Source organism: Podarcis cretensis, assembly GCF_951804945.1.
Source record: "Podarcis cretensis genome assembly, chromosome: 11".
Classification (NCBI taxonomy): domain Eukaryota; kingdom Metazoa; phylum Chordata; class Lepidosauria; order Squamata; family Lacertidae; genus Podarcis; species Podarcis cretensis.
The window spans coordinates 22109445-22253623 of NC_137180.1; the positions used below are offsets into that span (position 1 = coordinate 22109445).

The 144179-nt window shown below is 42.4% G+C and overlaps 1 protein-coding gene and 1 long non-coding RNA gene across 3 annotated transcripts; both read right to left on the reverse strand.

Moving 5' to 3' along the window:
- Positions 1-17093: 17093 nt before the first annotated feature.
- Positions 17094-18852, reverse strand: LOC307226893. The gene is made up of 2 exons (XR_013843664.1): positions 18754-18852; positions 17094-17631 (listed from the first exon to the last, which is right to left on the reverse strand). It is a non-coding gene; the product is annotated as an uncharacterized lncRNA (long non-coding RNA).
- Positions 18853-27628: 8776 nt separating this feature from the next.
- On the reverse strand, positions 27629-120323 carry KCNN2 (potassium calcium-activated channel subfamily N member 2). Of its 2 annotated transcripts, XM_079995436.1 has the most exons (9): positions 120278-120314; positions 117423-118657; positions 115677-115772; positions 94874-95292; positions 56437-56578; positions 39252-39362; positions 37867-37994; positions 29230-29299; positions 27629-28229 (listed from the first exon to the last, which is right to left on the reverse strand). In XM_079995436.1, exons 1-9 carry the CDS (start codon positions 120297-120299, stop codon positions 27942-27944), a joined length of 2511 nt encoding a protein of 836 aa, XP_079851562.1. In that variant the 5' UTR covers positions 120300-120314; the 3' UTR covers positions 27629-27941. The 2 variants fall into 2 exon arrangements, with proteins under 2 accessions (XP_079851562.1, XP_079851563.1); XM_079995437.1 differs by lacking the exon at positions 115677-115772 and having other exon boundaries at positions 120278-120323.
- Positions 120324-144179: the final 23856 nt, after the last annotated feature.

Here is a 144179-nt window from a genome sequence, read left to right on the forward strand (position 1 = left end):
CATATCCTAGCCAGCAGTGAGTTTACGGCATAACTTAAGTAAAGCCATTAGCTTTCAGACATTTCACAGGAAAAAAATAGCAACCTGTTGTTCTATGAGTGTTGCAAATTGGAGCAACCAGAGACATCACATGCATGGGCTACAATTCCCTCTATGAGACACAAAACTTTGCACACGCAGTGGCATTATTTTCTGCACATAAGATGTTTTGGTTCTTCTGGAAAAGGAGAAGCCCTTTTTGTTCGTGCTACTATTAGTTGGTCCATACCGTATAGACTATAGAATCGGGAAAATGTAATTTATTCCAAAAGCAGAGTGCCATGCCACCCACCTCAGCTTTCTTCAGTATACATAATCCAAATATCAACAAACATGCAGCACATTGTGAAATCAAACAGTTCTGGAAATAATTACTTTTGGTACACTCCTTTCAAAGTGAAGTACTTTTAAAGTTCCCTGGATTTCAATGGAAAAGATGAAGCGCATACATTGCTCTCCTACTGAAATCAATGGACTTAAAGGTTAAGAGAGGGATGGATGAGTGCTGATTGGACCATAGCCCTCTCTGAATGTTGGACATATCATCGGAGAGCAGTACAAGGCACTGTGAAACATGACAGGTTTGATAAGATCTGGTTCCCTTTTGTAAGCTACATGAGCAGCTCCATATCTACTTGAACTGCACCATATGGCAATATGGGGAGGTTACTCAGATATGAATCTGTGTGCATTGTGTTGCTTATTTATCATTGTGTTGTAACAGGAAAATCTTGCTCACATTTGTATGAACATTACCTTTTACATCACATTGCAACTGTGATTGGTTTGAATTGCTTTTGTTAAAAACACCACCACCTTTAATAAATACATTTGGGGGAATGCTAAATATTGACTGGTTCTTGCCTGGTGCTATAGATTCTGAGATGCCTGATGATGATGATGATGATGATAGCAGCAGCAGTAGTAGTAGTAGTAATAGTAATATTAGTGTGAATAGCCCTTTACAGAGTATAAGAGGTCAAGAAGAAGAGGTGTTCCAAGCATCATATAATCTAAATTTGAGCACAGAGGAAACATAGAAAAGGGAGGGATATAAAAGTAAAGGTAAACAGGAGAGGAACATAAAATAGAATCAATTATATGTGCTTAGGCTTAGTAACAAGCTGAGGTACAGTAGGCATGGAAATGCTTCATATAAACAGTGAGTTTTGAGGAGAGATTAATTATCTTGTTTTACTAACTGTAGTAATAGCAATAATAACAGATTCTCCAATTACTTTTCATTCCATGAAATTAATTTGCAAACTTACTGACACACAAGAATTTTATGTGAGCTATCTTTTTGGTAGAGAGTCAACGTGTAATGGCAACGCACACACAACACAGCTAAGAACTTGGCAGTGGTTATTCTTTTCTATTTATGCCCCTGTTATTTATATTTGAAAGATTCCCTGGTGGCCCACAGAGAGGGGAGGCAGTGGAGAGCAGATGAGTCATTTGCATTGTAAACTAATCTTTGCTCTCAAGACAAAATGTCAAGAGCTGTTGCGCCCATCAGGGATGTGGCTGGCGCTTGACTCCCTTACTCTACTACCCCGGAGGCATTCCTCCTAGCAACTGCACTGTGTGATAAATGAGCACAGCTGATAATAAATATCAATAGAATTGATAGGAGTGGTCTTAGTAATCAGGTGATGGGCTCAGAGGCCGATAAATCTGCTATTAGGCATCTGTGGGTGGCACATTGTTTGGGACTGGCAAGGCAAGTCTCGGCAGCTCAAGCCCTGACATTAAGCCGTATTCACAGCTGCAATTCCTGGATGATTTTGTTTCAGAGTCTGGCCTGCACATTGGCTCGGGTTTCATGGTGATTTTAAGAAGCTTCTACTGACAGTTGCTGCAAACCTTGAGTTTCAGGCATCCACTGATTCTCTCGCTCTCTGGCAGAACTCTTAACCCTCTATATAACTGGAAGAGCACCAGCCTCTCATTGCCAGAGTATGATTTGAGGCCTAATGGAAATCAATTGAATTTCACTTCTCGTTGACGTTGTGGCTGATTATATTGTGGCTAATTTAAGGTCCCATTCGTTCAGGTGAGCAAGTTCCTTGTTGCTTTCAAGAAAGTACCCTGCAATTCACGAGGCAGATCGATTTCCTTGCCTCAAAGAACTATTGTTTTCTGATGGAGCATTTTGACACTGTCTGCTGACCAAAGACAATTCCATCTGAAAGCCAGTGAAAATGCCATTACAGATTCATGCCATTTCTTTAAAGGAGGTTAATTGAAAACATTCCGGTGTGGCTTTAATTAAATGTAACCAATCCTATTGATCAAGGGGGAAATGAGCGGTGGTGTGTACTTAATAGTAAAGCTTTCAAGCTGAATAAAATGAACTTTTGTGGTTTTATTTTTTGCGGGTTTGTCCTCCACACCCACCCTCCCTACACTCCTCAAGAATCTCTCATTACTACAGGTGAAATTCAGTGTAACTTTATGTTGAATATTTCCTCTGCACAAGAACAGCTTGTCAGGCAAAAGGATTCCCCCTATCTTCCCTTCCTCTGTGTGCTGTTTTGGGGATTCTCCTTAAATGCACCCATTTTTGGGGGGGAGGGATGCAGAGGGAGGTGAAGCGGGAAAGTCCCATTGCTGAAGCCCTTGCACAGGGCTACTGCTGACAGGGTTTGCTAAGTTTTCCTGCCTCTCCCATAATACTAGACTTCAGGACCATCCAATGCAGCTGAATGAGGACCTGGCTATTTATGGCTACCAGCTGTGTTGGCTCTGCTCTGCCTCCAGTGTAAGAGTCAACATGGCTCTGAAAGCCAATTGCAGAGAGTCACGAATGAGGACAGTGTTGTTGCACTCAAGTCTTGATGGCTGGCTATCCGTAGACACCTGGTTGGCTGCTATGAGAGCAGTCCTCTGGAAGATGGGCCTTTGGTCTGATCCAGCAGGGATCTTTTAGATGTCCTAATGTTCTTACGACTTTAAGAACACGACTACACAAAGAGTGGTACTGTCCCATTTTTTTGCTTCATGGATGTGGGTGGGCACCCTTTGCTTTCGTCACCTACCTGCTCCTTCTTAGCTACTGCAAAAATGTAAATATTTGCAGTGCTATAAAGTGGCCAGGGAGTGGCAACTCTGCAGATGAGCAAGACCAGTTAAGAGTGAGAGAGTACAAAGGGGGGGGGGGATAAAGAAAAGAAATGCCAGTTCCCTTCCCAGACCCTTTCACAACATCCTATTGGTCCCCAGAAATCAGAGACGGTGCCAGAAGCTGTGCTAGGAGATGGGCAGAGAAGACCTTTTCTGAAAAGGAAATCCTTCACTTGCTCCCAAGATGTGCCGTGATACAAGTCATTATTTCAACAATGGGGGAACATGTGACTCACCAGGCCTTGTTCCAGATCCCATCATCTTTGACAACTGGTCACATTGGCTGGGGCTAATGGAGCCAATCAACACTGAGAGAGCCATGGGTTCCCTGTCCCTACATGTTTTATTTTTGCATGCTCTCTGGCATACTATGATTAAGAAGAATTCGGAAGGACCCTGGTGGGATATCCAGCTGGCTGAAGTGCTTTCTCCCCCACCTTCCACCATCAAATCTCTTTACCCCTGGCACCCCCACTATCCATTTTTTGTCATGGAAACATTGGCTGCCTTGAAAGACAGTTGATTTGTTCTTTTATCATAACCTTGTCAGCAGATAAAGAAAACATTTCTTTTCAAGAGCTCTCATAGGTGGTTAGCTGAGATATTTTCTGTTTTATTTATTGGAATGCTTAGCAACCTAGCTTCCCGCATTTACCATTGTACTCAACCCACTTCTTAGAAAAAACAGCAATGTTCTTCTGTTTCTTAAATTCTCATAATTATGATTCCTTCTGCATTAGGTGGACTTTTGACTTAGATTTGAACCTACTTAGTGAAGATTCATTTAAACATACTCTTTTCACCTTAATTAAGGGTGTTAGCTGGTTGTTTTTTTAAAATGTGCATTCCTGTTTTAAAAATAGCAAGTAGCAATCCAAAACCAGGTTTTGAAATGTACAGAGAAGCTTCAAAACAGAATATTTTAAAACCAGTGATAGATTGTTAACCTACCGCATATCTATGCATTTGTGCTAAAACAGGGGGATTTGTATACAATTCAGAATCGCAAGGATCTGTTGTTGTTTTTAAACTAACTTTCCAGTCTGCTTGAATATAGAAAAGAGCATATGGAAACATGAGGAAAGTGCTGACAAAAGCTCAGAATTGGTGATAGCTGCTAAGGACTTTCAGAATTGTGGGGTGAGGCTTCTGTGCTCAACTTCAAATGAATCTTTATAACGGTGGTACACAAATCTGAAGGATTTATGCTGAAAGTTGCCTTGGCACATAGCATGAAATGAATGGTGAAGGGGCAGCTTGCCAAAATACGGTTCAATGGCACACACCTGTCTGGCTGTAAGGTATTACAGATCCAGTCATCAAATTACTCACCAAGATCTTGCTATTTGCTTTCATCATAGTTTGAGGAGAAAAAGAATGAAGGCCCACAAAAATAAGACATTTGCAAATAGGTTGTGAAAGCAGTTATGTCATTTCTCACAAGCTGCTTGTCATGTTGCTGTTTGTATAGCTGAAATCTACCTCCATTTCTATCAGGGTGAAATACTGTTCCTTCTGATATAAAAAGAAAGGAAGGAAAAAGGTTTTTCTCACAATACAGTAAGATATATAAAAATCTTAATGGCAAAGAAAGGCAAAGAGAAGAAGGAAAAACATGGGGAAATGGCTAGTTGGAGATGCAGGACTAGGAGCAGTGAGTCTGGGCCATTAGGGAATGGGGTGTACAAAGGAGAAATAACGACAAGACAAACAGCTTGAGGGTCAAAGGACCACAACATGTCAGTAGGTTTTGGCATAGGCATTGGGTGTGTAATCCTGAATCACCCAACCCAGCTGCTGGATCGTCAGTGTTTGTAAAAAAAAAAAGGTTCTGACCTCCCTTTGTCGCCTCAGCTTGGTCCTCGGACCCTTGTTGGCATAAAAGAGTTCACGAGAAAAGTATCCTTGCAGAGTACTTTCTGCTTTTATTCTTAAAAGTCTTTCTGCAAAAGCGACTGACCAACTGTACACACATCAACACTACCAGCTTTCACTTAAAGAAACAGCAGCCAATTTTTAGCCGTGACAGATTATTATTCTTTCAGGCTTGACCCTGGGTTTTAGGATCACCCTGTAACATGAATCAATTCTGGGTAATCCCTCCCGGATGCCATCCTGGGGAGTTCTGTGGCCTGTTAACCCCCGTCTGGCCATTCAAACAGAATATGTCTCCCTGCTTTAATTGGATAACCTGAAAATCTGACCGGTGTACTAGGAGTGCTATTCCAAGCCATCCCCTCTGCCAGACTACGGGTCCAACTCAAGGCCATTTTCTGCCACCCAAGTCAGCCCCACCATGTCAGCTTGCTGCCAAACCACTCACATCTACGACCAATGACACAGGCCTCAGTAAATGTCCAACAGCCAAGCCTCATTGCCCAGTGGAGATAGGTGCATGCCACTTTCTCACGTGTGATGCCAAGGTGCCAAATCGCCCATCCTTCCAGCTGCAATGCTTTGTGCAACATTGTCCTGTTCATTTCCTGTACCCGGGCATGGTTAATGTGTGCAGGGTCCATGGCCCTTTGCCATAGCTGTTGTTCCAGAAGCTCTGAACACAAGATACTCATACGTGGATGTGCTGTATGCAAGGCCTCTAGGTCCATGGCAGTCACAAGGGTGAGGTTGATGCCCTGTCTGCCAACCAGATCGTTCTCCCCAGTTGAACCAGCAGCGCATCTGTCGGGCCATGCAGTGCAAATTGTGAAACAAGCCATGGCAGCAAGCTAGCCCAGCACATGTCCCTCCTACCCATCCAGCTGATCTGAGCGCTAGCATCCAGTCCAAGGTGTTGGCCCCAGGATGTTGTCATTGTGTCCACCTGGGCCCAGGGCACGATGTTGTGGCCACAGAGCCACACTCTCCTGAGGCCTATACCTGTAAGAAACAATCAGCAAGAAAAGGTAAGAGCAACTGGTCTGATGTGCACCTAATGCAGGCAAACTCGGCCCTCCTGATGTTCTGGGACTACAACTCCCATGATCCCTAGCTAACAGGACCGGTGGTCAGGGATGACGGGAATTGTAGTCCCCAAACATCTGGAGGGATGAGTTTGCCTATGACTGACCTAATGCTTGTAGGCAGAGGAACGCCAGCAACCCAAGGATTTTATGTGAGCAGGAGGAAGGCCACGGAAAAAAGGCATGGTAGATTCCCCATATGGAAAGAATGGGTGGGATACTCACATAGAGATGCGACCTTTCTTTATGGGCATATTTCCTGCAGACAAATGCCGGCTCCCTTGTCCTGAAGTGAGATGAGCGCCGCACCCCACGGTTTCCTTTGCCTGGACTTAACCATCCAGGGGTCCTTTACCTTTACCTTTTACCTGTTTCCAGATGGGTGTCCATCATCCGTAGAGTATTTTTGCTAGCTAAGTATATTACACAGGAGAATTTATACAAATTATAGGCTGATGTAATATCAACAGTAATTACTAAGATGACCCCCCACCCCAGATTTTCTATTTCAGTGTTTCGCATGAGAAAGACAACCTGCTAAGCACAAAAGCTGGAACTCTGAAGAGAAGCAGCTACAGCAGCAGTTCCTGTTAACAAAGTAAAAATACAAAGAAAAGCTTATGGATTATTACTATTACTATTGGCTTATTTGTGAACCAGTAACATTTTGTTTCATTATCTTTTCTTTTGTTTCTCTAATTATTTTGCACATGGCCCCATCTTGTCAGAGCTGTTTCATGTTTGTTTGTAGAGATGGAAAGCAGAAGTCTGAAAGAGATAAGTCTTTCAGTTTCTGTGAACTGACCCTTTCAGTAAAAAAAAGTTCTGAGGGTGAGAAACTTCAGGGAAAATGTGCCAAAGGGGTACTGCCTTCAGAGTCAAAGAGCAATTATACAATTTCAAGTCAGCTACAGTATGTAAAGTTGGTGTGTGTGTGCGCGTGCGCATGTGTGTGTAATGATGATTTTATTTATATATTTTTCTGACTTTTAATAAAAAATTTAATGTGAGCATATTTTATATAAACCATGTAAAGGTTTTTACAATTAAGCGGTGTGCGAATTCTGTAAGTTAAATAAAAACAATATGGTAACAGTCACTGCTGTTCTTGCAGAAGACCTCACAGAGTTTTTCTTCACAGATTTTCTAAATACAGAGAAACAAAAAGTTTTGGAGAGTGGTTTTATCTATAAAGAAAATGTAGGGAAGCACAGTTCCGACAGAACCTTTGTATGTGCATTTGAATTTTTTTGCATCGTTTGGGTGATGTTAGTCAATAAATGTTATTCATTCACTAACAGCAGCAAGGGTTGTCCTGTAAATAAGGAACAAGCCCTATTTGAGTCTTCAACATGATGCCCCAGATGATTCAAACTGCAGATCCCATCATTCCTGTTCATTTGCTGTGCTAGCTGAGACTGATTAGATTTGTGGTTCCAAACAGCTGTAGGGAAACAGGTTGGTAAAAACTGGTCTACTCTCAAGGCTTTTGGAAACTCCTTGCAACTGTCCTTACCATAACACCCTAGAGGCCATGTGATAAATTAAATTAAAAGGTAAAGGTACCCCTGCCCGTACGGGCCAGTCTTGACAGACTCTGGGGTTGTGCGCCCATCTCACTTAAGAGGCCAGGGGCCAGCGCTGTCCGGAGACACTTCCGGGTCACGTGGCCAGCGTGACATCGCTGCTCTGGCGAGCCAGAGCCGCACACGGAAACGCCGTTTACCTTCCCGCTGGTAAGCGGTCCCTATTTATCTACTTGCACCCGGAGGTGCTTTCGAACTGCTAGGTTGGCAGGCGCTGGGACCGAGCAGCGGGAGCGCACCCCGCCGCAGGGATTCGAACCGCTGACCTTTCAATCGGCAAGTCCTAGGCGCTGAGGCTTTAACTGACGTCTATTTACTCCAGCTTTAGCACTAGTACTAATTTTACTGTAAAATATGCTAAAAATCTGTAGCTGTCACCATCCACTGAGAGAGCAATGATTCTTACTAGCATGAGTGGGTGCACCAGTAAAGAGATCTAGCTAGGGTACCACCAATCTCTAAACACCCAACTCCTTCCAAAAGGTTATCTTATCCCATTTATAGTAATAGCTGATAAGGCAGAGGCATTATTAATGTGTGGGGGAGATAAGCTTAATTGGAATCCCCACCAGGCCACACAGACTTAATTAGGCAAGAAGTTCGTTTTTTGAAGACACGAAAGGCTGCATTTAGAAAAATAAAACAGTAAAATTTAGTTTCTAGTTTAAAGCTCTCTCCTCTCCTCTCCTCTTCTCTTCTTCATAGCGTTGGGAGTGGGTGGCACTGTGGTCTAAACCACTGAGTCTCTTGGGCTTGCTGATTGGAAGGTTGGCGGTTCGAATCCCTGCAACGGAGTGAGCTCCTGTTGCTCTGTCCCAGCTCCTGCCAACCTATCAGTTCGAAAACACGCCAGTGCAAGTAGATAAATAGGTACCGCTGCGGCAGGAAGGTAAATGGCATTTCCATGTGCTCTGGTTTCCATCACGGTGTCCCGTTGCTCCAGAAGCAGTTTTGTTATGCTGGCCACATGACCCGGGAAGCTGTCTGTGGACAAATGCCAGCTTCCTCAGCCTGAAAGCAAGATGAGCACTGCAATCCCATAGTCGCCTTTGACTGGACTTAACCGTTTGGGGGTCCTTTACCTTTTATCTTTACCTATTCATAGCAGGCTAAACTGTAGCATAGACCCAAGCTGGCTACATGAACAAATATTGCAAATCCTAAACAGTGCACCAAGCCAACCAACATTAGGCTTTTGATTTAAACTATTTTATTAATAAGCCGTTAGATAATAATGAGGAAAAATGGCAGGTAGCAAAAAAACATAAAGCCTTAAACAGGTTTCTGTCTAATGATGGTCCAGGATACCCTTTGGAGAAGATTTAGTAACTTACAAGTAGAATATGATGTGTCATCAGCCTGGGACCTGGTTCAAAGGGGAGTGGCAGAGAACCCCCAGGTGAATGAAGGCAAAGACCAAAACATGTTCAGAACTAGCAACTGTGATGTTCTGCCCCCAAAGTGGGGTATGACTGGCATAGGGGAAAGTCAACACCCAATCACATAGATGTCTGCCTTTTTCACATTCAGCACATACAGAGGAATGGCATTACATGGCTGACTCCACAGAAGAAATATATATATATATTCTTCTAGAAATGCCTTCCATCCTCCTTGCTGGACAGGAGGTAAATACAAAGCTTTGTTCAGTTACGCAAAGAACACCTCAGTGCTGTGGGGGTCATGGATAAGAAGAGTATGTGGGAAGAAACAGGAATTCTTTTTATCTCATCATGTATCATTTCCCAAAATACTCTCGCTTCCTTGCAAATCCACCACACATGTGGTGGAAGTTCAACTATTTTTTAGTGGAAATGCCCGAAAAGCAGTGGCGTAGTGTGGGGGGTGCAGGGGGGGCTGGCCGCACCGGGCGCAACATCTGGGGGTTAGGGTTAGGGGGCACAAATCCACAGGTTAGGGGGTGCAAATTACTTGCCTTGCCCCGGGTGCTGACAACCCACGCTACACCACTGCCGAAAAGCATTCCTCAGTGGGGTTTAACTCCAAGCTGTCTAAGGCCTACTCCCTTCTCCTAAAAGTGACGGAGCCCTCTTTCAATAGTGCTCACGCTGAATATCATTCACTGGAAACAACTGCAGAGAAAAATGTTGTTTTCAATATTTTTTGAAACTAGCTCACTGCCTGAACACTCAGCGATGATCACTGCTTTGTGTTTTGAGATTAGGTGCTTGAGAAGCACATCACAACATGTACTTGGTTGCTGTATTATTCTATTCCACCTTTCTCGCAAACATAGCATACTTCATTCAGCCAAGCCTTTTCTTTAATTTCATTACTGCAAAGAGAGGGGAAACAACATTTCCCTGCAATTTAGCAATAATACATTGGGAAGAGTTGTCAGCAGTAAATAGACAGGATGCTGTGTTTCTTTACAAGTTGACGTAATCTTGCCTGAAATTGTGTTGACATGTCTTTTTTTTAAAAAAAAATGTCTGCCATTGAGAAAGCTTTCCTGCGAGTGGCAAAAACAAACAAACAAACACACTGTCCAACAATCATTTTTCTGAATTAACTGTTCCTTTTACACCCCACCAGGTAGCCAAAACATTTCCCAACATTTTAATTGTTTCCCCACCAGGGCATGGCTGCTAATTGGCAATCGTTGTGTTTTTCAGTCCTTGCTGTTATTGCTAAAGTGCCTTTTGTCTTGGAATCTTAATTGAGAGCTCTGCTGATTTCTCTGCGTGCAAAATGGTACCAACAATGCAGGGCTCTAAAGGGTTTGTGTGTTTCCAAGCAGAAGTTTTAAAGGCAAAGCCAGGTCTGGTAAGAGTTCAAAAATGAGACTGAAAAGAAAAATCAAGTACAAGTGTGTAGAGGGGAAGTGAACATTGGAAGTTGCTTCAGAAATGAATAGAGAAAACAGCAGGTAGCAAAACACAAACAAACCAAAAAGCCGTCAACAAAAGTTTCTATCTGATGTTGGACCAGGATACTCTTTGGAGAAAATTTAGTAACTTACAAGCAGAATATGATGTGCCATCAGCATGGTACCCGGTTCAAAGGGGAGTAAGGTAGAAGGTGAAGGACCTCTGGATGGTTAAGTACAGTCAAAGGCAACTATGGGGTTGCGACGCTCATCTTGCTTTCAGGCCAAGGAAGCCCGCGTTTGTCCACAGACAGCTTTCCGGGTCATGTGGCCAGCAAGACTAAACCACTTCTGAGAAACCAGAGCACACAAAAATGCTGCTTACCTTCCCACCACAGTGGTACCTATTTATCTACTGGCGCTGGTGTGCTTTCGAATTGCTAGGTTGGCAAGAGCTGGGACAGAGCAACGGGAGCTCACTCCGTCGTGGGTATTCGAACTGCTGACCTTCTGATCAGCAACCCCAAGATGCTCAATGGTTTAGACCACAGTGCCACCTGTGTCCCTAAAGGGGAGTAGCAGAGAACCCCAGGTGAATGAAGGCAAAGACCAAATCATGTTAAAAAACTAGCCATTGTTATGTTCTGTCCCAATCTCACCAACCCACAAGAAGATTTCATTGCATTCCTAACTGCGGAGATTACTCCTGGATCTGCAAAGCTGCCATGTCCAAGACCACCCTGATTTCTGATAATAAATGTGGTGTCTGAACTGCAGAATTTTAAGAGTGCAACAGTCTGAACATTTCATACCCTCTCTCCCTATCCTGAATGTTTCTCTTCCACCATGCTGTACTTAGGCAGCTCAGCTCTTACACATGCCTAATCAGGCTATGGAAGATAAGTGCCTTGTTAGGGAATAAAGGAAGGACGCACACACATAGACATAGAGGTCTGTCACATGACAGAGTGTAGGTGATTAGCAAGTACTGCAGAATCTCAAGGACAGACGCTCACAATAGTTCTGTACAAATGCACGGTGCAGCCACTGACATCTGAAGCCAAATTAGTCATGCTGTTCAGAGCCCTGCTGGGAGATGCTAGAGCTGATGCAGTCCACCTGTGTCGAAAACAAGATATGGTGTGGGATCCGTAGCAGGGCTGAGGAGGAGAAAGCTAGGATGAGGGAAGGGGGATCTAGTCTACCTTTCCATAAAGGTGCAGTAGACATGCTGTTGCTTAGAGCATGGAAAGGTATTGGCTAATGGCCGAACGCAGGTGATTCAATGCATCTGTTCAGATCCGATGCTGATGTTTGCAACATTCCAAATGGTTTGGGTTCTGCTCGAGGGTAGAAAAGTCACTGAATGAGGCAGAAGAACCTCCACGGCAATGTGACCGGAACTGCAATGCTGCTATTAAAGATGGTGCAATAAGGGGCAAGTCATGTAGCAACAGAGTTTTTAATTAAAATAATGTTTCTGGATGATGTTAAGAAATGGAAAGAACATTTCAATGAGAAAATGTCAGCCTGGTTTTCTTAAAAACAAAAAACAAAACAAATTCTCTGTGCCTATGATTTAATTTTATTACATTATTATCTTAACCCTCACACTGGTGTACATGATCCCTCAAAACAATCCTAGGATGTAAATTAGGTGGAAAGAGAGTGACCTACATTGGTTCCCAGTACGTTTCTGAGCACAATTCAAAGTGTTGGTGCTGACCTTTAAAGCCCTAATCGGCCACTGCCCAGAATACCTGAAGGAGCATCAGCATCTCCACCCCCATCATTCAGTATGGACACTGAGGTCCAGCGCCAAGGGCCTTCTGGCGGTTCCCTCACTGCAAGAAGTGAGGTTACAGGGAACCAGGCTGAGGACCTTCTTGGTAGTGGCACCTGCCCTGTGGAACGCCCTCCTATCAGATGTCAAGGAAATAAACAACTATCTGACTTTTAGAAGATATCTGAAGGCAGCCCTGTTTGGGGAAGTTTTTAATGTTTGATGTTTAATCGCATTTTTAATATTTTGTTCGGAACCTTCCAAAGTATCTGGGGAAACCCAGCCAGATGGGCAGGGTATGTATGTATGTATGTATGTATAAATATTATTCCTGGCTCAAGGTCATTTAATGAGCTTAAAACCTTGGTCTGTCAGGTTTTGTCTGGATTTTAGCCATGCCATCTGTTGCCCATGTGGACTATTAACTGCCCCATATTCATACTTTTAACAATAAAATAAAAGTCTTGAGCTCCTAGAGAACAAGAGACAGAATGCAAAATTATATTTGGGAAACAGTGATAGTTAAGAGAGGCAAAACACGGCTAGAATGACATACCCATTGTCTAAAGAAAATATTTCCTGGTTCATTTTGAAACCACATTTGGGGGTCTTCCCTGGGGCCCAGATGATATGTGCTCATGAAAATAATAGAGAGAGCTAAGATATTAGTGTAGATTCCCTCATAGTTCCAATCCAGTGCCTGACTGCATACAGAGGCCTGACCTTCCATTAACAGGTGCAGATGTTTTAGAACTCAGCAATTATATTTTTGTTCTCAAAAATCAGAGTAAGATTTGAATTAGCAAACCATTTGCATAATATATAAATTAGGCTACCTTGATTTGAGCAACTGGAATTTGACATGCTTAACTAAATCTGCCACTCTAACCACCACACTGCATTGGCTATAGCTAATGAGATTCTCAGAATTCATTAATTCCTTTGTTTCAGAGAAAGAACATTGCTCTTAGGCTTCAAGACCTGAATATAAAAATAATTTCAAAGGATAAACATTAGCAAAATGGAAGCCCCCAGGATTGTTCCTAGTAGGAGAAAATGAAGTGCAGAACTTGTTGTTGGTTGTCTGTGAAAAGATGATGTACATAACTCAGGCAATATATATGGGAAAGAGGTAGCACTAATATAACTGTCATGAGTCCTGGGATGTCTTAAAGATAAAATAATTATCATGGCATCAATCATTGTGGACTAGGACTAGGACTAAAATGAAGTCACCTTGTGAAAAAGTGTTGTTCCACACAACTCAAAAGATATCGACAGTGCCATCCTTTACCATACTTAACTACTAAATTCAATAGGCTTAAGGTAAAGTAAAGAGACCCCTGACCATTAGGTCCAGTCGTGACCGACTCTGGGGTTGCGGCGCTCATCTCGCTTTATTGGCTGAGGGAGCCGGCGTACAGCTTCCAGGTCATGTGGCCAGCGTGACTAAGCCACTTCTGGCAAACCAGAGCAGCGCAGGGAAATGCCGTTTACCTTCCCACCGGAGCGGTACCTATTTATCTACTTGCACTTTGACGTGCTTTCGAACTGCTAGGTTGGCAGGAGCTGGGACCAAGCAACGGGAGCTCACCCCGTCGTGGGGATTCGAACTGCCGACCTTCTGATCGGCAAGCCCTAGGCTCTGTGGTTTAACCCACAGCACTACCTGCTTACTTCCAGGTATGTCAGCAATGGGGAGCCTGTGGCTCTTCATGTGTGGTTGGATTCCAACCAGTGCTATTTTTCTAGAAAAAGAGATGCCAGAACTCACCATGAACACCACCCTCGTTCTCTTAGAATGATAATGGCGCCCACCTGAGAGGTGCCGGAACTGAGTTCCGGCGAGTTCCGGCTGAAAAAAGGCCCTGATTCCAACTTCCATCAGTCTCAGTCAGCAGGAGTCAGGGATGATGGGAGTTCCAGCATCTGGAGGGCCACAGTTTCCCAACCCTTGTGGTAGTTAGCTGCAGTCTGAGCCTGTTTAGGGTTCAGTTCTGTGCATGCTTACCTGGAAGTAAGTCCTACTAAGCTTCTGAGTGAAAAGCTTGCTGCTGCTTTTGACTCTCTCCCTGGTGTTTCCCTGGTACCAAAGTGCAAATACTGTGCAAATTATGCAGCTGCGTTTAATTCTCTATAGCAGTGTGCATGGAGGACAAGATTGGGAAAGCCCAGAGATCTTCTCCTCCACGTGGACTTCACGAACATCTCTCCCAGGCCATGAAATAACTTAAGCACCATGCAAATCAGCTCTTATTCTGAAGCCGCTGGTAACTTTAATGGGATTGCATCAGTGTGACTTGGGGATTAAGGCCTTTGAGCCTTAAGGCTGGGTTTGCAACCGATGGCTATGTTCATGCTGTCATGGTATGATTTGTTCCACAACAGAATAGAACCGCCTCAAAGCTTAGTCAATGCTCTTAATGCTGAACCAACCCCACAACTGTTCCGGTAATTGCAGTTGTTTGCAATATGTGAACCACCTTTTAAATTCACACCTATCTGAATTTTGCAATGCAGTTCTCCAACCAATGTTTACAAAAATGCAGATATTAGGGGGAAGTGTGCATAAAAAGGAATATACAGTGCTACCTCGGGTTAAGAACTTCATTCGTTCTGGAGGTCTGTTCTTAACCTGAAACTCTTCTTAACTTGGGGTACCACTTTAGCTAATGGGGCCTCCCGCTGCCGCTGCGCTGTCGCCACACGATTTCTGTTCTCATCCTGAAACAAAGTTCTTAACCCGAGGTACTATTTCTGAGTTAGCGGAGTCTGTAACCTGAAGTGTCTGTAACCTGAAGCATCTGTAACCTGAGGTACCACTGTATCACTGAAAATAACATACCAAATATGCTTTATATTGGGGTAAACTGCATGCGAAAAGGGAGTACCAGGACGAAGTCACACCAAAATGCTGGTGAATTTTCATCAGGATTCAAAAATAAAAAATTGCTGCAGGTACTGTATGTGGAAAGCTGAATTTAAGATAGGAAAAATGAGAAACTGAGAACCAAACCTGACTGGTCCTTCTTCCCCTATCACCCAGCAATCACCCAAACTTAGCAGCAAAGCTCCAACATTAGCCATGGGAGGAACCAAACAACGCAGCAACGGAAAGAATGCAGTTGTTTGGTTGACCCTACACCTTCTCTTGCATACAAAGCACAAACATACTGCCATAACTAGCTGACAACATGCAGAACCTAGAAACAAGCTCCCCAGGAGAAGGGTTGAGTCCCATTGTGGTACCAGTGTGTTCCCACAGGCAATGCTTGTAACACAACATGTTTATACTGTTGTCTATGTAAGTGGAACAAGCAAAAGCAGGGGAGCCATATGGACAACAGCAAGGTCACAGGAGAGACCGATATTAGGTGTTCATTTGGAAAGAGCAATGTAACGGGAAACTGGAGCGGTAGGCTTGTTTCCTGTCCCTGGAAGATGTTGATATGGCCTCTGTTCAAATGGAAAAGGGCGACGCAGTGGGATTAGACTTCAGGTCTCCTGCTTCAGCAACAAACAACAAAGCTACAGAGTCCCAGAAGAGACATGCACAACCGGGCCTTCATAGTCTCCCAAGGGGTCTGACAGATAAATGATTCATTGCTTCCAAATCCCCATGAATAAGAAATGGGAATCTCAGCAGTGTTAAGGGTCCTTCTTGGAATCATGAGCTCAGTGGGAGGGCATGAGCTTAGCATGTAAGGCTCAACCACTGACTACTGGACCCCAGGAAAAGGGCTGAGACAATACGCACACATGACCTGAAAAAGTGCAGTGCAGTAGTCAATCAAGTGTCCTGCTGAGGTCATGGTCTAATCTTTTTTTTTTTTTTAATATAATTTTTATTAGTTTTTTTTAACATATCATTTTCAACAGTAATTAAACATACTTTTACATCTTATTCAAATTTTTGACTTCCATCAATCCTGTCTGAAAATTTTCCAGTCTAATCTCTGAGTATGCATTTCTTATCTTCCCTATTACATTTCAAACTCATAACCAATATCTCTATCTTTTTCTACTTTGTAACACTTCGTATATTTCTCCTTACAAAACTTCTTGTAGTCCTACTAGCGTAATTTGTTGATTACAGTTGCTCTTCAAATAATTCATATACTTCTTCCAATCTTCGGTAAATCTCTGGTCCCGCAGGTTTCGAATCCTTCCTGTCATTTTGTCCAATTCTGCATAGTCCATTAATTTCGTCAGCCATTCTTCTTTTGCCGGACTCTCTTCTTGTTTCCATTTCTGGGCTAACAATACTCTTGCCGGAGGTCATGGTCTAATCTAATCCAGGATTCCCCAACCTGCTGTCTTACAGTTGGACTTTGATTCCCATCACCCCTGAACATTGGCCATGCTGGAGGACACCAAGTTGGGAATGGCTTGTTTAACCCCATCACAGTACTCCAGGATATCTTTGATATTGACCAACCTCCTTCACCCCTCCAAGTTATGCTCCCCACATTTTCATCAGGTTAATTTCCTGGGCCTGCTGGTTACTCAACAGACCTTGTTATTTACTGCTCCCCACCCTGCACACTTCATGCAGATTTTGGCTTTATCGCTAGCAGTATGGGACATTCAGGAGAACATTGGGCTTTGGGGGGCCTTCCACCCCACCTTTGCTTGGTGCTCCACAGATGCACTCCCTCAGACCTTGTATGGTGTGGCAATGAAGAACCTCCTGATCCATGCAACGCTGCCACTGTGAGTCCTCTCAGGTGAGCAGTCAATCTGTTAACCACTAGAATAAGAGACACAGCTGAAACACTGAGGTTGTTTATTATTATTATTGAGCGATCAGTTGTGGAGCGAGTCCTGGATGTCAAGCTTTATTCTTCTTGCTGAGTCACTGTGCCTTTTGAAGCTGTGTAACAGGATAGGAGGGTGCCATCTTTCCCTGTGATGTGTATGAATGTAACTGTTTGCCATGCATTTCTTGAAGGGCGCATGACCCCTGGGAAGAAAACAGCAGCAGCCCCACATCTGAACATCTGACTTCTTGCTAGCCACCGCTTCTGCTGCGTCACTTGTGGTCTTCCTGGCACTGGTGAGGGAACATCATTTCCTGTGGAGAGATGAGAAAGGCCTGGTAAGTTTAGATATAATGGGGTAGGAGATGAAACTGGGGGTTTGTTGAAAATGCATAACTGAGAAAGGATGTCCTCACACCGGTGCTTTTCTATTGCCTCAGTCAAACTCACTACTTTTCCATTGCCTTGGCACTCACCTAGTTGTAGGAATAGCTGGAGTACAGCATTTTGTGTTCAGAAGAAGAAGAATCTTTATCTGCATCAGCCTCTAGCCATAGAAATAAAATGAAATAAAATGTACGGAAGAAAGAGGTAAAAACTTAACTATGTAAAATACATTTTGGAGGTTTACATCAGTAATCAAACAACAGATCTTATTCTAATTGCCCCTGCTAAAAATTTTGCAGGAGAAGAATCTTTATTTGCACCAGACACTAGCCATAGCAATAAAATAAAATAAATGTACTGAAGATAGAGGTAAAAACTTAACCAGAGAAAATACATTTTGGGGCTTTACATCAATAAACAAATAATAGATCTTATTCTAATTGCCCCCGCTAAAAACCTTGCATCTTGATCTGCTAAAAGAAAGGACACAGTAGCAATGGTTGAGTGACCTGGCATGGACAATAAAAGAGGGGTGATAACTTCACTCCTCAAATCTTCATAAAGAGTGCAAGCCAGAAGCACATGAGCTACTGATTATATACTACCATCTCCACAGGGACATAACCATTTTCCCCAGTGGACTTTTTAGCATTTTGTGTTCATTCACAGAGGTGCTTCTCACTGCCTTTCCCACTCCATGGCAGAAGCTCAAGGAGTTGTGGTGGCAGCACCTTTTTCAGGAAGCACTGCTGCTGTTGTTTAGTCCGTATAATTTCAACACATTTAAGTGGAAGGAGAAACACTCTAGGGCAGGCATAGGCAAACTCAGCCCTCCAGGTGTTTCGGGACTACAACTCCCATCATCCTTAGCTAACAGGACCAGTGGTCAGGGATGATGGGAGTTGTAGTCCCAAAACATCTGGGGGGGGGTGCGAGTTTGCCCGTGCCTGCTCTAGGGCAGTTGCAGCCCACATGGCGGGGCAGAGTTGCCGAGCTCCCTTCCTGGCACTGGTGTCATGGCAGATCACCTGGATGGGCTAGAGTGGGTAAGGGGAGCTGTGAGATTGGGGGTTGTGTGGGTGCACAGGTGGAGCCAATCTGATGCTCATGCTGGTGTGCCTACACAACCCCAACCTCACTGCCACTGTGCATGCTGCCCCAGCCATAGCCAGGTAAGCTGCATCGGTGCTGGTGTTGGCCAGCACTGTACCTCTTGTTTGGGGGAAGAAGAGGGGATGCTTAGAGGTCATGCTTGGAAGCATGATGAGCCCTTCTTGCTTACCTGTGTGGCTATGTTGTTCTTGCAGCGCCTTTGGGGAGCTGATGTTCCAAGGGGATGTTTAATCACGGATTTCTGAGGAAGAGGTCTCGAAAGGAAGTCCGGGTTAGGTCAGGTATCGGCAGTGTCCCCTTCCTCTCTGACCTTTCCCACTGTGGATCGTCTTGTCTATTTCCACGTGCTGGGAGGGTGTTCCACTTTCTCTGACTGCAGGCCAAGACTCTATGCAGGACCCCTGTGTGAGGCTAGTGCAACAGAGTCAGAAATGAGAAAACTCTTGCCCTTACCAACTGACTACTTTCCCCAGCCATCCCTTACCTTTGAAGGTCCAGATCTAATGTTACTTTGGACACCGATACACATCTTTGATTCTCATACTTTCAGGATTCTGTGCAGCTTGTCAATTCGTAACGGTTGATCTTTGCCTATAAACCTGTGCCTTTTCATTTACTTAAGACATCAAGGATCAAAGGAGAAAAGGGCAGTAAAACATTGTTTTTCCACCAATCTGCTTGTCATTTAGATATAGCTTATTGTATAAATGTCATGGAAACAAGCTGTTCCCTGCTTCTTCTTTTTTTTAAAAAAAAGGAAACTTGCTTTGCAGTTTTCTTCCTCTTGATAAAAGGCTAAACAAAGCAAATGTGTTTACCAGGTAAAAGCTCTTTGCGATTCTCCCCCCCCCCCCCACTACTCAGTGAGTATGCATGATTCATTTCCACAACAGGATCCTTGAGCCTCCCAAATTAAATATTAGCATAGATTAAGGGCCAATATAGATGTGGCATTAAACATGCCCTTGCATTTAATGTGCTCATTTCAAAAAATGCAAATAGCAGTCACTGGATTTGATAATTATTAGGAACGCAGCAGGTGGAGAGGGAGAGTTTAATTCTTCCTCCTTCTTTTTCTGCGCTGCAAATGAAAATTGCTCCTCCAAAGCTAATAGCCATTGACAAGATACATGCGCCTTCCAGGAATTTGTATAACGCCCCCTTAAAATTGTCTAATCCAGAGGCCATCAGTATGACATCTTGTGGCAGCTGTTGAAATGAGCACTTTAATGCAGGACAGGTATCTGAAGTGAGGGAGTCACTGCCAGTGCCCACTAGCAATGCAAATAGCAGCTTCACAGGTTTTCAGGACGTGAGAATACACAGGGAGGCTATAGGTTCCTGGACAGATGCTTTGAAGGATGGAAGAGAGGCCACTCACAATGACTGCTCCCCACATTAAATGGGGGGCGCCCTTTGCCTGCTCGCATGCAGCCCCCTGGACCCTATGCGGCACCATTAACACAGGCTTGGCTTCGCCTTCCCCAGGTGGGATACCTGGAGGTCTCCGCCTACTTCAGCCAGTTGCCCAATCCCACCTGGGGAGGCGTTGCCAAGGTGATCAGGCCAGGTAGGGGGAGGGACCACCCTGCCCACACAATAGGGGGAGGATCTTACCTGGGAATCGTCAGTTGGCTCCAGAGCTTCTCCCACCCTACCCACCCTCAGTTAAGACTTCTTTTGCAGGTTAACCTTTTCTCCACAGGTACGCGGACGCTGCTACATCAAGGTCGCTGTTGAAGGGCCAGAAAGGAATTCTTCTGCATTGGCAGGTTTGCCTTTCCCGTAGCAAAACGTCACAACTTTGGCGGTATCAGGCCTTGGGTGGAATCCTTTAGTCTATCTTCTCTAAATTGGGGGTGGTCATGTAGCGGTGACTCATGTCCCCCTTCTCTTTGCGGCGGCGATACCAGGGATCCCCGTTAAAGGGGTTGTTTTGAGGGGAGGCTTTGGCTGTACGCCGAGCAGTTGTCATTGTTCTCCCCTGTGATGGCGGCGTAACGGGGGTGGGCTCTCTCTGCTTGAACATATGTTCTCCAGAGCCAGCCCACACACCCCCACACACTCTGGATAACCCTGATGTTCCCCAGATCCCTGGTGGGGGACTGGGAGGGATAAACGTCCAATGCCTGAGCCAAAGTCTATCCACATCTGAAACATAATAAAGTTGTGGCCAATTTTAATCCCATAGCATGTTGTCTTGAGTCGTTATTCCACACGGGGGCCGCCCAGGGTTTGGGGGGACTCTGCCTGTCCACGCACAAACCCTTTGCACCCTTGTTAATGATCCTTTAATATATATATATATATATATATATATATATATATATATATATATAGAAACAGAAACAATGGTAAAAAATAAAGTAGGTACAACAAAAAACCCTGCACTCCACCCTGAAAATTTCATGTAAAAAACCTTCTCTCCTTTTATAATTTTAAAGTGCAGTTTGTTTTCTCACTGATTGATGGAGAACGACAAAAGGAAAAAAAAACACAGTAGAGAAATTGTCATCTAGGTGTAGGGAAGACAGGCACAAATGACAGTGGTTAGGAAAATAGTCAAATGAATTTGGGGAGAAAGAGGGAAACGCTACATATGCTGCAGATTGATCTAGCAGAGCATGACATATGGCTGCTTAAATGATTCTTGAATGCTTTATAAAACTCTGTCCTTTAACTGCGCCAATGAAGAATGACTGAAAAGCATGCCTGCTGTCAGGCCCTTAAATGTTAAGGTGCCAAGAGAACATGGCAGCCCATTCTGGATGTTTCAATATTCCCTGGCTTCACCTTAGACATCCTGTGCAGAAGTACTAAGTGTGGCTATCAGGTGCTGGTCATTCATGAACCCTCGCCATTCCCAGAAGCTCAACCTTAAGCCTAGCTATTCAAAGAGGTTGTTTAAAATCCAACCAATGCAAATGTGCTGGCATTTAAAATCTGAAAGCTGGGGTGGGGGACGAATAGTGACAATTGTGTGGCTATTCCCTCCCCCCCACAGGTGGAATAAATGAAGACAACGGATACAGAGTTTTAGGTTAATGGGCGAAAATGGCCACAACTTTATTGATTACAGGAAAGAAGGGTATTGGCTTTAGGCATTGGCCCTAACCGACTATCCGGTCTGACCGGGAAGGGTTAAACACCAACAGGGGGAGCCACCCGAGATGCATATCCCTAGGCGCTCCCCGAGGGGTTACCGCTCGGGGGCGCGCTTTAGGCCCTAGCCTCCGTAGGTTTCGGACGAGGCGTCGCCCCTCGGAGTCCTTTAACGAACTACCCTTCAAGCATTGGGGGAGGTGATGGCGTTCCTCCCCCCCAACCTCATCTGCATGATAATACCCCGGCCAATGCCTACCGCCAAAACCGAGGGAGTTGTGACGATTTGCTACGAGGTAGGCGAAAAAACCAAGTGGCTCACAAAACCAGCCAATTAGCCAAATGGAAAAACTCCTACCAGGCCCCTTGCGGCGACCAGCCGAAGCCCATAGCAAGGTCAGTGGCAAAACCTAAAGGGCGGGTGGGTGGGAAACCGCGTCGTCTCCAGGGAAGAAAGGGGGCGAGCCAGGGTCCGCCCTGACCTTAAGTGGCCCTACGAAGGCTCGCCCCTGCCGCCAGCCGATTGGTTGGCGCCACAGGGTATGCTAATTGGGTGAATCCCTGTCTCCCGCGAGGCTGACGCCAGCCTCGCGAGAGCGAGTGTGGGCAGGGTCGTGATCCCACAACCCCCCCTCCTCCTGAAGATCAGAAGGGGCATTCTCCAACACAGCAATGCAGATTCTGTACCATGAAAAGCTGAATTCTGAGACTTTAAGGAATTATGCTAACTAAGCACATTTATTTAATTGTACCACCTCTGTAGCTTGCAACATTTCATCAAGCTTTGCAAGACATTTGAAGCCTATTTGTTTACCATTAAGGGATAGAATTTTGCTTTTTTGGAAATGAGAATTCTGCATTTCTCAGGATACTAATTCTGAGCTAGATAGTAATCCACATGCTTAAAGGTAAAGGTAAAGGTACCCCTGCCCGTACGGGCCAGTCTTGCCAGACTCTGGGGTTGTGCGCCCATCTCACTTAAGAGGCCAGGGGCCAGCGCTGTCCGGAGACACTTCCGGGTCACGTGGCCAGCGTGACATCGCTGCTCTGGCGAGCCAGAGCCGCACACGGAAACGCCGTTTACCTTCCCGCTGGTAAGCGGTCCCTATTTATCTACTTGCACCCGGAGGTGCTTTCGAACTGCTAGGTTGGCAGGCGCTGGGACCGAGCAGCGGGAGCGCACCCCGCCGCAGGGATTCGAACCGCCGACCTTTCGATCGGCAAGCCCTAGGCGCTGAGGCTTTAACCCACAGCGCCACCTGCGTCCCAATCCACATGCTTACATGGTGGAATCACAGAATTACAGGGTTTCATAGTGCCTTGATTGCATGCACCTGTCATTCAGAATTAACACATCATCCGCATTTGGTGACATGAATTCATTTACTTTCATATAGACAGTAGATGGGTTACTTTTTCCACAATGGACAATCATCACTTCCTGTCATGACTACTAGCCATTGGCAGACACACACCCCTTCCAGGAATTTGCAGAACTCCCCTTTAAACCACCTAAGCTAGTGGCCATTATGACATTTTGCAGCACCCACTCCAATGAGCAACTTAATGTAGGTCAGGTATCTGAAGTGCAGAAACACCTGAGATTTCTGATGTCAAAGAAGCACAAGCAATCACAGGAAATTGATGCAGCCAAGAGCTTATTTCTGGAGAAAGAGGAAAGTTTTTCAAGTAGTGAGTGGAAAGAGAAAAGTCACCCAATTAATTGTTGGGACAAAAGGTTACCTGTCATCGTCCAGTTTAAGCCATGCTATACAAGCAGTAAAAGTAAAAGTGTAATATACTTACATGTTTCCAGATCCTGTTGGAGTAAAAGGAAGAAAGGTTAGTCCAGAAATCAAGACGGGCATATTTCCATCAGCAAACATAATTCAGTTTAGGTTCTCATTGCAAGGAAGAGTAAGGACAGACTTTGGGTTTGGCCACATTTCTGCTATTCCTGCCTCTTCCCCCTGCTGTTTACCACTGAATCACAACAAATGTCTTTTTTTCCCCTTTTTTTTTTGCTGCAGATTGTCGTTTGTTCCAACTCAGTGGTAAACAGCAGGTTTTCCTGGGGAAAGTGGTGGAACAAATGAAAAACCACTTGGACCCATGCTTTCAAGGCACAGGACAAGCAGTATGGGCAAGCCCTTATTACAGCACATTATAAAAATATTAACAGATATCTATCTATTTGGTGCTTTATTTATGATGGATGATAAAAGGGAAAGATCCAATCTGGAAGCTTTAGGTTAGATAGCCTCACAGTAATTTGGAGCACTGGATCAAATCTAGAATGCGCCCTGCAACCAGCTTCTGTTTGAGCACCACCCAACATTTGCATGGAGGTTGTCACCTGGATCCTGTTATGACCCATAGATGTTCAGGAGTAAACATTTGTGTTTAACTATGGCTGGGCATGCGTTAGTGCGCACTCAGGCCATGGCACTCCTTTCTTACTCACCTGCTGGAGATTCATTTACTGAATCCTGTTTAACAATTGAAAACCTGCCCATCAACTGCTTGGGAAAGGGAGAATCAGGCTGAATCTGGTCATAGAAACATAGAATCATAGAACTGTAGAGTTGGAAGGGATCTCAAGGGTCATCTAGCCCAACCCCCTGCAATACAGGAATCTCAGCTAAAGCATCCATGACAGATGACCATTCAACTTCTGCATTAAAAGTGAAGGAGTCCACAACCTTCTGAGGGAGTCTGTTCCACTGTCAAACAGCTCTTACTGTCAGAAAGTTCTTCCTGACGTCTAGTTGGAATCTTCCTTCTTGTAAATTCAATCCATTGGTTTGAGTCCTACCCTCCTGTTGCTTCTTCCACCTTTTGTGAAATGAAATTGTCAGCGAGGCAATTGAGGAATCTGTTGGACTTTACATTCTTGGCAGAGTTTGAATTCCAACAGATATCAGAATAGTTGAAGTCTCCCATGGCTACTACATCTCTCCTTATTGAATGCTTGGTAATCTGCTCTAGGAAATAATCAACCAAGCCTTTAGTTTGGCTTGGAGGTCTATAGCAGGCACTCCCAGTAAGGTTACTGCTGTTTTGCTCTCCTACAATTTTTACCAATGTGCTCTGAATCTACCTTCCATTCTCCAAGTTTTGGATCTCTTCACAAGTGTACATATCCTTTACATATGATGCTACTCTTCCTCCCTTACTGTTTGATCTATTTGTTTTGAGCAGGTTGTACCCCTCCATTTCTACATTCCAATTGAGTCCCATTCCATTGGGTTTCAGCAATGGTCTGATTTGTTTCTGACCGCAAACACACAATGCATGCACATGTAAATGGTAACCCACTAACTGCAGTGCAATAGTGCTAGAAATACTTACTTCACTCATTGATGTAGATTTATACTTCACTTTGTGATCCACTCTGGGCTTACGCGGCATGAACTTACAGATGAAAATGAGACTTGGAATATTTTATCAAGCAGACCTCAAAAGATGATTGCATGATGCTTTGACTAGGGCTGGAGTGAGTGTTCCATGCAGCAGTACCCAGTGACGTTGACTACTTTTGCCCAGGTTAGTTACCAGAATTGATGTGGGCATAGCTCACCTGAAGCATGGCCCTCATTTCAATTCTGTCCACTAATATCCTGCCCACCTCTGCATGCTATCACCTCTCCCTCCCCTAATGCAAATAAGGCCTCACCTTGGGGAAGAGGAAATGGCTAGCATCCTTTACAAGACATGCAGTAAGATAACCTGTGCTTGTTATCTGTGTAGTTTCAAGCAGCAATGAAATGTTTGCCACCTTAACATAGGGTTTCTCTATACAATGAAAAGGCCTTAGCTATATAGAAGAGACCTCCAAAAAGAGGTAATGAAAATTCAGTTTAATAACATACCCAAAAATGACTGAAAAGGGCATTCAGTTTCTCATCTGGAAATGCACGCACCACAGCCAGAAAGTACTTTTATAAATGATTATTTTTTTATTAATTGTGTTTTTCCCCCTTGCTGCATTTTATGTTCTGTGTTTGATAAGCTGCTTGTATGTGTGTGCTTGGCCAAATACTCAGGTGAGGAAAATGGCCAAATGCAATAAATTGTTTTACTGCATTTGGGTCTTTCTAGAGCTGCACAGTTGGACACATGGTAATTTGCTCCAGGTCAATCCAGTATTTCATTATTTGCATTCCTTTTTATCAAGAAAAATGTCCTAAGAGAGACATGCTATTGTCTATGCACGTTCAGGTGCATCCATTTTTAGGACTCGCTTGTAATGCTGCAGGCTAGTCCCAAATATGGTCATTACTGGGGCCAGACAAAACTAGAAACACTTGCTTGGGAGGCAGGGATTTGTCTTTCATTAAATCATTACATGACTAAAGACAGCAGGCATTTCTAAGAAATAGAGGTGTTCAAATTCATCACCCTGTTTGCCTGAATGGAACACTGTGAACAGATTTGGATAACTTTTGCTAAATGGGAGGATTTACAGAGGATCCCACTGACACACAAGAGACACACAATATTTTGAGATGCCAATACATTTTGGTCAATGGAGACTTTCTCTTACATGAATATATATATATATATTGTCAGGGGTTCAGGAGCAGAGGCACAGGGGAGAGAGGAAGCGGAGAGCGAAGGGGAACAATCCGAGGGCAGCGTAGGGGAGTATGACAGTGGGCCGAGAGATTCCACGAGCTTCTCCAGCGATTCGGAAGATTCCCAGAAGGGGGCACCGATGGCCAGGGCAAGGGGGGTCCCGGGAAGGACGCACCAGAAGCAAGGGGCCAGCGGCGACTCCCAAAGCAGCAGCTGGAGATCGGGACCAGCTTCCTCACCAGGGCGTAGCGGGGGGGGGGAAGAGTCCCATGTGTCAGGGCCGGCCTCCACTCCAGTGGGGAGAGAAGATGAGGCAGGGCTGACCACGCCTCTATCGCTGAGTGAGGGAACGGAGGGGAAGTCAGACCCAGCTAACCCCCCCGAAGGGGGAAGCAGTGACAGGAGCAGTGTAACGGTCAGGAGGAAGGTTGCCGGCTGGGCGCGCGCACCAAGTTCAAATGTACAGGAGCGCGGGACAGCAGGGAGGTCGGATTGGGAGCCAGGTCCTAAAGGAGCAAAGGAGGAGGTGGAGCAAGGCTAGGGTCTTGAACTGGTGTCGAGGGGGAGGAGATTCAGATGGAGCTTCAGCGGTCTAGGGTTGAGACGTAGAGCTGCACGCCGCGGCTTTGAAATGGAAACTGAACCTTAATAAAGACTTTTGTATATAGCAAGAACTGGCGTTGGTCCTTTGTGAGCTGGGACCTTGGGCAGCTCTGACATACACACACACACACACACACACACACACATATATATATATATATGCTAACCCCACCCGCTTTCATTTAAACACATTTGAAGACTTCTTAAATGGTTTGGAGTAGTATATTAACAGCCCTTTCCCCAGTTTTTAGTAAACAGCTATTTGTCATATATAATCTAGAAGAGAATATAGCATGCAATCCTATGGGATTTTGGAATGGGGTGGGTGGGCATTGGACAGCTGTTCTCACCGACGCGCTTCAAAGCCACTACTTTAACAAGTGACTTGGCCAGTTCTTGAGCTGGCATAATGAAAAATGGACATGCAGATTTGGTATAAGTGTTCTAGGGTGTGTGCAAACAGTCTGGAATCCTGCACCAATCACGGACATGTGACCCTGCTTGGTTAATTAGATTAACCGGCATGTAAACTAGCACAGGATTACAATCAAGGAAAATTAAACTTCAACACACTCTGTTAAATTAACATGTCATACACTTTCCCCCCTTTTTGCTGCATAGATAGCATGTGAAATTAGATCTTATTGGAACGACAATACAAAATGAGCTCAGTTTTCTAACAACTGAAGCATTTTCAGCATTGGGATAAAAAAAGTATTAAGAGTTAGGAATGTTAACATCAAAGTGATCAAGCAACTATGTGCAGAAATTAACCCTTTTATTATATTGTATATTGTAGTAGTAAAGTTTGTTGGAAGTGCATGAATAAAAAGTTAGTGAAATTACAGGAGGAACAATCTATATAGCAATAATAGGTGCATTCACTGTGCATCTGAAAGGAAAAAAGAGAGAGTTTTCACTCATTTTGGCCTAAAACTTTGTGTTCAGGTTTCCAGAATTCTGACATCAGAACCCAGATAACACTGATTAGAACCATAAGGCTTTACAATAAAAGCTAAAATATTGACCATATGATGGCAAAAAGTCTTTATTTTGTGGTTATATTATTCTCTTCTAGCTACTCTCTGATGAAGTGGGTGGTGCTGTGGAGGACGACCTCCTTCTCCGAGACAAGGACCTCGATCGTTCTGCACTGTAGGTCACATGCTTATCATAGTTTTGTATCTGAGCTTCAAGGAAATCCCTTTGTTGTTGGCTGATTGTTTGGCTAATCAGTCCAGGGAGGGCTTGAATGCTACCAATTAATGTTTCCAATTTTGTTTCCAAAGTAACAATCCTCTTCTCAAAGTCTTCGCTTCTTTCGTTTAAGTCAGAAATCATATCATACATGATGTTTTGAGTCTGAAAGAAAAAGGGAAAGGGAGACGCGTTCGAGCAAGCAAGGTTGTTCCGCAGCAATTCAAACACTCATTGCTTAGAAACAGGAAAATAGCAACACAAACTGTGACTTCATAAACCAGCAGCTTCACAAACAACTAGCACAAAACAGCTTCAGAAAGTGTTTTTATTCCAAGCTTTACTGCACAGGTGCAATTCAGCTGGAGCTTGTGATTCCTTAGTGGCGCACTTTTGAGATTTCAAGCAAACAATGAGGTGGGTTGGAAAACCCTTCAGAAATCCGGAGATGCAGAAATGTGACTCAGTTCAACAAATACTCTTTGTAGCAGAAGCTGAAAAGCTTCTCTATCCACAAATGGGTTCTGTTAGACCAGTTATGCTTTCAATTTCCCTCAACATTTACAGTAAAGAGAGTTTCATCTTTTTCTAAGGAGCACTGCACACATTATGTAGTGGCAAATGTGCTTCACGCACTGTGTGTAAATCCAGTGTTGAGCTGAGGCGTATCCCAGGTCCCTGAGATGCTTAAATCAGGAGATATGTGGCTGAAAATGTGCTTAGCCTTTCCAGTGCATAGGCAGAGCATTTTAGTTGCAAACCATACAACTTTAATGTGTAAAGTGGCCCTGAGACTCCACTCCATTTTGGCAATTTGGATGGGAACAAGGAAGGCAGCATTCAAAGGTCACTTATAAAATCTAGTCCCATTTATTTGTACATTCTCTTCTGTTCCTTGTCACCTGCTCAAAGAGCATCTCCTGTCCTAGGTCGTGTGAGTAGTTTCCCACAGCTAGACTGAGCTTTTGCTTTCCTCAAAGAAGCTAAACCATTTGTGAATGTTGACTTGTCCCCTATGATAACAGAAGGGAGTTCACTGGAATAGGCTTATAGAGCTTGAGTTGGCTTTTTACCTTAAACCTTAGCAAAATAATGAATGTCAGTATACAAAAAGCAAAATGCCAGTACAGTATTCAAAAGCAAAAGCCGGTGTTGTTACACTGACCTTTGCCAAGTCCACCAAAGTGTTTGCCTGATCGTTCAATTTCCTCTGTTCCATTTTAACACTTCTTAATCTAAAAGATTGAAAATCCAAGTCAGATAACAGATTTTTTTGCCAGCTCCTCAAACTTGAATACAGCATGCATCTAAACAGATAACTGCATGGACAATGTCTTGAATACTTTGTGTACAGTCATAACTGGTTATGTGTCTGGTACAATGAAAAAAAGCATGCTTCCTTAACACCGCAAAAAAGAAAGAAGAGAGCAAGAAAATGTGATGTCCCCGAGACTACTAATTGCCATGGTTAACGCTGAATTCAAAGTGGGAGGTAAGGATTTATTCATAGTGTATGAAAGAAAGCCAAAACATTCCTTAAAGCTCCAGTATCCTGGCAAGTAGGCATAGGAAGTAATGAACGACATTTCAATCTCCTTATTATTGCCTGAGTAATCATTCGGCCTCTTCCATATGCCTACATGATTAGATACAGGTATAAGCCCTCTTCAGTCTGAAATGGATTTGGTTAGGAGGTGTTTGAACCTGATGAAAATACAGTGATAAGTGAGTTCCTTGTTAATTTTTAAAAGCTTTTATCTGACCAGCAGCTAAATAAAGAGCATCATTGTTAATATATTAGTTTCACAGTCCTCAGTGTCGCTGACCTGGAATACTTTTAATTGTTTTCAATGTGCATAACAGTTTTCCTTGTTAATTTATTACTTTCACAGTCCTCAATGTCTCTGACTTGGAATACTTTTGTACATATGTGCATAGCAATTTTCCTAGTAGGTTTGGTTGGCCAGTTTATGTCTGTGATTAAACCAGAACACTATGAAGTATTGTATCTGTATAAAAGAGCCTCATGGGTATAGTTTTCCCCTTGGTGCCCAAGTAATTCCATTCATGTTAATCAGCTGAGCAGGGTAAGAAAGAGAAAAACAAGATGTATTATTCTGAACCGTAGTATGAAAATGTGTGTTGGTTTAAGGGTATATGGCCAGTGAGTTTGACAAAGACTATTAATCTTTCCCCCCCTCTCCAAATATATGAGAACAGAAAAGTTTTAAATCTGTAGTACTATCCATGTAAAGTCTTGATGCAAATTGTGAATTGGCTATATTGGTGTAAGTGGCTTCCTTCCTCTTCTTCTTTTCTTAAGGCTTATGTGCTTCAAGGAATAAAACAGTCCAGTGCAAAATTCTCTATTTATACCAAAGCACACACCCACACCAAGAGCTCCATAATAGCTTTCCCATTCATTTCAAGGGAGGAGGCAGCTCTTCATGCTTTTTCTTTTGTACAGTTAAATCTGTTTTGCTGAACTAAATGTAGAGGCGTTACAGGCTGGGGTTGCTCTCTGTGTATTTTGGACATGGATACTGCCCTGCCAGGATGTAGGCTTGTCTCCTTTATAAAGACAGTCTATCATCATCAAGTTACAAAGGCAATGAAGGACTTTGTGTGTCCAAGCCAGCAGGATGTTGTGTGGTCAAGTAAGTTTGTGAGAACGTTATTCAGTTCACAACACGCCCATGATCTCATTCGAGAAATGAAGCTACCCTGAACTTAGGCATTAATCTCATGTGCTTCCTCTTTCCAGGTCATTGTCCTAAACCTCATTAATAATTGGAATCCGTTTATTTATTTAATTTTTTGTGTTGTATCAGCGCCATTGCATTGTCTTATTCGTAACTGATAACTCGTGAATTTATTCTCACAGTTTATTTTAAAAGATAAAAGAAACTGTGAGACGCAGGTGGCGCTGTGGGTTAAATCACAGAGCCTAGGACTTGCCAATCAGAAGGTCGGCGGTTCGAATCCCCGCGACAGGGTGAGCTCCCGTTGCTCGGTCCCTGCTCCTGCCAACTTAGCAGTTCGAAAGCACGTCAAAGTGCAAGTAGATGAATAGGTACCGTTTTGGCGGGAAGGTAAACGGCGTTTCCATGCTCTGCTCTGGTTCGCCAGAAGCAGCTTAGTCATGCTGGCCACATGACCTGGAAGCTGTACGCTGGCTCCCTCGGCCAATAAAGCGAGATGAGTGCCGCAACCCCAGAGTCGGTCACGACTGGACCTAATGGTCAGGGGTCCCTTTACCTTTATTTTAAAAAGCTAAAGCTGGTTTCTTCACAATCCCAGAATCCAGTTGTTTCAGGATTCCCTCTTAAAGCCCACCCCTTCAGCACCGTGCATTCAATTTGATGGGGTGAATGAGAATGAATGGGCTTACAGCTGCAGTCACACAAATTCAGCATTGTTGTGGGAGGTATGAGGGGCACTCAAGCTCACATTTTCAAGAGGAGGAATAATGTATGTCCAGAAACACATAAAATTATTAAGTGATACTGTGACCCATTTCTTTTAGTCAAACCATGGCTAAGTGTAAATGAGCTGTCCTGTTGCTGTTCCACTACCCAGAGCAAAGCCATGATTTGGCTTAGCATTATGCCCAATTCTGGGCTCATGGTTTTGCTCTATCACACAAACTATGATTTGTAGCCAAGGTTTAGATTTGGCTTATCATTTGTCAGTGTCGGATTTAGGACAGTGCGGGCGGTTCCCCTGCACAAGTCGCCAAGCCATGGGGATGAATAATAATAATAATAATTCCTATATTTATACAGGTACCTACTGAGAAGATTGATTTAAAAAAGGAACTGTACCGAAAGGAATTATTGTGAAATTAATAAATATTTTTTTTTGGGTGGTGCCAAATCTTGTCCTTCCTCAGGGCACCATATTACCAAAGTTTGCCCCTGTATTTCTAGTTTGTCTTGGAAGCAAACCTTGAGCCTAGCTTTAGATGTACTGCTAAGCCAATCAATGGCATAATGTTTGCTAGCATGGCAGCAGCAAGAGTGGGGAGGGGTGAAGTACCAGTGATTTTTCCTCTAAGGACACACACGTTCACTCATTCATGCTTAGCCATGGCTTGGCTTACTGTTATGTGCAAACAGGGTCTATAAGGGACAACGCTGAAAGAAATCAAACAAGATTGTTGGTCTGTATACATCAGATGTGTAGATTTGTCTGTATAAACTTTTGAAAGTATACTTTAGGTCATCAGTTATCTTTGGAAGAGGGAAAGCCAATTAGCGACATTTTAGGTTGAGCTTTCTATCCTCCTTTCCCTCCCTATATGAACATTTGGAGAAATATGATAAATAAATGGTATAATTTTTATGCTGATTATTTACCTCTCTTGCAAATGTATGTTGATAAAGAGAGATTTGCATCTTCAAGATGTGTTTATCAGCCTTGGTTGTGACTTAGGTGGAGCAAACCTTTTTATAAACTGATCATTTCTTAGCTGCGACAGTCAGATTAAAAATGATACTAGCCAGATCTTTCTCTGAAAATTAAGAAATATTGATACTCTGATTCCTTCCTTCCGAACTTCACTTATCACAGAAGAAATTCATGACTTTGGATTGCAGTTCCACAGTAGCAACCAGACTATTGAAATTCACAAATAAAGTATCCATTTGTTGCATGCAGACAGTGGTAAATTCTGCAAATTTGAAAGGAACAGCTCACACAACTTACTTCCGAGCTCTATTTTCATTGTTGAAATAAAAAGACAAAACAAAAGAAAAGAAACTGTAAAATTGACTAAAACAAATTAATACAAGGGATGGTCTTCATGTGAGCGCAATGTGCTCTGTTATGGAGCTTGTAGTTCATACATTTTCTCCATAGCACTCTCTGGGTCAGCAATTAACAACTCAAATGCAGGACAGCGTTATACTCTCAGTTTCTATACCACATTTCACCATGTTCTGAAAGTAAGCAGTGACGTTTCATATGTTGTGGTACAAGCAGACATTAGCTGCGTTCACGCATCACATTAAACCATGCTTAATTTTTAACTATGGCTTAATGCGAACAAGCAGCATGCTGGTAGAAGTCCCTGCTTAACTCCTCCCCTGCTCTTGGGTGTGCTATATTTGGGGGAATAAAAAGTCGAGCCTTGGCTAGTCATATTATCCAAACCTAGGCTTGTGGTTTGTTTCTCCCAAACAAACCATGAGCAGTAAGCCAATAACAAACTTTGGCTACTACTTGTGGTTTGTTTAGAGCCACAAACCTTGACTCGACACATGTTCTGAATTCAGACACGTGTGTTGAGTCAAGGTTTGTGGCTTGTTTCTCCTGGCAGAGCGTGGCCAAGAGTAGGGGAGAAATGACAGACGGACCTTTGAACACTGTGCACTAGAATGCTGCTTGTTTATGTTAAACATTTAACGTCACATGTTATTCTGGCCGGAGGGATATCAGTGGCACCTAAATACCTCAGCCCCCTTCCCACATGCCATCCATACGTGGGAAGAATTGATAGCTGAAATATTACCAGGATTCTCAAAAGTTAAGAGACTTAGTATTGGTACATTTTATTTCCATCTTCCCTCCCAACATCAAGTGTTGAGTAGGCTAGAATTAACCTTTAAAGGGGGTCACTAAGGGGAGTTAAAGGAAAACATATGAATATGTGAATGAAGACTATCACCATGAATCAAAAAGGAGAACTACACAGTTCAGCTAGAAATAGAAAATCAAACTTATCATTCTGAATGTTAGCATCCAACAGGATATGACTGGTTCCATTCCCCTATTTTGCTAGAATACAATTTAACCCCCTTTGTTTGACTTGGGAGGTCAAATGACGCAGGACAAATGAAAATTCAGAAGTAAAACAGAAACCTGACTCTGCATAACAAGGAAAGGTAGCCACTATGGGAATTACTTCATTTACCGTATTTTTCGCTCTATAACACGCATCTGACCATAACACGCACATAGTTTTTAGAGGAGGAAAACAAGAAAAAAATATTCTGAACGAAACAGTGGGTGCATGATTTTTATGGTTCATGCTGTGGCCACAGACATGTGATCTGATGGTGAGTTTGGGGTAGCCCAATGCAAAAATCCTGAGGATCCATGTGGGTCCGTGCTTTGTAACCATGTTTTAAGTGGGGAGGGAAGGAAAAGCACTTAAGGGACAAGGAGCACGCGTGGAGAAGGAGCTTTTTGGCGAGCTGAGCGGGGAGGAGGGAGGGAAAGAGCACTGTTGCTTTAAAGGTATACTTAAGGTACTTGCCCTGTGCCTGGGTTTTTTTCCATTTAACAGTTTGCAGCCTTTTCCTTCCGCTCCTTGTTTTGAGGCAGAATAGATTTGAGCAAGTGAGGAGGACTTGGATTGCAGGGGATTCACCATTAACTGTGTAAAAGCGCTCCTCCTTGTAGCCTGAGTGATAAGCAGCCACCAGCAGCAATAGAATGGAGCACAAAAAAGTGGTAGGGGCACTAGGACCCAGACAATGCTTGAATCTATCCTGCCTGAAAACAAGCTGCTCCCTCCCAGCAGATCAGCTGAGACGCGGGGATTTGCGAAGTTTTCCCCTCTCCCTCATCCCCAGCCTTTTTTTTTTAACTTCCTGGTTTTCACTGCGTGGCTCAGAGCTCGAGGTTGGTTTTATTTTGCTGCTGGTTGCTTAAATTTTATCTTTCCTGCGTCCCTCTGCAGCCTCATTGCTCTGTTTAGAGAGCACACGGACCTTTGCTAGCGTCTGTCCCTCCTCCCGTGTAAGCGGCTGCTGCCCGCTTTGCTGCCATGGCTCTCCTTCCCTCCCTCCTCCCCGGCTCCAGGTCGCTTTAAAGCAAGCAAAGCGAGAGCCTCGTAGAGTGTGTAAGTGGCTCCCGCTTTGCTTGACTGATGGCAGCCATGGCTCCGATCCGTGCATTCGCTCCTTAACATGCACAGGCATTTTCCCTTACTTTCTAGGAGCAAAAAAGTGTGTGTTTTGGAGCGAAAACTACGGTAGTTTCTTACTCAATAGTAGGTGATGAACAAATATTTGCAGTTCTTTTTGAAACTAAAGGGATAAAGTTGCATCACTTCCTTTGAGAACAAAGCTCTAGCACTAGCACATCAGTTGGCAAATCCACACATATTTTTGAAAGTCTGAATACTTCTAGCAAGGGACACATAGAAAGTAAGGTCAGAAGACAAAGCTAAATCACATATTAAATTAAAATGAAGACAAGCACCTTGTAGATAATAGCTACCCTGCCCCATGCTTATTAGAAGCCATATTGATGTGAAAAAAGGACTATTCCATGAAGACTGATGTGATGCCAGATCACAGTAGGGCAGGGTGGGAAACCTGTGGCGTTCTAGGAGCTTTTGGAATCTAGTTCTCATCAGCCACAGTGAGCATGGCCAATGATCAAAGGGTATGGGAATTGTAGTACATAGGCTCCCTATCCCTGTTGCAGAGGTTGCAGTCCAATCCTGAACATGTACACTCAGAAGTAAGAATCCCACTAAATCACAATATTGTAATACCTGGTTTCAGCTCATTTTGTAATTCACTATCTCAGGAACCCACCCACACGCCCCCCCCTTTTTGTAGAAACAGCTTTTCTATAGACAGCAGCATTTAACCTCACATCTTTGCTAAACTGAACTAATACTCATTGTGTACATTTTATTTTATAACTTAAGCATAGTATGTAACCATTAATGAGTTAGCCCTTAATGAGTTAGCCCTTAATGAGTTAGCCCTTTTCAGATCCCTCCTCTGAAGCAGAAAAGGAAATAACATTACTGCCATTTAATGCGTTCAAATCAACAGCGAAAGAAGAGAAGCACGGTTAATTTATGAAACTTATTTCCTCCTCACTTTTGGTGTAATGGGTGACTACAGACTCTATAAAATAAAATTCATGACTCTTGGGCTCTGTACACAGACCTCTGTGCAGGGAACAACCAGAGATTCCACATCTTGTGTTAACATCAGGTGTGGAAAAGAAGAAAGTAGGAAGAAAAACGAATTGCTCGCAATGAGCCTTGTTTGGACATGATACTAAACCATGGTTGAATGAGCTACAGTGAATGTTGGGACTGTTATCCCTCTTTCTCTTTCTCTAAGCTTTCACTTCTAGCTGTTTGTCATGTTGGAATTCAGATGATACAAACTGTTAGTCTTAACCATGGTTTGTTGAAACAAGCCAACTTCAAACCACAGTTCACAAAGTTCGCTTGTTTTAACTAACCATGGTTAAGATTGACCACAGGTTGGGGTTAATATAGAATGAAAGCAGAGATTTTTTAATATACTCCCTGCATCTGTGCTGGAGTGGAGAGCACATAAACCAGATGCTTGCTGCAGTTCATAATGCTAAGCCATATTTATTTTGCAACTTCTTGGAACTGGCTCTGAAGTCTTTTTCTTGTTATTATAGTATTGGGTCTGTCAAGATGATCTAACTTTACTGATTCCCCACTGCAGAATGATTAAAAGCAATTTACATCATGTGTATTTCAACTCAGATTCTGAGGTTCTGATCTACACTTCTGAGAAAGGACCTCTTTCACAGAAGTGGACCTCTGCTCCCATTTTCATTACACTATATTTCTACTGCTAGTTCACCAAGCTCCAGACTCTTACATTTGGCCATTTCCTCCTCCCAAAAACTCTCTATGTGCTGCAGAGGAAGGGTGTGAAGAAGAGAAACCTGCAGCAATTAATATCTACCACTAGTTTTATGTAGCCCAAATTGTGGCGAGGTCTTCCTGCTCTAACATAACAGTGACTGAGCACTCTCCAAAGTCAGGTATGAATGGGGAATCAGCAATGCTTCCATTATATCTGCAAGGAGCCTGCGGTTTCCAAAGATTAGCTCGTATCAGGAACTAATTCCCCCACATACCCTAAATGAATAGACCATAAGGTGGCTAATTTCTTGGGGTGCCAAAATGAAGACAACTATCCCACCATTATCTTTTCACCAAGTTTAAATTTGCTGCAGCAATAACATTGATTTTAAAATGAACCAATCATTTCAATAGGAAATGATTACATTCTTTACCCATTTCCTAAAACTGGCACAGTAGTAGAACCTACTGGTTGCAATAATTTTAAAAATGGTAAAAAAAAAATTATATTAAACATATATCACATAATAAAATAAGGGGCTATTGACTGATGGTTAATATAGTAAAAGATTCTTTTGTCAGCTGTTAGCACCTGCCAGAAAAATCACAAGAGGGTGTTATTGATATTCAAATCTATTTTGCAATACGTACTAGATTCATTCTTATTCCAAAATATCATGTGTAGGAAGCTTTAGCAAAGAAAATCTATATTCAAGGAAGGGTGGTTGGATCACACATGAAGAGTCAGGGATGTGAAAAACTTGTTCATTTGTTTCCACAACGTTTCTGCTTTCTCTTCCCCTGGCCTTGGAAATCCATGGAAACTTCATGAAGAGTCTCAGATATCTTTCCTTCTAAAAACCTTGGAAATCCATGGAAACTTCATGAAGAGTCTCAGATATCTTTCCTTCTAAAAACCGTATGTATAATCTGTATGTGAATTAGATTGTGCATCTCATTTCATAACCATCTCAAATGCTATTGTTTCCCATCAATGAGATGGAGATTCAGGGACACACTGAGATACATACAATGCTTTCCTCCCACACCCTTGAGATAAAATGAACAGAATCAGGCAGAAGGTGGGTTTGGGACAACTGCCTGTATCGACAGAACAACAACATCCACACTAGAAACTGAACCTGCCAGATTACCACAGCATCCTGGATAAGGGGGAAATAGACAAGCCAAAATGGTACTTACTGGTGAATAGCTTGCAAGAATTTGCGCTGATGTTTCCTTACTTTTGCATGGTCTATCTTTTTCACCAGCTTTGTATTTTTATAAATTAACCATGTTTCCCTGAGTACATTGGCAGCTGCATTTTTCACCTGTTTAAAAAAAAGAAAACACCAGGCTGACTGAAACAGCATTACACGTCCCTCTGAGTCTTCCCTAGCACATGTTATCTATCGTAAATATTTACAGGAATGTCTCCTTCTGAGACCAGGTGCTGTAGAGTCTAAATTCTGTGCCTCTGCTTGGCACTTGAATTAATGACTATCCGCACCTAGCATCTTGGGAATTCTGGTTCATACATTATGATGCAGTAGGTCTGATTAACATGCTGACACCCTTCCCTTCCCCACTGCCCATGCAGGAATTTCCCTTCTCTCCTGTGTTGTTATGGAACATCTTTTTCATAGACAAGAAGAGGAAACATACTTGACATTTTGGATCATGGCTTTATATAGCAGGGTTGCCAAAAGTTGTTAAGCTTTTTCGCTAAATCTTTTTTTAAAAGGTGACGTTTTTGAGCTATCTTTAAGGAAATTTTCAAAAATCTCGACTTGCCATACGGACGGATTTTCCTGGATGTATATAATATATTTTAATTTTTTAAAAGCATGTGGTTAGGATAAAACTAGAATGCCAAATAGACAAGCATTGCTTTTCACAAGATCATTTTATCTGATCAGCACTCTGAGAGTACATTTCCACCACAACATCAGGAATTGTTAGACATTGAATGCCAGTCATGTTTTGTTTTGTTTTGTTTTAAGTAGATGAGCAGTTGGGTTGAAGGACAACTAGTCAGACTAAACTGGCTGCCAGGTTGTCACTACAATCATATCTCATTTTTGTTCCGTGATGGAATCAAGGCAGAAAACATAAGGCTTCCTTGGAAGTTTCACTTCCAGGCACTGATCAGTCCCATACCTGCTTAGATTTACTAAGATTGGTTTATCACAGGCATAGGGAAACTCGGCCCTCCAGATGTTTTGAGACTACAGTTCCCATCATCCCTGACCACTGGTCCTATTAGCTAGGGATGATGGGAGTTGTAGTCCCAAAACATCTGGAGGGCTGAGTTTGCCTATGCCTGGTTTATCATGTGCCTTCAGCTCATGTTCCAGGACCTATTCCACATATTTGCTTCTGTTTTGCTATTCCTTAAGAGAGACCTCACATCTACCACCAGTGGACAAAACACTCAAAGCTGACATGAAACTTAAAGATTCAATAATTCAGTAGCATCTTTCAAGATCTATCCCTAGAACTATCTGTGATCATGGTGAAAAACAAAGCAAAATATTTGCTTTTCATTACACATACAAAAAAACCCCAAACCACACATTGTGACTTACTCTTTTAGTTAGCTGGGTATCCATCATGAAATTATGCACATGTTTTTCAGCTTTGGTAAGTTCTAATTTCCTTGCTACCACAGCTACCACCAGTGCAGTGCAACCAGCACCCTGGAAATAGCAATAAAACAAAATCCGAAGAGTTGTAATACCTTATTCAACAATGGTCACACTATTGACGAAACAGGAAAAGAAAACAGTATGGTCACACAAAAGAAGTACATTTGTTTAGTGCAAAATGATCTAATTTGATTTTATCATTGTCTCTGTAGTTGGGAAGAAATTCAGTGTCATGTTAAGGCAGTCGTTCAGTCAATGCGAGCAATTCAGTTTCCCAGATGGAATTATCTCCTCAATTCTCCTTCCACATGCTATTCTGAGGGTTCTCGCAAACCCCCCAGAGCCAATTTTGGGTGGCACAGAGGGTAGCAGGAGGGAGAAAAGCTGTGTTGCACAAAAAAAAAAATAATAATTAAAAATTCCAGACAAGACTCATCAGGTGAATCCCACCCTCAGTAATATCACACTTTAAGAGTTACTTTAATGGCACGTTCAATCGCTTCCAGATCTGCAATTCTTCTCCCTCCTTCCCTCCACAATGGCCTGATTTGGATATTACATTAAGTGAAACCTTGGTTAAGCGTGAATGCACAGACTCCCGTAGAGGAGCTTATAGCTACTTCACTCTTTCCCATCTCTTTTTGCTGCCACGCCATGTTATGTCTTAGTATGTCATCCCAACCCGTCTGGTTAACTTCTATCCACACTAGCCATGAGTTGTAACCAAGAACAAACCATGGTTTGTTGGAGCCTGTATGTTCACGCTTTTGCACTAAGCCAAGGTTTGATGTGCAAACCAGGCCACTTGGTCTCACAGGAAGAGAATCTTCTTGCTCCAGTGATTCTGCACATCATTTGTGTGTCTGCTGTTTTCTCCCCCTGCCACAATGAGAAGGAACAAAGGAGGATAAAGCTGAAAGTATTGGCAATATGTTAAACAGCTGCCCGCTAGTTCTCCACAGAATGTTAATATTCTTTAGTTGGGAAACTAAGGACTGTAAGTTACAGATATCCTGTTGAAGGCAAAAGAAGTTGGGACTTTATAGGCCATAGACAAAGGGTAGCATAAGAGATGTGATTCTTCGAGCAGCCGATACATGCAATGGGGTTTTGGCACTAACACATAAACACCAGTTCCTTATTTGATATTAGAAATTTTCAGTTTTCTCTGCTGGTTATGAAAACAAACTAGGGAGACTTAAACAAGTTGCATCATTAATATCAGTGTTAAAACACTACTTAACATTTACATTATAGCAATAATGAGCTTAACTAAGCCAATTTATAGTGAACTGATCAGTGTGTCTATTAAGGAGGGCAGTATAATTATATTAGGAACAAATCTAATAAAAACAGAAGCCTGTTTAAACTTTATCTTTGGACTTTAATAAAAGTCTTACCTAAAATCTAATTAACCCATGGAAAGTGAAATATTGTACAATCTGCCCTTTGCTCTACCCACAAGGGGGAAAGCCTGACATTCCATTAGTAACAGTTTATAGGGATTCTATACATTAAACATTTATTGACATTAATATTTGATCTGTATTGAAATACATTGCAGCTCTACAAACCCTTGTAAAGATGAATATTTGGCATGCTCTTCACAAGACTTTAATGAACTTTTCCTCTAGAAGGTAAATTTATCTCATGCACACCCTCACAAATATATTTATGAAAACGCTGAACAGCAGAGAGCCTGGGATAGAACCCTGTGGCACCCCACTTGAGAATTCCCTCAAGGCTGACACAGAGTCATTACTGAGCACCCAATGGGTATGGTTCTTCAACCAGTTGTAGATCCACCTAACTGGAGTAGCATCCAGCCCACTTTTTACCACCTGGTCAGCAAGGAAGACTGTCAACTGCCGAAATCAAGATATATTATGTCCACGATATATTATGTCTAACCCCTTTTCAGAGCCTGAATGAAACCATGTTAAATAAAACAGCCTAGAACATCTAGGAGAGTCCATCATAGGAAGAAGATGTGCATAACAAAATACTGTAAGTCTTTCATCAGGAAGATATACTTGCACTAAGGGATTCTCAGCACCTGCAGTAGCAGAGATCTCAGCTTTTGGAACCTTCTCTCTCTCTCTCTCTCTCTCTCACACACACACACACACACACACACACACACACAATGGTTTTTCTAGAAACCACCTACTTTTCTTTCAAGGACTGAATCCACCTCCTGTTTCCTGGCTGAACAAGGTTGCATAGAAACTAGTTTCGGGAAAGAAGGGATTGGCACGAAGCATTATGTAGCTCTTTTTAAAAAGACAAATGAATAGCTGCACTTTTGCTTCCTGAACTATTGTGTTCCCATTTTCCCAACAATACAAGCTCTGTTCTGTCTTCCATATACTCTGCTTTCCTTTTCAAGTCTACCCTCTCATTTTTAATAGGGGGAATCATACCTATTGGCACTGGATCAGAGTCAGGGCAAGTATAAATCCATTTTTTCTGGAAAAGCTTAGAACAAACTGTGATTCATGATATAAAGAGGTTTTTTAAAAAAGAAAGAAAAAAAGAAAGCCAGGCCTCCAAAAATGTACAAAAGAGCTTCCAAAACACGTAAATTATTTTTGAACTCCACCGCTCCTCCCTGCCATACACGATCTGTGCAGCGTATTCTCCAGAAGCTTAACCATTTCCAACAAATGATTATATGCTACAGCTGGTACTTCAATGACTAATTAACCTTCGGAGAAAGAAAGCCTTTGTTAAAATGTCAGCAAGCTCACAATGAATACAGGGAACATCTTGAGATGTCTAGGTGAAGACCAGTAGCTAGGAGTCCTTTAACAAAACACTATATATATATATATATATATATATATATATATATATATATATATAGAGCCACAATGCTTAGGTCCAGAACTAAAAAGTACAGCCGACTGAATTCAAAGCAGGAGGAAAACAATCACAACGTGTCTGCAGAAAATCTCACACTTCTATAGCAGTTTGGTTCTACAGCTGTTCTCATGCTGCTGCTTCCACAGCACATTGTGCAAGAAGCAGAGCATATCCGAATTTAGTTGCACTTTCCTCATGAAATGACACAAAACACCCCTTCTTCTGTGGCTTCTAACTGTGGAAGGGCACTGCTGCATCCAACTCAGAATTTGGATTCAGAGTTGTGGTTCAGTTTCATTTTTATGTGAGGCACGGAATAGTTCTGATATTTACTAAATCCTACTTTCCCCCTTGAAAATCCAACACAGGGATTATCTACATAGGTACACATAAGCTCACAGGCATTCCCTGGTTCCCACAGGGTAACTCCCCCCCCCCACTACACACACTGAAGTTTGACTTGACAGAAGTATTATGTTGCACCCAATAGAACAAGCTGCAACGTCTGCTTGGTTGTGTGTGTGGAGGGTTTGCAGATGGGCCCAGGAGCCCAAAATGGTTGGCAGTCCCTGATCTAATGGAACTTGCGCAGAATTTAAGACACAACAAAGGAAGATGGAACTAGTTTAACTCAGAGAATATATCTGATATACATGAACATGAACCCATAATCCTAGTTGTGATCTGGAATTGCCATTCAAACAGAGTGCTGGTGAACAGCATTGGCTATTCTTCTACAGTTCTTCACGTCAAATTGTTGTGAGCAGGGATTTTCAACCTGACGAATATGAAAGCAAAGAGAGAGGCTTCTTTGTGTTTATGAAGAGTTTGTTTGTCTCAGATTAGTTCTGTCCTATGTTGTAAATCAAGCACTGATAGGAGTTGTTTCTTTTTGTTTTGCAATGTATTTCTTATCAATAAAAACTTTGGTGTGGCATGAGCACATTTTTATTCTGAAGGTGTGGCCCAGAGAACAGAGTTTGAGAACCACTGCCATAATACAAGTGACAGATCTGATTCTTTGGCTTGGCTTGCATGTTTCATTTATGTATAGTTCTTATGTATAGTTTTTCTTATGGCCCAACACCGCTACCTTTGCTTCTCTTCTTCCTGATAGTTTTTTTAATCCCCCGAAAGATATCTGTTTTTCAAAAGTTTTACTTTAACTGTAGTCCCCACCCTCTTCCTTTATTTATATTATATTATTTATAGTTATAGATAATTTTAAAATTAGCGATAAGGAGGAAATACATATTTTTTTTTGCAAACATCTGTTGTCTATCATTAAGACACACACTTCCAGAGAGCAAAATGAGAGAGCAGTCAAGTTTGAAAGTCAACTGGCTACGTGTTAGGTCAGGGGTAGGCAACCTAAGGCCTGTGGGCCAAATGTGGCCCAATCGCCTTCTCAATCCGGCCCGCGGATGGTCAGGAAATCAGCATTGTTTTTTTTACATGAGTAGAATGTGTCCTTTAAAAGAAAATGCATTTCTGGATTATTTGTGGGGCCTGTCTGGTGTTTTTACATGAGTAGAATGTGTTCTTTTATTTAAAATGCATCTCTGGGTTATTTGTGGGGCATAGGAATTCGTTCATCCCCCCCCCAATATAGTCCGGCCCACCACATGGTCTGAGGGACAGTGGACCAGCCCACGGCTGAAAAAGGTTGCTGACCCCTGCGTTAGGTACTCTCCTTTATGACTCTCAAAAAAACACCACCGAACTCTCCCGCTCCTTCTAGATATCTCAAGTAGTTTTGAGTTCAGCCAAATAAGAGGCGGACTGCTGTCTTTGCCCACAAAATACTCTTCTATACTTGCCTGGGAGAAGGTAGCTGACCCACTTCTTGCTCATTTCCCTTGGGATCCAAAGAAGAAGAAAGTAGGTCCGCTTTATAGACAATGATGGGAAATTTAGTTCTCACCAGAAAATGCACAACAATCCGCCTTCTCCTCTGAATAAAATGAAAGGCCTGTAAGAATTTAAATACATTCCATTCATTCTGGGATCCCTAGGTGGAGAGCCAACTGAATGGGCCAGTTAAAAGAAGTGTTGGGAGTCCAAAAAAAAAAAAAAGATTTTCCAAAAGAAGCAATGATTGGAGGAATGAGAGCAAAATCCATCCCTGAGATAGGTTTTAAGACAAGTGAGACCTCCTGCAACAAGAAGCTGCAGCCTGGAAGTAACAAACAGAAATGCATTCCATTAGGGGGAAATGTGTCACAAAAAATGTGTATATTAGACAGAACTGGATACAAAAAAAAAGGGCATTTTAGCTGCGGGAGCATGCAATATCTAAACGTGCTTGGGTCTTGCTGACTTGCTGTTCCATGGGCAGAGGTGTCACAGTAACAAAGGTACCACTACAGCAGACAGAAATCTGAAATCCAGTATAATGGGTATAATGCAGTGCAAACTACTTTTTAATTCTCTTGCTTAGGGCAGTCTGTGGCATGGCAATGACTAGCACAAGTTGTGCCTTAGTTTGCTCAGAGGTTGTTGTGCTGTACAATCACCCATGAGCAAGGAAGGCATAGACAGTGCAGAAAGTTGGGGAATTCTCCGCTCCCATGCTGAAAGCAGCCTCCGACTGAGAGTGAGAGAGACTTTCAACAGTGAATCATCTATGACTGGAATATTTCTATCTATGATCTTTTTAGACTTCTAAGGCAGTGGAAATACTGTTATATTGTTTATGTTTCACTGGTATCTACTACTTTCCCTTTCCCTTTTCAATTATTCAAGTTTTTATTACATCAGCAATTTTCAATTGGCCTTTTCTGAACCTTCCTAAAAGAAACATATAATTCAATCCCTTATTAGCAAAGCTAATTATGTTGTTGATACCAAAATAATTTACATAGCTCTAAGAATTGAACATCCCCCTCCCAGAAAAAATGGCAGCCATTAAGCATTTTTTCCTCAATCGTCAAAAAACCACAAAGGTATATAATAAGTTCTTAATTTCTCCACAATGCAGAACTTGGTCGAAGTCACTGAAGCTTCAATGCTACGGTCCCTGGGAGAAAGTCTCAGGGACACGGGATACCTTGGGTCCTACTTGTTAGGATATAGTTCCGTTCCACCTTAAAAGGGAACAGGCTGTTGTGGGTCACATGCCTGTTTACTTCTAGCTTCTTGCTGGGAACTTCCATTTGTATATAGCTTTTTTTCTGGCTGTTTTTTCCTGGAAACGGAGGCAAGCAGTCATGTTTTTCCTTTGTTCTGAACAATGTTGAATAAAGCTGTAAATATGCTCTCCTGTATGCATCTTTCGTCATGGAGACTCTGCTAAAAGGGTGTGCACAGCTCTGAGCCCAAACGACATCAGAGCTCTGATGTCAGCATGGGGCATGTAGAGAGCATGTTCAGGGACAGCTCTGGGGCAGTATGGGGGATGTGGTGAAGGGCACTTATGCAGAGGCACCAGCTTCTCAGGAGGATTGGGGCCCCCAACGTGATGCCACACAACGTCCTCTGAATATTGAGGGGGCCCATCCCCTTCAAAAATATATATTTTGGGGGCCGAAACTGCCTTGGCCCCGAGGTGTTGGTGTGTCTGTACATATGGAAAGGAGCCAAATTGTCTGGGTTCCCCAGCATCCCCAAAGTAGGGAAAGATTTAGACCAGCGGTTCTCAACCTGTGGGTCCCCAGATGTTGTTGGACTACAACTCCCATCATCCCTGAGCTCAGCCTTGCCAGCTAGGGATGATGGGAATTGTAGTCCAACAGCATCTGGGGACCCACAGGTTGAGAATCGCTGACTTAGACCATCTGTGTGTGGAAGACTGCAAGATTAAAACACTATCATTTGCAGGAAGTCAGCGCATTAGTTCATTATAAGGCATGTGTGTGTATACTAAGGGTGGGTGAGTCTGTCAATTTCTGTTTCTTTCCATTGCTCATTTTTTCCAGTCTTGAGTTCAGTTTTCCACATTAGTTTGCAATTTAGTGATTTTTTTAAAAGACCTCATGAAAATTCACCAGCATTTTCATGTGAATGTCTCCTAACAGGCACGTTTGTGTATGCAATTTTGCTTTATACACACATTTTGCAAAGCAAACTCTCCCTAATGTAGTGTATTTGATATGCTTTTTTCACTACCAATATTTGAATTTTCATGTACACTTTGAACCAAAATATGCATTTTGGGGGACATTTCTCACCTTCAGAATTGCACTGCGAAATTCCGAAAAGTGTGAATTTTCATAAGCTGTATTTTGGTTTGCAGATTGTTTTGGAAAGTGAAAATTGGGTAGGTTTACTTTTAAATGTCGAGTTAATCAAACTGCTCCCCCATCCCTAGTATGTACTAAGGGCATGTACAAGATTCAGCCTGAATACAATTTTGGCATACTTCAGCCACTTTCATTACTGCATCAAAAACCAATCAGGCACAATATTGCATCTGCTGTTTGTGTGGCATCTATGTGACTGTCTCATTATATGTCAAATGGGCAGGATTCAACCAGTGAGTTCTGCCAGTGAAAGCCCTGCACAAGGACATCCACTTGAGGGTGGTGAGCGAACTCTAGGAACATTGTGCGGGGAGAGAACAGGGTTTGTTCTGCCTGGCAAGCCAAAATGCTTGCCCTGACGTAACAATTGCCTCTGGGTGATGCTTAATTTCTCCCATTGTTCTCCTGTGGCTACAATGGATGGGGTTGTCAAGAGAAGAGACCCTCACTTTGAGCTACAGTAAGATAAAATATTCAGATATTAAGGGAACTGTGACCTGCCAGTGACAATTTGTCTTATGCTATCTATTCAATTCTTCAATGAACATCAGTATGTTTAATCTACTTCTCTGGAATGCTACAAGCAAGAGAAAATCAAGTCTGCCATCCATTGTTGTATTCGATATCTCATATAATCAAAGATATATGATCCCTGAAGATGGAGGTTTTATTCCAAGTTATGACATTTAAGCTATTAATAGGCCAATTCTCTATGAAACGGGGAACGTTCATTCGAAAGCCACTTATATTAGAGGCTATGACAATATCATGTTGATATAAACTTATTATGCACTGCACAAATCATTGCCTCCATTTGTTCATGTCAAGGTATCTGAGCTGAACTATCCACATAGTGGTAACATTTATGCATGCCTTCTCCTCGGGAATCGGTAAATCTTGCTTCCTATTGAGAATTGGTAAATAAGAAGAAGAAGAAGAAGAAGAAGAAGAAGAAGAAGAAGAAGAAGAAGAAGTTATTATTTGTACCCCGCCCATCTGGCTGGGTTTCCCCAGCCACTCTGGGCGGCTTCCAACAAAGATGAAAAGTACACTAAAATGTCACATATTAAAAACTTCCCTGAACAGGGCTGCCTTCAGATGTCTTCTGAATGTCAGGTAGTTGTTTATCGCTTTGACATCTGATGGGAGGGCGTTCCACAGGGCGGGAGCCACTACTGAGAAGGCCCTCTGCCTGGTTCCCTGTAACTTGGCCTCTCGCAGTGAGGCAATCTTGCTTCCTTGAGGCCTATTGGAGGCGGTGGCCGGCTGGGCCTTGGAGTTCCCTAACCTATTGGTATTGGGGGACTTCAACATCCATGCTGATGCCACTCCCTCCTCACAGGCTCTGGACCTGGTGTCTTCCATGGCGACACTAGGGCTCTCCCAGTTTGTTTCGGGCCCCACACATCAAGCAGGCCACACGCTGGATTTGATCTTTGGCGTAGGTATGGATGTGATCATGTCTCCTTCGATGAAGGTGCCATGGTCTGATCACTACGCTCTGAAAGCCAGAACTGACTTTCCACCCCCACCCTGCTTGGGTGGCGAGCCGATTTGGGCTCGCCCGCAGAGGCTGATGGACCCTGATAGATTCCGCCAAGCCTTGCGTGACCTTGCTCCCCCTGGCGACTCACTGACTGAGCTTGTTGAGGGCTGGAATATCCAGCTCCTGGCAGCCATTGATGACATCACACCGAAGTGCCCTCTGCGACCCTGCAGAAACCGGGCTCCCTGGTTTACCGAGGAGCTCCGGAAAATGAAGCGGGACCTCAGACGGCTAGAGTGAGTATGGCGGGGTGCCCGTGACGGAGCCTCAAGAACATCTTATAGGGCTTTTATGAAAACCTATGAGATGGCGGTGAAGGCTGCTAAGAAGTCTTACTTCTCGGCCTCCATTGCATCCGCTAGCTCTCGCCCGGCGCAATTATTTAGTATAATCAGGTCTTTAATGTCCCTTGAGGGACAGCCAAATTTAAATAACAATTTGTCACACAGCTGTGAGGCATTTGCGAGCTTTTTTGCGGAGAAGGTCTTGTTGCTCCGCCATGACCTCCCTGCCAATTTGGATACAATAAAGGAACTGGAGGCCCCTCAACTGTCCTCGGGTCCAGTATTGGACCACTTCGACCGGATATCCCCAGCCGATGTGGACAGACTCCTCCGAGCTGGAAAGCCCACCACCTGTCCTCTTGACCCGTGCCCGTCTTGGCTGATTAGAGCGTGTCCAGACGAGGTGCGGGCCCTCCTGGGGGATATCATCAATTTGTCCCTTGGCACGGGGACATTCCCAGGGGAACTGAAGGAGGCAGTGGTGCGCCTGCCCTTAAAGAAAACATCGTTAGATCCTTTAGATCTATCCAATTACCGCCCGGTTTCGAATCTTCCGTTCCTGGGTAAGGTGATTGAGAGAGCGGTTGCTGAACAGCTTGGTGGGTTTCTGGATGAAACATCGGCTCTGGATCCATTCCAGTCTGGCTTCCGCGCTGATCATGGGACCGAGACGGCTCTGGTTGCCCTAACAGATGATCTTCGTAGACAGCTGGATCGAGGCTGGTCGGGGCTGCTGATTCTTCTAGATCTGTCAGCAGCTTTAGACATGGTCGATCACGAACTTCTGGACCACCGCCTTGCCAACGTGGGGATCCAGGGCACAGTCCTTCAATGGCTGCGCTCGTTTCTCTCTGGTTGGGGACAGAGGGTGGTGCTTGGGGGGGAATTGTCATCGCGATACTCACCCCGATGCTTTTCAACATCTTTATGCGCCCCCTCACCCAGCTTGTCCGGAGTTTTGGGCTGGGTTGCCATCAGTATGCCGATGACACCCAACTCTATCTGTTGATAGATGGCCATCCTGACTCGGCCCCAGACAACTGACCAGATGTCTGGAAGCTGTGGCTGGATGGTTACGTGGGAGCCGGTTGAAGCTAAATCCTTCGAAGACAGAGGCCCTGTGGCTGGGACGGGACAATATGGGATTGGGGGGCAACTCCCATCTCTTGCGGGGGCGCAATTAGTGCCAGCACTGTCCGTTAAGAGTTTGGGTATAATCTTCGACACCTCCCTTTCCATGGAGGCGCAGATTGCAGCTATAACAAAGGCGGCATTTTTCCATCTCCGCCAAGCTAAGCAGTTGGCTCCTTACCTCTCTCGCCCTGACCTAGCCACTGTGATCCACGCAACGGTCACCTCCAGACTGGATTATTGTAACTCGCCCTACGTGGGGTTGCCCTTGAGACTGACCCAGAAACTCCAGCGGGTGCAGAATGCTGCAGCGAGACTCCTTACGGGGTCTTTGCTGCAAGATCACATTCACCCTTTGCTATACCAGCTGCACTGGCTCCCGGTGGAGTACAGGATCAGGTTTAAGGTGCTGGTTTTAACATTTAAAGCCCTATACGGCCTAGGACCCTCGTACCTACGGGACCGCCTCTCTTGGTATGCCCCACAGAGAAACTTACGGTCTTCAAATAAAAACATCTTGAAGGTCCCAGGCCACAGAGAAGTTAGGCTGGCCTCAACTAGAGCCAGGGCTTTTTCGGCTGTGGCTCCGACCTGGTGGAACACTCTGTGACAAGAGACTAGGGCCCTGCGGGACTTGACATCTTTCCGCAGGGCCTGCAAGACAGAGCTGTTCTGCCAGGCCTTTGGCCAGGGCACAGCCTGACTCCCTCCCTCGGCAATCTTCGCGGAGCTCTGGCCCAATGGTGGCCAGTGGCTTGAATTTAATTAATTTTATAATGAATGATTTTAGAGTGTTGTTTGTGTTGTACTTTTGTACTGTTTTATTGTTGTTAGCCGCCCTGAGCCCGGCTTCAGCTGGGGAGGGCGGGATATAAATAAAATTTGTTGTTATTATTATTATTATTATTATTATTATTCCTCTCCACATGCCGTTGTTCAGTACAGTGGTACAGTGGCAAAGATGCTTCAGGTTACAGACGCTTCAGGTTACAGACTCCGCTAACCCAGAAATAGTACCTCGGGTTAAGAGCTTTGCTTCAGGATGAGAACAGAAATCGTGCTCCGGCAGTGTGGCAGCAGTGGGAGGCCCCATTAGCTAAAGTGGTGCTTCAGGTTAAGAACAGGTTCAGGTTAAGAACTGACCTCCGGAACGAATTAAGTTCTTAACCCGAGGTACCACTGTACTGAACACAGCTCTTTTGTCCCTTTTGGTACTTATCCTTTTGGGAGCAGCCAGCAGGGAGCGCTGTTTGCACACACCTAGCATCTTAGGAGGGGGAGAGGCAAAGTGGCAGGGAGGCTGGTGCTGTGTGGATGCACCAAAAGCAGTGCTGGACTGCCTCCACCATAGCGCCTGCATATGCCTGACTTTCTCACCACCTGGCCCTCACCTTCCAGGTATGCCCCATTGTTGGGAGTACTGGGAAGTGTGTTGCATACTGTCAGCCCTCCCTGCAAGCTGACCCTGATCCCGTTTATTTTCCATTAACGGAAGATGTGCCCCTGGTGCTGCACAATTGCTCTCTGTTTCATCGATGTCTTTGTGACTTAGTATATTGCACACTTCCAGGTGGAAGCTCCCCATACTCCTGGATGATGATAATGCTAATAATAATAATAATACTAATAATAATATATTCAGTATACCTGAAGGAGCGTCTCCACCCCCATCGTTCTGCCCGGACGCTGAGGTCCAGTGCCGAGGGCCTTCTGGCGGTTCCCTCACTGCGAGAAGCAAAGCTACAGCGGACCAGGCAGAGGGCCTTCTCGGTAGTGGCGCTCGCCCTGTGGAACGCCCTCCCATCAGATGTCAAAGAGATAAACACCTACCTGACATTTAGAAACATCTGAAGGCAGCCCTGTTTAGGGAAGTTTTTTATGTGTGACATTTTGATGTATTTTTAATCTTTGTTGGAAGCCACCCAGAGTGGCTGGGGAAGCCCAGCCAGATGGGCGGGGGTACAAATAATAACTTCTTCTTCTTCTTCTTCTTCTTCTTCTTCTTCTTCTTCTTCTTCTTCTTCTTATCTGCCCATCTGACTGGGTTGCCTCAGATAGTCTTGGTGGCTTTAATGCTCAAGTAGGACTGCAGAAAGTACTCTAAGGAAAGGTAACAGGTACCCTTTTCTTCAACAGGAAGTGATCCATATAAAGAACATAGCGCAAGATGATCCTTATGAGCTCCGCTGAATGCCCCCAGTCAGCATGGTTTGAAGTATCTCACATTCATGGATAATTCAGAATGCTGAAGCGATCCAATCCCCAACGTTAATGCCATCTCAGAAGGCCCTTTGTCTTGAGCCTATCCAGGGAACCATCATCCCCCAGTGCAGAAAATACATGACCGTATTATGTCACCCAAAATAATAATGGTGGCAAATATAAGGCTACAATATTTTCTATGGAACATGTTTAGAAGCGGGGGTGTGCACTGACAACAAGATTTGGTTCAGCATTTTAGAAAACAGCCGGCATCAATCTGAAGTGCTTTGTACATTGGTTGGTTTGCCTCAAAAGTCCATCTGAATCTGTTTCATTTCCCCCCTTCCCCCCCATTTCATTACTGGAAAAACAAAACAGCCCTTTATCCCTTCTGGCAGAAGTAGATGGTATTTGCAAGCATGCTAACCCCTACAGAGTGGATAAAGTCTGCCAAATGACAAATAGATGCAGGGAAGTTCTGCCAGGTACCTTAAAAAAAGTTTTGATTTTAGCAGATACTTCTTTGCAACCTTTTTTTTTTTTTTGACATCTGGATTGCTAAGGCGCCCCAGGGACTCTGTTTTTTTTGCTACCTCATACAGTTCCTACTTTGCCTCTGACAAGCCCAACATTCCTTTGAGGCACTCCATTTTGGCTCAGGATTTAAATCTCATTGTCAGGTGGTGGTGTGGTTGCTCGAGAGCAAACAGGCAAGACTCCAACCCGTCTTTTCCAGACTTTATTATCTGTACAAACTATCTTACAGTGCAGAGTGTCTCAAGTCGCTAGCAGAATCTGGGAGTGGGCGGTCCTTATACCTTCCCCAGCATAACAGTCATGTGACCCCCATCCTTCTCCTCCTCTCTCTGCGCGCAAACCTACCTACTGCGCAACATGGGCGCTGGCAAAGGGGGACTTGCCTCCCCTCCCCTTTGCTCAGGCTCGGAGTTGAGGCTCTCCCTAGCATCTTCTGATCCCTGCGCCCCTTCCCCACTGGAGGCGGGGCTTCCTTCCTCGCCAGAGGAAGAACTGCTTCACAAGATCTTTGGAGGCTCCCTGTAACACAACTGCTCTCCCACCTCTCACCTCTGAGCTGATGGCAGTTCCCTGACACTCATGCACACCTCTATTTACAATACTAGCTAACTCATAAAGTACACTAGAGACATGACACAATAGAAGAGTACAATTCCTTACTCCTGAGCATTTTTAAGCTTCAGGGTTTCAAATGGATATATTTCAGTATGCGTGTAACTCTCCCACTAAAAAGAAATGGGGCCAAAGGTGCTTATGTTTCCTTGGATCATGTGCAATATTACCATTATTTCTACAGTATTTACTCATATGCTCTAGTGTAATTGCTCCATAACTTCTCTTCACAGTATTCGGTCCTCAACAGCTGTGTTCTGATACATCCTGTGTGTGAGCCCTACACCATAGAGATAGAGACATGGCAAAAATGTGTAGGACAAGTACAAATATATGCTGGAAATGCAAAGAAAAAGAAGGTACCTTTTATCATACGTGGTGGACTTGTAAGGTAATAAAAGCTTTCTGGGTGATGATATATAATGAAATGATAAAAATGTTTAAAATAACCTTTGTTTAAAAAAAACCCAGAAGTTTTCTTATTAGGAACTATAGGGACCGACATTCCAAAGGAGCAGAAAAGACTTTTTATGTATGGAACAACAGCCGCCTGGATGTTACTAGCCCAGAGATGGAAAGAAGACAAGGTCCCTACTAGAGAGGAATGGCAAACCAATCTGTTGGACTATGCTGAAATGGCAAAACTGGAAAACTCAGAAACCAAGAGGATAAAAACTTTATTTAAAAAATGGGAAAAATTTACAAGTTATTTAGAAGACCACTGTAAGCGGATTGGCAGGATTTTGATTTCACTTGTAGTGTAACAAATACCATGGACAATATGGATTGATATAAAAGTTAGTGTATTGAAGAATATGCAGTTGTAAATCTTCTAAATAGGACCCCATGGAAGGGGTGGAGGGAAGTTGTGAGATTCAGAGGAATCTCTGTAGGTGGACATATATTTGGATTTTTATAACTTTGTACTTGTAAAACCAAATAAAAATGGTTTAAAAAAAGAGAAAGAGAGAGAAGGGTTACATTCCCCACTCCACTGTATTTGGGTGTCTTTAATCTGGACAGTTTAGGACTGATTCTTACAGTAGGGCTATCACGTTATCTACCATGTCAGATCCTTCGGAGTTTTTGTACATTGCTTTTTTGATCATTTAAGGAAATTGTCAACAGGCCAGAACAAACCCTCTTCAAACAGGGGCAAGAAGTCCTGTGAGGGATTCCCAGAGGTTCCATGTAGAGAGGCAGGTACAATTTGTCACATAGAGAAATCTATGTGTAGTTAAACAGAAAGTAGCTGTAGCCACATACTGATTTGTATGAATCAGCTAACACTGGCAGGCTTTCCACCCACCCACCCACCCACCCACCCATTTGGTGGCCAGTAGAAGACCAGCTTAACCAGTAGAAGAAAGTGGAGGGACACCTCAGATCAATCCAGTGCCCCTCACCCAGCCCAGCAGAAGGGGGTCTGGATTGCAGTCTAAGTCTTCCTCCATAAAGTAGGCCACTGTATCAAATCACTATTTCAGCTGGCCTTTCCTTTCCTTTATTCAGTTCCACTATATTCGTTGAGGAAATTAGGGCCCTCAAATGGAGAGGGCATTACTCAGGATTCCCTTTACATAATTTTCTGGGATGCCCCTTCCTGGCAAAGTCAGCTCTCGCCATGGTCAGTCATATGCTAATACTCCCTAGGCAAAACTACCATTATGTACTCCATGTGTGACAGCTCTTAAAAAGTGTTCAGAAACTCCAGCTACCACTGCAGTATATGAAAGTATATTAAAGGCCACTTTCTTCCATATATGCCCCCCCCCATGTGCCCTCTATTCCAGTGTTTCCCAACCTTGTGCCTCCAGCTGTTTTTGAACTACAACTCCCATCATCCCTGACTAGCAAGACCAGTGGCAAGGGACGATGGGAATTGTAGTCCAAAAACAGCTGGAGGCACAAGGTTGGGAAACACTGCTCTATTCAACATCCACGGCCACTGCCAAAAAAAGTTCAGCAGATGTGCACTTATAACAGAAACTTCTTGGTAGAGCAGCCAGCATTGTTGAACGCCCTCCCCAGAGAGGTCTGCCATTTTCAGGCTCTTCAGAAAGCCTTTACAGTGGTGCCTCGCAAGATGAAAAGAATCCGTTCCGCGAGTCTCTTCGTCTAGCAGTTTTTCCGTCTTGCGAAGCAAGCCCATTGACGGCTTAGCGGATTAGCGCTATTAGCGGTTTAGCGGCTTTTAGCGGCTTTTAGCGGCTTATCGGCTTAGCGGATAAGCAGACAAGCGGCTTAGTGGCTTAGAAAAAGGGGGGGAAAGGGAAAAAACCCCGCAGGAACTCGTAAGACATTTTCGTCTTGCGAAGCAAGCCCATAGGAAATTCGTTTTGCGAAGCACCTCCAAAACGGAAAACTCTTTCGTCTAGCGAGTTTTCCGTCTTGCGAGGCATTCGTCTTGCGGGGCACCACTGTATAATGTATTTTATGCATACAAATTCTTTTTATTGGGATTGCAATGTTTTTCTTTTCATTTTAAATCATTGCTTTATCACTGATAAAGAAAAAATCAGGATACAAATTATTTAAAAATATAACATTAGGAGAACCAAAGATAGATATACCGTATTTTTTGCTCTATAAGACGCACCAGACCTCAAGACGCACCTAGTTTTTGGAGGAGGAAAACAAGAAAAAAAATATTCTGAATCTCACAAGCCAGAACAGCAAGAGGGATTGCTGTGCAGTGAAAGCAGCAATCCCTCTTGCTGTTCTGGCTTCTGGGATAGCTGCGCAGCCTGCATTCGCTCCATAAGATGCACACACATTTCCCCTTACTTTTTAGGAGAGAAAAAGTGAGTCTTCTAGAGCAAAAAATACGGTAATTTTATTATTATACTTGGCTTTAAAAAAAACACACCAATCCCTTTCTTATTACTGCATTTGCCCTTTTCACTGTCACTGCATATAGCAATGAAGTATACAGTAATAATAGATGCATCCAGTGCTTTTTTCCCTAATAAAATGTTTAGGGGTACTCTCATTTTCCTACCCATACTGAAATACTGCCCCTCAATGAGGCCAAACTTAGATTCACAAAATGTTTAGGGGTATGTGTACCCCTGCGTCCCCCCAGAAAAAAAGCACTGGATGTATTAAGGCAAAGATGTTAGAGGGGAAACCACTACGACAGTTTCATAAAAGCAAGATCACTCAGTCTATTGTAAGACAAATTTAGAAACTATTAGGTCTGACATTAGAATTCACTGGAAGCAAAAAGAAGAGGCAGAAATGTGATGATTGCCATATATGACATGAGTGGTAGCTGACATATTTGATGCTCAGAATATCAACTTGTTTAGCTCAGTTTGTAAACATTTCCTAAGAAAAGCAGGAAGTGAATTCCCGAAGACAGCGCTCAGGAGTGTAATCCTATAAATACTGGGTTGGAGCCATGTTTCATCATGCTTAGAACAGACCCACTGAAATCAATGGAATCAATTATCTCAATCAGTATACTCTAACCATGATGGGAAGTCAGGGTGCAACCTACTTACCTGGCAATAAGTCCCACAGAACTCAATAGATCACCTGTATAGACATGTACCAGTCTATGGACAGTAGTATACAAATGACCAAAGATTTAACAAACAATTTTACATTAATAATACGTGTTGTTAAACCAGTGAAGTTGTTCTGAAAACAATTCACCCAAGAAACTCACAAGAAATGTGGAAATTAAAACTAGGGGCACTCACCATTATTCCAGTAAGCAAGCAGACTCCTTTACCACAGTACGTGTTAGGTACCATATCACCATATCCAATGGAGAGAAAAGTTATTGAAATCAACCACATTGCTCCAAGGAAGTTGCTAGTAACATCCTGTTGGTCATGATACCTGAAAAAGAAAATTATAAACTCTTTAACCACAAATTCTTCAACAGTGCTTTTCTATTTTGGCTTTGAAAAGAACTTTGGCAGCTCGTTCCTTCTCAAGAATAGCTTTGTTACTTGAAACATATGCTTAAGATGCATGTTTTGACCCCTGTGGGGCTCCCCACAAATACATACATGAAGCAGCATATACAGTACATGTATATGGGTTGTTGCTATCAATGTAGACAACACTGATCTCCTCTTAGAGGAGAAAAGCACTTGGGTCTTGAGTTCAACAACAATTTTACTGATAATCCTTTCCATCTATTCTTCTTCTTATTATTATCATTGTCATTATCTTCTTCATTATCTTGCTTTTCTGCTCTCCCAGACACCGAGAGCAGCTTATACGTGAGAAAATACAATAAATATTTGATTTTATTTATTTAGAAAATTTCAAAACTACTTAATATTAAAAGCTATCCAAGTAGCATACAGTTGAACAGGTGTTGGGAAGAGGAGTAGGTTGAATCAGGAATTGCTCCACCCTTCACAAGCCAGTTGCACAGACGAGCAAACCAGTCATAGGATATCAGATGATTTAAATTTACTTGCTGTAGCTGTGAAGGCAGAATTTGGAGCACTCTCTGAGTGCACTCCTGATTCTTCCTTTCCACCTTGAATTCAGTGCCTTTTGAATTGGCACCTCTTGGTCACTATGCAGGGCAACAGAAAAAGTCACTGAATTCAACAAGCACCAAATTGAAGAATTGACAAGAAAGGAAGGACCAGGAACATACTTACAGATAGGCAAATCTCAATTTTGGTTTCCCTTAATTTCTCATTTTTCCCTGTCTTAAGTTTAATTTTACACACCAGTTTGCATTTAAAAATAATAATAATAATAATAATAATAATAATAATAATAATAATAATAATAATTTATTTATATCCAGCCCTCCCCAGCCAAAGCCGGGCTCAGAACGGCTAACAACAGTAAAAATAGCACAGTTTACATAAAATCACAGTCAATTAATTGAAATACATTCTAAAATCAGTTCAGATTTTAAGTTCAGTTCAGAATTAAAATCAGTTCAGAATTAATGGCAACCATTGGGCTAGAGTTCTATGAAGATTACAGAAGGAGAGAGGGGGGTCAGACTATGTCTTGGCCAAAGGCTTGGTGGAACAGCTCTGTCTTGCAGGCCCTGGAAAAAGATGTCAAGTCCCGCAGGGCCCTAGTCTCTTGTGACAGAGCGTTCTACCAGATCAAGGCCACGGCCGAAAAAGCCCTGGCTCTGGCTGAGGCCAGCCTAACCTCCCTGTGGCCTGGGATCTCCAAGATGTTTTTATTTGAAGACCGTAAGGTCCTCTGTGGGACATACCAGGAGAGGCGGTCCCGTAGGTACAAGGGTCCTAGGCCGTCGTATAGGGCTTTAAAGGTTAAAACCAGCACCTTAAACCTGATCCTGTACTCCATTCATCAGCTCTCTAATGCGAATTTCTCTTAATATAGATACAGTGGTGCCTCGCAAGACGAAATTAATCCGTTCCGTGAGGCTCTTCGTATAGCGGTTTTTTCGCCTTGCGAAGCAAGCCCATTGACAGCTTAGCGGATTAGCACTATTAGCGGTTTAGCGGCTTTTAGTGGATCAGCTGATAAGCAGCTTATCAGCGGATCAGCTGATAAGCGGCTTAGGGCTTAGGAAAAGGGGGGGAAAGGAAAAAAACCCGCAGGAACTCGCAAGACATTTTCGTCTTGCGAAGCAAGCCCATAGGGAAATTCGTTTTGCGAAGCGCCTCCAAAACAGAAAACCCTTTCGTCTAGCGGGTTTTCCATCTTGCGAGGCGTTCGTCTTGCGGGGCACCACTGTATTTGTGTTTGCAGTTTTCTTAATATACTCTTGGTTGCAAAGCAATTTCCCCTAATACATTTTGCATGTCGTTTTTACAAATGTATGCATTTTAATACACAGTTCACCCTAGCAGTAAATCCATTTTTTAATACTCATTAGTTGTCTGGACAATTCAACTGCAAAATCAGAAGTGTGGATTTTGAAGAATGGCTGTGTTTTGGTTCTCATATTGTTTTGGAAACTGCAAATTAGATAGATTCGTCTTTAAATGTGAATTGGATCAAATCTCTTCCCCAGCCCTACATATATAGTGCACCCCCAGTTCTTCCTTTGGAATGTGGCACCATGGCTTCCCAAGTCCAGCACCTGACGCCCAATGATGACATGGGAAGGCCAAATGGGATTGCTTTTCTCAAAACTATCTCATAGGCCAAATGGTGAGGCCTGGCGGGTCTAATTAGGCCTGGAGGATCCCCACTACTGAACTAAAACATAATGTAACAACATATGAAAGCATTAAACATAAGAACACAACAGAAAATAAAAACAAAAAACAGTGAAATACAGTAAAGGTAGAGAATCCAGTTAAGTCCAGTAAAATTTGACTATCAGGTAGAGCACTCATCTTGCTTCAGGCCAAGGAAGCAGGCGTTTGTCTGCAGACAGCTTTCTGGATCATGTGGGTAGCATAACTAAACAGATTCTGGTAAAAAAAGGGCACCGTGACGAGTGCCAGAGAGCACGGAAATGCCGTATACCTTTCCACCACAGTGGTACCTATTTATCTACTGGTATGTTTTCGAACTGCTAGGTTGGCAAGAGCTGGGACAGAGCAACGGGAGCTCACCCCTTCATGTGGACTCGAACTGCCAACCTTCTGATTGGCAAGCCCAAGAGGCTCAGTGGTTTAGACCACAGGGCCACCCACTCCCTAGTGAAATACAACAGAGGCAAGCTGAAACACTTCTGAAATGACATTGAATTCCACCTGACACATTTTCAGGAGGCACCTAAAACACATTACCTTGAGACTTGCAGAGGGAAAGGTATTCTAGATTACAGGGCCACCCACAGAAAATGCCTCTTTCTGGGTCATTGCCCCATACCAATCTGATGGGCACAGTGCCATAATAATAAATCCTAACATATCCAAAACACAGATTTATTATCAGTATCACAATAAGCCACCAATTAAATCCAAGTTAAAAGCATAAAAGCCCAGGAATTAAAAGAAAACAAGCTGTAGAAGACAGGTTAGGGGAATTAAAGAAGAATATATGCACATACTGTAGCTATTACTGGTATTACCAATTCAGACATTGCTAATCACAACAATGCTTAGCAGGGCTATGCTATATTTTAACAGCAGAATTAATCGAAGCAGTTTCACAGGTTTCGCTTGAGAGAAGAATCTTAATTATCAATGTCCTTCAGATGACTTTCCCACCATGTATGTATCCCTATTTAGTAACACACTGCTCTGTGGTGCTGATCAAACGTTTTCTCAGTTTTTAGCTGTAAGGCAAGGCAATACCAGAAAAAATCCAGTGTGAATGATATTATACAGCTGTGATTTAACAGAACTTAATTTACTGTATTAGTAGTCTCATTTTTCTTCGGCAAAGCCATTAGGTTCATAATAAACAATTCTAAAGCCACTGACTTGCAAGCAATAACCCTGGTGTCATGAAAAGTATCCCTTAAGGACTGCTGCAACAGACATCCTGATCTTATACTGTAATAACCAATTCAACAGTCCACAGACTGACTTGCAGCAATGTAGTGTTTCTGCATCATGGGAAAATTAAGTGTAGAGCAGGTCAGTCTTGTCGTGCAATTTGCTGATCAACCTCAGTCTGGAATGTGCAATAAAAAAATATAAGATACATGAGCAAAAAAAGCCTCTGTAGTAGGTGGTCTTCAGAAATAATTTTCCTGTAGTCCTACACTGTTTCGTTCATTTGTTTTACTTGCAAGCCACTTTTCCACACACAAAAAATCATTCTCAAAGTGGCTTACAAGCAAGAAAACAATACATTTCTAAACCAAACACTGCAAAAATAATTTCATAATAAGACAGCAAAACAACACAATAGCAAACATAACAACATGCAAATAGCAAACAATTCAGAACTATAAAAATAAAAACATTACATATACAGTAACAAAATAACAGAGGAGTTTTACAGTTTCACCTTGGTCCTACCAAAAACTTCACAATTCCTTTCATAATTCTTTTGCATCACAACCAACTATGTGCTAGGCAGTCTGGCTTTCAAGTTTTTTCAAATTGGAGCCTCAAATGACTCTAGCAAAAACATTATGGGATGACCTACAATGGTTCTCTGGACCCAAGGGCATTCTGTCAAAAAGCTGGCCATCCTTTTTCCCCAGTCATTGTCTCTGGATTCTAGAAATGATGGTACAGCATCACATAGCATCTTTTCTCAGAGTTCTTTGAAGCTCATGTTTCCAAGCATTGACAACCAAGCTGCTATCAAGTAGGGATTGTGGGGGGATTGAGTTTAGTTCACATTCAATGGTGAAGTTCTCTTTCTGGAACAGTATGAGAACAAAACACACAGCCACCCTTCAAAATTCGCACTTAACTGAATTTTGCAATGCAGTTTCCCAACCAATGTTTACAAAAATGCAAAACTGTGTATGTTAGCCACAACTGCATACAAAAGGAGATATTCACACAAAAATGCTTAAATAATTGTATGAGGATTTTTAAAAAAATCTACCTATCATTGCAGAAATGTGGAGAACTAAATTTTAGATTGGAAAAATGAGAAACTGTGAGAACCAAAATTAACAGATCTTTCCATCCCTACTGCTGAACATGTCAAAGCTCCAGGTGGGGTTTTAGATTGTAAATCAAAAAGAACTGTTTGGACAACATTGTACATTGCTGTAAATAAAGAGGGGGGGGGGACCCTGTCTCAAAGTCACTCAACTTTCTTTCACTCATACCACCTAAAGGGTTTTGGTGGAAGAAGTGAACAGGATAGAATATTAAGTTGGGAATATAAATTAATTTCAGAGGAATTTATTTAGAGGGATGGGGTAATGAAGAATGGGGGGGGTAAATTAGTTGAAGGGGCATTTATTTGGAGTAGAATCTGGATGGAAAATCAACTGGAGATGAATTAACTAAAGATGAATTGACAGTGTGTGCTGGGCAGGTTTATCAATTTGGGATGGGGTGCAAATAAATCAACATATTTTGAGGCGTGCGCCAGATGGATACTTGAAGTAAATATGTTGAAGGAGTAACTGTAGATGAGAAATTAATTGGTTTACTTTCTGTGAAAGGGGTGTTCTGCTGCAGCAGAGAAATGTGGGATCAAACAAATAGTTTGAGGTTTTGGGTGTCTTGTACCCGGTTTCTTGGTCAAGTTACAGTGGTGCCCCGCAAGACGGATGCCTCACAAGACGAAAAACTCGCTAGACGAAAGGGTTTTCCGTTTTTGAGGTGCTTCGCAAGACAAATTTCCCTATGGGCTTGCTATGAGTTCTTGCGAGTTTTTTTCCTTTCCCCCCCTTTTTTCTAAGCCGCTAATAGCCGCTAAGCCGCTAAGCCGCTAATAGCCGTGCTTCGCAAGACGAAAAAACCGCTAGACGAAGAGACTCGCGGAACGGATTAATTTCGTCTTGCAAGGCACCACTGTATTTATCTCTCACCCTATCTTCTTTACACACACACACACACACACACACACACTACTTAATTTTGCTTTCAACCACTCTGTTACCATCTTTGGTGATGGACAATATACAAATCACATAATAATAATAATAATAATAATAATAATAATAATAATAATAAGAAGTGTGGCATGAACTGTAATCTGCCCACTTCCTCAAGCTTTCTGTAGGTGATTTGCTGCTTTTCAAATGTAGCACAGCTGTAGTCTTGATTATATTGATCTATGGAGCTTGGTATCATGTGGGATGATGGTATTGTTTAATGCAGTGGAATATCTAAAAACATATGCAACAGCTGTGTTTAGTCCACCTCCTGACCCACCAGCTCCACTGGCTGGCATTTGACCAGCTGGGTACCCGCTCCTGACCTGTCAGGCTCTCCCTTTTCACTGCCAGCTTTCCTGTAGGTATAGCTTGGCAGAGTGGGCAGATCTTGTTGCATGCCAACAATATTCTTTGGACTTCTACTGTTTGGTTTATTGCCATACCTAAAGTGGAAAACGCTAAACCTCACTATTTGGAGTTCATGTTGGCTACATTCATCTGTTGCTGTAGCTTATCCCTTTTGGTTTATTGGCACACATAAAGTGAAAAGTTTTACCTTCACACTGGATGATAGAGAGAAAGATTTTTGCAAAAGAGAAATGTCAACGTTCTGAAGACAAAGACATAGCAAAGCACTGGAAAGAAAAACAACCATATGAAATGCTTCTCCTAGGGATTTAAATTCCTATGTACATATTTTGCATGCATATTACTATAGTTGCATGAGCCGACTTCCATCTCCTGCCCTGAACAATTCCTGAAAATTCACATTATCTAAGCTTAAGTTAGGGTGCACTGTGCATCTTTTGAATACAGAGGAAGGCTACTGACTTGAAAACGGAGAAGAGGAAAATGGAGACATGGCGTCTTTCATCATTGCTAGCTTTATGCAAATGCAAACACAGATGAGACAACAGGTTTCATTCAAAGTGCCTACTGTTAAGCTTTAATAGTTAATGAAATGTTATGACAGCTGCATAGACAGGCTTGGCTTTTATATCCTCTACTGGATCTTCAGAAACACAACACAAAGGCAGGTGTCTGTGTGTGTGAGTGAAATTTACAACAGGAAACACCTTAAAGCAAGTTAGGGGCCTGCAGTTGGTAGATCAGCAAGTAATGTCAATGTGGGTCATGCAACAGAGATGAGGAGTTAGCAAAATATGACTCATTTGTAGTGATTTGTTTTGCTGCAAATCCTCCCGATTAGCACCACAAAAACATAGAATCATAGAAATGTAAAGTTGGAAGTGACCAAAGGGGTCACCTAGTCCAAGCCCCTGAAATGCAGAAATCTTTTTGCCCAACACAGGGCTTGAACCCACAACCCTGAGATTAAGTCTCATGCTACAAGGGGTAGACCTTGTATCATATCTGGTAAACACATACATACATACATACATACATACATACATACTACTACATCGCAACAGGTGGGAATTCAAGGGCAAAGGACCACTCAAATAAATAAGCACTTCAAATATATTTTGCACAGGAGAAAAACCACACAGTGAATAAAAAGAAGCTTTTAGAAAGAAATTCATGTAACATTGTACTTAACTCCACTCAGGGATACTGATTGCATTAAATAATAGTGTGGAACCTCTAACCCACAGGCAAACCATGGCTACCTAGCCCACACTTGACATATGATGTCAAATGTCAAGCAGGTAGAAACATGGGTCAGTGGAAAGCTGGATCTACAGGCATCACCAATCAGCAGACTGGCAGCAACTGCAGAGTACAATGCTTTTGTAAGCACCATCAATCAGCTGATTGTTGGCCTTGTTCCTTTGCCCAGGCAGTTTGAACCATGTAGGCAAAGGAAAATGGATTACTTGACAACATTGTGACGTCAGGTGATTTTCAATTGGGAAGCCCCACTCACCTACTGAACATGGCGCATGAGGGAATTAAGGAACCAGCATACTGGATTATTCAAATTCCCCATCCCTGCGTTAAACTATGTGTGACAATGTTTTCGATTTGTGGCAATCATCTGACAAAATAAGTTAATTAAAGAAGCAAAATACATTGTTTGAAGCGTGGCAGATGAGCATAAAATAATTATATGATCTAAGGCTGCATATACAGTGGTACCTTGAGTTACAAACGCTTCAGGTTACAAACTCTGCTAACCTGGAAGAGTTACCTCGAGTTGAGAACTTTGCTCCAGGATGAGAATGGAAATCGTGTGCCGGCGGCACAGCGGCAGCAAGAGGCCCCATTAGCGAAAGCATGCCTCTAGTTAAGAACAGTTTCAGGTTAAGAAAGGACCTCCGGAACGAATTAAGTTCGTAATAGAGGTACCACTGTACTGTACACTATACATTTAAAGCACATTGTCTCCCCCTCCAAAGAATCCTGGGAGCTGTAATTTGTTAAGGGTGCTGGGATTTGTAGCTCTATGTGGGATAAACTGTAGTTCCCAGGATTCCTTAGGGGAAGCAATGTGCTTTAAATACAATGTATGTACACAGTATTAATTAACAATGTTTTGCATTTTAAAAGCTGAGCAGATTAACTCTTGACTAATGATGTTTTTTGTGAAAATTTTCCATTTTGTAACCTATTATCTATATTTTTAGAGGGTGGATTAGTACAGATGGACTAAATGAACTAGCCATTTGTTAAGTCTAGTCTTCTCCCCTATTATGTTTGAAAGAAAGTACCAAATTACTGGCAGCTGACAATTCTGGAATAAATTGTTCCAAAAATCACCACACACACTGCAGAAACCTCGTTCACAACCTGCAGGAAGACATCAACCACCAATTTGTGCTTGTGTTTCCCAGACACATTTGTTTGGCTGTTGATGAAGACAGATGACTCAGCCAGATAATTCTCAACTTTACAGTGGAGCATTATATAATTTGTGGAATCTAACTTTTGCATTGCCACACGGCGTTCAAAATTGTAAGAATGAAAAGCAGAAATATCCATCTACCAATGATACATTTTAATAGGATTTGAACTTTGCAATAGCCCAAGAAGGAGAAACTTCTGCAGGACTCTTCAAGCAAAGAGGCACTGAGTTTTCCAAGAAGGTGAAAGTACAATGTGCACTGGCAGCAGATTATATTCTGGAGAAACTGTTCATGTTAAGCATGAATACGAGCAGGCCTAAAAACTATTCACTAGTAACTGAAATGTTCCTGCTCCTTCTCACACTATGCCACAGACTTTGGCAGGGAAAGAATCACTCATAAAAGTTGTTACTTATATTTTTTAAGGCAACAGTTCAGATTCCTTTACTATCCTAGGTCCATAGTACAAATTGTAATTGTGGAGTCCTCCTTTCCCTTAACATGGCTCAAATGCACATTATGACTCCCAACTTTATTACTTTTTTGCTTGCAATTGTGTCTGCGGTGAGTGATACATCCCACTTTAATGGTTACAATAGCTGCCTGTTATCTGATCACAATTGCTACCCATCATTCCTCCTTGACAGCTGTTTCACATTCATCTTAATGCCAACAAGTAAAAAAAAAGAATTAAACTTTGCTTCTCAGCTTATCTGCTGCTTCATGCAGAGCTGCCTGCCTCAATTTAGCCTGATCAACACCGATAATCTCATGAATACAGTTCGTGATCAAGCACTTTGCTTTCTTAAAGGGTAAAGGGTCCCCTGACCATTAGGTCCAGTCGTGGCAGACTCTGGGGTTGCGGCACTCATCTTGCTTTACTGGCCGAGGGAGCTGGCGTACAGCTTCCGGGTCATGTGGCCAGCATGACTAAGCCGCTTCTGGCGAACCAGAGCAGCGCACGGAAATGCCGTTTACCTTCCCGCTGGAGTGGTACCTGTTTATCTACTTGCACTTTGACGTGCTTTCGAACTGCTAGGTTGGCAGAAACAGAGACCAAGCAACGGGAGCTCACCCCATCGCGGGGATTCAAACCGCCAACCTTTTGATCGGCAAGCCCTAGGCCCTGTGGTTTAACCCACAGCGCCACCCGTGTCCCTTGATTTCTTAAACAATAAAACAAAAATTACTGAGAAGATTAATAGACAGAAGGTAAATGTTGCCGCTGGGGCAACATTTCCAGATATCCCCTCTCTCAAAAAAAATAATCCTGCAAAACACTACTGATTTGAGCAAAGCAGAGACCTGTTAAACGTTATAAAGCTAGACTAATTATAGCGAAAATGGTACAGCCCACTAAATCTGAAACTTGTCAATTTGACACTGAGTGGAGTAACTAGCTATTAGACGTCCCCCAAAATAATAAATCTTCTGTCTTTTCATCACTCATTTAAATAATAGGTGTTTGGAGAGTGGTTTCTTTCTTTCTTTCTTTCTTTTTCTCCTCCTCAATACACTGCAGAATTTATACATATATTCTTCTTTTAATTCATTTACTGGCAGGTGATCTTAATACAGGGAAGAGGAGCTGAGTGACCTTCCAAGTCCTACCAACCAGGTGTCAAATGAGACGCAGGTACGCAGGAGTGAGATTGTGCAAATCTTGTGTCTGCAGGATTGGGCATCCACCCAGAGCACCTGCATCCCATGTGGCGTTATATGCCTGGTAGGGGGAAGCGAGGGCACCTGCTACTTTCCCATGCAAAGACTCTTGTCAGCCCCAGTGTGAGTATGTAGTGAGCCTCAGCCACATGGACATGAACGAAAAGCAAAACATCAGAAAGGACGCTAAAGAACAGGTCCAAAATATATGACATTTCTATGTAAACAGAGAACCCGAAACAGGATGCTTACAAGCACTTTGTGCAGTATGTCATTTAGGGATTGAACTGGGTACTTTCTTCAACTTCTGCCCGTCAGGAAATATGTGTTGAAACATTAGTTGTAAGTACTAATTGTGGTTTTGTGTGCCGCACACTAGAAGATTAGCAGTGGCACTCTATAACCTGCTTTGTTCCCATGTCATACTCTTCAGATAGCCCGTTCAGTCCAAGTAAGGATCAAAAGGAGCTGCCGTGATTGGAAAAGTTGTATGAATGAAGCTCAGCATAGCAAGAATCACTTTCAGTAACCTTTGATAGGATAAAGAAAGATAGCAATTAAAATACTGCTACATTTATTACAGTGGTACCTCTGCTTACGATCTTAATTCGTTTTGGAGGTCCGTCCTTAAGCTGAAACCATTCTTACCCTGAGGCGTGCTTTCGCTAATGGGGCCTCCTGCTGTGTGCGCCTCTGGTGCACAATTTCTGTTCGCATCCTGGGACAAAGTTTGCAACCAGGAGCAGCTACTTCCGGGTTAGCGGAGCTCGTAACCTGTAGCGTTCGTAACCAGGAGCATTTGTAACCAGAGGTACCACAGTATTAAAGGTAAAGGTAAAGGGACCCCTGACCATTAGGTCCAGTCGCGGACGACTCTGGGGTTGCGGCACTCATCTCGCTTTACTCACTGAGGGAGCCGGCGTACAGCTTCCGGGTCATGTGGCCAGCATGACTAAGCTGCTTAGAATCATAGAATCATAGAATCATAGAATCATAGAGTTGGAAGAGACCACAAGGGCCATCAAGTCCAACCCCCTGCCAAGCAGGAAACACCATCAGAGCACTCCTGACATATGGTTGTCAAGCCTCTGCTTAAAGACCTCCAAAGAAGGAGACTCCACCACACACCTTGGCAGCAAATTCCACTGTCGAACAGCTCTTACTGTCAGGAAGTTCTTCCTAATGTTTAGGTGGAATCTTTTTTCTTGTAGTTTGGAACCATTGCTCCATGTCCGCTTCTCTGGAGCAGCAGAAAACAACCTTTCTCCCTCCTCTATGTGACATCCTTTTATATATTTGAACATGGCTATCATATCACCCCTTAACCTCCTCTTCTCCAGGCTAAACATGCCCAGCTCCCTTAGCCGTTCTTCATAAGGCATCGTTTCCAGGCCTTTGACCATTTTGGTTGCCCTCCTCTGGACATGTTCCAGTTTGTCAGTGTCCTTCTTGAACTGTGGTGCCCAGAACTGGACACAGTACTCCAGGTGAGGTCTGACCAGAGCAGAATACAGTGGCACTATTACTTCCCTTGATCTAGATGCAATACTCCTATTGATGCAGCCCAGAATTGCATTGGCTTTTTTAGCTGCCGCGTCACACTGTTGGCTCATGTCAAGTTTGTGGTCAACCAAGACTCCTAGATCCTTTTCACATGTACTGCTCTCAAGCCAGGTGTCACCCATCTTGTATTTGTGCCTCTCATTTTTTTTTGCCCAAGTGCAATACTCTACATTTCTCCCTATTAAAATTCATCTTGTTTGTTTTGGCCCAGTTCTCTAATCTGTCAAGGTCGTTTTGAAGTGTGATCCTGTCCTCTGGGGTGTTAGCCACCCCTCCCAGTTTGGTGTCATCTGCAAATTTGATCAGGATGCCCTTGAGTCCATCATCCAAGTCGTTGATAAAGATGTTGAATAAGACCGGGCCCAAGACAGAACCCTGTGGCACCCCACTAGTCACTCTTCTCCAGGATGAAGAGGAACCATTGATGAGCACCCTTTGGGTTCGGTCAGTCAGCCAGTTACAAATCCACTGAGTGGTAGCATAGTCAAGACCGCATTTTACCAGCTTCTTTACAAGAATATCATGGGGCACCTTGTCAAATGCCTTGCTGAAATCAAGGTAGGCTACATCCACTGCGTTCCCTTCATCTACCAGGCTTGTCAAAAAACGAGATCAGGTTAGTCTGACACGACTTATTTTTCAGAAATCCATGCTGACTATTGGTGATTACAGTATTCCTTTCTAGGTGCTCACAGACTGTTTGCTTAATAATCTGCTCCAGAATCTTCCCTGGTATTGATGTCAGACTGACTGGGCGGTAATTATTTGGGTCCTCTCTTTTCCCCTTTTTGAAAATAGGGACAACATTTGCCCTCCTCCAGTCTGCCGGGACTTCGCCTGTTCTCCAGGAATTCTCAAAGATGACTGCCAGTGGTTCTGAGATCACATCTGGCAGTTCTTTTAATACTCTTGGATGCAGTTCATCTGGCCCTGGAGACTTGAATAAATCTAAACTAGCCAAGTATTCTTGTACTATCTCCTTAGTTATTCTGGGCTGTGTTTCCTCTGCTGAATCATTTGCTCCAAATTCTTCAGGTCGGGAATTGTTTTCTTTATCGGAGAAGACTGAGGCAAAGAAGGCATTGAGGAGTTCAGCCCTTTCTGTGTCCCCTGTTTGCATTTCACCATCTTCTCCTCTGAGTGACCCCACTGTTTCTTTGTTCTTCCTTTTGCTACGAACATACCCATAAAAGCCTTTTTTGTTGCTTTTAACCTCTCTAGCAAGCCTGAGTTCATTCTGTGCTTTAGCTTTTCTGACTTTGTGTCTACACGTGCTGGCTATTTGTTTGAATTCCTCTTTGGTGGTTTCCCCCCTTTTCCATTTTTTGTACACATCCTTTTTTAATCTTAACTCAGTTAAAAGTTCTTTAGATAGCCACCCTGGCTTCTTTAGGCACCTTCCATGTTTCCGTCTCATTGGTATTGCCTGAAGTTGTGCTTTTACTATCTCCCTCTTAACAAACTCCCAGCCATCATGAACTCCCTTTCCTTTTAGTATTACTGTCCATGGGATCTCACCCAGCACTTCCCTAAGTTTTATGAAGTCGGCTTTCTTAAAGTCAAGAAATTGAGTCCTAGTATGCTTGGCTGCTCCTTTCCGCTGTATAGTAAACTTCAGAAGAGCATGATCACTCGCGCCTAATGATCCTTCCACTTCTACCCCACTAACCAGGTCATCAACATTGGTTAGGACCAGATCTAAAATGGCTGTTCCTCTTGTTGCTTCTCCCACTTTCTGGACAACGAAGTTGTCTGCAAGGCCAGTGAGGAATCTGTTTGACCTTATGCTCTTGGCTGAGTTTGACATCCAGCAAATATCCGGGTAATTGAAGTCCCCCATTACTACTATCTCCCTTCCTTTTGCATGCTTGGCCATCTGTTCCAGGAAGGCATCATCTATGTCCTCCGGTTGGCTTGGGGATCTATAGTAAACTCCCACAATGAGGTCCCTGTTATTCATCTCTCCCTTAATTTTGACCCAAATGCTCTCACTTTGGCTTTGAGGTTCTAAATCTTGGATCTCTTCACAGGTATACACATCCCTGACATATAACGCCACTCCTCCTCCTTTCTTGTCTGGTCTGTTTCTCTGAAATAGATTGTAACCCTCCATTATGGTGAACCAGAGCAGTGCACGGAAACGCTGTTTACCTTCCTGTTGGAGTGGTACCTATTTATCTACCGTATTTTTTGCTCTATAAGACACAGTTTTCCACTCTTAAAAAGTAAGGGGAAATGTGTGTGCATCTTATGGAGCGAATGCAGGCTGCACAGCTATCCCTGAAGCTAGAACCGTGCGTCAGGGCCATGGAGGGCGCGCCAGGCAGCCCCTCCTCACAGCCCTGCCGCCGCTGCCACTGCTGCAGCTGCTGGGCCATGTTGCATTTTCCTCGCCTCTTTGCCCTCCTCCTCCGGGCAAGCAGCGTCGTTTGGGCAGCAGCGCCAGCGGCAATTCGCCTCAGATCACCTGACACGGACCAACCGCCGCTGCCGTGGCTACCTTACCGTAAATACCCCAGCCCAGGCAGCAGCAAGAAGAAGCTGGCAGCGGCGGCAGGTTAGGGATTAGGGGCGCAAATTACTTGCCTTGCCCCGGGTTAGGGGGCGCAAATTACTTGCCTTGCCCCGGGTGCTGACAACCCACGCTACGCCGCTGTCAACTAGCAAATGGAATTTGCAGTTTCTAGCCCTGATTGTTTGCTACTCAGTTGCAGCTGTCATGAAAAGTTGTTCATTCACACTGACACCACTAAATCAACAATTCCAGAAGGAACCCCAAATATTCCTGGTTGGGTGAATGAGAGCTTTAAAATCATCCTGGTTCCTTTCACATTGTTAGCATGTCAAGATATTTAGAATGGTAATTTTTGCCAGTATATTTGCTCCTTCGATAATTCGGAATATAAACAGTAGTGTATAGACATAAACAAAGCATTTAGAGCTAACTGACTTGATGAAAGCATCCCAAATCCAGTATGTCACTAGCTGCAGAACATAAGCCGTCATCTGTTTCAGCGATGCCTGATAAATCATTCATCACATTTCTACAGGAGACTTATTTACTTCCCTGATGTACACAGTGTAACACCTCTTGGTGCTTCAGTCATTCTTCAATGACAGTCACTGAGTCATTACGTATATTGGAAAACAGACCATGAATCCAGCGGCAAAGAGGAAATCACCCCATATATTTTATTTTATGGATGCTCAGTTTAAGACAATATACTGAGGGAATGAGGATGAAAGGGGAGAACCCAAAGCTTTAATTCAGTTCTGAGGAAATGTTGAGGAACACTTAAAAGAAGTCTCATGAGAGGGGAGCAAACTTGTTTTATGTTAACTGAACATAAAACAAAAAGCTTTCTGAACAAAGATTTGTTTATTTTTAAGTACAGTGGTACCTTGGGTTAAGTACTAAATTCGTTCCAGAGGTCTGTTCTTAACCTGAAACTGTTCTCAACACTTTAGCTAATGGGGCCTCCTGCTGCCACTGCGCCTCCGGAACACGATTTCTGTTCTGATCCTGAAGCAAAGTTATTAACCTGAAGCATTATTTCTGGGTTAGTGGAGTCTGTAACCCGAAGCCTATGTAACCTGAAGTGTATGTAACCTGAGGTATCACTGTAGGCAGGACAGAGTCTCAAACAAAGATCAAAGAACTGTAGAGTTGAAAGGAACCCCAAGGGTCATCTAGTCCAACCATCTGGAATGCAGGAATCTCGGCGAAAGCATCCATGGTAGATGACCATCCAACTTCTGCTTAAAAACCCCCCAAGGAAGGAGAGGCCACAACCTCTTGAGGTTGACGGTTTCACTGTCGAACAGCCCTTGCTGCCGGAAAGTTTTTCCATATGTTTAGTGAGAATCTCCTTTCTTGTAACATGGAAGCAAATGTTTCGAGTCTTACCCTCCAGAGCAGGAGAAAACAAGCTTGTTCCCTCTTCCATGTGGCAGCCCTTCAGATATTTGAAGATGGCTCTCATATCTCCTCTCAATTTCCTCTTTTCCAGGCTAAACATGCCCAGCTTCATCAACCGTTCCTCATAAGGGCGTGCTCTCCTAAGCTTACATTCCTGTCTCAGGGATGTCTATACTGGCTTGGCCATGTGCACAGAATGGAAGGTGACAGGATCCGTGAAGGTGGCAGGCTCCTCAAGGACTTGCTCTGCAGGGAGCTGGCTTCATGCACTAGGCCTGTAGGCAGAGCAACTATGTGTTACAAAGATGTCTGTCTGTAAACGGGACATGAAGGCTGTATGGGGATCCCTTGAAGGTCATCGCAGTACCTGGAGACAGAAAGTCAGGTTGTGTATCCAGAGGATGAATGACTGCTGGGAGGAGCACATAGAGAAGAAACACCAGGGTGCACCTGTAGCAGCAGAACTGGACACCTTCATCTGCCCCACCTGCAATAAAACATATCTCTCCCGTATTGGTCTCCACAGCCACAGCAGGCGTTGCAATTCTGCAATAGTTTGACTTTACCCGCAAAGGCACACTCTTACATTGTTTCCCGAGGCAGATGGATGCCAACAAGTACAAATTCAATTCAATCGTGAATTAGATGGTTAAGTACAAAGGTAGAGATACCTTTTACAAAAATAGCAATGTTTACAAATAGGGATATCGTATCACTCCTTTCCTTCTACCATAATCCTACAATATTTAAGTGAAGCCTTTCCTGCGGTCCTTGAAAGCAAACAATGAAAGAGCCAAGTATGTTTTGCCTGGAAAAGAGGAGAGTGAGAGAGGATAGCTATCTTCAAATAACTAAAGGGCATGGAAGACGCAAGCTTGTTTTCTCCTGGGGCATGGAAGATGCAAGCTTGTTTTCTCCTGCTCTGGAGGGTAGGAGCTGAACCAATGACTTCAAGTTATAAGAAAGGAGATTCTGACGAAACATCAGGAAGAAGTTTCTGATAGTAAGAGCAGTTCGACAGTAGAACAGGCTCCCTCAGGAGGTTGTGGACTCTCTTCCTTGGGAGGTTTTTAAGCACAGGTTGGATGGCCATATGTCTTGCAGGCTTTAGTTGAGATCAGGGAGTTGGACTTGATGAGCCTCAGGATCCCTTGCAACTCTTTGATTCATGCATTTGGATGCTGAGAATAATAATCACACAAGCATACTAGTTCCTCCCCCTCGCCACTGTTCTCATTGCCCACCCTGTACAAGTTGGAGGGTGACCGTGTGAAGTGGGGAAGCCTTCTCTACTTGTGGAGGCTTCCTGCATGCTTTATGACCCACTTGACCTCTAACTTGTGGTGGTCAATGAAAGCAGTGGTGGAGCTAGCATGCCCCTTCTTTGTGGACCATCCTCGTGTTACATGATTATTAGACACAGCAACAGAATGCCTAAAGAGGGCCATTGTTTGTGGGGAAATCGCTTCAACTGATTATGGTCCAGAAGACAAATACAACCCCCCCCCCCCCGTTTCAATTGTTGTTTAAATTATTATTTTGAAACCATTCGCAAGACAGTGGATTTCCAAGCCGCAATCTCACCCACTCTAATAATTCTAGGCTACTAGCTGACATATAGAGACATCATATATCTCCCTGTGCACATGTCGTTATTTCCAAAGAGGCCAAAGATTTAGTTTCTTACACATCATCTCTCTCAAAAACACGAGAAACTTCAGTGCCCTAGCATGAGCTACAGAGATAAATAAAACATAGTTCAATTGTTCCTCCTCTGCTCTCTGTGCTCTGGTGCCCTTCTCTATCCCCTTTCTGAGAACACTCCTTTCCTTTGCAAGAAAAGCGGGGAAGATGCAAGTGAAATTGGTAGACTGCTTTTCCTGCAGCAGACAACCCCCCCAGCAGGATTAAAAAGACTTCACTTTCACATAGTACAGATGAGAACAAAGCAATATCTCTGCTTTTTTCAAAGCAGAGCCAGAAATTATTCTGAACTCTTATGAATGAATGAAAACACTTCCCGCTGCATTCGTGACACAGCAGCAAATCCAATCACCCTTGATATATAGAACAAAAAAAAAAGCAGTTCAAACATGGATCTGTTCAAGCAGGTGTTTGCTGGTCCAAGACATTTTGGCACTGAGGCTAACCACAAAATGGTATCCCAAACCCCGCCAGGGAAGAAAGGGCAAGTAAAGATATTTGTATCAGGAACGGGGGGGGGGGGGGAGAGAGAGACCAGCAGTGCCTCCTATTCACCAAGAGGCCAGTCTAGAGGTCACTGTGGGGGCTGCCCAGGAGGTGGCAGGTCTGGCCTCCAAGGAGCATGCCTCAGCTATTGCTGCCACTGTGGTAGTGGGTGATATATTCCTTGGAGGCCAGATCTGCTGCCCCTGTGGATCCTGCTGCCTGAGGCAGCCGCCCCACCTTGCCTCATGCATGGGCTGGCTTTGACTTCAAGGAACATAGCAAGCTTATCATTTCCAATTAAACTTGGGGCTGGGGAATTAACTGCTACTGTCTTACACAGGGCACATGGAGTCTTTTTCAGATGAATGGTCACACTGCTTTCCAGTAAACCTTTCCGGGGTGGAATATGGTATTGGTGAGTGGGGCCGGATGCAAAAGTAGGGAGAGTAATGAATGTAGGTTGTAAAAGTAGATTGTGCAGAGTTTCTACACAGACTCATGAACCCCTCTCTAACTTCTCCCCAGGCAAGCAAGAGCTACCAGAATTCCAGGAAACATTCTAGACAGGCACTCGAGGAAAGTGTGACTCAAGAAAAGTGTGTCAGTGCATGGTGCATACCCTCCAACATTTCTCTGATGAAAATAGGGACGTCTTATTCAACAACAACAGCAATTTTATTTATACCCTGTCTATCTGAGTGAGTTACCCCAACCACTCTAGACAGCTTCCAACAAATATAAAAACATAATAACACATTAAACATTAAACATTAAAAAGTCCCTATACAGTGGTACCTCTGGTTACATACACTTCAGGTTACATACGCTTCAGGTTACAGACTCCGCTAACCCAGAAATATTACCTCGGGTTAAGAACTTTGCTTCAGGATGAGAACAGAAATCGTGCTCCGGCAGTGTGGCAGCAGCGGGAGGCCCCATTAGCTAAAGTGGTGCTTCAGGTTAAGAACAATTTCAGGTTAAGAATGGACCTCCGGAATGAATTAAGTATGTAACCAGAGGTACCACTGTATAGGACTGCCTTCAGATGGCTTCTAAGGATTATATAGTTACTTATTTCCTTGGCTCAGGAGTCACATAACTCCATACCCTCCAACATTTCTCCAATGAAAATAGGGACATCCTAAGGAAAAGCTGGACATTCCAGGATCAAATCAGAAACAGAAATAGCTTTTGTAAATCCTGGAAAAACGGGATGCTTGGGGGATCTGCATGGTGTGGCTTGGAGAGAGGTGGGTGGCTGGGGAGGGGGTGGCCCAGGGAGAGCCCAAAGCGTCTGTCAGAAAGGCCTGGAAATGCCACCTTTCCCCCCCAGGCCCGAGGTTCCCCATCCCAGCTTTCAATGAATGCATTTCGGTTTATTCCTCCCCTAAGACTTCATACTTTAGGATATATATTGATGGTTCCAATTTTTTAAAACAAAATGCTGTTGCCTTTTAAAATCATATTCCATTTTAATATGTAATAACCACAGATAATTACACTAAAATGAAACAACAGAATTTTACTTCTGTGAATTATGAAACATGATTAAGAAACAATATCTGTTCCAGATATTGTTATATGTTCCAGAAATGTACAGGTTTTTTTGGTTTTTTGTTTAGGATGTTTGTATTCTGTGTGGAGTAACAGAATATTGAATCCAGCTGAAGCAAAAGAGAATGCTAGTAGCTATCTGAAGGACAAAGTTTCATATCTCTGAGTTAGCAGCTGAGAAAGTTTATGCAGAAGGTTGACATTTGAGAAGGGAGCTTGTGCCTAATTCAATTTAATGAGAGGTACTGTGGAGCTACACTATAATTTATGGAAATAAAGAAGATAGAATGGGATAAGGGTTGTCCTAAGAGACTGTAATGTTCTAAAGTAAGTTAAAACCATTATAAACAAGACATCCATTGCAACTTTACCATGCAGGCTGACTGCAAACTAAATTGCAGGATAGATCTCAGAAGTCAGGCCATTTCTACCATGGTCTGCTTAGTGACAATCTGTATAAAAAACCACACATTTGTTGCATAGTTATTGTGTGAGAAATCAAAATCCTGGTATTTGTTTCCCCAGCTGATAAGAAAAATCCTTTTATTTATTTTTGTCTCGGAATGTATCATCTCATACATTTTGCTTTGAAATTTCATTCAGTTTCTATACTTGATCCACCAACCCTTAGCCTAGCTTAAGTTGCATCTGTACCAGCTGTATTTCATATACCCCAGAACAACTAATGCAATTCACACCACATCCTGGCTTCAGTTGCTGCTTAAAGTTCCAATGTCACTAGGAATACCTCAGATACCTAGGAATAGTTTTGCCATTTGGAGCGTTCCACATCATGGAAAGCATTGTCTGTCATAGGGCAAAGAACAGAAAACTCAAGTGAGCTTTCCTCTCCCACAAAGAACAGGATACATGTGCACACATCAAGTGAGGATTCCCAGGTAAGATCCTCCCTCTATTGTGTGGGCAGGTAATCCCTCCCCTACCTGGCCTGGTCTCCTTGGCAACACTTCCCCCAGGTGGGATTGGACAACTGACTGAGGTAGGCGGAGACCTCCAGGTATCCCACCTGGGGGAAGGCAAAGCCAAGCCTATGCTGTTGGGGCCGCTCCAGATCTAGGGGCTGCACGCGTCCACGCAAAGGGCGTCCCCCGTTTTAAGCGGGGAGCGGTCATTCCTCTCCCACGAAGAACAGGATACATGTGCACACATCAGAGTATAAAACCAGTGAACTGTCCCAATATATAGGTGGTCTGATACTGTAGAATAATTGTACGATGTCTGAAAACGGCCAGCAGCAGATACGCAGGAGGGGCTGTGGACTACCTACTTCTGCGCTCTCAGCGACTTGGATCCCCAGGTGGCAGTGCTGCAATGGCAAGTCTTGCCCTCCCTTTCACATTTACAAAACAGCTTGGCAGGAAATCCCAACGTGCTTATCTGTCCTCACGCCCTGGCCGAGTCAATGCATTTAGAACTGCACCCTAATCAATAAAATTAATAAAGTATTTTTTAATCAACTAAAAAGCTGCCCTTGATTTTCAGGCAGCCCGTTTAAAATACTCTTTCTAATAAAAGAATGTATAAAAAACTGAAGACGGCACACGCTTAGAACAATATTCGTCTTTCACTTGCTCCCATGGGAGAAATTGCTTCTTCTAAGATGGTTTATGCAACACATATAGATATAAGAAAAGCAAAGTAATCATACAGTTTTCTTCAGAGCTAACACAGTCACTTAAGTTTTCTTTATTCAGGTGACTGCTCTTTGTACTGCTGCTTTATTTTTTTTATTTTTTAAAAATATTACCATTTAAATTCTGCTGGGGTTTTTTGACAGTGGTTTTATATTTTAAGTTTTTTTTTCTCAGTTCTGTAACCTAACATGTTTTGAAGGAAGAAGGTTCAAGTTAGCTATAGCATCAGTATGTTAATGTTCACTAGCTTAGTAACATGGTATAGATAAGATACACCCGCCCACACCCAGATATTACTGTACTCTAGCTCACATCACTCCAGCCAGCATTCCTAATGGTCAAGGATTTTGTCAGTGAGCTGTGGCTGTATTTAGGCCCTGGGTGATAGCCAGGAGGCTGCGAGGGAATGTGCATAAGAAAGAGAAGAGGCTGATACTAGCAATTATGTATTAATGTAACATTTTATATAGGGACGTGGGTGGCGCTGTGACTTAAACCACAGGGCCTAGGACTTGCCAATCAGAAGGCCGGTGGTTCGAATCCCCACAACGGGGTGAGCTCCCGTTGCTCGGTCCCTGCTCCTGCCAACCTAGCAGTTTGAAAGCACATCAAAGTGCAAGTAGATAAATAGGTACCACTCCGGCGGGAAGGTAAACGGCGTTTCCATGCGCTGCTCTGGTTAGCCAGAAGTGGCTTAGTCATGCTGGCCACATGACCCAGAAGCTGTATGCTGGCTCCCTCGGCCAATAAAGCGAGATGAGCGCCGCAACCCCAGAATCGGTCACGACTGGACATAATGGTCAGGGGTCCCTTTACCATTACCTTTAACATTCTATATATAACTGTGCATTTCAGCAACATTTGTTGTTTCTGCTTTAGTTTTCTACACACAGCTTAGAGATTTGTAAATATTACATATATAGATATATATGTGCACATTTGTACCAAAAAGGCCCCCAGAGTGGTTTGCATACACTCAAGTACAACAAGCCATATATGCTAAACAGTATAGAAATAGTCTCATTCATTAATAATGGTAATAATAATATTAGGAGGAGGAGACCAGCAATACAGGGAGGGCACCAAGTTTCCATCTCTTATTAAGACAGGGAAACAGATCCATTCTCCTGTGCATGTAAATGCTTTTAAGAGACAGACAGGCAGACAACCAAAGCTAAAATTCTCTTCCAACTAATTCTTTTCCAATTGCTATGCAAATTTACATCAAATTTTACTCTGGAAGTAACATCCTTCTAAATTCTGTGCTAAGGTAAAAATTGATGTAAACATGACTACATCTGCTCCTGCATTCCTAATCAGCTAGTGACGGTAAGCAGACAGTATATTTCCTGCTTCAATCTGGCTTTATAAATCAGCACTAATTTCCGTAATTTGTAAAAAGTGTTTGAATTACAGAAGCTTCATGCCAGCATTTTCTCACTGTCTGTTGTTTTGTTTTGTAACTGTAAATCCTTCCACATCAAGAGTATCTTAATGAATGTGTAATCTAGGATCTCTGAACGCTCTGAACCATTCGGAATTGTTTCTAGCAATTAACCAAAGTCCTTTTACAATGCACTGCATATTCTCTCTCTTCAGTGATGGTACCGTCGCTCCACTAGAGCACCTATTGATGTTCACACAAGGAGGCCTTCACACAATTAAGGGGCGATTAGATCACATTGCTGGTCCCAGCCAAAAAGCAAGTGAGTTAAAGACTGAAGTCTGAAGCATGGAAATATATGCATGCAGACCTCTGTTTGGGTAGGTTTCCACATGTGTTGGAATCATAGAATTGAGAAGTTGGAAGAAATTGCGGGGTCATCTAGTCCGACTCCCTGCAATACAGGAATCTCAATGAAAGCATCCATGACAGATGGCCATCCAACCTCCAAGGAAGGAGAGTCCACCATTTTCCGAGGGAGTCTGCTCTACTGTCAAACGACAAATGACAGTTTAGTTGGAATCTCCTTTCTTGTAACTTGAATCCATTGGTTCAGGCCCTACCTTCTGGAGCAGGAGAAAACAAGCTTCCTCCATCTTCCATGTGACTGCCCTTTAGATATTTGAAGATGGCCATCATATCTCCCCTCAGTCTCCTCTTTTCAGGCTAAACATATCCAGAGCTCCTTCAACTGTTCCTCATAAGGCTTGGTTTCCAAACCCTTGATCATGTTGACCGCTCTCCTCTGCACACATCCCAGCTTCTCAATAGCCTTCTTAAACTGTGGTGCCCAGAAGTGAACACAAAGAAGAACAGAATGGTACTATTACTTCCTCCGATCAGAACACTATACTTCTGTTGATGCAGCATGGAACAGCATTAGCTTTCTTTTGCTGTTGCATCACACTGTTGACTCATGTTGAGCTTGAAACCCATAACCAGAAACCTGTCTGATCAGGGGTCCAGAATGTGTGGAAGCCTTTGGATGTTGAGGTCTACATGTGTAGGCTGCCTTGCCGCAGGTATCTGATCTTAACATGAAGATGTTGAGGTCAGGGCTAGAAGAAAGTTCCATTTTACCTTCAGCCCATGTAATTTCTTCTGCATGTGCTTAACTTACATTACACACTCCTTTGGCTATAAAGACTGATACGGGAGAGACATGTTTTGTTGCAGCTGGGGCAGATGAAGGTATCTGGTTGTGCTGATGCAGGTGTACCATGGTGTACCATATTCACACACTTGCAGAACTTATGCTGAACATGACTTACATGGGGCATGGTCAGCGGGTGGTGGTTAATATTGCATCTCTCCAAAAAAACCCCGAGCTGCTGGTAGAACAATCTGCTCACTTTGTAAAAGTGTGTGTTTCTATGTAGATTGCAACTGTTGTCCACTATAAAGGCAGTTCCCAGCAACTGTCAAAGGAGGAAGCCACATTTTATGAAGCAGCCATTTTGAATCCCCCAAAATTCAAATAGCAGATTAGAACAGGGCTTTCTGGGGGTACCAAAATGGCAACTGCTACTATTCTCTTCCAGCCAAGGAATTTTAAATCGCCTCCAAAAAACTTGCTGAAACAATACAGCCCATTCAAAGGTGTATGAAACAAGTGTCAATTTGGTCCAGTCATAATGTTTGCTGACATGTGAATATGAAGAAGGCATTAAGGCAAGTTCCTCAGTACCTCAGCCTTAAATTCACTGTTCTGTTCCCCATCAACAGAGAATGATAGATTTATTTTGAGGATAAATGACCTAAAGAATGCACATTAAAAGTATCAAATATTGCAAAAAATGGATCAAAGACAGGTGCAGAAAACTATTTTTATTGCATTTTGGGCATGGATCTTAATTGGTGACATATTCACTTAAAGCAGAGACACAGAACATTCATTTATTGGAGGAAGATTGCTTCTGCCATCTTGCAAAACATGTATAGCCTGTTAATGCATTTTACCAGACTGTCAATTAGTAGTCAGGTTTTGTTTTTTAAAACCACTTTAAGAAAATAGAAACATTTATTTTTACTCCAGTTGGCTGTTTCATGAAGCATTTTTCCGTTCTAACCAACTTCTGCAATGATTTCCCCCTTTCTCTTTATTGGAATGAGGAAACACTTTGTTTACTTTTCTGCTTTTAACAGTTGAGACTGCTAAAACCAGTTAGAGAAGTGTTGCTGAATATTTGCTAGACGAAGAACACTGTTTACAAACAAGTAATCTGAAAATGTGCCAGACTGTATCAAACGGTTGATTTGATGGTGTCAATTAATGCATTTGTTTCCACTATTGATAAGAAACCCTTAATTCATGGTATTAAGAAGTGCAAGCTCTAGTATGGAATGAATCTGAAATACTGCAGGTCTCCCAGAGACGGCTTTTTATGCTCAGAGTCTTTCCCATTCACTTCATTGCACAGGAATGCCCCATGCATGCCAAGAGAAGAATCCACTGAGGAGAACATTTACTTCCTGTTGACATATAAAAATGGCATCTGGGGCCAGGTCTGGTGTCAACATTCAGCACAGTCAAACAGCTGCTGGCTCTCTGTATCTTAGCAGAACCTGGCAGCACTGATGCTTCCCTTGTGCCAGCTGCAAGAGGCAGATTTCCCACAATGCAGTGGAACTATGCTACATTGGGCACTGCAGAAAATATAAAATGACAGCACATAGCTACCCACAGCCGCCAGCTAAGCCCATGGTCAGGGAACCCATTGACATAGGAGGTAAAGGAAGAGGACAACCATAATGACATTTAGCCAACAGAACCCTCACACCCAGAGCCTGCCATTGTTAATTCTTATTTTTAATAGGTCAAGAGGTTGGTACACTTGTACCAGGTCCATCTCTTCTTCCCCAGAACAAAACATCCGACACAAGTCAATTCAATAGCAATATCTACATCTGCAGTGCAGTACTGGATCTGCATATTGCCATGGGGTGGGGGAAGTCTTCACTGCCACCCACTACTCTTGCAGACTTCTCTCAGTGCCAGTTGTGCTGGCAGGGGGTGAGGGAGAACACATGTGCCCTATGCAGGCTTCCTTCTTGAGACAAGAGACAAGAAGGGAAGAAAGTCCTTTCTCTACTTCATGTTCCATACCGTACAGGCTTTCTTAGTGCAGAGCTAGGATGGTGACAAAGGGAAGAAAGAATTAATTTCCTTTATGTTCTCCACTCTATCACCAGCACCACTGACCGAAGGAAGCAGGCAGGTGTCCTGTCCACCCGCTTCTACAGCTTCTCATCTTCCCGATTTAAGCTGAACATCCTGGAATTACAGAAGCCATTCCGGCTTCTGATTAATCCCAGAATGGTCCAGTGCTCTGGCATGAGTTAGCTGGCACCAGAGCGCTGGACCAAAAGGTGCTCGTTTTTTGGTCTCTTGCTCTGGCATGAGTCAGTTGGCTCCTGAGACAGCACCCTGATTTGGATCAGCCGAATGTTGGAGGGTATGACAGCAAGCGAGAAGGTGGGCCTTTCTACAGGAGCCTCTTCTGATAACAGAAGTTCCACTTATTAGAAGAGGTGGGTACTTGCAATGCAGCATAGACATGTTCATTTCCCATTCACTGGGTGGAATGTAAAACCAGTTCCTGGGTCCAATGAAATAGAGACATATCCATACTGGTTTGTATATGCAGAATACTGAAAAATAAAGCTGCCTTCCCCCCCCCCAAGAGTTTCGGGCTTGAAATCTGCAGAGAACAAAAGACTAAAGTTCCTGTATAAAGAAAAGGTCCTGGTGCCAGTGAGAGAATATCTGGAAAGATGGTTGTACCGGAAAGAATCTCAGTCATGAAAGTGTTTTTAAGGTGTCTATCTTTCCCAAAGTTTGCCAGTACAGTTAGTCAAGAAGATAGGGAACATCTCACCATGCCTATTCTATTAAGGTTTGTTATCTCTCTGGAAAGAGATACACCCAATTCAAGGCTTTTATATGTCTAGAATGTGAAGGAGATTTTGGCCAGAGTAAATAAAACTCTTGCTTCAATTCACCAGGGAACTGTGGTGCTGGTAAGAGTGCCAGGTGAAGTCTCCAAGTACAGGAGACCCTGAAGTTTAAGTAGAAAATGATAGAGACATTTGTTTAAATAAGGATGAACACAAATTTCTTCTCTCAGGTGAGCTACCAGGGCGATCCTCAAGCTCCCCTTCAGACTGCCACTGCTGGTGGTCTACTGTCACTTTGTGACGGGGAGTACTGCTTGGGAAACATGGGGACATAAAGTGTCTAGATAAATTCTGTCTTTCTGTTCAGAGGAGAAGAACATATTGACCCCCTTTCCCTCTAGACAGTTTGAATAATAAAAAAAATTCCATTCCAAGAGGGCAGAATCATCAAACTAAATGACCTCGTGATTTTGTAAGGAGAAAAGTCCCCCCCTGTTTCCCTCAAGCATCTTTAAATAAATTATTCCCTACTTTATCTTTCCACTCCCTCAAAACATTTCCACTTTTTGATAGAATGGCCACATTTTCCCATTTTTAATTCAGCATAACTTTTGGATGTAGAAACCATTATCTGTCTGCTGCAATCATATACTGTTGCTAATAAAATGGAAAAACGTTTAAATCGCAATCTTAAAAGCCAATTAAATATCTCAGCAGGAGAATTTTGTTTCATCTTCCTGATCAGCATACACAACCCATTGCACTTTTGAAATAAGCTGCTAGTTATAGTTCAGTATGGTGTACTGGGTGTTTGGGTGTGAGATTAGGACCAGGGAGGTTCAGTCAAGATAGACCTTCACTCAGCAATGAAGTTTGTGGTGTGACCTTGGCTCAGTCTCTGTCTGTGTCCCCCCCCCTCAACCTACGTCACAGGGTTGTTGTGAAAATGAAAGGGGGGGGGATCTATGAGTTCATTAAAGGAATAGCAGTGTAAAAATGGAACTATGGGAATGCAGGAACAGTCTTTTCCCGCATAAGGTTTGAAGCCCGAAGCAAAATGCAACCTTGAAAAAGGCAATTCATCTTACTATTCTCAAGGTTCTAAATATGCTTGTATTTAAACCTATTCTTCACTTTGTTGTTGCCCATGAATTAATGCCCAGAAGCAATGCTTTTTTTATCTTTAAGAGCTGGCACTGAAGTTAGTGCAGGAGGGTGCAGCCTTCTCCTCCCATCCCCTGCCACAGAAGAGCTATGAGTGAGGTGCAAGGTGGCAAAGGACAAGGATTACATTAGCTGCCCCACAATCCTGACACCAAGGTTTGCATTACCAGGCTTTGCGTATGCACAGTCTTATTAGAGGACTCTGCATGGATACAAAGTCTGTCAAGGACTATGGCTACGTGAACATCTGTTTGTGAGCCACTAAACTGAGATTGTGAAAAGATTGTCAGGAGGTTGCAAGCACAGCCTCCTTCCATTATTCGTGGCTGCTCTCCATGCGTTTTTCCAGAGAGAACCGTTTGAGAGCTGGTGAGAAGCAATTCAGCAACACAGCCAAATTGTTATAATTGGCACTTTTCAGAAGCATGCATACTGTATACTTCATTTTGCTTTGGATATAGTAATTGGTTCATCTCTCTAACCTTGTAATACTTCTATTATTTGAATTGGAATCACTTTGTAATTGTTTGCAATGACTGCTGAAATCAGCATCCAGTGTTTTGGGGCCGTAAAGTTATGCGGCTAGAATGAATGTACTTAGTGCCATTATATCGGTCATCATGAATCCTGATCTGAGGTTCCAAACATTTTTTTTGTGGCCAAACAAAAGCTGTTGAAAGCAACACTACTGGTCAGCATAGGGTTTACATTCATTTCCATCATTCTCTCTGTTTCTGATTCAAGACTTCACATGCAAATGTGTAAAACGGCACTACCCATGCCCAAGGGGGTGCCAAAAGATGTGAATAATCCAAAGTTTTGCAAGAGTAAAAAAAAGAAAAGGGAAAAAGAGAGGAGGGAGGAAGCCCTTAAGAGAAAAGAAAATCCAACACAATCCAATGAGAACTCAATAGCCATAGAATACTGTCTGACTTGAGGGGGGAGAAATGTAAAAACTAGATAGGAGTAGAGTAATGAAATGAAACTCTAACACACGGCATGATAAAAGTCTGCAATTTTATCAGGACAAGTTATTTGTTGTTTACTGCTGTAACCATTGTTTTCTCAAAAAAATTCTTCTGTACCATGAAAATAAATGAAAACTGTTAAAGGGGGGGACTAGATAGGAGGGGGAATGAAATAGCTGAGAAAGGAGGGTGAATGAAGAGGGACATAGCTATATTAAAAAAGGTAGTAAAACTTCTCATGGAGCGGGTAAGTTATTTCCTGGTTCATACTGTAAATCTACTTTTTAAAATCCCTAGAGATGGAAGGAAGAGATGCCAGAAGAAATCCTAGTTGTTTTTCTTACTATAGTTAAGATTGAACACAATCATGTTCGCTTGACCACCAGCAAACACCCCCCCAAAAAAACAACAACAGGGGAGGAAAGCAATAATGTCCCAGTGCAGATTGAACATGCTTAGTTCTTGTTGTTTAGTCGTTTAGTCGTGTCCGACTCTTCGTGACCCCATGGACCAGAGCATGCCAGGCACTCCTGTCTTCCACTGCCTCCTGCAGTTTAGTCAAACTCATGCTGGTAGCTTCGAGAACACTATCCAACCATCTCGTCCTCTGTCGTCCCCTTCTCCTTGTGCCCTCAATCTTTCCCAACATCAGGGTCTTTTCCAGGGAGTCTTCTCTTCTCATGAGGTCTTGGAGCCTCAGCTTCAGGATCTGTCCTTCCAGTGAGCACTCAGGACTGATTTCCTTCAGAATGGATAGGTTTGATCTTCTTGCAGTCCGTGGGACTCTCAAGAGTCTCCTTCAGCACCATAATTCAAAAGCATCAATTCTTCGGCGATCGGCCTTCTTTATGGTCCAGCTCTCACTTCCATACTGGGAAAACCATAGCTTTAACTATATGGACCTTTGTTGGCAAGGTGATGTCTCTGCTTTTTAAGATGCTGTCTAGGTTTGCCATTGCTTTTCTCCCAAGAAGCAGGCGTCTTTTAATTTCGTGGCTGCTGTCACCATCTGAGGTGATCATGGAGCCCAAGAAAGTAAAATCTCTCACTGCCTCCATTTCTTAGTGCATGCTTAGTGCACATCCCCAAACTGCCCATAATCTCAAATTAAGCAGTATTATAATATATAGAATAATCAAAATAAAATAAAAAAATTCCTTCCAATAGCACCTTAAAGACCAACTAAGTTAGTTCTTGGTATGAGCTTTCGTGTGCATGCACAGAAGTGTGCATGCACACGAAAGCTCATACCAAGAACTAACTTAGTTAGTCTTTAAGGTGCTACTGGAAGGAATTTTTTTATTTTGTTTTGACTATGGCAGACCAATACGGCTACCTATCTGTATATAGAATAATCCTTTGTTTTAGACACTGTATATGTTACATTGTGTTGCTTATATATGTATATGTTACATTGTGTTGCAGCCAAACATTAAGGACAAGCTAGAAATAGTTCTGACTCCTATTGCTGAGCCATTCTTGCTATCTACACTCCAAGGGATGTGTTGCAAACCGTTCACCACACCTGAATGTTTCATTGCTGGCCTGACCATTTATGTATGAATATGAATTATGTTATTACAAGGCCAACCTTTCCACATAGATTATTGCACTCTTGTCTGAACAGGGGAGTGGGGGGGGATTAAAAGACATTCATAGTATAAATCTCTTCGTAATAAGCATATGTGACAAACTAATTATGTCAGCAGGTCTGCAGTCACCAGTCTTGCTAGATAAGCAACTAGCTGAGAGACCAGGAAAGACAACCTCTGCAATCTGCTTTGAAGCAGATGTCAGTGTTGGAAAGCAAAAATAATTCAGGGTTTGGATGGCTGCCTTTTAGAACTGCCACACATCATGTGTCCAGTGCTTCTGTGAGGAGATGAGGCAACAGAATTAATGCTACAGTTTTTAGCACCAAATAAACGATGGCACTACCAGAGTGTTTAGTTCTGTTAATATATTGGTGAGGCCAATGGAACCCATTTTTAGGAGACGGGGACAAGCCAAAACATTTTTATTTAGAGAACAATTTATCTGGGGTTGCTGTAGATGGATGACATAACTTATTTCATTCGGGTGCTTGGCTGAGTTGCTACTGAAGTCCAGGACAATCTGGAAACTCAGCTAAAAAAAAGTCAGAAAGTATTCCGAAGCAGGTTTCGCCTATCCCTATGAGTAGGAAAGTATTGCTTTTTGCAATATAGAAAGCTTCTTTAACTATCTCAGTCTTTTTAAGTTATGAAAGTTAATGGGTTGCTATGGTCTTTCAAAAGTCTCTTATCAGCCGAAGTCTGAATACATGAAGTAGTCTACATTTGCAAAAGCGTAGAATGGGCTTTTAGCCACATGACTCCCATTAACCTTATGTTCAGATGTTCAGCTAGCCTTTCACAATGCTTTGAAGCTTGCCTCTTATAACTCTTCCTTCTACCTCTTATCATGGAGCAAAACACATCGCCTCTAAATGCAATAAAATGAGAGGGGTTTTGCCCAGGCAATCTAGATGCAAGACATACTCCTTCAGAAGCTAAAAAAAATAGTTTTTGAAATAGTTGTAGTGTTACTTTAGGATACTGATGTACATTGTACTTGTTTTAATTAAGATATTTTTGTAACTCGCCCTGGGAACATTTGGTGAAGTACGACTAACAAATGCATAAATAAATAAATTGATCAGAAACAAATGGCTTGGCCATAGTTTCCCCTGCTCCATCCCCAATTTCCTCCTAAGCATACAGTGGTACCTTGGGTTAAGAACTTAATTCATTCTGGAGGTCTGTTCTTAACCTGAAACTGTTCTTAACCTGAAGCACCACTTTAGCTAATGGGGCCTCCTGCTGCTGCCGCGCCACCGGAGCACAATTTCTGTTCTTATCCTGAAGCAAAGTTCTTAACCCGAGGTACTATTTCTGGGTTAGCGGAGTCTGTAACCTGAAGCGTATGTAACCTGAAGCGTATGTAACCCGAGGTACCACTGTACTTGCATAAAAGCTATGGAGAGCTTGGGAAGCGAGGGGACAGGTTTGCAAGGAAAGAGTGGCATCTTCAACCATACCTTAAAATAAAGACAGTAAGATTTGGACCAGCTTATGCAATGTTTTCAAAGTAATGCAATATGCCCAAATTTCACAGCTCTAATATTTTGCTGAGCTTGGGCTCAAAATGCATTGTCAAGTCATGGGTGGCAGTCATCCAGACTGGGTTATGTATAGGCTCTACTTCTTGAGAAACACACACAATTGTACAAGCTGTGATACACAAATATAACCTCCCAAGATCTAGTAAGTCACTTACTCAGAAAATTATTTGCTACCATAACTAGCTTTGATTATCCAACAAGAATGGCTTCAGGTGACTCTTCTGCTGTATACAGTATATCCTTTATGATTGTATACAATCTCTGTTGATGACAATGGAGATGATGATATTCAACTTATTGCCCACAGTTCACTAGCAGAGCCCAAGGTGGGTCACAACAAGCTAAAATTCAACATCAAAAGCCAGCCAAAACAAATTGCAGTCATGGGAACAGAGTTATGCTCTGGATATTACTGCTTCCTTTTGCTCTAAATTATGAATGCTTGGCCATATGGTTCTAGAACAGTGGTTTATGTCTTTCTAATTTTTTATGCTGATTGATTCCCAGAACAACGTAACCATTGCTGTTTCCCAACAATATTGTAGAAAATGTCATGCTTTTCCTTAAACAGAATGTCCTTTACTGAGAACTCAACTGGATGTGACGGTGGAATCCATGTTTGTTTAGTCATATATCATCCATGTTAATGCCTAAAAGAGGGTAAGGTGTGGGATCTACTTTTCACATCAAAAAAAGAATGCACATGTGCAGTGAGCTGACCTCCCCATCCCAGGCTTCATCATTCAAGCATTTCTCTCCCAAGCTCAAATCACAGCCAGTTACCCAATAGTTAAAGGTAAAGGGACCATTAGGTCCAGTCGTGACCGACTCTGGGTTTGCGGCGCTCATCTCGCTTTACTGGCCGAGGGAGCCGGCGTACAGCTTCCAGGTCATGTGGCCAGCAATACTAAGCCACTTCTGGTGAACCAGAGCAGCGCACGGAAACACCGTTTACCTTCCCACCTGAGTGGTACCTATTTATCTACTTGAACTTTGACGTGCTTTCGAACAGCTAGGTTGGCAGGAGCAGGGACTGAGCAACGGGAGCTCACCCCGTCGCGGGGATTCAAACTGCCGACCTTCCGATTGGCAAGTCCTAGGCTCTGTGGTTTAACCCACAGCACCACCTGCGTTCCACCCAATAGTTAGGTTGGGACAAAAAAGCCTGAAATGATGGAGAAGGTGAGGTAGGGCAAAGCGTCAGTTATTATTACCTGTATTCTCATAGGAACATACAAAGTTCAGTACCAAGTAAGATCATTGGCCCATCTACCTCATTATTGTCTATGCTGACTAGGTTGACTGGTGGCTCTCCAGGGTTTCAGGCTGTGGACAGTCCCAAACCTTCCTCGAGTTGCTGGGGTTTGAACCTGGAACCTTCTGCACGCAAAGCAGATGCTCTACCACTAAGCTATGGGCCTTCTGAAAAGTAGACAGTAATCTCTTTCAGACCAGTTTTGGAATGAGACATGTCAAGAACAAACACAGCTGGCCCTAGGGATGGAAGAAAAAATGGATTCAGTGTGCATTCAAAACTTAACCTGCAAATTAGCACTTCCAAAACAATATCCAAACCACAACAAAGTTATCTTTCAGAATTTGAACTTATCTGAATTTTGCAATGAAGTTCTCCAACCAATGTTTATAAAAATGCATGTTTTAGGGAGGAAAGTGTGCATTAAAATGAAGGTAGTAGTGAAAATAACACAGAAATGTATTATAAATGGGGAAATTTGTGACAAATGTGTGTATGTTAGTCAAAAGTGCATATAAAATGTGTGTATTTGGAAAAATGGATGCCAAGATGACACTGAGTTTTCTTGAGGCTTATATTACAAAGGGGGGAATTGTAAATTGCGGCAAAATGTGGAGAACTGAATTTAACATTGGGGAAACAAAACAAAAAAGCCCTGAAGAAACTGAAATTGACAGATACTTCCACCCCTAATGATTCCATCATATCTGGTATGCAGTGGCGTAGCGTGGGTTGTCAGCACCCGGGGCAAGGGAAGTAATTTGCGCCCCCTAACCCATGGATTTGCGCCCCTTAACCCGTGGATTTGCACCCCCTAACCCTAACCCCCAGATGTTGCGCCCGGTGCGGCCGGCCCCCCCTGCACCCCCACGCTACGCCACTGCTGGTATGGCTGTGCCAAGCCAATGGATTGCTATCTTTAGATGCCTGCATAATTTCAGGCTGATGTGAAATTTTGGTTGAAAATACTAAGCCATGGCTGCTGTGCTTCCTTTTAGAGGACCCTTCTCCCTACAGCATCAAAATGATACCAAGATGAGGAGCATTAAAATGTGGTAGACTGTGGCCTGCAAAGACCCTATATCAACACCACTGCTGTCAGGGTGCAGAAGGAAGAGAAGCAATTGTACCAACTATCAACTTCACTTAGATCCAGTGTTTCATTTCCACCCGTTGTTCTGCTGTGTTGCAGACCATCTTCGGTGGATGCACCATGGTTACAACAACTGATTCCAGGAGGCTGTGGCAATACAGAGATCCTAAGTCATAAACAGATGTGTGTGTGTGTTTTAAAAATGTGCATAAACATTTGCTGGAGCAAGTGCATGCCAGTCACCAGTTCAGTATTTTACAATATTGTTACTTGCTCACTTTTGAAGTTCTGCGGCTCAGTGACAGGTTCATTTGCAGAACATGATGAGCAAGTGTAAAACTCTTTGCTTTAATGAAAGTTGCAAAACCTAAATGCCTTAAAGACTTGATGGAGACACACAAAAACAATACATAGCCAACCACATAAAAAAGATGAACTTCTCAGGGCCTAGAATTGGTGTGTTGTTGTTTTTTAAGAATTTAATTCAAGATCTGTACTATCAGTTTATTTCTTTTCCAGTTCAGAATCCAATACAGAGCTATGTTTAAGTCCATTGATTTCAGTGGGACTGAGAACACGTAATTCTGTGTTTATTCAAGGGCAGAGCTTCACTAATGAGTTTCTATTTCTACTTAGCTGTTGTTTTGTGTGCCAATGTCTTTGATGGTTACTGTATGTTTTCTTTCCCCCCACTACCTAGATATAAAATATTGTTTTAAAAATGATTGTACCCATCCTTAATTATGAACACCTTTTTTGAACTGCAAACATTTAAACAGCAATACAAATTACGCTTTCAGCCAATTAACACTGACATTTCAGCATCTGGCAGGAAAGATGGAACGACAATAAATTATTTGACCGCTCCCTGCATTGGGATGCTAACAAATCAAAGTGATAATGGGCAGTCCTTGATCACCGCTGTTAATTAATTTTTTATGACTACTTTTACATCACTGAAGAAGAAATCTGTTCACGAGTAATATTTCAGTTTCAATGATTTCACAAAGGTTGGGCAGGTTATGGTTTCAACTCAGTATTTTCTCTGCATTCTCTTTCTATGATTTTAATGCAAAGTTTGCATTTTGCCCTCCAACTCAATCTCCTTTAGTGTCCTGTTGTTGTTTTATAGAAGTTGCAATGCTGCAGGGAAGGACGTGTGTGTTTCATCCACTGCAACACAAATAACATATTCAGTACTTTACGGAGCTGATATATTAATAATGGATAAGTAAATAAATAATGTATTTCTAGCCCATCTTTTTTGGCAAGGCAAGTTACAACAAATGGAAGGAACGTTAAGGGGTTGTATCCCTTGGCGCCATCTTGCTCTGGTCAATGGAGCGTCCACCCATTTCTCCCCTGTAGCCATCCCCTCCTCAAAATCTGCTCTAGAAGGTTGGGGAACCCCACCCCCAGAGCAGATTATGGGGTGGTGAAAGGAGAAAATAGAGAAATCCCATTGGATACAACCCTAAAATTTAAAATATAAAAGGGTAGTAAAAAATAAATAACATTATTCTTAAATATTCTTAAATATAACAATCAATCACAAAAAACCCAAATGGAAACTGGGGTTTTAAAAAAAGAAATCGCCTTTAGAGTTTTCCAAATGACCAACAGAGAGAGGTCCATATGAATTTCCTGGAGTACATGATGATGATGATGATGGCTTCCTTACCTTCAAGGAAGTACCATTGGCCCAGCCTCTGCATTACATGCAGAAGGCCTCAGGTTCAAGATGGAAGGATTTGGCGTTAAGTGAACCTTTACCGATAAGTGGGGAATCAACTTTTAACATATACATGATGGCACAAGTAGTTTTTTTAAACTTCCCCATGCAAAATTAGAAGCTGTTACATAGAATCCTCTTGTAGGGAGGAAATCGTGTATTTCAGGGGTGCTCAAACTTTTTTCAAAGAGGGCCAGATTTGATGAAGTGAACATGCATGAAGGCCAACCAAAGTTGCCTAGCTATTTTTAGGGTTTTACCCCAGGACATATACTGCCACAGTGGCCAGATTAAATCAACTGGCAGGCCAGATTGGGACCCCAAAACAGACTTTGGACATGCCTGGTGTATGTGCACATTCTGAACAAGACCCATATGTGTAGTCATAGATTAGTGCATGAACCAGCTACATGCGCATTGTACCCATGGTAACAGGGTCATGGCACTCCAGTGACATTTTCAACACAACTTTACATTCTCCTTAACCTTTGGTAACTGAAATAAAAAGATAATTATCTTTTGTTTGAGCCTTAACAGTATTCAGCAATCACCCTTTGTGAGCCAAATCAATTAACAGCCAACTGGCCTGCTGACCAGCGTCATTTCCACGAGTATTCCTGTCTGACCTCTTCCTGTTATCCTTTTCTCTTCCTGTATTGGAAGCCTTTTTCAGCAGGGGAAAGAGAGGAATGAAATGGGCATGTTTCCCCATTTGCTTCTAGTAAAACATTAAGAAATATTTTTATTACAGGCAAGCCAAATCTTCTCTCCGGTAAAGGTTTCCTATTTAATTTTACTATATTTTAAAACTTGGCTAATAAGTAACTTGAAGCCAAAGCAAATGACAGCAATTCAGCACAGCCTTTTTTTTTTTGTGAGGCTTACAGCTTTAGGGGAACATTTGCAGCATGATGTGCAAGAAATTGGGCGTGCAACTCCAATTAATCCAAGGAAACAAGTACCGTGTTTTTTAAAAAGTATCTATATATATATATATATATATATATATATATATATATGAGAAATATTCATAATATTTACAATGAGAAATCCGCCACACCCATTATGCAATTCCTCTTTAGAACATGGGAGCTTAGTCCTCCCCTGTCAGGCTTCAAGGAATCCGCTCCCTCCCACGGTGGCAGCCAAGAAGCAAATAAACAAGAAGAATTTCTTATCAAATTATTTATTCACTATGCACAGAGAGAGACGAAGGAAAGCAGTCTCCCCTAGATAATGGCGTTGCTCTGAGTAAGGTTCCACCCCTTCCATCTCTCCTATTCTACGTCATCCATGCAGTGGATAAGCTGAGATTTCTGCCTCTGAGCTTTCTGTTCTATCACACTTAATGCCCGCCAGGTCCTGGGACAGAGGGGGTCAGGAATGCTTTCCAAGGACACTGAGTCTGTCAGCTGTCTCTCCCCTGGTGCTTCTTCTTCTCCCTGTTGTTTCTCTTCCAGTATTTCCCAGCTTCTCTCGTCTGCAGCTTTTGAACTATGCCCTTCTGCAAACCGCTGTTCTAAATCTATACTGTCCTCCGCTTCTCAAGAAGGTTCAGGAGAAGGTGGGGGCTGACCCCACCATTCCTCCTCAATTCAGCCCCTAACACCCCTCCTCGCAAGGACTGTTTCAGTTATAATAAGCTTTCACCTAAATTATTCACATTAATTATTTTTATTAAAAAGAATGCTGGAATTCATAGAATTACTGAGCGGATGTGAAGCAATAGTCCAAGCCCTCTCCCATTTCCAGCCAAATTGCAAGGTAAGAACATCTGGATATATGTACATCACCACTCCGACGTTCAGCTTACATAATACTGTGTAAAAACACATTTACAGTGCAATCCTATAAATGCTGTGTCCAGGACTGCACTATAAACAGTGCATTGTTGGCTTGTTCTCATAATTCTTTTCCCTGAAACAAACCACAAGTGATGGCTCACACATAACCACTGAGGTGATTTGAGTAGCATGAACCAGCAGACCTGCCTGCTTCCCAGTAAACCATGGTTTGTTTCCCTGATTAGTGTTACATTCAACCAAGGCCAGTGACATTAGGCCTATTAACTAGATGGGGATCACGTTCACCAACATCTGTGAGGCCCCAGTTCTCCTGTATCCTTCCCCAGTTTTAAATGTGCATCATCACATTAATAACCACATCACAACATAATTAAAACTGGAGATATATACTGGAACGATAATGACAAAATAGATTAAGGCTGCAGTCCTATGCACACTTGCCCAGGGAGAAAGCCCAACAGAAGACCATCAGTGGGACTAACTTCTGTGTAAACACACACATATTGCACTCTAAATAGTTCCCAGCCAGTTTCTTAAATGTTCTAGGTAAGCCAAAAATAAACCACAGGCAGATTCTGATGACTTAAATACCAGTTTAGGTGAAAGCAAAATAAATATCACTCAGCATCCTGTGATGCTATAGCAAAGTGATGATACAATTTAATAATCTCCTTAAAATGCTTCAAAGGCAAGGAGCTAGCAATTACAGGGAACAGAAGTGACATAAAGCACAAAACAACTAACATTCCTGGGGGGAGGAGCTGCATTAATAAAGGTCACATCCACACCATACATTTAAAACACACGGCTTCCCCCTGAAGAATCTTGGCACATCTTAATAAAACGGAGACTTACCTTTCGCAAGCTCTGACAGTCCATGCAGCAATTATCCACAAGGAGATACTAAAAACCAAGAGTACAGTTCCCGGACATATTGTCATTAAAGTCTTCATAACAAAACGAGTATTGAAGTTTATCTTATTTAGTGCTCCAATGCTTCTCGATGAGGCATCAGTGAAAAGTTTGCTATGCAAAAGCATAACTCTGGCAATAAGATATAGTCTTAAGAACATTGGTATGGATAAAATTATATCCACATCAGCTATTGTTGTAGATGGCGTATAGGAAAAGGCAAGCCGAGCTGTCCATGTGAATGTATAGTTGCCAGGGATAGGATGTATAGCACACACCAAGATTTCCAGGCAGATGAAGAAAATGCGCTCATAAGTCATGGCTATTCTCCAATCATCTGCTCCATTGTCCACCATGAACAGCTGAAAGAGAATTGCAGAAGACTGACTTTAGCAAAATATTTGAAGAGATGTATAAAGAACATCAGTCATATCCTGAAAAAATAATTCATTTGAAAACATTAAACTTGTGATGTTTTCTTCCTTATTATTTTACTTCAGGCATTATTCAGAATCTCTCACACACACACAGCTCTATCTAATGTTGAAATGAAATCCGTATATGTGTTGTTTGGGTAACGAAGTTCCTTACGTTAGTCACTCAAACGCTAATAACAGATACAACTTAAGACACATTTACTTTACTGCTTTGTAAATAGCTGGCCTAATCATTAGTTCCTCACCACAAATGAACAGTGAATAAGGTGGACAATTAAAAACAGGTTAGTTATGAGGGAGATATTGGAGTGACTGGTTGGGTGGTGAACCCATATGTATTGGTAGATGTATGGGAGAATAATGGAGTGAACGGCGTTGGCTGAGAAAGTATTGCATGATTTGTGTAGATGTAAGACAGAATTTAGGTGTGATATATTCGTGGGGTGAGTGTTGTATATCTTGAGTCAGGCTGAAGATGGAAGGGAACCCTGGCTCTTACAGTATTTTCAAAATCCGCTGCTATGTTTTTTTATTTTGAAGGGCAATCGTACTGTTTTATACTGAACTGCATTTCTGTTTTGCACTCTACTGGAGTTTTTTATGGTTTGTTTTAGAAATATAATTTTCAGGCTGCTGCCAGAGACTCCAAGGGCTGGTTGCCCAGGAACGTACAAAGACAAGGAACGTTCTTACCATCTGCTTTTTATTCAGTATTTACAGAGAGGGGCTGTAGAACCCAGCCTCTTGGATAACGGCGTTGTCCCGAGTGAATCTCCACCCCCACCCCCTGCCTCTCCCACTTCCTCATTCATCATCCTCATCACCTTCTCTATGGGTGCTGCTACGTGCCCTCTGTCTTTGAGCTTTTTGCTCTCCTACTTTCAAGGCTCGCTGGGTTCTGGAACGCTTTCTAAAGACACTGCATCCATCAGTTGTTGCCCCCCTAGTGCTTCCTCTTCCCCCTCCTCTCCCATTATTTTCCCTCATTTGCCTCTGAGCTGTGACCTCCCTCAAACCCCTGCTGTAAATCTAAACTGTCTTCCTCTTCTCTGGAAGGGTCAGGCTGGGGAGGTGGTCTCCAACATTCCTCCTCTACCCAGTCCCTGACAATAATACAAACATACTGTATGATATTTCTTATTTTGAAAACTGCTTAGAGCCTGTCTTAGTTTAAGCATGATATAGGGCAGTATACAACTAACCTGACCCATCAGAACAAGGTTTTCTGCTTGCACAATGAGACTTTGCTCCCTCTTCTCCTCCATGTGCTCCACAACCCCCCAAAATCTACTCCAGAGGGTTGTGAGAATTCCCAGAACAGATCTGGGGAAGGGATGGAAATATGAGATGGGAAGAACATATTGTGGTGCAAACAGAAATCCTTGCGCTGATGGAACATTCACTTAGTGCTATGTCGGATTCCAGCCATATGAAAAAAATAAATAAATGTACAGCAAAAATTTTTGTAAACTGTGAGCATTTTTACATGAATATCCCCATGGCCCAGAAGCATTATGGATTAGAAAAATCCCAACAGAAGCATGGCTCAAGTTATCATTATTGTGTTTCTATGGAATTATAGCTAACTGGTTGCTGTTGGGTCTGACTCCAATACATGATGTCCTCACCTTTTCAGGCTTCTTAGCAGACAATCCCACCATTAAACTGGAAGGATACTACAGCTTCTCACATGACTGTGTATCTTCAGAAAGTATGTGTTTGAAAATGTCCCCATATCAGAATTTCCCTCGTTGTGGAAATTTTTATTAGAATAAATGTGTGCCAAGTAGGGAGCAAGATCACATTCACCGTCTTTGCTCCTGCCACCTAGACAAATCTCCCTATCTATAATTGAAAAATTCATCAGTATAACAAATAACCATAGGCTAGCCAACAGTTCTCACATGGTGCTCTAGTGGATGAAGGGATGTGAGAGAACATCCTTTGCATATCAGGTGAAAGACGATGTCTCTTACCTCTGCCAGTTTGTTACCTATGTCTAAAGAAGTTTTTTTAATATTATTATTATTATTATTAATAATAATAATAATAATAATAATAATAATAATGGAGAATTCAATCATGTGAACCCCAACTGCAACCTGAAGTGGTAGAGTTGTGCTTTCCATCTTAGTAAGATCCAGGACTTAGTTTTAAAAGTTGCATGGAAATAAATGGACCAAGTTCATACAACATACATTAAAATTTAATCTTGAAAATTACTCAAGGAAAAGAGTTATTTAACTGTTCGGTAAAGAAAATTAAAATTTTAATATCGTTAAGCTTGGTAGAGGATATGATTCATGAGAATAAAGCCATTTATATTTTATTAGAAAAAGGACTCCATCATTTTTCTTAATAGTCCAGATACAATTTGCGAGTTCCCTCTATTAGTGTGAATATGGTGCCTTACATAGGTGGGATCAACAATTAAGCGGAGGTTTCTCTCAACCGTGCTCTGCTGAAGGTAGGTCTCTACCAGGACAGAAGGCGCAGATTGTTGTCAAGCTACCACAGGTGGGAAAACCACTGGTGATAGCCTGACCAGGGCCAAGGGATATCAGAGTATTCCAAAGAAAATGGAAAAGGAAGCTGCAGTTTGCATGTTCACCTGTGGTCAGGAACGGAAATCAGCAAAGCAAACATTATGGGGTATATGTTCACATCATACTGTTGTTGTTTTTATGTCTGCGGATGATGTATCATTAATGAGCTTTATTTGTGCTTTTTTGAAATCAAAGTTAGTTATGTAAATAGTTACATAACTTATGTAACTTCCATTAAATGGCAGAGAGCAAGACGAATAATGGAGTTCTTGGCAGAAACCAAATTGCAGTGGAATGGAAACAACACGACCTTCTTGCATTCCCAATAGGGCACCAAAACAAATTGTTTCAGGGGTGGAGCAGGGCTGGCAATGGATGGGCTGGATCCAAACCAAATTGTTTCTGTCAGGATCCCAAATTAGGGTGCAGCTCATGCAGCAAAAAGGGAAATTGACTAACCCCAGTCCACCTTCAACCTCAGTTACCCATTGATGGGAATGTTAATGAACTACTTTGTAAGGTAGCAATACTGTTATCTCATTCTGTGGTAACTAAAGGGTCACAGAAATAAATAACATGGAAATAACTTACAAGACAAAGGCCAAAAAGCCACACACCAGAAGTCCTATTCAAATATTCCATGTCTACTTATTCTAGATAAGATCCCCTGAGATTTCCATTCAAACATCAGTTATTTTAAGATGATAGTACTCATATCAAGATGCCTTAAACTAGATACAAGGAATCTTGATGAGAGAGATGGATATTCATAAATATTTACCTGAGTCATTCAGATACATTCACCTGGCGATTTTGGGCCTTTCCTAAACAGTACTGTGCTTATCTCTAATGACTTGCAAATCACAACATGATACAACTTGGATATATAAAATAAGAGTGAGGCATAGGGCCACAAGATTTTTAAACAGTTAAAATCACTAAAGATGTACCACAGATATGCATTAATCAAAAAACAAAACATTGTGCTAGGACTCACCTTCAGGAATCCTGATCAATGCAAAAGCATCAGTTTGAATGTCCATATTGTTACCACAGACATATCATATAACCTCTCCTAGGCAAGCTTATCTAATCTAAATGTTTCTTTATTCTGAACATGTCTTCCATAGTCTAAAACACCCTTGGCACATGACATCCTGCCCAGTGCCAACTCTCCAGAGCTGTTTTTCTAATTGGGATAAAATGCATGAACCACAAGAAGATTGGCTTGTGGGGAGGAAAGAGGCTTCACTATAATTACATTTTGTACACATTGTTCTCACGGCAGGTTCTGGGTGGGGAAAAGGACAGATGAAAATGAAGTTTTAGGCTAATGTTCACACTTGGATCCTTGTTACCTGGTTCAAAGTTCTCATTTCATTTAATCTACAAGACATTTCATGATTTTTCATACTGCTCAGTCATGAGGTTTTATAACAAGAAACCTTTTCACGTTCCTTTCTATATAGACTTCGAAGCTGTCTCATATCTACTTCAATGAAATACCTGTCTAACAAGTTTCCTGGCTTAAATTGCTTGATGTTTCTCATCTACATTTTGTGTGAGTAAAAACTCAACATATCCCTCATTTTCTATGGAATTATGTAAAGGGTTTCAAACATAGGAATATATTTTTGAATAAATCAATCTTACATGAACTGAAGATGAAATGTAGCAAATTACATGAGATTTTGGTTTTCTACGTTGTAAGCACAGAGCACCCAAAAACCAGAGCACCACAGACAGAACAAATGAAGATATAATTTACAATTTGCACATTAAATGTGCTATAGAAATGATAACATGCTATTTGATGCAGCTGAATTATTTCTGGAAGTGTAAAACAAAGGTTTTTAGACAGTGTTAGGCTATGAATCTACGCTGGTCCTTATATCAAACTATTGCTCCCTTTAAAGAATGCTGTAGGAAATTTTTATTTTTTCATATCAGGATGATCAGAATGCATTACCTGTTAGTAGGTGCTGAACCTGTGATTCCGAATTAAAAGTGAATGAAGTTGCTGTGAACTCTTTGACATCCTAAAGCCCTGCTCAAATTTCTCTTCTGCTTGTAACAGGACACTATCGGTATTCTCCATTTCCTGTCCTGAACTGTAGTATAATATTAATGTGTAGCATTCAACACTATCAGTCCGCTTCAGATTCCTCCCTTTCAGCATGTCCAATGCAGCTCAAGAGGGGGGCAAAAATGTCCTTAGAAGTTGGTTGTTCTTTTTCATGTGGGTCTGGGACTACCAATCACTGGAGGATGCTGAAGTAGTGGCTATGCTATGCTTCATCACTGCACTAACTCAAGCAGTTACAAGTTCTTCTGCTGCCTCTGTCACTTGAATACAGTTTACAGAAAACATTCTGGTCTCTGTGCAACCAATCTACTGTCCATAAGCATGCACTTGCATGACCGACTAGCTGGCCACAGATGGTGCAGCCAGCCATTTCTGCAATTACCTATCCATTCTGACTGTAGGAATCACCATTGGTTATATCCAGTGTCATTGAGTTCCCTTGATGTGGTGTTGTTTACAGTATATAAATGGGTACCTGCGCATGCTGAGGTTCCACTGCAAACCAGTTGTTAAAAACCGAGTGGATTAATTTAATGGAGAGATGCTGTTAATATACACTCATAGGCTTTCCAGACACGGAAATGTCTGGCATTCTCCTCATTGAATGCTTGCCCCTAAAGCCCGGATGTTGTAGAAACTGAACTGATAAACCCCTATCACTTGTTTTCTTTCCAGGTCATTTATCCCTCTACTGAAATGATTTTTTTTAAATACTTTCAATACAATATCTTTCTATAATGCAATTCTCACCTTGGAGAAGCCAGGTTCTCATTTTTCTATTATGATATAGAACTATTTTGCATAGGGAACCATATGAGTGTATCTTAATAGAACTGTCATTAAGAAATAGTTGCCATCATAGATCATTTATGTTGCCAATATTTTAAAGAGTTATCAGAAGGCTATATGCTGGATAGGACAATTTTGGCTCCAGGGTGGAAGAGAAATGGGTACAAAGGGTAGTGGGCCAGCATAAAGCATAGCAACTGGATTCTAAACTTTCGTTTCATTTTTTTAAGAATTCACTGCCTAGTTAACTTATCTTAGAATGGTATACATGTATATTCAGAAGTGAGTAACTTTATGCTTAATGGAGCTTATTCCAACCTAAATTAAAGTGGGTACAGGAGTGCAGTAATCAGGCCAAATTAAGATTGGTTGAAGTCTTGGAGCTATACTAATTTGCAAAAAAGAACCCCAAAACATGGCCTATTATAGTACAAAGATGCTAAATTTGACAGCTACAACATAAAGTCTCCTTTTGCAGCTGAGAATTAGCAATTGATCCAAGGCAGTAAGTGAGCAAAACAATGATGAGTACATTAAGTTCAAAATGTGAAACTGCAAATAGTCAGAGTATTTTTGTTGTTTATCAGCCCTGGCAAACTGATTTGTGGTTGTCTTTTGCTGTTAAATATCAGGAGTAGAATCTAACTATCAAGCATGGTGGGAGGGGGATGCCTGCTTTCCTAGTTTTGCATGTGTTTTCATATCTAACGCTTCATCAACTCATTTTGTCTGTCAATGTTACCTTACATTTATACAGTTACAGATGTTCACTTATATAAAAATGTATTATCAAGTTCCACAAATGTTTCGTTTGCATGGCTTAAGGTTAGCACTAGGGGAGAGCATCTTTAACAGCCCCGTGACAGGCAGAAATTAAACAGGGCAAGGCATTTCTAGAATGGAAATACAGTTAGGGGGGAAGCTTTACCTGTAGGCATTTTGTCTATCATCATATTATTACTTGTGTGTGGTCCCTGTTCACTTAGAGCCCTCTCTGACACCTGCAAGACATGGCACAAATGTGCATATCACAAAGAGTACGCAAATTTTATGCAACTTGGTGTCTTCTTCTGCGAGTGTAGAAGAGAGCCCAAGCAATATACTGCGTACCGGGCCTATAAAATTCTGGCTGTAATAGAAATAATCAACACTCTCAAGAGTTACATATGTGTGTGAAAATCTGGGAGCATTTTAGTTAGATGAGCTTTTGAAGGTTATAGATACTTGCTAAATAGACCAGACTGGGTTTTACTCATGTTGGTTCCATGCACAAGTTGCCAGAGGAAACCCATGCATTACAATCTTAATAATTTCTTCATTTTAATATTTAATAACACACTGCATGTAACAGGTAATCCAATTATAATTCAATACAAGCCAAGGGCTTCATGAAGTTGGAGTAAACAATGTAGTTGGATGAAACTCCTCAAGTTTCAACATTTGAAGCCTTCTGTAAGGTGAGCAAGCAGAGAAACCAGGTATTATTCTACGTTAACCCACTGATTTAAGGACAAAGGGCAAATAGCTGCATACAGATGCCCCTTTCTGCTGATTTGTTTCTCAGCCGCACCAACAATGTATAGTATGCCAAGAGTGTTCAGAGCTGTTTAAGAAGCTTACAGCATAGCTCAATTATAGGTGCAGCCAGCTTGCCTTGTGTGCTTTGAGATGACACTACAGATTTTTCTCCATTGCTGTTGAGGACTAAACTATTTATCTTAAACTAGGAAATAAAACTAATTCTCAGAGATATCAGAATATGGCACTGAGGTGACGGAAGACACACTGAGAACAGATTACGTCTGCAGACTGTGCTGTCACTGAATGGATTTGCTGATTTAAAAAAAAAATAGCTTTGAGCCACACACAAAAACTGTACTAGCAACTGCCACTTTCTTCAGAACGAAGCTCAGGACTACTTTTGCCATTTGTTCAGGTAGATCCACATTTTTGAAATCCTGTTTTAAATGGCCTGCTGTCTTCTGATCCATCCAGCATAGCAATATTTTTTCCTGTCTCCATTGTGGATGATGCGTGCTGATCATTACATGTTTTCTGCATTTGTTCCTGCACTGGGTTCCATATCATGCCTCTGTCTTCTTTCTCCTGCCTCCCAGCTTAAGAAAATCTCTTCTGTCACACAGTGACAGACTCTAGAAGTATACTTGCTTTGAATGCAACCTTTATTATATTAGATGTCTGAGGAAATAAGAAACAGTGTTTACTTTCCAACAAGTAATCTTTGCTAAGGCTGTTAGGGAAACTAACATGCTTGTATACAGGGAAGTGTAGTGTTAGGTAAGCTACTGATATAAAAATAAAATATTGTGACACCTCAAACACTAAGGGCAATATCCAACTGCTGCCCTTGCACAAGGGCAAAGACTTTTGATCCATCCACTCATGGAAGAGGAAGGCAATATTTGCCATCTACCCCTGCCCAGCAGTCCCCATCAACACACTGCAAATCTGTGGGAGCGGGAATTGGCAAAATGTCAAAGACTGGGTGCCTGCTTGCTGGCACAGCAGTGTTAGGAGGCACTAATTGGATATCCTCCTAACCCTAACAAATTTATTATGGCATAATAAAATGTGTGCCCAAAGGGATAATAAAGTCTTTAAGATAAGGTTACCAGATTTTTTTCCCAAAGAATCCGGGGACACATTTTTTTTTGAAAAGACAAAAAAAAAAAGTTATTTAAAAAGTTATTTTTTAAAAAAATAAGAAATATCTTCTCTACTGTGGTCTCCTCTGTCACGCGGCCTTCCTCTGGACCCGGCCTGCTCTCTTGGAGTGCTAGCCACCATGGAGTGGGCTCGGGCCGGGCCTGGGCTTGGCCTTGTGACCTTGCCCTCCCGGTGCTCTCCTATCTCTTCTCCTCAGCAGCAGCAGCAGTGGCGTGGCAAGGTCAGGGCTCCCCTCTTTTTTCTCCTTCCTCTTTCTCTCTTCTTCTTCTCCCTGAGTCATCTCCAGGGTTTTCCTGGCCCCGGAGCACCGCTGGGCAGTCAGCTGGGTGTTCTCGCTCCTGGTTCGATTTGGGTCACGGGGGGGGGGGGAAGGTTGGTCAGCGGTTCCCCCAGTTGACGCACCATGCATTCCCCCTTGGCACTGATTCCCCCTTGGCAGTGGCAGTGGCGGTGGTAGCGGCAGTCTCAGTAGCCCGGAGCTGGCCTGGTACCACAGTTGGCTCTGGCTGGCTTCAGGAGCTGTCCGCAGCCGTGGCGCCCGCCATTTTGTCTTGCCGGAAGTCCCCATATGATGTGTCTTGTGCCATGGAACCAATCACGCAACATTCATTCCCTACTAATAAATCTGCAACACTTAAAACATAAATCCGGGGACATTAAATGAAATCTGGGAACATTCCAGGGACAGATTTTGTCCGGGGACAGATTCGTAAATCCAGGGACTGTCCCCGGGAAATGGGGACATCTGGTAACCATACTTTAAGGTGCCACAGAACTGTTTGTTTTGCTAAAACAAACTAACCCAGCTACCCTTCAGGAAACAGATAGTAGTTAAAGATTATTGAATATCACCGGGGCAGTGAGCCCAAAAGAGGCATTTTCTGCCACTGCCTGTGAACCTTAGAATGGACCCAGTTATGACTGAAATAATAATGATTGATAATTACAACCCAAGGAGGGTAGAGAAATAAAACAATATGCAATCTTCTAGATCTATTGCTCTGTTCAAACTTCAGATTGCCAATAGTCCTCCTGTTCATCAAATTCCCCTTCTGATATTATACTTCTTAAGGGAGTTATACATGAACAGGTCAAAAGAAGTACATTTCACCAATGCACCAGAACTTGTTGCACCAGTGACAGTGTTGCCTTCCAGAGATAATGCCAATTTTCACCCCCCCAAAAGCAATAAATAGCCCAAGGCATGTACTGTAAAAGGTTTCTTTTCACTAAAAATGCCTGCCTCGTTCTGCCAATTTTATATATTACAGCAAGATGCTGAAAGGTGGGATTTAATATTCAAGCTTTGCTGAAAGATGCAATTTGTAATTTAAACATGCCAAATTATTCTGACAGCAAAGTTGTGTTTTATGTTTCAGTTCAAGATCTTTGGCAGCCCATCTGACCAAATATGAAGTCCCATTTGGCAGTATTTGTTACACTACAAATCTAAACAAGTGTCTGTCCAACATTTTTTTGAAAATCTGCAAGGAAGGAAATTCTATAACCCCACTAAGCAGCTTATTTCACTGCTTAACTGCTCTTACATTATATTTTTTAAAATTACCCAAAATGTAACTTCCTGTAAATTAAGCCTACTCCTTCTTGTCCTGTTCTCAAGTGATGCAATGAACAATTGTATTTTTATCTACTCATATATTTCACAATATTTGAAGTTTGCCAACATAACTGCTAATCTTTTAGCACACCAGATTTGATGACATGCAAAATACCATTCAGCTGAATAATCTGTTTATTTTAAACAAGAGGCACATTCTACAAAGACAGAAGGACTATGAAGTCTCACCCCCCAAAAATGATTGTTAAATAAGTTCTACAGGAGCCAGAAGCACAATATCAAGACTAAAAATAAAACCTCAGTCTGTTCTGCATTCACAATTCAAAAATATATACAGAAGCTAGGTGTGGCTTTGTCTGCTTTTGTGCTGACCAATGATGACAAACTCCAGAACTTTACTTTTATAGAATGGTAAAATTCAAATGATGCCTTTCTTCTAGTAATCCTATTGTATAAGGTTTTTACAAATGTGACATGAATATAAATCTTCAAAACATCTGCTGCTAACAATGACTTGTAAACAAACTAATAATGAACTGCTTATTGTCTGTTTTAACACAGCTATTGTTTCTGAGTAAACAAGCAATTCTATAAAAGGACATTTATGTTTCTTAATAAATCTGCCAATTTTCCAATGGTGAGACGTTCAATTTGTAGTTGAAAAATTATCTAGCTTATTCTCTAGTTTTGATACAAACAGGAGAAGAATATGACTTGTATTCTAAATCACCATTCTGTGATCAGTTGATCTTTCCATGTATTTATTTTATTTATAATAATACTTCTGATCCACCAAATCAATAGGAGCATTAAACCATTATAAAACACGGAAAGGTTTTGCTTGTTTAAAGACCTCTTCAATGAGCTGAACTCTTTCCATGAACAGAAGAGCAAAAACTCCAAGTGTTTGTATTTTCTCAGTTAAACAAATCCTAACACTGGTTGGAGAGAAGGGGAATACAAAAAGGTTGTGGAGCCACCACTACAACTGAACCTATGCTCCTCACACCAGCCAGGACAGAAGGGAAGGGAGTAAAATCCATGTGTTTTTTGCTGCACAAGCTTTTAGGCCAGACCAAGAGGTATAAATCATGCCCTTTTGTGGGTGTTAGCCAGTAGACTCTTGGCTGTCTCCACTTGGCCACACACACAAACACACAGAACACCTCATTTTGTTCCCTTCCACCATACTCTGCAACTGCAGTGGGACCTCCGTAGAAGCAAAGCCCTCTATTGAATCCACTGGTGGAGGCATCCAGATAAGGGTTTAGGATTTCTGCCTTAGATAGAGTAGAAGGGAGACTAGAATATTATTCCAGGAATAATAGGACAGCAAGAGAAACCACTTGAGAGAGCAAGAAACCCTGAGACTGCTGATGGTAGCAAACCTGGTGGAGCAAATGTTACAGGCGATGAAGTGTCAGGGTATGAAAGCAGAAAGATAAAGTGAGTGGCTAAGGTAAGGGAAACCTTTGAAGGAAGGATGAGTAGCCTGTGCTGTGTCCTGCACAGGGATTTTTTTATATATATATTAAGACCACTTATCTCTCTTACTGTAGACTAAACCATACCCTTTAGCTCAGCGTTACAATCCATTTCTTCGTTGCAAAACAGCATTAAGAGCTGACAATTTGAAGAGAATAAGCAACAGCAAGGGTGCTTAACCCTTCCATCATTTCTTCCCCCACCTGGAAGCTCTCAGAAACAGCTGGAAACTCTCACAAAATGAGACAGCAAGGGAAGTTGCAGGTGGGGATGGAGTCAGACCTTTTTCCCTATTGTGTCCACACCCTAAATATTCTACAATTAAAACTAAAAACCATAAGAGAATAAAACAGTCTATATCATCTGAGGACAACATCTTGTGCAGAAGACACCTGCTATTTAAAAGTGTGTCCATGGGAACATGCACAGCAAGGAATCAAGAAAAATAAGTCTCTCTTCACAGCGGGTTTTACTGCATGTACCGGTAATTTGAAATTACATATCTGCAGAAGTCAATGGCACTGAAATCGACCCATTCTAGATCTGTTTCAATGTTATTTGCAATTGTAACCACCAATATGCAAGGTTTTTGGTTCTTCATCTAACACGGGGCGTCTCAAATTCCTAGCAGGATGAGTACAACAACTTGCAGTGCAATAAGTAGAATGGGGTGTGAGAGTAGGCAATTGATTCAGAGGACAACATCAAAGGAAGATAACAAGAGGGCTGAGCAAATCCTGATTTTCCAAAAAAAAACACAAAAAAACAAAAAAACCTTTTCATTCAAAGAGTCAGAACCTTAGGGAGGAAAACTAAAACCTGGTTTCTGATGTGTCATTAGCAGAATTATAGTTGTAATAACCTAAATGTGACATTTTCATTGAAGCTGAGGGAGCACTGCAGACATAAGTGAAAGGGATGCAAATGTAAGGGATTGAATATACCTTGATCCTTTAAAGGTAATTGTTTTAAATGTGAATTAGGCTTGCCTTGGGAATAACGGTCACCATCAAACCCCACAAGAACAAAGGCTCCTAGTAGAAATTCAGCGACAGTAATATTAAAGAGAAGAGAGTACACGTATTGCACACTGCGTAATTTCTTATCTGTGGGACAGAGAAGAAACCTAAGATTTATGGGCAGAAATGCTTATGAGGCAATAGCATCTAATGCTAAAGTGTGCTAGATTTCCTCCTCTGTTGTGGCTGCTCTCCTTTATTTAAGTGCTCTTTCACTGCCAGCCTTTTTGGAGCCATGGGAACATTTCCAAACCAGATGAACTGCTGGCAGCACCAACACCAACCACACACTGCATCCTATTATATTGGCTACAATTGAATGCTACTTCCAAGACTCATTTGGGGGTTGGGGGTTGGTGTGGACACCAGGGAAAGCCTCTGCCCATGCAACTATGTGTGTGATGTTAGTCAGTGGCGTAGCAAGGTCAGGTGGTAGCCGGTGTGGAATTTTTTTTGTCACTCCTCCCGCTCCCGCACTGAAATTGCAATCTTTCAAAGAGAGCCATGCAGGCGATCCCGATGCAGATCCCACCTCCCCCATCCTCCCTCCACCACCCTCTGTCAAAGAGAGCTGCACAGGCGATCCCAATGAAGATCCTGTCTTCCCACCTCCCTCGATCCTCCCTCCATCCACCCCATCAAAGAAAACCACGCAGGCGATGCTTTTGCTGGTCCTGATACGGCTCCTTCTCGCCTCCCTCCTCTCCTCTCCACCAGCGCATGACCTCTCTCTCTCCCCCCCCCCCTCAAACCAGCTGGGCTGCAGAGCTCTCCTAGACGCTGCTTCTCCTCCCCACCCCTCACCCCCAACCAGCGTGCCTTGGCCCTTAAATGAAAGGCGAAAGCAGGCGACCACAGCCTCTCCCGCCTCCATGCCCTTCTTGGGAGTCCACATCAGCCCCAGAAGGACCCTGCTTTGCCCCATGAGCAGCACAGCTTTGACCACAGCCACACAGACATGCACACACCACCTGAGCGAGGGCAGGACATGGACGGGCAGGGGGAGAAGGGTCTGACCAACCACGCATGCGCCCGGCCACAGAGGTGGGAAGGGGACGCATCAGCGTTGCAATGCAACTCAACCCCGCTTGGTTCCACTACACAGGCAGCGTCGAGTTCAGTGGCATTTTGTCACCCCCCTTATGATGGCACCCAAGGCGGACCGCACCTCCCCGTACCCCCTTCCCACGCCCCGATGTTAGTGACCCCTGATGGCCTACAAGTGCCTAATTCCTGCCCCTTTTAGGATTTCTCTCTCTAAGCATCACATAAGTTGTAAAACAATGTGATACGTAAATCTGATGACAAATTTCACTGTCTTTATCTCACTGCATTTATTTCCAATGACTTGCAAGACACAACATGATGCAACTTGGATATATAAAATATACTTGGTTGAATGCTAAGAAGGATGCTAGATCATAAATAATTGCCTACCATTGAATTAGATCTGATTTTGACGATAAGTGAGACTAAGGAAAACATAAACTTTTTGGAGAATTGCTAGATTTTATTTAAATGAGTGGAGATAAGATTGTAAATAAGTGGGTAATTTGCCTGAAAAATTTCTTTTTTGTAATGATGTAAGTGGGAGTGGGAGACGCGAGGGAGTCTAAAGAAGTGACAAAATTATGTTATGATATAAGTAATGTTGTTTAATATTTACGCATTTGTATTTAAAAAATCTTCAATAAATTTGCATTGAATAGATATATAAAATAAGAGGGAGGGATAGTGTCACATTAAACAATTAATGGAGAGGCATCACAGATATGCATTCATAATAATAAAAACACTGTGCTATGACACACAAATTCAGGAATCCCGATCAATGCAAAAACATCAATATGAATATATAGATTGTTACTTGCATATATGTCCTTATAGGTGTGTACTTGCTTGGATCTACCTTGGTGGTGTTTGCCTCAAGGTAGGCCCGATGCCCAAAAATAAAATACAATATTTCACTAGTGATAAAACAGAGACCTAGGTCATGGGTAGGAAAACTGAGGCCCGGGGGCCAGATCCGACCCAATTGCCTTCTAAATCCGGCCCGTGGACGGTCCGAGAATCAGCGTGTTTTTACATGAGTAGAATGTGTCCTTTTATTTAAAATGCATCTCTGGGTTATTTGTGGGGCATAGGAATTTGTTCTCCCACCCCCCACCCCAATATAGTCCAGCCCCCCACAAGGTCTGAGGAACAGTGGACCAGCCTCCTGCTGAAAAAGTTTGCTTACCCCTGACCTAGGTCTTCAGTCTGAGTGTTAGGCTTAAGCTTTATTTTGTATTCTCCACAATATAGCAAACTCTGGGTACACAGGCCATTCACTGAAGCATGAGGACAGCTATTTAAGAGCTCTGCAACATCATTATTTTTTGTAAGAACTATTTTAAGTACAGCCTGGTGTTTATGAGGTCCTACGAAAGAAAATGGAGGTACAAAGTGCATGGGGCTGGATTACTTAACATGCTCATTTTGGAATACACCTTTAAAAGCTCGTGAAAACGTAAGAAATGGGAAAAATAACTGTATATGTTATCTTCTGTGATTCAGGAGTATGCAGTTATAATCAGGCAATCCACAACACACACACACAGTTTGTTTTATACAAAACAACATAAGGGTCTATGCATTTGAGAACATTACACAGTCACTTCTAACTAATGTGCATATTAATGTGCAAATGAATATTACAGTGCAATGCTGCCACTCAGGAGTAAGTCCTATTGAATTCAATGGGGTTCATTCCCAGGTTAACTGGGTTAGAACTACAATTCTATGCAAACTTCCTTGGGAGTCAGTCCAAGTGAAACAAATAGCAGTTAACTACCAAGTGGATGAGAAATAGTCAATCCAAACTTAAGTTTCCCATTTCTTGAAAAGGTTAATATCAATCAGTAACTGACAGCCCACCACTATCTAGTATGTATTTTTCTGTACACTTTGGCTGTCCCGTCCAAAGAATGATACAGATCTAAAACACCAACTACTTGTTATTTTCAAAATTCTGTCAGACCATCAAGAACTAAATGTTACATATAGTTAACAGCTTAACATGCTACTCTTTCCTTTAAACTTTGCAATAACCTCCAAGTAACATTTTGCCTCCATAAGATATGCTTTCCATTCTTAACCCATCCCCATTCAACCACATACCAATGCCAGCATATATGCTTTGCTTAAAAAAGAAGAAGGTAAAGGACCCCTGACAGTTAAGTCCAGTCGCAGATGACTCTGGGGTTGCGGCGCTCATCTTGCTTTACAGGCCGAGGGAGCCGGCGTCTGTCCGCAGACAGTTTTTCCAGGTCATGTGGCCAGCATACCTAAGCTGCTTCTGGCACAATGAAAACCAAAACCAGAGAAGCACAGAAACACCGTTCACCTTCCCGCCGGAGCGGTACCTATTTATCTACTTGCACTGGTGTGCTTTCGAACTGCTAGGTTGTGGCAGGAGCTGCGACAGATCAACGGGAGTTCACCACATAGCAGGGATTCAAACCGCCAACCTTCTGATCAGCAAGCCCAAGAGGCTCAGTGGGCCACAGCGCCACCCGCGTCCCTATGCTTTGTTTACTATCATGCTAATCAGAGACAGCAAAAAAACAGAAAACGTAGCTTGACAACTTGAAAAGGTGCCACCAGTAACAATGAACTGTACTGGCCACCATTGGATTGACTTACTGTAAGGCAACCCACAGATCTTTTATTGATCTTTCAACCACACTGAAGCCGTTGTACTAAATAAATAGGTATGACTGACTTCCAAATCTCTCATACAACATTTACTGAAAAATACTGCATTTCTTTAAATTCAAGAACCTTTGTCCTCTTTTTTTTTACAAGAACATAAGCTCATGTTTTGGTGCTCGATGAGCATTAATTATGTGGCTATAACAACATAGTGCTAAATAAGGTATCACCTGCACTGCATGTTCATAATCATATGGCTCACTTATGCTGAAAACCATGAAGATATGAGTCCTATGCAGAAAATCAATCAAATCTGCTACTCTTCATACCTCATGCATATTTCAAAGAGTGACTTTATTCACATGCATGTGCATCCACACACACACATATATATATTTGCAAATGAAGCAAGAATTCAAAGACTCTGAACAAACACTGTAGTATTTTCAGATACAACTAATTAGTTTACCCTTTTTTCTTGGGCTTCCCCTTATTTTGGAAAGCTGGGATGAAGCCTTCCAAGTTATGTGTTTTTACTTGCCGTATTCTATAAAGGGGAAGACCATTACTGCATGTGGGGAAATGATATTCTTCACAAAAGCTCCCCTACAAAAATTGAAATTCTTAATTTACACTCAAAAAGGCATTGGTGCTGTGTTAGGATTTTCTTTCCAGTAAGCATGTGTTTTACAATCATTATTGTAGGAAAAAGCATACCTCCCTCTATTGGCCTGAAGCACGATCTTCATATTATGCAATGTGTGCCTCAGTAAACATCTGCAAAAACTTTATATTTAAAATAATTCTAAAATGGTATGAGTATTGTAATTGTGCTCCGTTCTAAAGAAAACGACTTCGCATAAGTATCACTTTTTGACAGAAATGCTATTTAGAAGGCAGGTCTCTGTCAAATGCCAAAATTCTATGCACACTTATTGGAGCAGAAACGTTAATTTGTTTTGCTGATGGACTTAGAATGAAGATTAGGCTTAGCACAGATGTCAGTTTCCAAGGGCTGCAAAATCTTTGGAACTTAACTGGCCAAATACAATACTACGAAGATTTCCAAGTGAGTGGTCATCACCTCTGAATACCCTCCACAAGACTGCGGGGTTTAATACCTTCTCTCTTACAAGCTGCTCACATCCTTTCTCCTTTGTGTTTCACCAGATTATGCAAACAGCGAATGTAGCATATTTTAGCAGCATGTATGTACATCATAAAAAATAAATAAGCCATTCATCTCTATTCAAAAATGTCTTTTAACTAAATTTCAATATTCATCTGACACTGGATTTCCAGAAATACTTTGAATCACAGTGCATATTCCCTTTCCTATATGTTCACGTACACATTTACTTTCGGGGCAAAAGATGTTAAATTGCATAAACAAGTATTAGCAAAACTTCTGATGCCAAGAGCTGTCCACAGTGCTGAAGGTGAAAGCATGTACTGTGTACAGAGCTGGTGATTTTTCTTTCTTTCTATAGAAATTGAGCTTTAAAAATATATAGTGAAACTCTTCCCTATGCCCTCAATGGAAAATAGTGAAGTCAGGCTGCCTACTGATGTAGATTTATATGCTATCTAAAAGCTTTTATACCAGAACTAAAAATAGCCACTGCCAAGGCTTAGAAAAACAACACTATACAAGTGTTTGAACTTTCTATCACTAAGATATCTGGGGAGTATGATATTGGAAAGCCCAAGGAAATTATTTGTACTGGAAGGTTTCCTGTGATACTTTTTGGAACTAAAATGAACCCTTATTTTATTCCTTAGCAAGAGAGACGGAGAGAGAACACATTTGTTAAGCTAATATTCCTGGTTACGATGTAATGCTATTTCCTTCAGAACTAAAATATTTATTGCAACATAATTAGAGAAAAATGTTCCTGTCTGTTGTTTCTCCTAACTTATATTATGTTGATTACCCTTCTTTGCAGAACACATTTAAATAGTCACAGGTAACTTAGACAAATTATAATGCAGAACTACATCATCCACAGAAGTGAATGAACTCAAATCACTGCATACATGATTTCCCCACAACTATCCGCCCAAAAATAGCTAGTTGCTGCTGATTTTGTGGGCACTGACTATTGCTGTCCTAATTTTCTATCATCTGGTCATGAGAGAGCAGGTGGATATTTCACAAGGGGAAACTAAAGGATGTAAAGGATGTAATGAGGTCATTGTGGTCAGAAAGAAAGAAAAGCCCAGACTTCATTTGAAGATTTGCAATGTACCAATAATTTCACAAGAATGCCCTGCTGTCTACAGTAGCCAGATTTAAAGGAGTACCACTGTACCACTATCACTATTTAATTAGGCTTTTAAGACACAACAACAATAATGGCAATTACTGGTAAAACAAATCATCATCAGTTACTGACAACCACTTTACAATGGTAGTGAATTTAGAAGTAATCACATAACTGTAATAAAAGGTTAATTTTTATTGCATTTACCAGCACCTACATAAATATATCACGGGGGGGGGGGAGAGAGAGAGAGAATTCACCAGCATAAAGTATTTGTAAGGTTATAACTCGCCAAACTCTTTACTTGGGTTCAAATGCTCAAGAATAAATTATTTGAACACTGATGTTCAGAACTTTGTCGCTTAACTGGTTGTAGGCAATGCTGATTTTATAACATACACCACTCAATCATTTGAATGTTTACTCAGAACTAAGTTCCATTGTGTTCAGTGAGATTTGCTCTAGGGAAGCAGGAAAAAAACTTGCACAGCCCTATATTGATTTGAATTGATTTATTTGCATATACTTACTTGCAAATAAAGATTGATCTTTTTACAAAAGTGCTACAAATCAAACATCTGTTTAAAGAAATGTAAACTATATTCCTGTTATCCATTTTAAATGCTTGGTACAATTATATTCATCTTTTTTATGACAAGCAGTAAGCTTCTTCAGGCTTCACATGACTCCGGAGGGGATATTTTATTTGCATTACTGAAAATGATGTACTATTATTGTGATTTGAAACATATTAGCTCAGATTTACTGGGGAAGATGTGCATGAAAAAATATTGGTAAATAAGTTATGGGTTCCAAGAGGGGGAAAATGAGATTTCTTTTTTTTTTTAAATAGTAATAATACTGTCTCACTTTCACACAAGCAATCCTATGGTTTGTGCTAAGAAGTATGAACCTAAAGCTGGGAGGAAGGTTTGATAAGACTGCGATCCTACTCAAGCCTACCTGAGAGTAAGTCCCATTGCACTTCAGTGGGACATACTTCTGAATAGATATGTACATATGTACATTGTTAATACATTTTTTAAAAATGTAAATTTTCTTTCTACTAGAGCTACAGTACAAGTTAAGAGAAACATATCCTGTGACCTTGAGCCATACAACACACTACCTGAGAAAGAACCTTCAGGATCTATGGTTTGGTTTGAAAATGCTCGAAAACACTTCACAATTACGATTGCCTATTACATGCTGGTATTTTTCTCCATCAATTAAAGAAAAAGCCTTGGTCCTTGAAAGATATTAACTATTGCTTTTATAAGAAGTTATCTGTGATAATTGAACAGCATTCTATAGGAAAACATTGTACCCTTCACACAGGACAGTATTACTACACTGAGATAGTTTTCATCCCATGCATACTTCCTTGGGTGTAAGGAATACTGAAATAAGTGAATCTCCCAAGTAAGCACATACAACATTAGGGTGCACATAGGGGAAACCATACACCATTACTTGTGAAGCACACAATTGTATTTGTGATACACAAATACAAGTAATTCAGTCAGGAAGACACATTTCGTAAGCAACAGAACACACTTTTTCCAATTCAGAGACAATGGAAGAAACATATCTAAATCTTGAAAGGGACTGATCTTCCAAACTACTTTTACTTAAAGAAAAAGCTAATCATTGGCCCTTTAAACAAAACTGTGCTTTGCTGATTTAAAAAAAGAATATCATTTTGGTTCATTACTGGAGTTTTGCAAACCTTGTGACAAGGATGAATTGAATTTAAACCTGTTAAAACCTTTTATCCCCACCCGCAACAAGTCTATCTTTGTATAATAGACATCTAGCACAGCAGCACCAAGGTTTGATATTTGGAGGTGACTGAAGAGTCCACAATTAGTCATATGATCCTGTATGGATTAGCATAACATGCAGTTGTTGTAGAAGAATGGGCAGGCATTAAAGCTCTTCATTTTGCATTAATAAATTGCCATTGAGGGCTAGAAAAGCACATCTAGTACATGCAGACTAGGGTACTCAGATATTGGAAGTGACAATATAGCTAGTAGCACCTAAGACATTGCACTGTTAACTCTTTAGTAAGAATGCATCAATGCAGGCTGCTTAGTTTCACAGAAACGTCCTTGAAACACAGGTAGCAACAAGCCTCAGATCATAAGTGGAACGTACCTGAATTTCCCTTGCGTGGTATACAATAATCAGACCAAGCAGAATGATTGTAGAGAGGCTAATAAGGCATTTTAGGGCTAATGAATACAGCGACTCCTGCAAGAGAAAAATAGATGCTTTTTACACTGATCTTTGTGTCCTTCATCTTGAAGATCTCAGAGGGGAATACAGGCTATGTTTTGTAAGAAAGACTTTGCTCTTAAAAAACAACAACACCTTTAAAAGTATAGATCTTTACATTAAAAAGCAACAACACAGAACAAGATACAACTAATGAGCTAAGTGTAAACTCACTATTCTAGCAGAGCAACCCAGTACAATACTGGGAAGAGATAAACTCCATTAAAGGCCTAGCAAAGCAACTGGGAGTGGAAAAAGTCACCCCAAAAAACGTTACATGCAGGTCTAACTACACTGGGCAAGCCTTTCTGGAATTAAAGCTATCTAAAAGGCAGTAATCTTGTAAGGGATGCTAAAACCATTGATGCAAGGCATTTAAACAGCTGGCTTTTCCAGTTATTATCTTATCAAGGCATTATCCGATTGTCTGTCCCCCGTCAGCTTTGCAGTGTGGTAACAAAGAGGCAGGGTTTTAACACACAGCTGTCGCTGCTCAGTTCAGGAGATACAAGCAGCAAGTGCCTGCATACCAGATGCGGGGCATCTTAGTGTAGAAAGCATCCACACAGCATTCATTCAGAATGTATGGATGAAGAATGATTATGGGGAAAATCTTACCAGGCTAACATGGATTGGCTGTGGAAGTTAGCAAGTTCCTCTGTTACTCCTTGCATAGTATGGTGTGCAATGTAGCAGATGCACGATACACATTCGTTCTACAGCAAAGCATGCATGGATGGGCATTTTAAACATCTGCAGGAAAAGCAAGCAAACTCCAAGCCACCCTGCAAGGTTCCCCAAAATAGCGGCAAACGAAGGCAATTTTCCAGTGTAAGTAGCTATGGGAAATATCTACAGCTCTCTGGCTGGAACAGTCCCACAGATTTCCTAGGTAGACTGTGGCCGTAGCAATAGGAAGCTCTGGATAGCCAGTCTGTAGGATTAACTTCCAAGTAACAGAGTTTACAGGACTGGAGCACTTGGCTGCATTCCTAAAGGCACTTCCTTGGAAGTAAATGCCATTACAGTAATTGGCACTTTCTTACTATTCAGGATGGGGGTTTCAAAGTGGTTATCTGCCCCACTGGAGGAAGTAAGCAATATTGAACTTAGTGGCTAAGTAAGCAGGTGGGACATTAGAAAACCACATTACTTGTGAAGCACAACTGCATTTGGGTGTGACCTACACAAAAACAGTTCAGTTTTAACACACAGCTGTAGTAGCTCAGTTTTAACATACACAAAAGCAGTTCAGCCGGGAAGCCACATTTCCTGAGCAACAGAGTGCACTTTCCCCAATTCGGAGACAATGTCCTTATGGGGGCGGGGAGAGGATATGACAATAGGAACTGCTACAAAGAGGGAGAAAGATGTGTAAAGGAGAGGGAAAATTATAAAGTGGGAAAGGGAAGAAGGAGAGGAAAGGAATGGATGGAGGGGGACAAGAAAGGAAAAATGGAGGGGAAAGAAAGAAAGAAAGAAAGAAAGAAAGAAAGAAAGAAAGAAAGAAAGGAAGGAGGAGAGGGAGAGAGAGAGAGAGAGAGAGAGAGAGAGGAACAGAGAAGAAGAGAGGACACGCAGCGAGGCCAGGGATGCGAGGCGGGCGCTGCGAGGGGCAGCAGGTACCTTGGTGTAGGCGCCCCACGACAGCTCGGTCTCGATGACCATGACCACGATGCCGAACATGCCGAAGATGAGCGCGTAGTCGCTGAGGCGCTTGCGCTTCTCGAAGAGCGCGCGCCGGTGTCCCAACTTGTAGCCGATGTTCTGGTTCTTCTTCTTGCTCGACTTGCTGCCGCCGCCGCCGCTGTTGGTCTGGCTGCCTCCTCCTCCGCCTCCTCCGCCGCCGGAGGATCCGTAGAGCGCCAAGTTGTTGGAGTTGTTGTGCTCGGGCTTGGACACCACGATCTCCGGGCCGGCGCCGCTGGCCGAGGAGGCGGCGGCGGCGGCGGCAGCGGCAGCCGAAGCGCTGGGACTGGCGTGTGAGGGAGGCGGCGGCGGCGGCTGGTGAGGCTGCAGCGGCTGCGACTCGGAGTCGAGCTCGTGCAGGTTCCTGCGGGACGAGCTGAGGTTGCTGAGAGGACGCATGACGCCGCCGTTGTATCTGCAGCTGCTCATGGCTATTTCCGTGAAGGGGTTGCTTTCCCGCCGCTGCTGGGACGCTGCTGGCTGGCTGCTGGGAGGGTGGCTGTGGCTGCCTGCGCTGCTGCTGCCGACGCTGCTGCTGCTGCTGGGGCTTCCCGCCGGCGGCTGCTGCTGCTGCTGCGGCTGGACGCTATGGCACGGCTGGTAGTAGTGGGAGTGGTGGTGGTGGTGGTGGTGGGGCTGGGGCTGGGGCTGGGCGTAGTGGTGGGGCTGCCTGGGCGCACTGGCATGGCTGGAAGGGGTCAGCTCGCTCACGTTGAGCTGGCTGCCCGGGCGCGACGAGGCTGCGGAGCACGAGAGCGGCGTCGACGAGCGCGCCCGGAAGGCGCCCGCCGCCGAAAGGGGCGACGAAGTGCGGAGCAGCAGCGGCAGGTTATCTCCCGCGCCCGACGCAGCGCCGTAGTGAGCAGCGCAGCAGTTGTTGCACTGGAGGCACGGGCTGCGCTGCTGCTGCTGCTGCTGGCAATGCGGGTGTGGGCGCTGCTGCTGCTGCTGCTGCTGCTCTGAGCAGAAGCCCGGCTGGAACTGCAATGGTGTTTCCATGTCAGAGCTGTTAAAGCTGCAGGAGGACCAGGCGGTGGTGCACCCTGCGCAATGCGTTATGGTCGGCAGAGGGGAGTCCTGTTGCCGCCACGACGGGCCCATCGCGGCTCCCGTAGAATCCAGGCGCCGAGTCCGATTGGTCGGGCGCACCAAAACAACGGGCATCACGTCACCTGGAAAAGGCGGGAGGGTTGAGGGGGGGGCGAGAGAGAGAGAAAGAGAGAGGGAAAGCGAGCTGCAGCGTGAGGAGAAGAAAAGCGCGCGAGGAGCAGGCGCGTGGCGGGGGCGGGGCGGGGCGGGGGGGGGGGAGAGAGAGAATCCCAGGAGCTGCGCGTGCCGCCGCCGCCGCCTCTGCTGCTGGTGGCGCTGCCAGCCACGGGGGCGCGCGCTTCTCCTCTTCCCTCCTCCTCCTCCTCCTTTTCCTCTTCTCCGCCCGCCCGGGGGGGATTCCTCCTCCACCTGCCACCGCCAGACACTCACTGCAGTGGCAGCCCCGGCGGGAGGAGGAGGAGGGGGGGCTGTCACCAGCACCACCCGCTGCTGTTGCTGCTGCTGCTGCAAGAATTGCTCAGGCAGGTAAGGGTTATTTCTCTCCCTCCCCCAACCCCCTCCCCTGCCCTCCTCCAAACTCCCCTTAATCTGGTTTGCAGGGCTTTCCCCCATGAACGAAACCCGCTCTATCGCCCCCCGCCCCGAAAAAAACAACAACGAGGCTGTGGTCTTGTAGCTCATCCCTTAACACCCCCGGCTCCGAAATAAAATAAAATAAAATAAGGCTATTGGTAGCCTTATTGTGTCTGGACGTGCAGCACAGGAGTTCCCTGGGGTGGTTCCGCTCGTGTGGATGTGACGTGCATGTAAGGCACTGGGCGAGGCTTTCCATTTGACTACGGATTCCCTAACGTTTCTAAAATTGCCCCCGACGGGGGCCTCCTGCTCGCTGTATCATCCTGAGAGCCGATAGATTTAATTCGGATCTCATGGGGGGGAATCTAAGCCTTGGGCATGGAGCGCAAACAGGTCTCCCGGGTGATGTAACTGGGGGATACCTCTAGCGGGGAGAAAGATGCGTGCATTGGCAATCCTCGAAGTATGTAATTTGAGAGCAGGAAAATGCAACCATGGTAAGCAGTGGTCATAATAATAACCATAATAGCACCCGCAAGAACAGCAACAACAAGATCCCCGTCCTCAAGGCATTGGCTCCGAGTCCCATAGAGATTAGAGCAACACAACAGGAAAATCCAGTCCTCAAAGCCCTTGCTCCGGAGTAGCCCCATTGAAAAGCATAGAACGAGTCCGAAGTGAGAGCTGTGAAGCTCGCGGGGAGGGAGGGAGGGGGGAGACTGCGGAGGAAGCTTCCGACGAGGATTCCCGGCTCTGAACAAAGGGAAATCCCGGAATGCCAGTGTGAAAGGCGGTGCTCGCGCTCATTCGCGAGAGGAGGCAGGGAAGCGCTTTCCCATTGAAGGAGACGGAAGCGCGCGGGGGGGGGGAGGGAGGGAAGGATTCTTTTAACCCTTTCGGGGCGCCTCCCCCGCACCCCATGCCTCCTCGGCGCCCGAGGGCAAGAGGGCGGCGGCCGGCGACCTTTCCCAGCAGCTGTCGCTTGGTGCTGGTGGCTGTGGGGAGTTGGCTGAGCCGCAGCCGCTTCCAGCGGGGCTGGGCCTTGGCGCGGGGAAGCCCTGGCAGGCGCGGGCGGAGGGAGGGAGGGAGGGAGGGAGGGGAGCCGCCTGCTTGGCTGGGGGCGGGGGTTTCCCCCGACCTCGCGAGCGCCTCGCTTGCTCGCGCACATTTACGCTTCTTCCGAAACATGCCGAGCGGCGTCCTGCTGCTGCCTCCCGTCGCTGGCTTCGGCTGCGCTTCGGCGGGGGGGGGGGGAGGAGTCGGAGGGTCCGCCCCTGCGAGAGAGAGAGAGGAGCAACTCGGAGCCGCTGGGAGCTGTCCAGCCCGGGCCAATCCCTCTCGGTGCGGGCTTTCCTTTCTGGAGCCTCCAGCAGCGGGGTTTTCTGCAAGACAGAAACACACACCAGTAATCCAGCCCGGCTGTTTGCTTCTGAAATCCCCACGGGCGGGAGGCTGTTCCTAAAACAACCCCATATAGAACCAGCCATATAGCCAAACCCATATAGCACGCAGAGAGAGGATACCGTAGAAATATAGGCGTACGAATCTACCGCTCATGCCAAGCCTTCCTTTATTATAAAGCAGCCCAGTCCAGTTGCAGATGCTTCCAACTTCCCTCTCTCAGACCTTTTTCTAGCCCAGGATCGAAAGCCAGCTGAAAAACCGCACTGTAAATCCTGCAGTGCAAAACCTCTTTGTGCAGAGAGAGGCGTGTTGTGACCACAGTTAGGCAACGAAAAGGACTAATTTTGAACGATCCAGATGTTTGCATTTTATATTTGCATAGCTTGTGGCAATCTTCTTTAAATAATTTTGTTGTTGTCAGCCTTTGGCCCTGAATTGAACTAGAAAACTGAAATAAATAAACAACCTGTACTGAATCTGAAGATATTTGTGCAGATAAAGCGTGCAGTTCACTCCTGTTCACCAGGAGCTCTTTAGTCTAGCAAGCCAAAAGAAAGGCATTCACTTTTAAATTGCCGGATATTTTTGACTCGGTTCCATTGTGTACACCAGTTCTGTAACGATTAGAGACAACCGTGGTGTATATACCATTCAGTGTTTCCATGATCATCTGCAGTGCACGATTTAAACCTTATATAGCCTGCAATTGCTTGTATTGCTTACCCCTTTGCCTGGATAAAATGAGATTGCACAAGCATTTGTGGTACAATAGGAGCACACTCCAATGATAATAAGGGGATGTGTGGGTAAGACTTACAGGGAAGGGAGTTAAGACCAGTTCACAAAATGTTCCTGCATTTCTCTGAATCTGAGCCAATATGGTTCCAAGCAGCCATGTAGTCGGACAACCCAAGCTGTGAACATCTAGTCCTTGAAATTTAATGCAAACTAAATATGGGAGACCAAGATTCAATATAAGTTCAAGGTTCTTAATAAGTACAGGTTTCTTTCATGAGTGAATACTTGTTGACGGTAATGTCTGTCTCTGCTTTTTGGTGCTTCTCACATGATATGCTGATTAATGTGAAGTGAAAAAGCCACAAGAACAGGGTCCAGGGACCCATTTATCAATTATTTTAAAAATAGTAAAGATGAAAATATTTGGTGAGGTTGTTGTGTGGACAAATTGTTCAAGGTTTTGGCCCTTTTCATTCATTTTTCCAGAAACATATCTTTAGAAAGATTAAACATTCTGGCCTTTGTGTGTGTGTGTTTTAAAACTATTAATGTTTTATTGGGAACTTAAACTTGAGAGACAGAAAAACCATCCATCAATAGCAGTTTTGTAGTTTCTTTTAGAAAAACCTACCTTGTGACTTTTACCAAACGTTTAAGAAGATTCATGTGGCAGGGACACTCCTTAGGGGTCAGCAAAAGCCAAACAGTGAAACAGGATCACTGTCATTAAGTAATTGAATTTCTGACTTGGATCCAGTTTCCTGAAATTCTATTCTGCAGCAACCCTAAAGTTGATCACCTGCTACCATTTTGTCTTTTTTCCAGTGCCTTCAAGTAAATAATTGATTTTAACATATCCCAAAGAGAATACAATGGGTGTGCCGAACAAATTCTCTTTTGTTTCTTTTTATTTACAGAAAGGAAACCAAAAATTGGTTCATGTACAACAGCTATGCTGTTCTGAGTACCATTATTAAACCAGCAATCATATTTTCATTATAGAACCTTGCTTTGAATTAAAAAAAAAGGTAAAATGTACAGGAACACCTTACTTAGACAGAAGCATCTGCAAATCCCAGTTAATCCAGAAAAATAAATATATGTGGAGGCCATGTTTTGGTAAACTAAATTCTTCTCTGAGAATTTATGACATGGTCAGTTGTATCCTGATCAGTATTTAGGCTTCGTTGAGAATAAGCCAAGCTATTTTTCTCATCCAGATTTTGTACTGTTGAAAGCAGTGTCACTGTAGATTATAAATAACATGTTGCAACATGTTACAAGATTATTGTAATAGCATGAAAATCAGGGTTATTATACTTATCCTTAGAACATTTAAACGGATTTTTATAATCTGGGATATTGTAGTGATTTACAGAAGAAATCACAGTCTGCTAGGTTAATAATCTGGGTTTGCTAGGTTAATAATCTGAAGTATGCTTATGTTGTGTTTGAATATATCTTTCTTATGTTAACAATCTACTAAGGCTACACTCAAATGCACACTTTCTTATAGGTGATTCCACTGAACTCTGTGAGACATATTTCCAAGTAAATGTTCATATGCTGCATTATTGCATGTTAAATGTTATGTGTAGACAATTATAATAATTTAGGTTTATTTGATTAGGTCAATCACCTTGTACACTTAGTGGAAGGGATTTTATTTACTTTACTTTAAAATAGCACTTTTTAATAAAAATAATAATCCTATACTCATCAAAACAAAATAATTAAAAAGTCCTTGTTTTGACTGCATTCTGAAGTGATCTGTATCTCATAGTAGTTCACAAAGTCCAAGCTGAGAATATGCTTGAAAACCTGAAATGCACAATATATAGTTCTACATTGAAAGAGCAATTTGTAACATTGACAACAGGATCAATGCTATAGGACACAACTCATGAAAGGATCAATACACTCTTGATTTTGTTATGTTCTACTATATGCTTCCATTTTATGTTTGATGTTGCGCTAAGTTCCCTGTTTTACATTTTAATCATTTTTAGATGTTGGATGTTTTATTCTAACTTGGATGTGTAACTGAGTGTTCTTACTGACTGGATTTTTTAGCAGATGCAGTGATCCTATATTTGCATCTATTCTATTCCTTATTAATTAATTTAGCTTTGAAAGGCAAACAAATTGAATTGCATTCTGTTGTACATATAAAACTTGATGGGTTTCCCAAGCAAGTCTCAAATGCAGCCACAACTACGCCCCATGTGTGCTGTATTAGCATTGAATGCATTCAAATTTGAATAAATTATTTTTGTTTCTAGCTTCTGGAATATCTTATTACTGAAGTCCCATTGAACTCCATAGAGCTTACTTCTGAGTAGGCATACATAGGATTGTTCTATAAGCCAACGAACAGTGAATGAATTGTAACAACATTTAACACAAGAAATCATTCCAATCCCAACAGCATTAATAGAAATCTCCAATCAAAGTATTTAAGTGGTTTCATTTCTATAGTTCTTGGTTCAGCTCCAGAGAGCCTTGGCAGGGGGTTGGACTCGATGGCCCTTGTGGTCTCTTCCATCTCTATGATTCTATGATTCTATGAAATAGTATATTGTGAGCTATGCATCTGAAACGGCACCTTCCATCTTGCACATGCATGCGCAAAGACACACATGCACTCCATGTGATAATCCACTGTTAAAATGGAAGAGAAATTCCAAATTGTGCACTGGTCTACCATCCAAAGGAGGAAAGTGGGTAATTAATAAAAATAGTATCCAGTCATCATCTTGAAGGGCAGTGGTTCCTAATTAGCTAAGTACTGTGGATGCTCTGTTTTTCAAAAGCCAAGCCTTGAACCCACTGCTTTTGAAGATTTTGATGTCTCTATAGTAGTTTTAGTTATGTGAATGGTTGCACAGACCCGCTAGAGTTTGTGGACCACCAATTAGGAACCACTGTTCTAGGGTACTTTTTTATTCATTTTAAGAGGGTGGTGATTCTTTTCTTTGTTTGAAAGATATTAAAAGCATATACCACATATCTGTGGCATAAGATGCAGAATCATAAAGCATAATTGCAAAGTTTTTCTGAAGATGAAATGGCTGATACTTGCCAATGTTCTTATCCCAACTGCAGTCACCGAGTCTCCTTTTTCATTATTTTTAAAGCAGGGAGAATGTTACATGCATGCAGTGTCTATTTTGGCTCCATAGGAGACAATCATCCAACAGTGTAGCCTCTAACTTGCTGTTTACAGGCTTGGAATATATGTCTCCTAATATATATATACACAGAGAGCAACTAGCTGCTCCAAAATTCCCGCTTTTCAAAAAACAACAACAAAAAAGTCCTTCTAATATTTCTAAACTAATAACCGTGGACTCTAGACAAATTAAGAAAAATAATTTTGAAGGTAAAAACCGGGGCCCAAATTAAAGTCTGGCATACCAGTCAGTGCATCCTCTGCAAATAATACCACTAATAATACTATTATTTGCTACAGTAGCAAACATAAGACAATTTTACTTTCTAGTTCATATCTGTCTAGTATACATTCCCAGTACAGTAAATATCCAGTGGCAGCCGCATGCATAAAACAAAGCTGCCTCCTTGAATGACATGGGTGAGATCAACTTATGAACTGTGACTGAACATATCTTCCAATGTGATCAGCTGCTTTCTAACCTTTCAGCCCTTATCATAAGAGGAAACTTGTACAACACCTTTCAACAGTGTGCCTGGAAATGAAAATCTATAACTTTATTTCAGACAAAGAGCAATTGATTCAATAGAGGCCTTGGCTTTCTGGGTCATTAATAGACTGTAATTTTCAGCTAGTCAATATATTTTCGATTTTGCAGTTACACGGCCAGGCAAAGGTGTTTTTTCTCTCTCTATGCAAAGGGAGCAAGGGCACCCCCATGCACAAACTCAGAATGTGTCTAGTCTTTCTATTTCTAAAAGTTTAAGGTACACACTCAGCATATACAGGATTGGGCACAAAACTAGATTGTGTCTAATAGGATGGCATCCCCTTGCTGAACCTGAAAAGGTTTGGGAGACCATATGGGAATCCAGTATATGCTCCCTTGAGTTTCATGATGGAAGAAATGTGGATATAAGTAGGGGTGGGCTATTTCTTTCTATTTCTCATTTTTCCCTTCTGAAATTCAGTGTGTTCCATCTTTGCATCAGTTTGTGATTATTTATTTCGAAAAAAGGATCTGCTTGAAAATTCACATGCAATTTCGTGCAAATTTATCCCAATATATGCATTTTTTTTTTTGCAAGCAATCTTCACTACCGTAATGCATCTTTGGATGCTATTTTCATGAATACATGTGTTTTTCTCTCTCCTAGTAAACATTTTTGTGTCTTTTTTGTTGAAGAAGTGCATTGCAAAATTTCAAGAAATGCAAGATTCGAAGGGAAGTTGTGTTTCAGTTCATGTATTGCTTGGGGCATCGTGTGAATTTGGTAGACTTGCATGTGAACCGAGCCAAATTTCTCCCACACCCCAGACATAAGTGTCCTAAATAAATAAATTATATTGGACCAACTAGTCATCTGGAAGCAGTCCTGCATGTATTCTTTTTCAGGTCGAGGTGTCTAGAGCAAAAGGAAATTCATGTGGCACCGTTAGGCTAATATTAACGTATCACCTCCTGCTTTTTGGAGCAAAGAAACGGGGCTGCGAGTGACCCCATATTAGTAATAATATAGCTAGATATTGTTAAGTTGGGCTGGGAAAATATTTCAAGTTCCCAGAGCAAGCCCTGAACAGAATTGAGAAAAAATGTATATAAATTCTCAGATGCCATCATCATATTTCAGAAGCTGCAGCAACGAGGTCACTGGCATATTTCCATTCCTGGCTGAAAGGATTAAATTACAAAAGATCCTCTAAAGGTAATGCAGTAAATAAGAAATAAGATACTGCCTTGGAAACTATACCAACTGAGATTACAGCATGCTTGCATTTCCAGAGCCATTTGGTTTTCAAAGAATCACGGCGAAATATCTTAGCCACTGTGTAACAAACTTAAGTATAATCTGGGACTTAAAATAAAAGCATTTCCTAGTGGTCAGCACACTTGGTGTTGAGCCCCATTAGTACAAAGTTTGATCCCTCAAATATGTGGAGACTGCCAATGACGCTCTTATACCTTGCAAATGGAGCATCTTCCTATTCTATCTGAGGTTGTACTAGCACTGAAAAACAGAGGAAAACAGACTTCTCAACTTTGTGTGTAGTGGAAAATTTTGAAGTAATAATGAGGGCCCTCATAGTCACTTCCTAGCAGAGTAAAAATGCACACAGCTGCGTGGATCCCTATATACATGTACAGGGTCAGTCTTTTAAAAGAGGCCCCGTGAAACATGTGTTTTCTGTATCAACGGGGCCTCTTTTAAAGGACTCACCCTGTATACATGGACCCTCCAAAGAGCAGCATAATACCCAATTTATTAGAATCAGCTGGCAGTCCTTAGGAAGTATTTATATATATATAGAATGTATTCAACTTGAAAAACACCCTGAGCTTCAAGAAAAGTTATTCAGCCAAACGAAATTGTTAGATCAGAAACGCAAACCCTCTTGCAATGAAACGTTACCATGTAAACTGCTAGCAATGAGCAGGAGCCCCATGAAAGGAAAGTAATTTCCAGTCTCTGCTTGATTGATTTTTTTCCTCATCCATTGGCTTCCTCCATGCTAAACTGTTGGAAACATCTGTAAAACCTGAAAGCTTCACTATCACCTCATTCCTTCGTGGAGCCATGGAGAGTCTGTCAGTAGCACAGGCACTCTGGCAGAAAGGCCTGGAGTTGAATTCTCTAGTCTTCGCCCTTCACTTCACCACTGCTTATTATCATGGGTCGTATTCAGCGTGCTGCTAAGGACATAGTTCCATTGGTGCAAGTGCTTCTGCTTGCCCAACAGAGCAATCTTCCCCCTCCCTTCTCCATGCATTGTTCTGGGGGTTTCTCCCGACCCTCCAGAGCAGATTTGAGAAGGGCATGTGGAGAGGGGGGGAGGCCTGTTGCGCTAGCAGGAATCCTTGCACTGACTTTCCTTTGCACAACAAGTCATTCTGTATAAAAAGCCTGCACTATTCAATCTAGTTACTTGACACCAGTTCCAGTGACATCAGTAAAGGTAAAGGTAAAAGGACCCCTGAGCATTAGGTCCAGTCATGACTGACTCTGGGGTTGCGGCGCTCATCTCGTTTTATTGGCTGAGGGAGCCGGCGTACAGTTTCCGGGTCATGTAGCCAGCATGACTAAGCCGCTTCTGGCGAACCAGAGCAGCACACGGAAACGCCATTTACCTTCCCACCTATTTATCTACTTGATGTGTTTTCGAACTGCTAGGTTGGCAGGAGCAGGGACCGCGCAACGGGAGCTCATCCTGTTGTGGGGGATTCGAACCACCAACCTTCTGATCGGCGAGTCCTAGGCTCTGTGGTTTAACCCACAGCGCAGCTCAAGACTCAGTGGACTTACTATGTTTAAGCTGTTAAAAGGGCTTGAAAGTTTGACTAGTGTACATGTGATTACATTTTTAGTCTTGAACTGCTGCACTAAATCTGTGGTTTTATATCAGGTGCATATGCATCTGCCTTGGCAAGTACAAGCCTCCACAAACCCCATTGAACCTGAAACTTTCATTGATACAACACTGCTATATGTATGTGGTTTGGCATGTTTTTATTCAAGGAGAAATAAGTTGTGCAGCTGCATTTGATGAGGGAAACCCCCATATTGAGGCTAAACCCATTGAAATCTGCAGAATTAAGTTGATTAATTACAATCTGTCTACTCAGGATCACCCAGTCTATTTACTTTTTATTTCAGTCTTGTCTCTTTCTCTCTTTTTCCTGCTTTTGATTCAGACTTTCTCCTTTCTTTCGTAGTAGTGATATGGGAACTAGGTATATACTCTCTCCCTGTATGGTTAAAAAGAAGGGAAATCTTTGGGGATGGGGACTGCTGCATGAAATTTCCATGAAATATACTGTCCTCACAGTGCAAAGTAGAATTATTTAGAAAGTGGTATCCAAACAATATTGTTGCTTTGTCCTTGTAATTGTTTTTTTAAAAATTACTATACCATATTAAAGATCAAATATTTAAATATATGTTCAGCCCTCATTTAGAAATAGGCATATGGAGCTAAGTAATGGGTTATTAGGCAAGATAGTGAACTTGCTTGAATGCATGTCTCTTTTCAGTTTCCCTGTGTATGTTAACTTAATAAAAAATAGTTGGTCTACATTATCCTAAACATTCCTAGATCGACAGATTTTAGGGGGGGGGGGGGAATCAGGGTTCAGCCATTTCTATCACAGCTGCTGGTTGGTTTGAGGTTTGTTTTTTTAAAAAACAAACTTTTAGACATATTTCCCCCTTTAAATGCAATGTATGAAACCACCAGCTTTTTGTTTTAGATGTGAAGATTGCTTCAAATCCTTTCTGCATTATATCTGAGGTTTTGGATTGCATAAGATTGCAGGTAGAACAGAGTATTCAAGTTGTTATACTCTATTTATATACCAAAAGGCAACTTCAGCACGGTGTTGCCATTAAATAATGAATTGATATATTCCATCTCATCCTGTCTCTTGGTTGTCAGTTCTCCATAAAATTATTTGGAAGAACAAAGCCTGCAGTGTTCTGTATAAGTATCAGGCCTGTCAACTTCAAGAGATGCAGCTGTTACATGATTGCCAGTTTAGAAGTATTTTCCAGCATTTGCTTGGGCTCATTACTAATTCAATGGAGTCACTTTAGCTCTGGCAAGTTCTCGGTTCCATGGTTCAAAAAGAAAATAGTTTCTGAATAATAGGTGGCACCATACCAACTTCCAAATTTAAAAAGGTTAGGTTTTAGTGCTTGAAATATAAATATAAAGGTTCACTGTAGGCTTAATGGAACATTTTCTATAGCCCATGTTTAAAAGGTTCGGCTAAATTTATCCATAGGAAGGGGGAAAAATGCCTACGTGATCCTCTCTCTTGCCTACCCGAAAATGGTTTTTAAAGCTTCTAGGAAAAATGCCTTTTATACAAAGGAAAGGAATTCATATAATCAAAAGGAAAAACAGTGGTGTTCTTCCTTAATCCCAGTTGCCTGTGCTTGTTAAAGGTAGTGATTTAATCCCACCCTCTTTATTAATTTTATAAGTTGAGATTTATTTATTGAAATGTGCAGCACGGGAATGTTTTTTAACCACAATGCACTTATTCAAAAAGCTCACCACATAATATATTTCATCTCTATAGCTTACTATTTAATCAATGCTATCATAAATTCCAGTGGAAAGGGAAACACCATATGAAGAGACATGTTTCTCAGTATAATAAGAACATGACAGTAATTTATTGAAGTGCTAAGCTATCAGTACAGTGCAATACTAAGGACATGCAGGTGTTATGTCATCGGATGCTGAAATATTGCACATCCTTTTTTATGCATTTGTTGCATCTATGAATAAATATTTACATATGGTTGCATTTCCTTTCACTAGTTTTTAAATGTTCGCATGGATTTTATTTTGATATAGAAGAAAGCATGCCTATGGGATTCAATTCAGTAAATGATCATTAGTAAGATAAATAAGGCTAAATATTCCCATTTTTATTTATGCATTTGTGGATAAATTTAGAATAGGAGCAGTAATATATATATTCAAATACGCCTTGTTTAAATTTGTTCTTGTTTAAATTTGTTTCCTATGTTAACTGTATCAGGATGCAACCGTTCCTGTTGCTTCGCTTCAATGTGTTGAGTTTGTCCAAATATGAAGCTGTCTTTACAGAGGCTAGCTTTTTATTGATTTATAATTGGCCAATATAAACAACTCCTTTATTAATCTGAAAACTTGCGTTTTCAGATCATTAGCTGCCATATAACATAAATTATTGATTTGTATAAAACTAATTTAAAACATTTTTCCTACTGTTTCCCCTAAATAGCCTTCCAGGCAGGTTTCAGCACAAATTAAAACAATATAAAACAACAACAATAAATAATTCACAACCAACCAAACCAAAATCTGATTAAATAATAGCAAATACAGCGTGTGATAAAAACCATTTTTTCCACAATTGATACTCGTTCTTTAAGAAGCTCAGGCGAATAGGAAATAATTCACATATTTAAAAGATGGCAGTGTGCTGGGGAGGAAATTCCAGGGCTGGGGAGGTGGTCACCACAGAAAATGTTCTTTCTTGAGTTGTTTCACTTTTTAAGGCAAACGTATGCAGAGAAGGATACTAAATGAATACTTTTAAATCATATCCAATGCACATTCAAAACACATGCCCACCAAAAAAACTCTATATAGTTGGTACTAGCTGATTTTTACTGTAGCAACGAAGTCCTGAACTGCCCACAACGAGGCAGCCTTGGCATGGAAGCTGAAGGATATAATCCATGGGTAGGCACACTAAGGCCCGGGGGCCAGATCCGGCCCAATCACCTTCTAAATCTGGCCCGCGGATGGTCCAGGAATCAGCGTGTTTTTACATGAGTAGAATGTGTGCTTTTATTTGAAATGGATCTCTGGGTTATTTGTGTGGCCTGCCTGGCGTTTTTACACGAGTAGAATAAAGGTAAAGGTAAAGGTACCCCTGCCCGTTTGGGCCAGTCTTGCCAGACTCTAGGGTTGTGCGCTCATCTTACTCTATAGGCCGGGAGCCAGCGCTGTCCGCAGACACTTCCGGGTCACGTGGCCAGCGTGACAAGCTGCATCTGGCGAGCCAGCACAGCACATGGAACGCCGTTTACCTTCCCGCTGGTAAGCGGTCCCTATTTATCTACTTGCACCCGGAGGTGCTTTCGAACTGCTAGGTTGGCAGGCGCTGGGACCGAACGACGGGAGTGCACCCCGCCGTGGGGATTCGAACCGCTGACCATGCGATCAGCAAGTCCTAGACGCTGAGGTTTTACCCACAGCGCCACCCGCGTCCCTTCACGAGTAGAATGTGTGCTTTTATTTAAAACGCATCTCTGAGTTATTTGTGGGGCATAGGAATTCATTCATTTTTTTCCCCAAAATATAGTCTGGCCCCCCACAAGGTCTGAGGGACAGTGGACCGGCCCCCTGCTGAAAAAGCTTGCTGACCCCTGATATAACCCTTAGGATCCTTGGTACTTGTCTGAGACTAATTTGGTTATCTTAGGCATCACTGTTATTAGATGCATGCTACTAATATATGCTACTAATATATTTCTCGGCATGCTACTAATATATTTCTCGGCAAGTGAGAAACAAGAGGTGGACCTGTCCATTTGTTCCCTAATATCAGCCATATTTCTCAAAGCAAATATAAACACTTAGGCAGCTGTGAAGCAACTACTACCTCCAACGCCCTGCCCTTTGCACTGGTCAGGGCTGAAGGTGGGGGCGGGGAGGTATTTCAGCTTATTTTTGTGCACCGGCTACAGGCTAGCACATCAGAAAGACCTACATCAAGCCCCTCTTGAGCTGCTGGACTCACTTAGGAGTCAACAGAGGCATGTTCTGTCCAGCTCTGTCCACCCACCTTGGTTCTGCCCTATTTCAGGGCTTTATCCTGGCTAATCCCTGTGGGAACCTATATATGCTTTCAGCGGTGGTAGAGTCTTTGACCTCAGTAGCGGAGATCCACAGAAGGACATCTGCATTTAATCCCCAATCATTTTTAAAGAACTCTGATTCTGAAACATGGTACAAAACAAGATGAACCGATTTTTTCCCAAGGTCCCTAAACTTAATGCATACACTTTCTTTAGAAATAACACATAATTGCTACTAGTGTGGTGACACTCATCAAAAGGAAAACATTAACAAAAACAGCTTGAAAGGAAAAGCTAATAGAGGTCTGTTTTTGGGTGGGAGGAGAAGATCGATGAAATTTGTTGGAAAAATAAAACACAAAGTTGAAGAGAAAAGAGACGTCCATATTTCCTTGCATTCTGAGCAAGTTTTAAAACTTTTAATTAATTCAAAGGGGTTTAAAACAGATGGTCAGAAACAACCCAGGGGAAGTAAAGCCAACAGCAAGAATAGGTAGAGGCAAGGGTGAGACGTGGAAATCATGGGTGGAGTTTAACCAGCATCTTCACCGGATGGAGCACTCCCAAAAGGACATAGTGAAGCGCTCCCCTATTTAGGCTGCGCTGAGACATAACCCTAAGTTATAATTGACTTTAGCTTTGGTTCATTGAAGAGACCAAGAGCCCACTTGTATTTTATTAAAGAAACCATAGTTTGTTTGTTTGTTTGTTGCCACAAATGACCTCAGAGTTGTTGACATAAAAATAAATAAAACAATCTCATTACAAATCACAGAACACAATTAAGATAGCAGTAGAATAACAGCCAAAGATTAAAAATATCAGCAATATTGATAATAAAACCACAAAACCAGCACGATAAAACAAAATAAGGCTCAAAAACACTCAAACCATAGCCACCAAGAGTTAGACATAAACAAGTAAGTTTCTTTTGAACTCCCAACAAACGAACATCCATGCCTTCAGAAGGAAGGGCACTACTACCATACCAAAGCCATTTGTTTCTTTTCTAGAAGTTGACTTGAACTAAGCCAGGGTAAAAGAACCAACCACAATTGATGCAAGCTGTGGGTCAAAAACCATGTAGATTGCTTCAAACCGTGTACATTGCTATCCTCAAGCCAATCACCAATTGTTGGCTGGGGAAGTGGTGAGGGGCAAAATCAGGAAAATATGTTGATTTGAGGGACAAAAAGTTGCTTTAAAAAAAACCAAACTACATTGGAAATTAAGCAGTTAAAGGGGGCACAGCGGAAGCAGTTACCGTATTTTTCGCTCTATAAGACGCACCACAAGACGCACCTAGTTTTTGGAGGAGGAAAACAAGAAAAAAAATATTCTGAATCTCAGAAGCCAGAACAGCAAGAGGGATCGCTGCGCAGTGAAAGCAGCAATCCCTCTTGCTGTTCTGGCTTCTGGGATAGCTACGCAGCCTGAATTCGCTCCATTAGACACACACAAATTTCCCCTTACTTTTTAGGAGGGAAAAAGTGAGTCTTATAGAGCAAAAAATACGGTATTTTCCTAAGATGCAGGTCATTGTTCCTAAGCCTCCCTGCTTTATGGTACTATTTTACTGTACAGCTTAGCCAGAGACAAAAATAGAGTGTTTTAGTATTAGTAATGTCTTTGCATCATATCTGGGAGGAAAATGTTATTTTATCCAAGTGTACTATTTCACGCAAAGCACAACACCGTTGACTCAGGATGATTTACTGAAGCTTACTTTAGGTTTTTGTATTGCAAGGAAGACTGAAAATTGCCACCTACATCCCATTCCCCTTCTCACAGGAGCATCAATTGCATGTCACTGTCTTTTACTAAATATTAAATTCTTCAACTGGCTCTCTTAAAAAAACATTATTGAACTTTACTCTGTCCTTCGCAGAAATGCTGCATCCTTCTTAAAGAAGTGCCAGCCATTCTCAGTCATAGCTCAATGGTATCCTGCTTTGAAAAACCAAAAGCCTCACATTTTCAGTGGCTGACATCTGCATTTAGAGGAGCGACGGTGCAGATGATGCATACAAAGTCAAGGTTCGCAAAAGGTTTAGGAAACAGAGGCCAAGGGGATTGCAGAATCCCAAATATTTCCATTCATAACAGATGTGAAGCTTCATCATTTCTGGACACGCAGTTTGGGTTTTTTCAAACTTTCTCAGTCCTAGGGATAATTCTAAGGCATGCATAAATAAATGTCATACTGCGTGTGTTTTTCTGAATGAACAGCATTGGCTGCTTATATGTTAGCAAGCCTAAGGGTCGCAGGTGGCGCTGTGGTCTAAACCACTGATAATCTTGGACTTGCCAATCAGAAGGTCAGCAGTTCGAATTCCCGCAACGGAGTGAGCTCCCGTTGCTCTGTCCCAGCTCCTGCCAACCTAGCAGTTTGAAAGCACGCCAGAAGTGCAAGTAGATAAATAGGTGGGAAGGGAAATGGTGTTTCCGTGCGCCCTGGTTTCCGTCATTGTGTTCCGTTGTGCCAGAAGCGATTTAGTCATGCTGGCCACATGACCCAGAAAGCTGTCTGTGGACAAACGCCAGCTCCCTAGGCCTGAAAGCGAAATGGGGGCCGCAACACCATAGTCACCTTTGACTGGACTTAAGCGTCTGGACTTACCTTTTTAGCTTTTTACAACTTGGAGACTGGAGACCTCAGAGAGTGCTTGCTCCTCTACAGACCTGCCCACTTGTTAAAATCTTCAAGGGAGGCTCTCTGAACCGTTCTTCTTAGCTGAGGTCCACTGTATGACAACATAGGGGAACATCCAGGTGATGTCACCCTAGCTTTGGAAGTCCGTCCTTTTTAAAGATATGATCAGTACCCACTCTTTTAACCTTTCGATGCCAACTAAAGACCTGGTTGTTCACTCAGGGTTTTGGCAGACCACAATTTTGATGTTTATCGTAGTTGGCTGGTTGTAAGTATTTGCCTTGAAGCTTATACTTGTATAATGTATCAAGATTTGTTTTAATTTTTAACCCACCATAAAATCAGTTGTAATAGTTCCCAATTTCACAGGCAGCAATGGCAGAAAATAAATTCAGTGGGTTTTAATCAACCAAGGTTTGCTCAAGGTAGACCCACTGAAATGAATATGGCAAGTTAGGTCCATTAATTTCTATAGGTCTGCTCTGAATTGCATGTATCCAATTATTTAAGTAATTACACCTGATTTTATATTAAATAATTTTTCCCATTACTAAGAGTTCCACATATAGACTTGCCCATGAACTATTTAGATGCTTCTGTGCCTGAATAATTTCAGTTTCATTTAATCACCTATAGGCAGCTCTGTGTATTAAACTATCTGTAAAGGTAACCCGGGCCAGTACGGGCCAGTCTTGACAGACTCTAGGGTTGTGTGCTCATCTCACTCTAGAGGCCAGGAGCCAGCGCTGTCCGCAGACACTTCCAGGTCACGTGGCCAGCGTGACGAAGCTGCTCTGGCGAACCGGCATCAGAGCAGCACACAGAAACGCCGTTTACCTTCCCACTATAAAGCGGTACCTATTTATCTACTTGCACTTAAGGGTGCTTTCGAACTGCTAGGTGGGCAGGAGCTGGGACCGAACGACGGGAGCTTACCCCGCCGCGGGGATTCGAACCGCCGACCATGCGATCGGCAAGTCCTAGGCACTGAGGTTTTACCCACAGCGCCACCCGCGTCCCTTCTATCTGTACACTATTTCAAAATAATGACAATCCCAAAAACTGGTGAAATGGGCTTTTCTGGTTGCCATTGGTAACTAAAAACTGTCCCCAGGTGATCCCAAAGTCCTTCATTTTCCCCCAGTAGGAGAAATCTTGCCCTTTAAAAAGTCCATTGGACATGTTACATTCAGTACTGACCAGACTAACATCAATTACCATGAAGTTTTGCAAAGCCTTTCCCAAAGGGCTCTTCCATTTGCACCTATCTGTTTGGAGCCTAGACAAGACCCTGTAAACTAGGAGAATTTAACTCCTAAGAAATAAGAATTAAGACCTCAATAGCCTGTCTATGCCCAGTAAATACAAACTGACTTCATTTACCTTTTCCTTGCCCTGAGGCTGCAGCATAAGAAAAGTTGTGATGTGGATTTTAATTAGATGCCTACATTTGCAGAAATTGCAGAATAAGCCTTAAAAGGGAAGTACTTTTGTATAGGCTGTATCTGAAAACTAAAGGGTTAAAACAAATACAATACCTTGTTACACAGATGCAATTGTCACAACATATATTGCGCAACAGGCTGAATGGTAATGTTTGTAACAAAACTTTTGGTTACTGTACTTCCTAACATACGAATCAAGTCCAGGATGTACACCATATACAATCCTTAAGCAAGGTATATAACCTATACCGGGGACCTTTCCTTAATCACATTCAAGGACTGTGTAATATATGAACTCAAACAATAACGTATTAAGAAAGGAAGACATATATCTGCATTGGAATTAATTAAATAGGTTATATACCTTGCTTAAGAATTGTATATGGTGTACATCCTGGACTTAATTCGTTTGTTAGGAAGTAACCCAAAAAATTTGTTACAAACATTACCATTCAGCCTGTTGCACTCTATATGTTCTGACAATTGTATCTGAAAACTGCAGGGCTACTTCTGATTACTCCATGGTTTTTTAACAGTATCTCTTTTTAAGATACTGTTTTAAAGGTTTTTTTAAAAAAAAACAGTATCTATTTCTGCACACTTTCATGGGCTGAGCTCTAGCAGTAAAACAAGTCCTAACCATCCAATGCTGAAACTGAAAATAGAGAGAATGATTAAAAAACGAAGGTTCAACTTCAAACACCTGGACAATTTTGATGCAGGTATTTTCCACTTTCAGCAAAAAGAATTTTTTTAACTTGTCTTTATTAGCCAGCTAGATTTTATGTTTCTATGCACTCTCTTGAAAATATACCAAGTTTTTTAAAAAGAAAGAATTCAAATATTTTCTTTCATAGGTCTTTTATTAAAAAAAGTAATCCCAGAATATTTGGGCTATTTAACCTGTGTTTCTGACATTAGGGTTTTGTTGTTGTTTTTAAATTTCCATATGACCGAAAATTTCTGTAGGGTAGTGATTTTTGTGACCTTAATTTACAAGTGTATTCTACGTATTGTGCATTTATAAGTGACTTAGTCTAAGCATCTGTGAGCGGACAACATTTTTGTCATTTTCTAACTTTTGAGGCTTATTTACAAGGCTGCAAGGAAGGCTGTTTGGGACTGCTGGGTTTATAGGTATTTTTGATATGCGACTCTCCTGACTTTGGTTAGTGCCTTTATTTTTTCCTAACATAACTGAGACTTGAAGCCATTGCCCTTGAGCACTCTTGACATTCATGCCATGGTGAACAGAACCGTAATGAGTCCCTCACCAGCCTTTCTTGTCTTGTTGAAAATTAATCCAATTCCTACCGATGGAAGTTGAAACCTAACACGAGCTCCCAAAGTACCAGACCACTTTTCCAGGGTAAGAATTGTGTATTGATTTACAAATTCATTTAGAAATGGATTTGGAAAGTTTGGGTCTGCTTGTCAGTCATAGGTGGCCAATTAAATTTCATGAAGGTCTGAAAAGTCATGACAGATTGGTGACTGGGCCTGAAATTCAGCTGTTGTTCCATTTGCCCAGAGATACTATCATTTGCACTGTAGCATGGTTGATGATCCATAAACCCTGAGCTAGAAATGTCAGTTTGGGCTGGACTACTCCACTATTCATCTTTATCTGAACTACAGTTACACTGGGAAAGTTGGCCTGGAATGACATAAAAGACCAGCAGAAAATCTGCCCAACTGATTTAAAGGTTTAGCACCAGCTTAAGCACACTGTGGGCTCTATATAAATATGTTGAAGTAGCACTGGGAACACTCCTTAGAAAGAACTTGTTTAGTTCAATAGAGTTCACTGAATTAGTTCAAAAATCTTTTAATTACACTTGAAAGTAGTTTCTGTAATTGCCAAGAGAACTGACCACGAATTAAGTTCATTTTGGGGTAGAACTTCAAAATTTTCTAGTTCATCTTCAGGTGCATTCTCTTATATGTTTGCTTTGTTTGTTTGTTTGTTTCTCTATTTAAACTCTTTGGGCCTTTAAGCTTAAAGATCGCAATGGTTGGTGAAAATAAGTTAATTCACATGCCACTGTGCATGTTTTAATGTTTTCTTAAAAAGGTAAAAGGTAAAGGTACCCCTGCCCGTACGGGCCAGTCTTGACAGACTCTGGGGTTGTGCGCCCATCTCACTTAAGAGGCCAGGGGCCAGCGCTGTCCGGAGACACTTCCGGGTCACATGGCCAGCGTGACATCGCTGCTCTGGCGAGCCAGAGCCGCACACGGAAACGCCGTTTACCTTCCCGCTGGTAAGCGGTCCCTATTTACTTGCACCCGGGGGTGCTTTCGAACTGCTAGGTTGGCAGGCGCTGGGACCGAACAACGGGAGCGCACCCTGCCGCAGGGATTCGAACCGCTGACCTTTCGATCGGCAAGCCCTAGGCGCTGAGGCTTTAACCCACAGCGCCACCTGCGTCCCGTTTTCTTAGTCTTAAGTAAATCTTATATTTCAGCATGGCAGCTTGTAACATTCTAAATGCTAGGAAAAAACTACTGAGGATCATTTGGATGAAACTGAATTGAACTGTTAACTGATCATGAACCAAACAAGTTAATTTTGCAAAAGGACTAGAATGAACAAGCCTTTACCTTTTGGGCATGTTGAACATGAACTAGAACTAGTTCCTTTTTAAATGAACTTTTCAAGCTCTGGTTGGAAGTAATGCTTTATATTGTCTTGGGCTTTAAAGTCTTTCATACTAGTCTTTCATAGAGGGTATATGATCTTAAGGATTTACAGCTGTGCTTGTAGAAGGACTAGGCATGCCTTATTGGCACACATAAAGAAAGAATGGGTGCCAACCCAAAATATATTTTATCTCAAGGTTATTCTGGCTCATTCCATTTACAAAATTATTGATAGTCCAGCGCACAACCAATTTCAGAAGAAATAGACATTTGAGTCATTCAATGGGATAGCGTCACATCCTTTGACTTAACTGGGTCTAGGCTAGACAGTGAATTATTTTTGAGTACAGCCTTATGCAAAGCAATGAATCACAGAATTGTACAGTTGGAAGGAACCCCGAGGGTTTTCTAGTCCAATCCCCTTGTCTTCACTTCTGGAAGAAAGGGGGAGAGGAGAATGTTTATTATTAGCAATTATTTGCCCAAATGGCTTTCCATCTCCGCCGTATTAAGCAGTTGGTCCCTTACCTTTCTCGCCCTGATCTGGCCACAGTGATTCATGCGACGGTCACCTCCAGGCTTGATTATTGTAACTCGCTCTACGGGGCTGCCCTTGAAGCTGACCCAGAAACTCCAGCGGGTGCAGAATGCCGCAGCGAGGCTCCTTACGGGGTCCTTGCCGTGGGATCACATTCATCCAGTGCTTTACCAACTGCAGTGGCTCCCGGTGAAGTACAGGGTCAGGTTTAAGGTGCTGGTTTTGCCCTTTAAAGCCCTATGCGGCCTAGGACCCATGTACCGACGGGACCGTCTCTCCTGGTATGCCCCGCGGAGGACCTTAAGGTTCACAAATGACAACATTTTGGAGGTCCCAGTTTGCAAGGTGGTTAGATCGGTCTCAGCTAGGGCCAGGACCTTTTCAGTACTGACCCTGACTTGGTAGAACACTCTGTCACAAGAGACTAGGGCCCTGCGGGACTTGACATCTTTCCACTGGGCCTACAAGACAGAGCTGTTCCTCCTGCCTTTGGTTTGGACTCAGTCTGACCCTTATGTTTCCCTCCCCTTATGGTCTCAATTTATCAGCTACTTTTAAAATGAGGCTGTATTTTAAATTGCATTGTAACCTATATTTTAAATTGGGGGGGGGGGTCTTTTTCTTTCCCCCTATTATGTTTTTATTGTGATTTTATTGGTGTTAGCCGCCCTGAGCCCAGCTCTGGCCGGGGAGGGCGTGGTATAAATAAATTTTTTTATTATTATTCTAAGCAATTAAAACAACAAGTTCAAGTCAGGAGATAAGAATACTTTTTGAAACAGCCAAGAGCCAGCAGAATGCCAATACCAATGGGGCCTCCCATATTTCATTAGGGAGCACATTCTGGAGCACTGGTGCTACCAGTGGAAAAAAGCTGCTTCCATGTTTCCAGAGAGCAAGATGTGGTCTTGCCTAAATCTTATTATGTATAATAGGAAGAACATAAATTGGTTAGGCATATTGGTATGTAGAAAAATGAAGGCTTTCCATCATGCAGATTATCAAGTCTTGCAGCACATGGATTATAAAACGTTTGCATTTTCCAATGTTTGTTAAAATTGTTTAAGTGATTTCTGTGCACATTTAATAGCATGCTAATATAAAACTAATAATGTCTGAATTAAGAATTATATTTATCATACCTTATTTTTCTGACGTGGTTATTACTGAAGCAAAACTTCTCATTTTGCACACAAGATTTCTAGTACAAAAAAGGGGCAATGTCAGTGATGGTGGGTTGTAGAAATGTAGTCCTTCTCCTACGTATAAGGTCTTTGTGTTTGCTATGTTCTTGGTTTTACTTGGGTGCAAGTCTCATCAAAGACCATCAGTGTCACTGTTTATAGTTAAAAATATTTGTAAGATTAAGGCCCAAATCAGAGTACCGAGCATTCTGAGATATTGCTTTGAAGAAACACAACTAAATACTTCAGGGAAATGTGGATATTTTAAACAGTCTTTTGCAACTATGCCGGAAAGAGGGAAAGGCTTCCCCAAACTCCACAGAAGGATAAGGAAGGCATACAATAGGGAAAAGAGACATGGCTTAGCTTCTTAAACAAATCCCATGAATTGAATTGAGGTCCTTACTGTTTTCAGAAACTTCATTTTGCTTTGCCTCCTACCAAGAATCGTCTTAGTCAAGTACACTTCAAAGGAAAGGAAAGCAGATTTCAAATTGTTCTCAAAAAAAACCAACCCTCATAAAGCTTCCATTATGGTCCAGATTCTCTAACCTAAGTTGATTAAAGAGTTTTGAAATAGGTAGACTTGTGAGGATTTATACCAGGGGCAAATCAAACTCCATGTGTGTTCCCTCAAACAGCTACTAGTCCGTCATAACGTATTTTGGTCAGAGTGGGCTTACTGCCTCGTGCCAGACTACAGAAGCGCTTCTCCCTGGGAAACTTCAAACTTGTTTCTAACAGCAGCATCCCATACCCTCCAACATTTCCCCGATGAATATAGGGACATTTCTCATTCCCCCACAACTTGCCCTCTTCAACAACCCCCTCCCCCATTTTTGTTTCCCACCCTCCAGGACTTGTTTTACACCTCAGAAATACCTGCTCTGGGAAAGAAGCAGTGCTTGCTTTCATTGACATGAAGGAGGCGCACGATTCTTTGAGATGGACTGTTTATGCCTCCATCTATAAATTTCCTCAAATTATCACTTCAGTCAATTGAATATATGAATTATGTGCAAACATTACACAATGATCAAGGCAAGTATTAAAATGCATATATATATATATATATATATATATATATATATACCGTATTTTTCGCTCTATAAGACGCACCAGACCACAAGACGCACCTAGTTTTTGGAAGAGGAAAACAAGAAAAAAAATATTCTGAATCCCAGAAGCCAGAATAGCAAGAGGGATCGCTGCTGTTCTGGCTTCTGGGATAGCTACGCAGCCTGCATTCGCTCCATAAGACGCACACACATTTCCCCTTACATTTTAGGAGGGAAAAAGTGAGTCTTATAGAGCAAAAAATACGGTGTGTATATATATATATATATATATATATATATATATATAATTGAATTTCATGCAGGAATTAGTCTTGTGAAGCTTCCATGCTGGCATATTGTGCTAAGCAATAGTGGGATATTGTGAAGATTCCTTTAAATCTCCTTTAAGTCATATGAACCCCTAAAACCCTGCAATATTAATTGTTATGTCTATTATTATTATCTGAATTTATATACCACCCTATACCTGGAGGTCTCAGGATGGTTCACATAAAAGGATCACAGTATATAAATTCAAACCAAAAACAATAACCCATTAAAAAAAAACCCAAAAAACACCTTCTAAAGGGTGTTGGATGTCAATAATATCAACCAAAGCCTGGTTAAAAAGGAACGTTTTTCCCTGGCGCCTAAAGGTGTATTATGAAGGTGCCAGGCAAACTTTCCTGGGGAGAGCATTCCACAGATGGGGAGCCACTGCAGAGAAGGCCCCGTTCTCGTGTTGCCACCCTCCTGACCTCTCAAGGAGGAGGCACACGAAGGAGGTCCTCAGAAGATGGTCTCAGGGTCCGGGTAGGTTCATATGGGAAGAGGTGTCCTTGAGGTATTGCATTCCTGAGCCATTTAAGGCTTTGTGGGTAAAAACCAACACTTTGAATTGGGCCAGGAAACTAATCGGTAGCCAGTGCAGTCCAACCAGGATTGGTGTAATATGCTCAGACTTGTCTTTCTGAAAAGGTCAAATCCACATACTGTAGAAACATTCTGGTTCACAGGGTTGCATCCAAATTGCCCTTCCATGAAAAGAAAGGCTCCTTCCATTTATGGGGCAAGAAGGAATTGAGATCTAACAGAGGCTTCCACTGGAGGAATGGGGGAATACTATTTTCACCAATTCCCCCTCCTTTTGCAGCCCCCAATACCAACTCCCATGCTGTCCCAGAGGGTCCCTGACCCTCTGGAGTAGCTTTCCTAGAAACTCAGGAGGCTCCCCCCTCCCCCAGTAGGAGGGTCCCATGAGCAGCCATTGATCCACAGGTAGTCTGGATCTAACCCAGATACTGCAGCAAAAACATTGCAGAAATAGACTGATAATAGCAGCAAGGCAAATCAGTATGCAGTTTCTATCAAATACACAAAGCCCATTGGTGCATTATTAACATAGATAACTGAGCATTTGCAATCCTAAACTATATGCAGTGGCATGAAAATCAGGGAACCTTCCTTCCAGCAGATCATATTCATTTCCAGCAGTATTCTGCCACCATCAAGAGCCTTTTAAAGAATTTAGACAGACCTTTGGCCTGTGGAGCTGATTTTAAACCTTCTGTTGCTCAACATATTTTTAATGGGCTGCTGCTTGGTATTTTAATTATCTTATTCATCCTTGACTGGTTTTATCGCTGTTATCGTTTCAACTGTTTTGCTGTGGTTTTTTATGATTAGCCTTGGGTGCTACATGCAGAAATGGTTTAATAAATAAAAATAGTATTTCAAATTGCCACTACAATTAGCGAAAAACAAGCCATTCTGTGTGTCTGTGATTTACAGGGTAATTATTAATTCCTTCCTGACAAAGCCATATACTGTAACAAGCATCAAAGTAAGATTCTTTGCACATCGTCTGAGTCACTAATGGAACACTTTTTAAATGAAGAATGTTAGCACCAGTCATCTCCCATACAGGGTTGGCATTACAGTCGTGTTTCTGTGATTACAAGTTAGACCTACCAGTCACAATGGAGCTTTTTCTCCATGCCTTCTCCCCTCTCTGTCTGGTCTTTGCTCTCCCTCCCTCTGTTGTCCCACTGCGCCATTTTAGTGAGCATACAAACATGGTTCTTGCTTCCAAAAGACACTGGTCTTCAGCATTTTTATTTAATTTTATTTTATTTATGGAAGGGTGGACTGCTGCTATGCCACAAAGTGATGCTGAAATTATTTAATGCTGCCTAAAATTATTTAATGCTGCCTAAAATGGTGTATTAGGGGCCGCAGGTGGCGTTGTGGCCACAGAGCCTAGGGCTTGCCGATCAGAAGGTCGGCGGTTCGAATCCCCGCGACGGGGTGAGCTCCTGTTGTTCGGTCCCAGCTCCTGCCAACCTAGCAGTTCAAAAGCACGTCAAAGTGCAAGTAGATAAATAGGTACCGCTCCAGCGGGAAGGTAAACGGCGTTTCCATGCGCTGCTCTGGTTTGCCAGAAGCGGCTTAGTCATGCTGGCCACATGACCTGGAAGATGTACGCCGGGTCCCTCGGCCAATAAAGCCAGATGAGCGCCGCAACCCCAGAGTCGGTCACGACTGGACCTAATGGTCAGGGGTCCCTTTACGCTTTACCTAAAATGGTGTATAATTGTCATCGCTTTATATTCAAGTTACTGCGAAGAATGTTTGAACAAATGGCGGAAAGCTGGTATTTTTCCATTGCAAAGGTGGGGTGAGCTAAGTTTTTTTATTATTATTATTATTATAATTTTTATTAATTTTCCAATTTTAAAACAAAACAACAACAACATAAGAACATCAACAAATACAAACAAACACACAAATATACTTTCTTAACCTCATTTTCATGAACCTCCTTTCTCGGACTTCCCCATACCTCACCCTTTTTGCATTCTTATTTTACAGTTTTTCA

Bases quoted from the DNA above. Each gene is read 5' to 3' on its own strand.
- KCNN2 (XM_079995436.1), bottom strand. From the start codon at position 120,299: ATGTTTCGGAAGAAGCGTAAAT. The intron at 95,293-115,676 runs GTACGTTCCACT...ATTCTCTTTCAG, and splicing joins ACCACGCAAGGGAAATTCAG to CTGTTCATGGTGGACAATGG. The intron at 37,995-39,251 runs GTAAGTCACAAT...TTTTTTAAACAG, and splicing joins ATACCCAGCTAACTAAAAGA to GTGAAAAATGCAGCTGCCAA.